General features: G+C 40.4%; 4 protein-coding genes and 1 long non-coding RNA gene across 12 annotated transcripts; 2 read left to right on the top strand and 3 right to left on the bottom strand.

Annotated features, from left to right (window-relative positions):
• Positions 1-46,831: 46,831 nt before the first annotated feature.
• On the top strand, positions 46,832-47,601 carry LOC143853907 (uncharacterized). The gene is made up of 2 exons (XM_077363604.1): positions 46,832-47,195; positions 47,324-47,601. Exons 1-2 carry the CDS (start codon positions 46,832-46,834, stop codon positions 47,599-47,601), a joined length of 642 nt encoding a protein of 213 aa, XP_077219719.1.
• Positions 47,602-59,586: 11,985 nt separating this feature from the next.
• LOC143854997 (uncharacterized) lies at positions 59,587-86,037 on the bottom strand. Of its 5 annotated transcripts, none has more exons than XM_077365154.1 (7): positions 85,615-86,037; positions 79,090-79,243; positions 78,894-78,983; positions 78,771-78,815; positions 60,180-60,541; positions 60,035-60,095; positions 59,587-59,888 (listed from the first exon to the last, which is right to left on the bottom strand). In XM_077365154.1, exons 1-2 carry the CDS (start codon positions 86,028-86,030, stop codon positions 79,108-79,110), a joined length of 552 nt encoding a protein of 183 aa, XP_077221269.1. In that variant the 5' UTR covers positions 86,031-86,037; the 3' UTR covers positions 59,587-59,888; positions 60,035-60,095; positions 60,180-60,541; positions 78,771-78,815; positions 78,894-78,983; positions 79,090-79,107. The 5 variants fall into 5 exon arrangements, with proteins under 5 accessions (XP_077221269.1, XP_077221268.1, XP_077221266.1 ...); XM_077365153.1 differs by having other exon boundaries at positions 60,039-60,095; XM_077365151.1 differs by having other exon boundaries at positions 59,587-60,095.
• LOC143853906 (uncharacterized) lies at positions 72,205-72,765 on the top strand. Its single transcript, XM_077363603.1, has one exon. It carries the CDS (start codon positions 72,205-72,207, stop codon positions 72,763-72,765), a length of 561 nt encoding a protein of 186 aa, XP_077219718.1.
• Positions 86,038-125,993: 39,956 nt separating the features above from the next.
• Positions 125,994-127,449, bottom strand: LOC143855035 (uncharacterized). 3 transcript variants are annotated; one of them, XR_013237655.1, is made up of 5 exons: positions 127,436-127,449; positions 127,290-127,341; positions 127,086-127,173; positions 126,339-126,373; positions 125,994-126,222 (listed from the first exon to the last, which is right to left on the bottom strand). It is a non-coding gene; the product is annotated as an uncharacterized LOC143855035 (long non-coding RNA). The 3 variants fall into 3 exon arrangements; XR_013237654.1 differs by lacking the exon at positions 127,436-127,449 and having other exon boundaries at positions 127,290-127,426; XR_013237656.1 differs by lacking the exon at positions 127,436-127,449 and having other exon boundaries at positions 127,271-127,424.
• A 99-nt stretch (positions 127,450-127,548) lies between these two features.
• On the bottom strand, positions 127,549-143,889 carry LOC143855034 (uncharacterized). Of its 2 annotated transcripts, none has more exons than XM_077365196.1 (8): positions 143,345-143,889; positions 140,757-140,862; positions 140,554-140,643; positions 140,427-140,471; positions 128,275-128,403; positions 128,114-128,191; positions 127,788-128,012; positions 127,549-127,693 (listed from the first exon to the last, which is right to left on the bottom strand). In XM_077365196.1, the coding sequence occupies exons 1-8, from the start codon at positions 143,728-143,730 to the stop codon at positions 127,670-127,672; spliced, it is 1,083 nt and encodes a 360-aa protein (XP_077221311.1). In that variant the 5' UTR covers positions 143,731-143,889; the 3' UTR covers positions 127,549-127,669. The 2 variants fall into 2 exon arrangements, with proteins under 2 accessions (XP_077221311.1, XP_077221312.1); XM_077365197.1 differs by having other exon boundaries at positions 140,757-140,835; positions 143,345-143,885.
• Between the last annotated feature and the right edge of the window lie 290 nt (positions 143,890-144,179).

The following is a 144,179-nucleotide window of genomic DNA, read 5'->3' as shown; positions in this document are numbered from 1 at the left end:
GCAAATTTTGCCACCCCTAATGGGTACGTAAGTGTTGTACCCATGTAGACCTGGCAAACGGGCGGGCCGGGCCGGATTTGACCCGGCCCGTACGGGTCCGGGTCAAACGGGCCGGGTCAAAGTGACCCGGAAAATTCTACGGGTCATTGACATTGGACCCGCACCCGGCCCGTACGGGCCGGGTCGACCCGCGGGTCACCCGGATTTTTGACGTATTTTTTAAGAGTTTTTTTTTTATTTAGGAATTTGCTAGCCACCTTCTCCTGGGCTATTTTTCGGCTTGTAGCCCCTCCTTTGCTGCAAAGATTGGGTGCAGTACGGTCGGGGGCAAAGGTTGCTAGCAACAAAAGAATAAAGAGAAGTAATCATTACGGATTTTTGAAATATTCTCAGAATTTCTAAGTTTGAAATGAAAAATTACCGTAAAAAGGTCAAAAGTAAAAAAATTACATATAAAATATGACAATTACCGAGAAAACTACGGAAAAAAGTAAAAAAACAGTCTTTTGCACTTTTTTACGGGCACCCGCGGGCACCCGCGGGTCCACCCGACCCGGCCCACTTTTGACGGGCCGGGTGGACCCGCGGGTCAATTTCTAACGGGTCACCAACAGGTGACCCGGACCCGTAAATTTACGTGCGGGCCGGGTGGACCCGCGGGTCCGGGTCACTTTTTGCCAGGTCTATACCCATGACCTATGAAGTAGTAATACATTCAACCACACTATTGCATGTGGGACCCACTTCATTGAGGGCATTTTGGTCATTGTGTTCCCACATCGCTCTCCACCTTCTAATTAGGCAACTGGCATGAGTCACTATCATCAGCTAATATTCATCCATGGATATTCATCACCAACTTTGTCAGTATACATTAAATTAGAAGATTTTATTGATACTTCTTAATCAGTAAATTATAGGGAGATAATTTTTTCACCCCCTATAGGATTATGCACCCCACTTTTAAAGTGAGTTGTTGCAGACTTCAAGGCTTTCTGATGTCAAATCACGTTACAAGTTACAAGGGGGCGCATAATCCTACAGTGGGTGAAAATATCATCGCCCAAATTTTATTGTAATCAAACGTACGCTGATTTCCATTCCATACATTTGAGGAGACATGTTGAAATATATCCGATCTGATAAGATCTAACCGTTGGACCGTTAGGGGGTTAGATTTGTCAATTGGGTTATATAGGGTATATTAGGAATATTGTCTCCTCTCAACGAACCTTGGGACAATTGATGAGGCCTGCTCGATATTGAGTCCCTTACTTTAAACTTTTACATTAGCTCTTTGTTTTACTGGTATGCTTTTTCTTCTTTTGCTATTTTAAGCATTCCTGGCAATGAAAAAATCCAATTTAAAAAAGGGATCTGTCAATAAAACAAAGGTTGACAAAATATCAATTTCCTTATTAAGGTGTCATTTGTGAAGACACATTAATGATCATTTATCAGGTTTGTTTTCTATTTTAAGATACATAAGACAGCTAGGTTTCGTTCCTGGTTCGATGAATCGACCGAAAAACCGTGATTGTTCGATCCCAATGGTATAAACGGTGTGACTTTTATTTGTTGAATGTGGGAACTTGCTCGCTTTTTCCCTTATTTAGCATAATCGAGGCGTGCGGCCCATCGATCATCCTAACCGTATAAACAGTGTGACTTTTATCATCCTAACGATATAAACTGCCCATCGATCATTGTTACAACTCTCATGATATGGCCCATCCATGCAGTGGCACACCACATAAAAAACCCTAATCAGCTAACTCCCTTTTTTATCTTTCCCCCCACAAAAGTATCAGCCATTCATGCACATCATTCAACTAATAATAAAGAACAAGATGATTAGAGGTAGGTAATAAGAGGCCAAAATGATAACCATCTCTATGGCCTCAATACAAATCTCTTCAACCCAGCAAGAAAAAAATGGTAAAAAAACCAGACTCTGATCCTTATTTTCTATATTCTACTGATGTACTATGTATTGCCTCATCCCACACTTGCAATACATTACATAATAAAATGAAAATCACAAAAAGATCTCACCAGATGAAACGCTAATAAAAGCCTCAAAGCTTCAATGTTAAGTCCAAAGTCTCTCCGGATGAGTTATCGTTATCCCCTACACTGTCGCCGGCCACCTTGATGACTCCACCGAGCCCAAAATCAATTTCTTTCGGGCCATTTTCTCCATAGCTCCGAGGATCAGATCCACGCCGGAAAACAAGGTCAAGCTCCGATGCATTGTCTCCAGCCACCTTGAAGCCTCCACCGAACCCGAAATCAATTTCTTTCCGCCCATTATCTCCATTGCTCCGAGGACCAGATGCAATGGAGACTCCATATTCCTTTCTCTGATAGACTCCATATTCCTTTCTCTGAACTTTTTCAGATCGGTGAGCATTTTGGTGACCTATTAAGGCATGCCAGGTCAAGAAGGTTTTATAGCAATATGGGCATTCATGGATCAACTCTTCTATTGGTTGAGGTCTTGTTCCGAATGTAAACCTCCTCTCGAAGTGGTTCTCGGGTATTAAGCGATTCGGACCATAGTGATACGGTCTGTAGCGGTTTGAACTGGAGCTCGAACCAGCTTTTCCAAGGTTCTGCATGATGAAGAAATGACGGGACTATTGAGAAAAGAGGAGACTGATAAAAAGGAAGCAGAGGCTCAAAGAAGCAAAAAGCTACTTTAGAGAAGGAAATGGAAATGGGTTTACAAGGCCTTGGGATTAGGGGGTCTTATATAGTGTTAATGGGTACATTCATTGATTTATTTGTATGGCATCTTAGAAGATATGACTCATTTTTAAGACGTTACCAAGTGCGTTCAGAGAGGAGATGACATTATTTAAGAAGCGGAACATGCGTTCTGAGAGATATGCATGGATAGTTTTTATAAATAGAAATGCCAGCTTGGATCAGAGTCCACTCAGCTCTAGAAATTTTCCGTGAATACTTCTTATAAATAGAAAAGAGGGATATGAACGACTGTAAACCATATCTAATGTGAACAGAATGAATGGATAGCAACATAAGGTGTAAACTAATGGGCCCCACTCCATTTAAACATAAGGTGTAAAATGATGGACCTACTCGGCTTAGGTGGAGATCATGGGACAACCCCAACAAAACATAGTAAAATTGTGGGGCCCCAAAGTAAAAATAAAGTATGGTCCAACATGTTCAAATATCTAAACCATTCAGTTGGTAGGCCCAATGTAAATATGTCTTACCTCAAAAACCATCTCCATTGGATGTTCCTGACTCTACGATCTATAGAGATTTCTATATGGAGTAGTGTATTTATAGATTAGAGCGTTAGGATCATCCAATTGAGCTGATTTTGGGGCACAGTCCAATTACATTAGGGCCCAACAAATGAATGGTTTTGATCTTCGAACAAGGTGGGCTTCATTGTACTTTTCAAAACATATGTGATATGTTCACCAAAGAACAAACGCAATATAGAGTGGGCCAACCTCACCTACGTGCATACATATAACCTGTATTTTTTAGAAAATTCAAAACGCGATATACACTGGGCCAACCTCACCGACGTGCATACATCATATAACCCATATTTTTTAGAAAATTCAATGTGCCACACTGTTTGAAGATCCAAACCATTCATTTGTTGAGCTTCAACTTAAATACTATGTGCCCCAAAAATGATCATGATGATCCTAACCCTCCGATCTAATACAACAGCACTGTATATAAAAATCTCCACAGATCGAATAGTTCGGATCATCCTAAGGAGATATTTTTTTGGGGCAAGGCCTATTTATGTCGGGTTGCAGAAAATGAATAGTTTGTAACTTCAAACATAGCAAGCCCAGTGATTTTGGTTTTTTTGTTTTAAATACATGTGTTATGGTGTCAACCTTCTTCAAAGATCTAAACCATTCATTGTTGGCCCCACTAAGGTTTCGTGTTCAAAGATTAAAGAGAGAGAGAGTAATAGTTGTGAGAATCGAGTTTTTATATGGTGTAAGCCCGTATAATCAATTATATTTTCAAAATGGACTGTCTGACCCACACCATAGGATGGTCCAAACTGTCCATTGATGTGCCACAGTGTAAATAGGTAGTAACCCAAAAACCATTTCCATATGATGATCCCAACCCTCCAATCTATAGAGGTTTCCATAATATGCAGTTTCTCTATAGATCGAAGGGCTAGGATCATCCTATGGAAATGACTATTTGGGGGCCAAACCTATTTATGGTTTGTCCCATCAAATGGATAGTTTGGATCATCCTATGGTGTGGGGCGTACAGTCCATTTCAAGGATAAACAATTTCGATTTCGGGGGTAATTTATGTCCCCACCGAAACTGAAATTTCGGCAGAAATCTTGAAATTTCGGTAATTTCGGTAAAAGAAATAAAAAATTAATATTTTATCAAAAATTTCACCGAAATTGCCGAACTATCCAAAATTTGGTGAATTTCGGAAATTTCAGTTTCGGAACGTTTCAGTTTCGGTCCTCCAAAATTTCGGCCGAAATTTAAAACCATGGTCCATCTTGAAAAATACCCAACTATGCGGGCTTGCACAGTATAAACTCTCATGAAGATAAGTATGGGTGGGGCCTACCTTGTTCAAAGATTTAAAGAAATCAATTGTTGGCCCCACCAGTGGTTCAAGTTGGAGAGAGAGAGAGAGTACCGGTTGTACTTGTGGCTTATGGAAGGATAACCAAAGTACTTCTGACAAAAGGGGATGGGTGAATTATTTATCCTACAAGGGGGTGAATTTATCACTGCACATAGTATATACTACTAGTATTCTTGGCCATGTGTAAAATAATGGGCCCCACTCTATGAAAACATGAGGTGTAAAATAGTGGGGCCAACACAATCAAAACATGAAATAAAGTGGTGAGCCCCGTCCAATGCATGGGTTTGAGACTTTGAGTGAAGTGTTCATTGCTTTGAGCTAGTAAAGTTGGTTGGACCAACTCATGGGGGGTAAAATGGTGGCCCCCACCACACGCATGGGTTTAGGAGTAGATGGTGGGCCCTACAATATCAAATCTTGAAGTGTAAATAGTGGGTCCCACCTGTGCTTTGAACGGGTTTGTTTTTAAACTGATGGGCCCCACGATGCTATGTCTATGCCGGACTTTATTGAGTACAGTGAAATCAACTCCAAAACTGATTTTCTAAGAAAAAACATTTTCCAAAAAAATTATCTGGAAGAAAATGAATGACAATGAAAAGAAACATGATTATATCCAATATAGATAGATAATAGCAAGGTTTAAAATTTCGGTTTTGGTACCGGTTTCGGACCTTGAAATTTCGAAATTTCGGTCGAAATCTGGTACAGAAATCGAAACCCATATTTTATTCGATATTAAATTTCAGCCGAAATTTAGGTAATTTCGGTCGAAATTTCGACCGAAATAAATGACCGTTTCGGTTATTGGTGGTTTCGGTGTCGGTCTCCACCAAAATCTGAAATTTCGGATTTCGATCGAAATTTTAAACCATGGATAATAGTAAAGCTTGCATGACACCAAACAAATGGAAAAGTGAGGAGGAAACACAAGTGAAAAACTGGGATGAAACAGCTCGCCACCTAAAGGAATCCACCCAAGGGATAAGAGCAAATAAGACAAGAGGAACTCCTTCTTTAAAAGCCAAAAGCTAAACTTGATTCAAATTCTCTGCAAAAGTCTCTTCTCTACAACTCAAATAAATATTTAAGTAGGCATGGAACAACCCTCTAGCCATATGTGCATTTCCAAAAGCTTGAACAACATTTCCTAGCTTGACAACACATGTTCGAAGAGAAAAGAAAGAGGAAAACTACATTACTTTCACTAATTTATAAGGCTATTTAACTAAACTTAATGGGGGTCTATGGGACTTGATTTAACATAAAGAGAGCTTCAAAATTAACTTAAATCATAGCAAAAAAAGTTTAGAATAATAGGCTAGACAGCAGGCAAAAAGAAACCCAAAATTGCTGAAATTCATATGGTGCAGGCGGTGATAGTGCCGAAATCCGGGTTTGTGATCGTGCGGTGGGTAGAGAGCCTCCGTCCAGCATCTCTAATCACAAACAAAGTGGTCAGGGGGTCCGGGGTGGGTCCCGGACGACCACTTCGACACCCAAGTCAGATTCCAGCTCAATCGTATAAATGAACTACAAGATTAATGGAGGGGGTGACTAGGTTACCAGAATTAAACATAGGCTATTTCTGTTATTTGGGTGGTCGAGTTGGCTAAGGGATCTAGGGAGAGGAGGGGGCGGGGGGCGGGCGTCCAGCACCCTTTTCTCACACCTGCTTTTGGATATGGTCACTTTGATGGGCAATTAAAGCTTGCCTTCATTGGTGCCCTCTAGTCTGGTTAGGTTTTTCTTTTCCCCAGGCCAGAAGAGATTGGATCCCCTTTCTCAGGAGTTTGGTCACATATTTATCCTTTCGTTTGCATGCAATTCCTCCTCATTGGGCACCACGTGGACGTTCTTAATCATTTTGGGGGTGAAGATCTTCTTTCCTTTTATTGGGCCGCACTCTGGGCGTAGAGGATTAGTGGCATGCATGGCTTGCTAATCTTGTGTTTAATCCTTTCCATAATCGTAATGATGGGTGATCATGGCTCATGTTTTGGGCGGCTGGAGGGTGCCACGTGGCGCGATCTGGCGTCTTATGCCTTATCTAATACTGCTCATTATGATGGGCGATTATGGCTAAGATATTGAGTATGATGGAGAGACACGTGGTGAGATCCTACGGCTTCGCCGTATTTTGTACCTATCATAATACTTCCCTACTCCTTTGGTTCATGGAATGGACCAAGGGAGTAAGTTCTTTTAACCGGTCATAGAATCTGATGACGACGAGGGTATGAGAATCTTGGGAATACAGAGCGGCGAGGCGTTTCGATTGGCGGCGCCTTCTTGAGGGGTCATGGCGTAATTATGAGGCACCGTTTGACCATCCAGTAGTGGAAGGACAAGTGTTGGACGAGTCGCTTCGTAATCCAAGGGTTCCGTTTTTTGGCGTATAAGAAGGAGGTTTTTGGAGTGCTCTTTTTCACACGCTTCCCCTCCTTTTTCTCCTGTCCTTATCTTTCTTCTTTTCCCCTTTTGCCTTTTGAAAAACATGTCAAAGTCTAGCGCTGGTTCCCCCTCCGTCAACAAGGGCAAGGCCATAGTAGTGGAGGCCTCCAGCAGTTCTGATTCGGACCAGGATTTGATGAGTTACAAGAGGGCCAAGCGGGACCCGAGTTCTTCCCCGGGCTTCCCTCCCCATCGCGTCCGTCCTCTTCCCCGCGAGGGTGAATCCCATGAGGCCTATGTGGTCTGAGAGTGCTTTTTCTTCTCCCATGTCCATCATCAGGAGATGGCATTGTGCGACCGCCTTTTGGAGATGAACGGAGAGATTGATGACTTGAAGGCGGAGAACCGGGAGCTGAGGCGGAAGATTGACGGGCTTAATGAACAGCTACTTGAGCATGAGACGGACCCGTTCCTAGAAAGTTCCCCTGAGGAGAGGGTAGACGACGAAGACCTCTCAAGTGAAGAGAATTCCCCGAACAGTCGCTCAGACTGAGTTCGGGGGAGGGGGTGGGCGGCCGGTACTTCTGCGGGCGCGTCTCGATCGTTTCTTCTCTCATCGTTTTGGAAAAAGTCATGCTTTAAGGCCCCGTAGGTTAAGGGCCTTTCCCCTTCTTCTGTCTTTTTCTTTTGTGTCTTTTCTTTTCTTTTCTTTTTTTGGGTGGGGCCCGAGGGGCCATAGTTAGTAGGGCTTGTGAGCCCATGGCGGATGGGGTCCTTCCGGACCCAAATTTTTGTAGGCCCACGGACCATGTTTCTATCAATGAATGGAATTTTCGCTATATCTGTTTGTTTTGCGTGGTTTCTCTTTTGTTGTTCTTGCATTAATTTGAGTAGAGTAGGTGTGTCTCTCATATTTCCTTTAACTAAGATGGGGAGGTGTCGTTGGCGAGTAGGCGTAGAGTGGCGCATGGTTGTTTTTCTATCTTTTTAAGCGTAGGTCCTCATCTCGACATGAGTCTCTTGATTCGTCTAGGCTTTCTTTCCAGGCAGGATAGTAAAAATTTGGAGGCGGGGGCAGATCGTCGCCCGTAGTTCCGAGCCCTTTTTTCCAACCAGACTCTTTTTCCATCCAACCAGCTAGAGGGCACGAGCGGATCGTTACCCTGAATTCCGAGCCCTTTTGTCCAACCGGTCTCTTTTTCCATCAAGTGGAATAGGAGCAGCTGGAGGGTACGAGCAGATGATTACCCTGAATTCCTAGCCCTTTTATCCAACCGGTCTCTTTTTCCATCAAGTGGAATAGGAAAAGCTGGAGGGTACGGGCGGAGTGTTACCCTGAATTCCGAGCCCTTTTGTCGAACCGGTCTCTTTTTCCATCAAGTGGAATAGGAGCAGCTGGAGGGTACGGGCGGACGTTTCAAACGGTTCTCCGCTCCGTTTTGGCTGGAAAAGCGTGGGGGTAGCTTGTTTCTGAAGTTTGTGGTAGGGGTTTAAGTGTCTTTTCACCAACAAAAATGGCGCTTTGATTACGGTGATTTACTAAATCATTTCCGCCGCACCATGTGTAGGTGTCCCATCCGATTAAATGTCGGTTCACACGTGCGTAGGTCCTTAACTTTAAGCCATCTCCAGAAACCGTTTCCTTCGTTTTTTCCTTCGAAGTGAGCTAGGGTTTTTTGGTAAAAGGGGTTTTTCATCCGGTGCTTTCCTTTGCGATCCTTTTCATTGGTTCATGGGTTTTCGCCGTCAATCTAGATCCCAACTCTGGTCTTTTTCAGTCATCTTTCCCGGTGAGTACTGCATCCTCTGGTTCTAATTTCTCATTTTATTTTTACAATGTCTGAGTCAGGCAATTCTCATAATCCTTCCAGTGAGTCAGTAGTAGTGGTGGAGGGCTCCCAACCAAGGGGTTTTGGGGGTAGGAGGAGGAGATTGGTAAAGGGTACGGGGGGTAACTCCCGAGACGACCAAATGCCCAAAGAACTAGAGGATAGTTCCGGAGTTTCTGGGTCAGAGTCTTCGGGGGCCACACAATCCGAACTTCCCTCTCCGTTCCCTCCCACCCGTAAGGTGGACATCATGAATATGATGGCCGGTGAGACTATCCGTCCTGAAGGCGTCATGTCAATCGAGGGTACTCTGAGGAAGGGGGTAGAGGAGAGGATTAGGAAAGAGTACCAGATACCCGATGAGTACGGGATCTGAATCCCTACTTCTAATGACGGGGTGTGCGAGGGTGTTACGGAGGAAGAGGTAGCCTTCTATATAGAGACTTTTAGGGTGGGAGTTAGGTTTCCACTTTTGGGCATCATTATTGAAGCTCTCGAGTTTTATCGAGTGGCGCCTTCCCAACTGGTGCTTAACAGTTGGCGCACCCCTTTGGCTTTTGTAGTCAAGGCTGGTCTGCACAGAGTCCAGGTTACCCTCCTTTTGCTTAGGGGTTGTGTCGCTCTTAGTCCTCTAGTGAAAGGTGGGGACAACTGGTTGTACTTGACCCAGCGTCCCAAAGTAAAAATTGCCAGGAATCTGCCTTCCTCTAGCAAAAGGTGGAAGAAGGAGTTTGTCTTCATTACTCCTCCGTCGGACGTGAACTGGGGTTTTCCCATGTCCTGGAAATGCTCTACTGAGTGGAGGAGGAAGTCCCTACCCGATTCCTCTTATTACAGTAAGTTTGACTTGGAGAAGCTTATTTCTGGGAAACTTATTGATGTCTCTGAGTTCAAGGAGGAGAAGAACCTGAGGAATTATAAGTTGTATAGCATTTTGGAGAGGCGAGCCCACAGGACGGACGAGGATGTGGGAGAGAACTCTGCCAGTTTTCATGGTGAGCCCCTCTCCTCGCTAAAGGCTTTTCTCTTTCTAGGTTGCTCCTAGGATTGTCGCTTTTGTTTCTGAATTCCTTCCCTTGGTGTTGCCATTGCAGATATGTCACCCGCGGACACTCCTACCAAGGGAAAAGAGGTTGTGGGGGAATCGTTGAAGGGTTCTTCCGGAATGTCACTGATTCCTTCAGATATCATGGCGGCGGCTCGGAAGAGGGCGGTCCAGGGTTCTACCCCCTTGGGCGCTTCTGACCGTACCGTAGGGGCCAAGGACAAAGTGAGGCCTCCTCTTGCTCTGGAGAAGGAGCCCCCGGCGAAGAAGGCTACTCCTCAGCACAAGCCCTAGGGGAAGGCTGCCAGCCCTCCCAAGGGTCAGTCGGTCTCCTGTCCGATCTTCCGAGCCAGATAGAGGGGTCCAGCATGACCAAGTTGATACATGATCAAATGTCATTTTCTGAGCAGTATTTCAAGATGCACGACGAGGTGTTCAGGCCGGAGTGAAGGATAGGTGACCAGGACTGCTTCCTCAAGAATCCGCGGGTTGGGGTGGAGATGGATCTCCTGACTGCCCTTCCGGGTGACGAGGTCGAGCTGGAGGGGTATCCTCGACGAACACTAGCTGGCCGATACCTTCACTCCACGTATTGTGTAAGTATTTTTAGCTCGTTATTTCCTTTTGCTTGTAGTTCGTCCGTTGATTGTTCTGGACGGATTCTCTAGGTACAATAAGATAAAGATGGCTTCAGAAGACAAGACCAAGACAGCATTTACCACGCAGTGGGGAACCTATTGCTACAAGGTGATGCCATTCGGTCTCAAGAATGCCAGTGCTACCTATCAAAGGGCTGTGACTACGCTCTTACACGACTTGATCCACAAGGAGGTAGAGGTATACGTCGATGACATGATTGTCATATCCAAGAGTCGAGCAGAATATATTGGAGCCTTGAGAAAATTCTTTGAAAGAATTGCTAAGTACAAGCTTCCTCTAAACCTTAACAAGTGTGTTTTCAGAGTAACTTCTGGAAAGCTACTGGGTTTCCTTGTCAGCCACAAAGGAATCGAGGTAGATCCCTACAAGATCAAAGCAATCCAAGAGATGCCGTCTCCAAAAATAGAAAATGAGATAATAGTTTTCTTGGGAAGAGTCCAGTACTTAAGCCGTTTCATAACATAGCTCACAAGTCAGGAAGCCTTTGAAAAAATCAAGAATTATTTTTCATCTCCACCGGTGTTAGCACCAACAGTTGCAGGAGGATCGTTCCTCTTCTATGTCTCAACAACTGACACAACTCTCGGATGTATGTTGGCACAGGAAGACCCTGAAACAAGAAAGGAAATGTGAAGTCCCAAAGGGCAGAGGTGGGGATGAATATTGATCTGATAATCCAGTAGAGGGTATTCTGCGCTTAGATGAGTCCTACACAAGGTAGCACCCGGTCAGAAGACCAACCCGGAGTCGTAACTCCAGATGGGCCCTTCGACACTCAAGTCAGTAATGGGCACATATAAAGAAACCAAAGCTGTGAATAGTAATTTCTCAGGTTTTGGACCCTTACCTTTGAGCCTTTGATGGCTATTTATAGTAGGTGGGTGCAGTAATTTACTTCCATACCCTTTGGACAGGTGTCGCCCTATGATTGGGTAGAGTGTGAATGTTTCCTTTTTCTTCTAGGATTAGGCTCTTAATTACTCCTTGTAGCGGGGGTACGTAGGGTATACTGCCAAAGGACACGTGTTGCTTCCTAGTTGGATGATCAATTCTAGGTCCCCATCAGGTTTAGAAATCATGGGTCTTGGACTATTGAGTAGGGTCGTGTTTTCAATTGGAAAACCCGACTCAATCTTGGGTAGGGCCGGGTTTAAAGAAAAAAAGCCCGAACCCGACCCGACTCGTATGAGTGTACATACTGATACAATTGTTTTCATTGAGGTGATTATGTCTCTTATGTTAAAATATAGTGTCACACTTGATGACATAAATTTAGAGAGTTTTGGTATGAAGATTTGTTTTTTTTTTTCCTACAATCTTTACAATTAGTCACTATCCTACTCTAAAAAATGAAAACCAGACCCAACCTTAGAAATTATCTTGGGTAGGGTCGAGTTTACGAATCTCAGGTTTTCCTGTAAAAAATTAGACTTGGTACGATGCGAGATAATTCTCAGGTAGGGTAGGGTTTTGGAAGTGAGTTGGCCCTCTGAGGGGTAAAATCCATCCATCCACTAACACCGGACACGTGGCACCCATCCTAACTAAGTAACTAAACTTGCTTCTTAGATAACAAGGGCAAGAAGGTTTCTCCATCTCCATGAATAGCAATCCCAAATAAACAGGAAAGTGCCCTAGGGGAAAGACTGAAGCTAGCATGGCAACTCCCAGTGGCTCGATCAAGATAGAATCGGTTCCTACGAGAAAATTCGATGCTCATCAAGTTAAATATGGGAACTGATTCCGTGCTTTCAATCTCCAGTACTCATCTATATAGCTGCGAGAAATTATATGATGAATGGGCGGACAAACTCATATTCATGCTCCCATACTTGATATTTGATCCTATAGCAGCAGACTTTAAAAAGCTGCTGTTGGATCAAATATTAAGGACGGTGCTTCCGTCGTACCACAAATACAAGTTTGTCCCCCCATTCATCATATAATTTCTTCATTTCTACGGAGTTTTCTATAATGATCCTAACCCTCTACGGATCAGAGGGTTAGGATCATCCTACGAAGATGATTTACAGGGTAGACCCTCTTTACGTCGTGCCCCAACAAACGCACGGTTTAGATCATCCTAAAAAACGGGAGCCACAGAACTTTTTGAAAAATACCGGACTTCCCACGCAAAAACCATATAAAATCTTGAGCTTTCTGTCTCCCTAACGGCTAAAATACAAAAAAATTTCAACTGCAGAAGGAAAATAGTAAAAAGTAAACTCCCAAAATTAATTTTTTGTATTTTATTGATGTAATTTATATTGCCTCGTCCCACACTTGCGATACATTCCACAATAAAAAAGAAAAGGGAAATGACATATTTGTCCCTTTTTTTTAAGTTGGGACAGCTCCCTCTAGTGTAAAAGAATACACTGGAAGGGGATGTCCCAACTAAAAAAAGGGGTGAACCTACAAGATCTCACCCTAAAAACATAAAATAAAAAACACTAATATGAGTCTCACAGCTTTAACGCTAAGTCCAACTCATCATAACATACCTCAGTCGCACTATCAACACTATCGGACCCATTGCCACTTCCTTTCGGACCCATCTGCTTCACCTCCGACCATGTCACCATCCCTTCAAAAGAGTCATAATTATCGCCGCCGCCACCAACGCCTCCCCCTTTGTTGCCTCCGACAAGCCCAAAATCCAGTTCTTTCAGGCCATTATCAACCTTGTTTAGAGGCCCGAATAGCCTCTCCATATGGTTTTGATAAACCCGCGCACTATCAATTTTGACATGGAGGTTTTCGTCCACTTTTGATGAACGATCTCTTCTGGGTGCAAGCCGGAGATCCAAGTCTAGGTTTTGCGCTTTGTCGGGCCTGATCTTGGGTCCGGACCTGGTTGGGATTCCTTTCCGGACCTTAAGTGGGTCCTTTGAATCCCACGAAAGAGCCAAAGTGGCAGTTTTTCTGCCTGTTGGACCAACTCAGTATTTCCTTCTCATATCTTCTCTTTCGAGTGGATGTGCATGTTGGTGACCTCCTAAGGCTTGCCAGCTAGGTAAGGTTTGTGAGCAATACGAGCATCCATAGATCAACTCTTCCCTCTGTTGAGCCCTGGCTCCTAAGGTTAACCACCTCTCAGGGTGGTTCTCTAGTATTATGCGGTTCGGGCCATAGCGGTAAGGTCTATAGCGGTTCAAACCGGAGCTTGAACCAGAGAACCCAAGGTACTGCATGATGAAGGAATGAAGTGAAGAAGAAGAAAAGAGGGGAGTTATGGAAAGGAAGACAAGGCTCAACGCAAGAGAAAGCATGGAAAAGCTAAAGGGTGGTGTAGGGAAGATATAGAGAAGGGGTTTTAGGGTTTTTAATTGTGTATTCTTATTTTTAGTTGTATGAAATCTTAGGAGATATGACATGGGTCTAGACAAGTAAAGAGAGTAAATTCAAAGGATAAGAAAGAGATGAGATAATGGGGAACTAGACACCGAGGTAATTAAAACGTTTTATGACACCATTTATTTAAGAAGCGGGACTGCATTATGAGAGATATGCATGAAAGCTGCTTTGTTTTTTGAAGGCTTCTCTTTGGCTACCAATCTCATAATATATCATTTTTCTATTGTACATATATAAGAAATTATTAATACCCACCGGTGCAAATATAAGCATAAGCTATCAACTAATACTACTAGACTATAAGCGCGCAAATGTTTTTAAAAAATTTTGAACTTCAACGATCATGAAGTGATCATACTCGGTCGAGTAGCTAAACTTATCTACTTGGTCGGGTTAAAAACAGTGGGACCCATATTGTTTGGGTGATCCAAACCATTCATTTGATAGGCCCTTACCTAGATAGGGTGTCTACAAAAAATCAAATTCATAGGATAATCGTAACCCATCCAAAAATGGAGGGGAAAAAGGAAAAAATGGACAGACACTGTTTGTCAGAAATCTGCCAATTTTTTCCCTCCACTTTTGGATGAGCTACGATGATCCTATGGGTCTGATTTTTTTTGCACACCCTATCTAGATAAGGGCCTTTCAAATGAATGGTTTGGATTACCCAAACAATATGGATCCACGCTGTTTTTAACCCGACCAAGTAAGATCAATTTTCTATATATATATATATATATATATATATATATGAGAATAGTGTTCCTGCGCAGCTGCTTCAAAAACTCATGTGGCCCCACATTTTTTGGGTGATCCAAAGCATTCATTTGGAAGGCCCTTCCATGAATAGGGTGTATACCAAAAATGAGCCCTTTAGGATCATCCTAACCCTGCCATTTGTGGAGGGAAAAATTGTCAGATACAGTGTCTGTCCATTTTCCCCTCCACCTTTGATTGGGTTAGGATGATCCTATAGGGCTGATTTTTGGTACACACCCTATCCATGGAACGGCCTTTCAAATGAATGATTTGGATCACCCAAAAAATGAGGGCCACATGAGTTTTTGAAGCAGCTGCTCAGATAAGCTATCTGAGCAGCTGCACAGGAACACTTTACTCTATATATAAATAATGGACAGATTTGTGGAGGTTCAGAGCCGTCTATTTTAAGCTCCATAAATTGTAGGGTTGGGATAATCCTATGGAGTTGATTTTTGAGGCACGCCCTATCTATGTCAGGGCACATCAAATAAATGGTTTGCCTCAACCAAACAAGGTGGGCCCCCGCTGTTTTTTGGCCGACGGACTAGAAAAGTGTTTCTAGTCGGCAAACTAGAAACACTTTTCACAACAACAACAAAAAAAACACTAACAAACACACACACACACACACACACACACACACACACACACACACATATATATATATATATATATATATATATAGAAAACATTTCCTACACACTTGTGTAGATAAGTTACCTACACACTAGCTTAAAATACAGTGGGGGCCCACATTGTTTGGGTGATCCAAACCATTCATTTGAATGGTCCTCACAGAGATAGGGTGTCCACAAAAAATCAGATCCATAGGATCATCCCAACCCTACGATTTGTGGAGGTAAAATGGACGTGTATAAACCTTCACAAATTAGTCCATTTTTTGCCTCCATAATTTGAATGGTTGGGATGATCCTATGGATCTGATTTTTTGTGGACACCCTATCTATGTGAGGACCATTCAAATGAATGGTTTGGATCACCCAAACAATGTGGGCCCCCACTGTATTTTAAGCTAGTGTGTAGGTAACTTACCTACACAAGTCTGTAGGAAATGTTTTCTCATATATATATATATATATATATATATATATATATATATATATATATATATATATATATATATATAGAGAGAGAGAGAGAGAGAGAGAGAGAGAGAGAAAAGTGTAGCTACACATACGTGTAGCTAACTTAGCTACACCGACGGCTTAAAATACAGTGGGCCCCACATTGTTTGGGTGATGCAAACCATTCATTTGATGGGCCCTCACATAGATAGGGTGTGCCCAAAAAATAAGCTCCATAGGATCATCCCAACCCTACGATTTGTGGAGGCAAAAATGGACGTGTAAAAACCTTCACAAATCTGTCCATTTTTGCCTCCACAGTTTGAAGGGTTGAGATCATCCAATGGAGGTGATTTGTTGGGCACACCCTATCAATGTGAGGTCCTATCAAATGAATGGTTTTGATCAACCAAATAATGTGGGCCCACTGTATTTTAAGCCGTCGGTGTAGCTAAGTTAGCTACACATATGTGTAGCTTCACTTAACTCATATATATATATATATATATATATATATATATATATATATATATATATATATATATATATATGAGAAAACGGTTTCTACACACAAGTGTAGATAAGTTATCTACACACTAGCTTAAAATACAATGGAGGCCCACATTGTTTGGGTGATCCAAACCATTCATTTGATTGACCCTCACATAGATAGGGTGTCCACAAAAAATCAGCTCCATAGGATCATCTTAACCCTTCGAACCGTGGAGGCAAAAAATGGACAGATTTGTGAAGGTTTACACACGTCCATTTTACCTCCACAAATCGTAGGGTTGGGATGATCCTATGGAGTTGATTTTTTGTGGACACCCTATCTATGTGAGGGCCTATTAAATGAATGGTTTGGATCACCCAAACAATATGCCCTCCACTGTATTTTAAGATAGTGTGTAGATAACTTATCTACACTTGTGTGTAGAAACCATTTTCTCTCTCTCTCTCTCTCTCTCTCTCTATATATATATATATATATATATATATATATATATATATATATATATATATATATATATATAGAGAGAGAGAGAGAGAGAGAGAGAGACTAGTGGGACTACTCGTGGAATGCACGAGTTTGCCATAAACCCAAATAAGGCAATTAGTCTAATGAAGAAAAAGTCTTCATAAGGCAAAGAAAAAGACCTTGACTGGCCTTGATGCCACGTCTTGTTGCCTTTTGGAGAGTCCCTATCTCGCACGTTTCTACAATTAGTGCTTGTCATTTTTGGCGTTTGGAGAGATAGCCGTGGTGGTATCTTTCACCATGGTTTTCAATTTCAGCCAAAATAAAAAATTTCTTACCAAAACCGAAAATTTTCGAAATAAAAAATTTCTGAAATTTCGAGAAATAAAAAAAGAGTATTATTTTTCCAAATTCGGTAATTTCGATAAAAATTTGGTAAATATTAAAATATTGCTTTTTTTGGTGTACTGGATTTTGACTGAAATTTCAGGATTTCTGCTGAAATTTTGGTTTCGGCTAAGGCCGAAATTGGTGCCGAAACCGAAATTTAAAACCATGTCTTTAACACCTAGCATGTTTCTAACAATGAAAACCATATTGCTATGACTAAATTCTCTGTCATTTAATGAAAAAATCATATAGAAACATATTTATAGGTAGAGAAAATTATTAATAAATGCAATAGAAAACAAAAGTGAGATGTAATATGGAAGTTGATAAGGAGATCTACATGGTCCAAGTATAAGGATTTGAATGTCGAAGAAAATCTAGCCATGTCGGCAAGCTAAGGAAGATGTTGTATGGCTTAAAGCAACCACCACATATTTGGTATGGGAAAATTGTAGAGTTCTTGGTGTTCAGTAGGTACACTGAAGCACCAGCGGATTCCAGCTTGTTTGTAAAGAAGATAGGACAAATGTGGCTATTGTCCTTATTACATTGATGATCTCCTCATCACAGGAGATGTCATTGAAGATATCAAAGCCATCCGTAAATATCTTAACGTATGATTTTAGATGAAGGAGCTCGGGGAGCTCAAACACTTCCTTGGTTTGGAGGTAATTTATAACTCCAAGATTATATTCTTGTGCCAGAAGAAATATGCATCTCGCATCTTGGAGAAGTTTGGCAAGACTAGCTGAAAGAGGATCTTAACTCCGATTACGGTGAATGAACGGCTATGAAAAGAAGATAGGGAGCTTCCAGAAAATCAGACGTGAGTACTCTCCATGAGTTGTACTTACGAAGGTTAGCTCGTATCTTTGCAAGAGTTGTTGTATTCTTCCAAGGGAATCTGTACTGACCATTGATGGAGTTTACGGCATAGAGGGGGAGTCTGATTCGATCCAGATGTCAACTATCCCCATTTTATATGCAAGGTAGATATCTTGATGGATGGCGTATATCTTAAATGCGAAAATTTCTTTCCTGCTAGTGTTTGTGGAGAGTAATCTCCGTATGTGCCCCTCCAAGTGTCTTATCATTCCTCTAGTTGCTACCGTTAAAAAAAAAATCATTCCTCCAGCTGCTGCTCCATTTTTCTCTAGAGAGGCGTCTGTATTTAGCTTGACAATCCCCCATCCAGCTTCTCCCATCTAAAGCTTCTTTTTTCTACCAACTTTGTATTTATGGGCATTCTAGGATATCCTCTATAGATTGGTTTCTCGCATTTAAGTTGGCTCTAATCATTAGGTACTAAAATCTTTCCGTTAGCTCTGTAAGGATCATCTGTAATATAATCTTCTTGTGCCTAAAATGCCAAAATGTTATGTATAGAAATCTTTCACCGACAAGGAAGTAGAGTTCTTGGTGTTCAGTAGATACACTGAAGCACCAGCGGATTCCAGCTTGTTTGTAAGGAAGATAGGACAAATGTCGCTATTGTCCTTGTTTACATTGATGATCTCGTCATCACAAGAGATGCCATCGAAGATATCAAAGCCATCTGTAAATATCTTAACAAAAGATTTTAGATGAAAGAGCTTGGGGAGCTCAACCACTTCCTTAGTTTGGAGGTAATTTATAAATCCAAGATTCTATTCTTGTGCTAGAAGAAATATACATCTGTCATCTTGGAGAAGTTTGGCATGACTAGGTGCAAGAGGAATCTCAACTCCGATTGTGGTGAATGAACTGCTACGAAAAGGAGATGGGGAGCTTCTAGAGGATACTACAATGTACCAGCAGCTAGTTGGAAGTATTATATACTTATCTTATAGCCGACCTGACATATTGTGAGTCGGTTCATGATGAAACCAAGAAAGTCGCATCGTCATGCAATTTGTCTCAACATTGCACTTATCACTTTGAAGATAAAAATCCTTTGCAAATCAGATTGTTGATGAAGAAGGAAGAATGGCCGAGTCGTGCCACATGGTCACTCTACTTGAGATTCGTACTCGCCCCCTACGGTGCAACCGAGATCCACAAATTGACACTCCAAGGTAAACCATACCTAACAGGCTCTAGTAGACATGAGCCCGCTTACTGGTCTACTTCGAATCACCTTAGAACTATACTAAAATATGGAACAGAACAGAGGAAGAAGCAAAAACTCAAGGAGAGAAATCTGTATATCTCTGTGTATATCCTTCTGTGGATCAGTGTTTTTAGGCAAAAAAAAACAATTTTGGTTTTATGGACAGATCGCAACCCTTAGACGAGATAACTTCTTTCTCCAACAGTCACTTCTTGTGGCACATTGTGTGGAGAAGAAGAAATGATTCAGAAATGATAACAAAATTAATGGGCTTAATTAAAAACGTTTAAGAATTAAACCCTCAAGATTTTATATTAAAAATAATAATTGTTAATTGAGGAAAAACCAAAATTGCTTTGTACTAAAAAGATATATTTTATCTAGCCAAATCAAGACCTTGGACCATGGTCCACGACCATGGCTCGGTGCGCGCACGTGTTTGTGTTTATGAACTTTGGTTCATGTAAAACTAGATCACCCAACAAATTCCAATACTTTCTGAAAGGCCTGAGCCTTTGTCTCCACGCTACCTCTTATAAGGAGGTAAAAGTTGCTTCAACTTTCCAATGTGGGATTAAAAAACATGCATTAGAGTTCAAACCCAGTCACACATCACACAAGGTTTTGGGTTCAAGTCTCAAGGTAATCCAAAAATGAAGTGGTTTGAAAAAAACAAGAGGAGATTCTTTATTTTGAATCTTCCCTCCAAAATTTTGAGTTCAAGTTTCTAATAATTTGGGTTCAAATCACAACAAGGAGTTTTATATTATCTATTACTTTTAGTAAAACACATACGAAGAGTTTGATTTTATCTAGGTTGGGTATTGATTGCAAAATAAAACAAACTAATGGATGCCTGTAAAAAGGAAAGTGGATGTGAGAGTAAAATTTTTAAAGTGCATTTCATGGTTTTGGCAATCTGTCTATTTTTTTATTTTTTTTCTTGTTCCATACTCCACACACACTCTCTCCCTCTCTAACTTAATTTTATTTTCTTTCTTCTAAAAAGTCTACACGGTATTATATATAAAATAATTGGCTACTGATGATGCTGGCACTACCATGTTTTAATAATTGAACAAACCCAACTTGTATTTTTTTTTCAAATAGTTGTCAAAGGTTATGATCGTTCCCAAAAAAGCTCCCAGAAGCCAATTAAAAAATAAAAGAAAGGCCGAGTTTGTGTAATTATTAAAATACTGTAAGGGATTAAGTCTCAAGCGTATTTTCATCGATGCTCAGCCTCACCTTCTAATAGAAATACTGTAAAGATTAACGTATTCCTTCAGGTATTTCGTTACATTGAAGATCTTTTCTTGTTACATAATGTCCATCACAGCCTCTAACGGATTCGGTTGTGGATTCAACCTTGCAAACTTCTCGATACAATAATTCTACCTAATTCTAGCACACACTGTTACTCTATACTGTGAAACAACCAATTACTCCAAAAGATTAAGCTATTAGAGTTGGTGTTATTTAATCACTTATACTTCAACACTCCCCCTCACGTGTGGGCCCTCTCTTTTTTTCGTCCTTTTTTTTGTCCACTAGTGGCTATAGAAAAATCCCCCAGCTTCTGAATCTATTTATGAGTTTGATTAAATAGATTTGCAGGCAGCTGACCTGCCCATAGGTCAGCTGACTGGAAAAATTCAAGATATGAGAGATTAGTTAATAAATAAGGATTAGATGACCTAAAAAATTGAATTATATGCAAATGGAAGATTGGTTAATAAATAAGGATTGGAACACTAGTCTAAGAGGCTAACAATTCAGGTTGTCATTCCCATCAACCCTCCCAACCACAAAATAAAAAATGGTTAGAGCATACTCACGCTACGAAAAAGAACCCTAGAGGTGGTCTAAGCATACTTTGACTTGCCAAGTAGACTCTATTTTACCTTGGCCGTGTTATTGTATACTAGGCCATATCAAAATCCCTTTTACCTCAGCTGCATTCTTTATTCGATTCTGTATTTCCTGACTTTCTCATCCTCAAAACATCAATGCATCAGAAGTCAGAAAGTACCCATTGACATGGAACCATCTCAATGCCAACCCAGAAACTTACTTGATTATTGCCGACGATGACTGGAAATTGGTGACATAACATCCCTGAATTCTCACACTGACAGATCTAAAATTTTCTGTTTGTATATTTTCTTCTTTTTCTAATGACGAAACACTGTTCTGTTTGATAAATAGCACATATCACTATGAAAGAATCAATATAAACCCATCTAATTCTAATTTATCGAAATGATGACTCAAAGCTATAAATCCATGACTTACTGATAGCAGAGGGATGTCATACAAGTGAATTCATATTCCAATGAATTGAAAAACATTTTTTATTCTCTGATCAGCAATGGAATTCCAGTAATTGGTTTTAGTACTTAGCTTTCATACTCTGTGATGGTTTCGACAGCCATGGGTGCTGAAGGCCCCTCCAACCTTGTGAGGACATCTGGGAGTCCTGAAGTATCCCTTATTATCTGCAAGTAACAGCAACAAAGCCGTTGTTTTAGCTAACTGTGATCCTCAACTAGCAGTAGTAGTATTATTACTGGTAGTAAAAGAAAAATAACAGCACCAGATACACAAGAAGCAATGAAAAGTACTCCATCTTGTGATGGGCATCTTTGGTCAAAGTTTTGACAAACAATGAAAATTTTAAAAATAAGTGACTTTTGACAGTTCCAGGAAAAGCATGGATTATTCACCATACCCCTACCATCTTTCCCGAAGGATTTATCTACAAAAAATATTGGGTAACTATCATTGGGTTCGTTTATCAGTTGCCTTTTAAACATTAAAAGAAAGAAAAAAACAATCATTGGGTTCTGAATAAATGACAACAGATTCCATATTCTTCCGAAAACATGTAGTTGAGTGTGAAATTTAGAAAACCCGAGGTTGAATCTATACATAATAGATAGTTTTAGTTGTGTGCTAATCCGTGATGGTGGTGAATTTGAATTTCTAGGACATTTTTTGTCAAAGGGTCCCAGCTTTGCAGAACTAGAGCATCAGATGAGAATTCAAAGCCTAAGCCCCATGAAAAATAAGAAGCTCTTCTATGAATTAATCTCTAGAATGTACTGAAAATTATTTCTAACATTTTTTTTAGCGTTGAAAAATTATTTCTAATGTTAACCCTAACATTGAGCCAAATGGGAAACTCACCAGTATTTCTTCGTCAAGATATGAAATCATAAACATTCTTTGATAAGTCCCACCTAGAAGGCGCAATAGATGACACCAAACAAATGGAGAAGAGAGGAGGAAACACAAGTGAAAAACTAAGATGAAACAGCTCGCCACCCAAGGGATAAGAGCAAAATAAACAAGAAGAACTCCTTCAAAAGCCAGAGGCTAAACTTAATTCAAATTCTCTGCAAAAGTCCCTTCTCTACAGCCCAAATAAACATTTAAGTAGGCATGGACCAACCCACCAGCCATAGGTGCACATCCAAAGGCTTGAACAACATTTCCTAGCTTGATAACACAAGTTTCAAGAAAGAAGGGAGAGGAAAAGTAAAGTTACTTTGACTAGTACTTAAGACTATCTTACTAAACTTAATGGGGGTCTTTGGGAGCATTTGTTTTTGGTTCCATAGCCTATCCATGGATTGCGACTCTTATTATTTTTAGGTACGTCTTGGTTTCGAGCCTTGGCTCTGGATCAAGAGGTATCTCATTTATCGCCATAGGGCATGTTATTTCGAGAGTTCCTCGGTAGAGCTCTCCTTCATGTGGAAATCAAAAGGGCCGACGGGGACCCGTTGCTCGCCGCCTCCTCATAATCGGGGTCCACAGTACCTATATATAAAAAATTACAAGTGCCAAATACCTGTACCCCTAACAACATACAACATACAAGTCACCCAAAATTTGCAGCCATTCACCCAAATTTTCAGGATTCATCTGAGAATAGGGATTTCATGTGTTGCATTGCTAGTCATTCTCTCCAACCTATAATATGCAGTCATTCCCCAAAATTTCTGAATTCAAGTCAACATGAGCAACTAGAGCAGAGTTCTTAATTCCTAGGAGTTCAAAAATACATACATACATTCGACAGGAAAACTTGCCTGTATACTAGAAGCATTTGGAATATCCTTTGGATATGCTTGATAAATAAAGAGCATCACCATTTTATTTACTGTAGCTGAGGAAGCTAAAGGCATAAACTAACAAGGAAGCACAAACTCATGTAAAGTCATGTACAGAGAAGTCTCAACGTTGAAATCGCATATACTATTAGGAAGAACTCATGCCTACCGGATGAAAGTTCCCAATCATGGAAGTTTAAGATTAGGCCAGAATTAAACTCTATCTTACATGAAAATTGTAGATTATGACCATTAGAACATCTTTTCAGATTAGTAAGGAGCTTTCTAGGAAATTGTACTTAATTGGAATGTCTAAAATTGTCTATTTCCCATGACAACCATCTTCCTACATTCATTTCTTTTCAAATTAGTGACTGTCAAGGCAATTTAACAGCAAGCCATTTCGTGGCACCACTTTCTCAATAGAGAAGAACCACCTCATAGCATAATTTGTCTCATTCATTTAATTCATATGATGTGGCACTTCTCTCTAGAAAAAGAGCTGGAAAATTGCTTTTTAAGCTAATGTTGCTTGGGTGAACAATTATGTAGTACCTCTTATTTCTCAACAGACTAGTCCTTATAAAGATAACCTCCTCTCCTTTCCAGCTCGAGATGCTTTGATCAAACAGAATATCACATACACATGCATATAATAGTGTTGGGGTAAAATCGGCACCCCCTCTGAGATAACGACACGTGGCAAAGGCTTGCCGAATGGTCCCAAGACCAGGACCTTACCCCCCACTTCCTTCCAGAGTTGTACTCCACGATCCTGTCTGCCACCTCCTTAGCACGCGCCACCACCAAAGAAGGCAAAGAACCTTCGTCCCAAATGTGTGACAACAGAGATCGTGCCCCCTTTCCATTAAATCTAATCAGCTTTCCACAAGGATGAGAATACGCGATGTATTACCATAATTACCTCTCCCCCAATGGGACCGCGACATGTCGCACCAACACCAAATCACGCTGTAAGAGCTCCCCTCCATATAAAAGTCCCCATGCTCAAAGGTACCAAGATCCTCTCCTTCTCACCTCTGAAACCCTGAGATAGGCTCACTCTTTCCTGTTACTCCATCACTTGACTTTACATGTGGTACCCTTATTGCTTTCTCTGTAAGCGCAGGATAACGTAGATTGGAGCTCTACCAGCCCTGAGATCGAGGGAGCAGATTTCGGTATCATCAGATTGGTGCCATCCGTGAGAGTACAAGCAAAGATGGCTAAGAACACCACCAACCCTCAGCCAAGTGATAAAATAAGGAGTAGAACTAATCGAACCTTTGCCTCTAATCAATTTCTCCAGCTAGGAGAAACTCAACCTCCCAATGTAAACGAGTCATCAATATCTACTAATCCTACGGCCGTGCCAACGATGGATATGTTCAACAATCTATCCCAACAAGTAGGTGACGTGCACGGAATACTCCAAACCACCTTCCACGGCCTCCCCCCTCAACCGGTTGTTGCTGCCATCAACGCTGCCCCGCAGGTGCCAATACAAGAGCTAACCCCATAGTTGAGGAGGAGGTCGAGTCTTTGGAAGGAAGGCATCTGAGGAGCCGGAGGCTATACAATTACGCAGGCTCGACATCAGTTACGAGTCTAGCCCCGGACCAAAATGCAGCAAACCGGGGGGCCAAGCACCCAGCTACAGTTGAACCGATGTTCATCAACCTCGCCACCCAAAACCAGCCCGTGACCCCCACGGACCCGTGAAAAGGCAGTCACGGTCGACCCAGCTCCTTCGCATCCTCTCGTTATCGACCTTCAACGCCAGTTACAAGAGGTATACCAGGAAATTAGGAAACCATATGATACCGACCTTCTGGACGAATGGGAAAAAGAAGCTAATACCCTCTTTACCCCGGAGATCATGAGCGCACCAGTAGATCCAACCTTTGATATGTCGAGGTTCAGTTACTATGACGGAACTATAGATCTCCTCGAATACCTCCAGTATTTCCGTTGGGCAATGACTACTCGGGGAGCCTCAAACGGTTTTTGTAAGCCCAAGGGTTCCCACGGGTCTAATCATTCACCTTACCTCTAGTTTTGATGCAAGCAAACACAAATTGATCAGCATTTATGGACTAATGTGTTGCTTTGAGATGTTGTGTTGAATACAAGAATTTCATGTCAAATTCGCCATTACACAACTCTTTACAACACATGGCTTGTGGATCAAGGAGCAAAGGAACCAAGAGCTTGCACCTACAGTGAAGACATCCTCATTTCAAGATGTTCAAATCAAGAAGCTCATCATGAAGATTCCACAAGTTCCCAACAAGTGTCAAGAAGGAGCTTGGAATTGAACATGCCATAGTGACACCTTATGTACCTCAACTGCATTGAAGATTGGAGGACAAGTCACAAGAGCCAAGACAAGGCCAAGATGTTCATCCAAGCAGAAGAAGTCCAAGAAAGTCCAAAGGAGCTGATACATTCCAAGAATACTCAAGGTTGTTATTTTTAGAATGTATTTAGAGTCCTCTTGATTTTATGTTAAATGCACTTTCAAAAGGTCTTCAAAATGGTTTTCATACTTGATTTTTTACATCTTTGGAAACTATACACACACCCAAAAATGTGTTTAAAAACCAAGGACTTAAGCCCAAAGACCATGGCCCAAAAGCCCTTGATCTTTTAAAGTAACGATGGAATTTTAGATAGGTCCGGTCGACCGGGGTGTCCCAGGCGACCGCGGCAAGCTTACTGGAAATCCAGCACTTGCAGGAAAATAGTGGGTTGGTCGACCGGGAAGGTGTCCCTGGAAAGCCAGGAACAATCCGTCATGGGTTTGGACGAGCGGGCACTATGGGTCGGTTGACCGAGATAGGTTTTTGAGCCGAATTTTTGAGCAAACAGGTTGACCTCGCTGGACAACCGCCATGGGCCGGTCGACCGCGACGGTAAGAAATTTGAAAATAAAAAAAGGCGCCCGATAGGGGTGGGCGACCGCGACGGTCGGGCAAACTAGCCGTTTGGGCTTGCGAATGTTGACTTTTTCAACCCCGTTTTTACAGTTTTACCCCCAAACGGTCATATTTTCAAATGAGCTATAGATACATCATTAAAACCTATCTAAACAAGCTTTTGAACACTTGAGAAAGATCGAATCCTATTTCTTTTGAGCTTCAACTTTTCAAATCAAAAGCAAAACCTCTTTGAGCTTGTATTTCCACATTCTATCAAGAGGCACTCCATAGGGCTTTACATTTGTTCTTTCTTTGGAGTGATTGTGAGCTTACAAAGTTGTAATCCGCCTATCAAGAGGTATTAAGTGTTTTTCATTTTTATTTTTTATTTTCTTCATTGTACTCGAGGGTCTTCTCTTCGGCCCGTTAACAAAGGTGAAGACATTGTGAGGGTCTACTTTTCGGCCCGTTAAGAAAGGAGAAGACATTGTAAGAGGGTGTGACACATCGTCAAGGCTTCGTGCAGAAAATGTTTGTTCCCTTTGGAGATGGAGAAGTCATGTGTACGGCTTCATCATTTTTAGTGAAGATCCCAAGGAGGGAAACTTAGAAGAGTGGAGTAGGTCTTGTGATAGACCAAACCATTATAATTCTTGTGCCTTGTGGATGCTTACTCTCTCTCTCTCTCTCTCTCTCTCTTGCACGTGTGGTGATTGGTAATCTCTAACCCTAACTTGTTTATGCTTTTAATGGAACAAGGGTTACTAAATGCACTTGATTGAAATATTTAAACCCTAATTGTATTATAATATCCATTTGAACAAGGGTTAGCAATTGTGCATGATTAGAATGTCAAAACCCTAGCTTTCATTAATATTCATATTTGAACAAGGGTTAGACTAATTAGTGCTTAATTAATGGAATAACTTTTGTAAGCCCAATGGTTTCCACCTTGGCATTCCCATCTTATTTTGATGATTCCAATACACAAGTGATTTAAGATCACTAATGTGTTTGATTGTTTAAGTTGTAGATCTTAAATGTGCTAAGACAACATTGCTTGGATTGAGGCCAAGAAGATCTCATTGGACCACATCATGAAGGCCAAAGTCATCGAAGTCCAAGACGAATGAAGACTAGAAGAATCGCATTGAAGATCGAAGTCAATTTAGATTGTAAAAGATCCAATCTTAATTTCGAGTTTAGAGGCATAATTAAGTTAATCTCACACACCCTAAATGTATAAGAGATTGTCTTTGTGGAGTTCCAACCCCTTGGAACCCTCATAGCAATCCCAACTTAGTGTACAGTTGGAAGCCCAAGAAACAAGAAATGAAAATCTGCTTGACATAGGCTTCTCGGAACTCCGAGAGAATTCTCGGAGCTCCGAGCTCGGAACTCCGAGACATTCCTCGGAGCTCCGAGAAATGGTCCAGTAGCATTTTTCCATTTTCTGTTTGTATTCCCGGAACTCCGAGATTTTTTCTCGGAACTCCGAGACCACTATAACGGGAAGAAAAATAGCCGTTTGGTTTTTTGCCAGAATTATCACTATGCCCCTCAAACGGTCATATTTGGTTTTTCTATATATATGGGCATTCTAAACTTCCCAATAATCAATCCTAACACTCTAAAACTTCATTTGAACATCCAAAGAGTGAATCAAACTTGATTATGCCTCTCATCCTCTAAGATTAGGATTTGGATCATAGGCTTAAATTTGTACATCTTCTACAAAGTTGTAAACCCTTGTGAGGGATTGTTTTTAGTTCTTTCTTTCTTTGTCAAGATTGTATTCGGGCGAGTGTTCGGAGAAGTGTAGCCCACTCTCCGTGGTGAAGATTGCCACCAAGGTTAAAGGTAATCGGAATTTGTAATCGGCACCGATCTTCGCCGAAGTTAAGAAGATCACATAGTGAAGCCATCAACGGGTTTGGTTGGTGGAGTGGAGTAGGCATCGCGTTTTGAGGACCGAACCACTTTAAATCTCGGGTGCACTCTCTCTTAAACTGTTGCTCTTTATTTGCATTGCACCTTTAGATTTAACCTGTGTGCTTGAATTTCATTGTTGATCTCTTAATTTCCAAATTAAGTTTGAGTTTTTTTAAAAGGTTAAAACTTGCTAGCAACCTAATAATTTTCACTCCTCATAGTTGCCATTTCGGGACCACCCTTGGAATTTCAACTTTTAATCTTCCACCTAATTAAGCCCAAAATTTTTAATTGACCAATTCACCCCCCCTCTTGGGTTGTCACACTTGCATTTCATTTGGTATCGAAGCTTAGGCTCATAAAGAGATTTTTAACTTTAAAAATCTACAAGAGAAAAGATCTGTGACAATCCAAATGGATTTTGAGAAATGCCGATCCATCCTAATTCCTCCATTCGTTGATGGAACGAATTATGGAGCTTGGAAAGCACAAATGCAAGCTTATCTCAAAACCATAGATCATGACATTTTAGATGTCATTGAAGAGGGAATTTCTTTTTCTAGGAAATGCATTGAAGGTGATTTAAAATTATTTTTCGTGAACTCAAAGGCTATGATTTTATTGTGTTGTGGTTTAACTCTAAACATTTTTGACAATATTTCAAATTGCATTAATGCAAAAGATATTTGGACTTCATTAGAAAACATTTATGAGAAGAATAGTAGTCTCTTTTCAAATGATAAAAATTTTAGTAAAAAACAGACTTCTCAAAAATCTTTTGCAAAAGAAAGTTCTTCAAACATTCAATTTCCTCGTTGAAAATTCTAATTGAAAATTTAAAATCGGAAATAAATGTATGTTTGAAAAGAAATAAAAAATTAAGTCAATTGAGCATATTTTTAATAAAGAAAAATATTGACTTATTCAAAGATGCAATGCCTTTGAGAAAGAAATTAAAAGCATTGAAAACACAAACATTGACTTTATTAAAAAATATAAACATGTTTGTGAAAATGAAAAACTCTCTATTAAGAATCAAAGACATCAAGAAGAAAAAGATAAACATACTTCTAAGTCTTGCGATTCTAGTTATTCCACATCTACCAAAACATATTGCACTAATTGTGCTAGATCTGGACATTACAAATTTGAGTGCAAACTTCGATTTGTAAAATCTGATAAGTTTGTTTGGATAAGAACAGATACACTCCCACAAACAAACTTGGATGGAACCAAAGGGATTTGGGTTCCAAAGAATCCCTCTAAACTAATTAGTGAATGAGTTAGTTTAGGGGCTATGTTAAATTGTTATATCATTCACATTGTTACTAGATACTTTAATTAATTGAATACTCTTTGTATCTAGTTTTCATGAGCTTAATTGATATATCTTGTTATCCTTGAGTATAGATACTTATATGTGTGATGTGCTTAACTTGAATGTATCTATATTCATATGTGCTTAAATGATCACATCTTTTTCTTGCTATAGTCTAAAAGTAATCCCATGATATATCTTATCTTAGACTATAGTTTTGTGCTTTATTGAATACTTTTTGAAAAATCTATCTAAGTGCAAATCACATCACTTGTGCACTTAACATCCACAAAGTAAATCCACAATAGAAAATTTAATGTGAAAATCATGTATGTGCTTTCATGAAAATTGACCACCCTTTTTGCCATCAAGTTCAAATTAATCTTTCAAGTTCATTTCTTTCATTCTTGAACTCTATTTAGGACAATTTTGGCATTTGCTAAATCTTGGTATATTCAACTTAGGAAGAATATCATTTCTATGTGTTAAAAGCCTTGTCTAAGAAAATCTACTCAAATCCTTTCTTAGACATCTCTTATGCCCTAGGTGAGTAAGTATGTTTATTACTGTGCACCTAGTTGTCTTTCAAACCCATTTTTATGTGCTTAATGATTATCATTAAAATGCATAAGAAATCTTGATGGGTTAAATTGATGTATTCCAAAAAGCTTAAAATGAATATCCTCTCATGACTAAGATAAAACTATCTAGTCATAATAGTTTACTTTGGAATGCATGTGTCCAAGGTGTTCATCACTTGATATTCTCTACAAGTCCTTGGATTATTCTCTACAGTCCTGCATGAATATTTTTTGTAGAGAATTGAAAATGAGTCTAGATTCAATGTGTGAAACTTGTTTGTGAAATTAAATAACCGCAAGTGCACGGATCGTGTAAATACGGGTCGAACTCAGGGAAGAGAAATCTAGTTGTCAATCATATTCTTGTACCGATTAGAATACTAGTTATGATATAATGTTGCCTGGAATGGACTCAGGATTTCCGTGGACTTGACCTCGGAGCCAACACTATATATAAGCGTATATTCTATTCAATCTAAGAATCAAATTCAACTAAATCTTTTTTATTTAGAATCCTAATTTAGGCAAAGTGTACCAAATTTTAATGATCTCTATTAACTACTTATCTAATTTAATTAGAAAACTAAATTCTAAGGGCTTAAGTAAATTGAAAAATTGCAAAAGTAATTTGGAATAGTGTAAAAACCTTAATTCAATATAAAAAATTACTTAGGGTTAGAATCCATCATGGGTTTGGATAAAATTGATTAATTAAAACAATCATTTGAATTAGGTTGAAAATCCAACTAAACAGTCAATAAATAATAAGATCTAAAAGATGTCATTATTTATGAGTATTTAATTGAATTAACCCTCTAATTTATATTAATTATATAGAATTTAATCTTTGTTAATCAACAATCATCCATACGAAAGGGGAAAGCCAATGGCATGGATGATTAGGATTTGTACAAAAACAAAATCCTACATAATTTGTTATATAAGCCACTTGTTTTAATTACTTCTCTTTCTCCTTCCCCATGGCTTCATCTAAACCCTAAGTATAGTGGGTTTAGCTACTCATGAAGTAGAGGAAAGAAACACAGAAAATAGAGAGGGGAATTGGAATTGCCATTAAATAAACAAAGAGAACTCTACTTTAATTGAATTTGAAACAAAAATACATTGAACTAATTCTTGGAAGAAAGAACAAAAATAAAAGAACACTTAGTCTTTTTCTCCTCTTCGCGATAGTTGAATCCTTGATCGCTTTCCTTCAAGCCTTGGTGTCACCTTGGATCGAATTGTGGACGGTCGGATCGAGTCATTGAATTGAAAGAGAAAGCACACACCAAACACCAGAGAGAGTGAGAGAGCTTGAGAGAGTGGTAGAGAACAAAGAGAAATAGAGCAACGAAGATAATGGACGAAATTAAAAGATAAAGCAAGGGTTGTTCAGTTTTTAGAAGAGAAAGAGAATTGAGCTAAATTAAGAATGGAAGAAAGAAGAGCAAAAGAAAAAATAATTGGAAAAACTTATATAAAAACAATTCAAGAGGAGAGAGTGAGAGGGGACTGAAGTTGAACGAGAGTTCAAGAGAGAGACCAAGAGAGTGATTATTCAATTTTTATAAAGAAGAGGGCTACTAATATTAGCATGGAAGAAGGCTATTGATAGTGGTTTGTCAATCAAGAAAGCACCAAATGGCCTTGTTGCTATAATAAGAGAGAAGAAACTTGCAATTTCTTTATGACCATGTATCCTTGAGCCACATGGGCAACATCCGAAGCCCAAGAATAATTCTCGTCCAAAGATATTCTTGTTAACCCTTCTGTTTTTGTAATTGAAAATTGACCAATTGCAAAAGCACTCCTTGCCATTAATAGTTGTCCTCTCTCCTTATGATAAAATCTGAACCGTTCATTTGATGGCCTAATATTCATGGGTTATACGAAAAACGAAGTAAAGATCACAATGGTGGAAGTTGCCATTTAGGTGGAATTTGGAAAAAAATTAGGAGGGAAAAGATAGAGAATCGGTTGGATTTGTAGAGTGATCCCAACCATCCAATTTAATGGGCAAGTGGGAGAGACAAAAGGTTCCAACGAGGATGGCTATATATATCCCATACATGAGCTTGCTGGCTTACATGGCTTACATGCTACTTTCTTTCCACAAGCCACGTTCTTGCCTATATTAGAAATCCCACATTTCCAATTAAAATATACAAGCCTCTTGTATTCTTGGACGTGTTTGCAATTGCTAATTTTTCCAAGTGGGTCCCACCTATTGCCAACACGTGTAAACATGGGCTTTATTAAATTGCAAAATTTGCCCTTCTAATTGTTAACTTTAGCCCACTATTTTACTTCTCCCTTAAATAGCAAAACTGCCCCTCTATGCATGAACATACATATTCACTTCCAACCTTAAATCATTCCATGATTGATCTCAACCATCCAAATTTGGGGGTTGATCTGATTCAAAGTGGTTGCCACACATGCAAATCAGTTGTAGCACCTCCTTAATTCATTTCTAAAGGAAGATCTCAACCGTAGGATGATCAAACCGTCCAAATTGATTGGGCCACAAAATAAATGGGACGTGTCCTATAAATCATTCCCACAAGTTGATCCGTGCCATCAAATTGGTACACCCACAATCAGCCCATTAGTATGAACATCTAAGAGAGGTAAAGGTGTGAATAGCAATTTTTCTTTGAAATTTCATCTCTTTAGTGCCATTTTCTGTGAAAATTCAGAAATGTCCCTAAAACACCAAAAACACAGGAAATATCTTAGTAGCACCGCTTTAAATGAGAGAAATGCATACTTTTCCTACCTATAATTCACACATAAATGTGCTCATCAAAACTCAATTGAGTAAAATTAAAAATGTCATAGGAATCTAGTATCTCTGTTGGGCAGCTACTCATTGTAGTGGTTATCATGTAATACATTGTGATGGGAATACTTGTATCCCACACATCTTGGTTTTTCATGGGCCTTTTGTACTCTGTGCTTAAATGCCCTATCATATATATAGTGGTTTGTGGATGTAGGCATAGATGTTGGGACCATGATTCTTGTGTCCAAATATGGTAGACTATCCATGAATGCTCTCATTGCATGAGCCATGGATGTCTCTCTTTGACATGGGATTCTAATGATCCCTCTTATAATGTCTAAGTTATATAGATTTAAGCTTAATTGATAATCTATATAATATATAGTTATTCCCCCTTGTATGCTACTAGGCACTTGGTAAAAATGATAAACTTAAATTTAAAAATCACTCAATTGGTACTCTTAGTCCTCTTACCTAGTAAGATGGAGAGTGTACACTCACCTTTAATTAAAACACTAATTTCTTTGGCTTTTAGCCAACATCTTAACCATGATAAGCCATATGTGCCTTTTGTGTTATACATATATATATTATATGCACATATTTAGGAGGAGCATGGTATGCTAGGTTAATACTTTAATAACTCTAGCAAATCATACATTAGTGGCCCAAGGGTGGTTTGGAAATCATTCACCTTTAAACCCCTTGGTGTCTCTATGGTTGGACAGCCCTTTGGATTCATACACTGTATGAGTCTTTTACAAATGAAGAACTATACATGCTCACCGTCTGTCTATCCATCTTATCATATGATGTTTGATGTGCATTACATATGATAAGCACACTCATGTGGAGCTACATTGCTCCATATGTGTGGTAGTTGGGATTTGTCTCATGCTTATATTTTGAGATCATATCTCATTTGTGACAAAATCCCTTAGACTGTGCCTCAGTGCCATATCTTCTCAGGCTTTATACTTATCTTGGATGAACTCATATGGTCTCATCATTTTCAATGATAAGTATCTTGTTCTAGAGTTTCAAAAATCTCTAGAACTCCCCTTCATAGGATAGTGCTTGAGTTGATATTGTTATTACCTATGAAGTTGTTTCTTATCATGTGCTTTTGAAGGAAAATATATCTTTCTTCATGATAAGATCCTATAGCTATGCTTTCATATAATTATATCTATGGCCATTCTATATTGTCATGCCTTGCCTTATAGGTTCTATCAAAGGCCAATGACAAATTCTTAGGAGAGAGCCTATTTTTTGAGCTGATAAGGTATTAAAAATATTTTTAAGCTTATCATGACCCATCATCTCTTCCAAGATTTTAGCTTTGAAGGACTCAAGTTGATTGATTTCAGATAATCAGTCCTTCATAGTTTGTCTAAAGTACTTGTCCCCTTCTATCATGCCAGATGTAATAAGATGGTATATGTACACAATTTTTCTCTGTTCAATCCTATGGTGAAGGATGAACAGAGACTAGGAAAATGGAAGATTCATAACTGGCATGTACATTTCCTTAGTCCTACCAAGGATGATCTTTTGATGAAGGAGAAAATTTAAAACAAGTACCCAATCTCTCAATCCGAAAAGATTTTAAAGATGCTACCCTTACATGGAAGAAATGGTCGAAGGGTTTAAGATAATCAAAATTTCTTAACACTTTACTTCCTTCAATCAAATTTCACTTGTTTGAGGGTTTTATATTCTTCTTAGACTTATTTCAAAACAAGTGATATTCATGTCATAAATGAGTGATCATATTGAAGCTTATAGACATGACTAGTTCAATGATATTCATATATATGTCATATACATGTCATATGAATCTCTCATATTGAACTAAGTTTCATAATCCCTTAAGAGGTATGAATTTTGAGTTCAAGGGGATTGCATCAAAAGCCAAGGATATTCATGAGTGTCTATAATAAACACCTTGGACTAATGAACTAACTTATGAATTTCTTACTGTACTAACAATTGATTTTGGAAATTCATTAAGTTTTGTATTTTGACCCACCCTTGTTTAAAGATTGTCTAAGGATTAATGTACACTGATTTTACTTACACATAATATTTATGCACTTTTCTTATTTTTCCATTATATCTTCTATTTTCAATTTTTGTTCTATTTCTTTTATAATTACTAGAATGACATGGTCAATTCTTAAAATATAAAAGACTAGCAATAACAAACTAAAACTTAGGGATCTAGTTTGAACCAACCTAAGCTATTCCTATGGGTCAAAGAAGATACTAAGTGAATGAATAAATTTCAAATGATATATCAAACACTTAGACCAAAGTACATGGTCATACCATTACAAGATAGTATACTCTATTATGCACCATAACATGAGCTTGTATATATTAACACACTATATCATGTTATTAATGGTATGAACACTACTAAATATAGATAAATATAAATAAATCAAGATATGTATATGTGTCTCTATAATACATTTTTAAAAAGATATGATCTTTAAGTACAAGATAACTAGATACATATCAAGCATATAATATCTAGTATCATTTAATATGATATAACAATTAAGCACAAGCATAGTCTAGAGAAGTATTTTCTTATTTTCTTCATAGACTATAGGTGGTATATGATGTGATCATTAAGCTCTAAGAATATAGATATATTCTATTATTAAAAGCACTATATTCAAGAATAACAAGATATATTAATGAATCTCATGTGATCTAGATACAAGATATTAATCATTAAGTGAAGTATCTAGAAGAAATCATATGATATAACAATTAAAGCACAACCCATTATACTCAAATATTAAATGAATGGTCTGAATGGGAAACTTGGGAACGCAAATCACTTTGGTTCCAACCAAGTTTGTTTGTGGGAGTGTGTCCTTTCTTACCCAAACAAACTTGTTTGACTTCACAAATCTAAGTCTACACCTAAATTTGTGATGCTCTAATCTACCACAATAAGTACAATAATAATGATTGGTATATGAGGTACAAATAGAATCATAAGACTTTGAATTAATTTATTGATTCTTTAAAGAGAGTTCTTTATTTATTAATTCATTCTCATTCACTTGATTCTTAAGATGATCTATTTGATGAGAAGAATTAATTTTAGATTGTTCTTCATTTTCACAAACAAGTTTGCATTTTTCATTTAATTTCTTGTTTGTGTTTTCAAGGCTTTTATTTTCTTTCTCAAAAGCATTACATCTTTGGATTAAGTCATCATTTTTATTTATCAAAATTTTGCTTAAATGACTTAATTTTTCATTACTTTTTAAACTTTCATCAATTTCTATTTTTAAGCTTTCAATTTGATTCTTGAGATTAGAAATTGAATTTTTAATATTTTATTTATTTGCAAAAGATTTTTGTAAAATCTCTTTTTGCTCAAGAATGTTATCATTTGAAAAGAGACACATATTTTTCTCATAAATATCTTCAAGTGTTGTCCAAATGTCACTCAAAGATGTTTGGAGAAACCACAATACAATAAAATCATTACTTTTGAGTTTAAGGAAAATAATTTTAAATCATTTTTACTACATTTTCTTGAAATAGAAAATTCCCTTTTAATGACATCTACCATGTCAAAATCTATGAATTTGAGATAGGCAAGTATTTTCACTTTCCAAGCTCTAAAATTCGTTCCATCAAAGAATGGAGGAATTAGAGCAGATTGGGCTTCCTCAAATTCCATTTGGACTGTCACGGATCTTTATCTATTGTAGATTTTAAATTTTAAAAATCTCTTTAAGAGCCTATAGCTTTGATACCAAATGAAATGCAAGTATGACAACCCAAGAGAGAGGGTGAATTGGCTATTTAAAAATTCTTGGCTTAATTAGGTGGATTATTAAAGTTGATTTACTAATTATGCAATTATTAATCTAACCCTTGTTCAAATAACCATAATAATGAAGGCTAGGGCTTAGACATTACTTTATCATGCATTCACTAACCCTTGTTCTATTAAAACATAAATACAAGCTAGGGTTAGAGATTACCAATCACCACAAGTGCAAGAGAAGAAGGAGAGAAAGCACACCACAAGAACACACAATTTTTATAGTGGTTCGGTCTATCATAAGACCTACTCTACTCTTCCAAGTTTTCCTCCTTGGGTGCTCCACTAAAGTTGAGATTCTTCAATGGCGAATCTCCACGCCATACAAACTCCTTCTCCAACTCCAAAGGGAACAAACCCTTTCTGCACGAAGCCTTACGAGGGGACACTCCCACTTACAACGGATTCACCTTTGTAACCGGGCCGAATCGAAGACCCTCAATAGAAATGAAGAACAAAAAATAAAACTCTCTTTTTACTTCTTGATAGGCGGATTACAAACTCTTAAGCTCAAAAACACTCCAAGGAAAGATACAAATGTAAAGCCTATAGAGTTTCTCTTGATAGAATGTAAAAATACAAGTTCAAAGAGGTAAAACCTTTGTTATGAAATTTAAGCTCAAAAGGATAGGATTTGATCTTGCAAAATGTTGTTTAGAAAGGTTTTGATAGTGTATATATAGCCCACAAGGAAATATGACCGTTTGGGGGTAAAATTGTAATAAACTGGGTTGAAAAGGTCAACCTGCGCAAGCCCCAACGGCTAGTTTTTCATATCGCGGCGGTCGACCGCCCTTATCGGGCTTACCTTTTTAATTTCAAATTTCATACCGTCGCGGTCAACCGGCCCATAGCGGTCGCCCGGTGAGGGTTACCTATTTGTTTAAACATTAAGGGTAAAACACTATCTGCGGTTGACTGGCCCATGGAGGTCCCCCGTCCAAACCATGTCGGAATGATTATGTTTCAACAGAACCATTTCTGCGGTTGCCCGGCTCACCCCGGTCAACCGTCCCGCCTTTGGAATGCAAGTGCTGGATTTCCAGCACTGCTTTCGCAGTCGCCCGGGACACCCCGGTCGACCGGCCTTGTTTGAAAATCCTTTTTAACATATGAAAATCAGGGGCTTTGGGCCATGGTGTTTGGGCTTTAGTCCTAGGTTTCAAACACATGTTTGGCTATGTTAATGCTTTCCGAAGATATAAAAAGTTAAGTATGAAAACTATTTGAAAACCTATTGAAAGTGCATTTAACATAAAATCAAGAGGACTCTAAATACATTCTAAAAGCGTATACCATTGAGTCTTCTTGGAATGTCTTTGCTCCTTTGCACTTTCTTGGACTCCTTAAACTTGTGAGTGAACTTCTTGAACTTATTTGACTCTTGTGGCTTTCTCCAATCTTCAATGCAGGTTGAAAGGTACATGAGGTGTCACCAATGGCTAGTTCAACTCCAAGCTTCTTCTTGACACTTGCTAGGCAACTTGTGGGATCTTCAACTTGAGCTTCTTGACTTGAAAATCCTCCAAATGATGATGTCTTCACATGTAAGTGCAAGCTCTTGATCATTGTGTGTGTGAATCCACAAGCCATGTGTTGAGATGAATTGTGTAATGGCGATTGACATATGAAATTCCTGTATAGAACACAACACCTCAAAGCAACACATTAGTCCATAAATGCTAATCAATTTGGGTTTGCTAGCATCAAAATAAGAAGGAAAAGGTGAATGTTTGAACCCATGGGAACCCTTGGGCTTACAATTTCCTTGGAAGAATAAACACGAGTCCTAGGCCTAACCTAGGTGGCAACTCAGAGTTTCTCTAACTTGCGAAGTCAGGATCACGGTCCCGAGTTCGTAAGTAGTGGAGATCAAATAACTCTCCCATAAAAAAAACTCGATGTGGTGATCCCCTGTCTTCCTGCGCAACACGGGAAAAAACCGGATACACTCTCAGGTAGGTGTGTAAACGAGCCGAGCCGAGCCGAGCTTGGCCAGGCTCAGCTCGACTCGTTAAGCTCAAAAGCTCGGCTCGGGCTCGAACTAGGCTCGGCTCGGCTCGGCTCGGCTCTGTCAGGCTCGGCGAGGCTCGCAAGCCTTACCGAGCTCGGGTTATATTAAGTTCACACCCCTCATCTTCCCTAGACAGCCCTATCTACTGTAATTTGACTACTTTTTTTACACTATGGGGGGTGGTCCAAGTAACAAATGGGGTTCCAAAAATGAAGTGACATATTTTGCCTCCCCCTTTCACTCCCTGGATAACCCTTTTAGTGTATATATTAATATATAATATATATATTTAAATATATTAAATTCTTAATGAGCCTTAACGAGCCGAGCCGAGCCTGGCCTAAATCGGGCTCGGCTCGTTAAGCTTAACGAGCCTCGCGAGCCGGCTTAGCTCGGCTCGTTAAGGATTCGAGCCGAGCTCGAGCGAGCTTCCGAGCCCGAGCCAAAATTGACACCCTTACTCTCAGCAGGTTTGTTTATCAAAATTAAAAAGGTTGTAACTCTGTATAACTAAATTGGCATTTTCGAAAGAATTTAATCAAATAATTGAACTTTTTTCTCCTTTATTAGGGTTATCCTTAACCAGATGTAGCCTTCAGGGGTATTAGCAAGTTGCGAACACTCCTGACGAGCGAAATAAAATAAGTGTTAGACTTACTTTCCAGTACATATACACTTGCCACACATCTTCTACAGGGATTGCTAAGAGCCAATGCTAAAAATTACAGCCAAAAAATTGCCGCCAATTGTGCGAAAATGCCCCGAGAGGCACCTAGGCTTGCCCCTTTTTTTCATTTTCCAGGCACACACCATATGGGATTTCATCACCCGCTTACATACCTATTTACCCGAGGGTGACTAGCACTTGGAACGGATTCGGTTGTATTTGGGATTTCATCACCTGAATCTGCTGGTCTCGCCTCCATTTGATGTGAAAGCACCACCTCTTTGCACGTCAACCTTGTGGTGTCGTAAAACCAATGCTGTATTAAATTCCTGCCGCGTCTGGGCACACTGGGCAAGGGATTGTTTAATCACATTGGCAAGAGGAACCTCTAAGCCTTCATCCCCTGCATAGCCCTGAATACTACGCACTTAGATGTTACCATGCCCTGTCTAAGGGCATGCTAAGCTTAGAGTTAAGTAAGCCTACCAGTTACTCTTGAGAGATGCTAGCGTCTTCCAAAATAGGGATACACTAAACCTTTAGCCCACTTCGGGCATGTTGAGCGAGTCTAGAAAGGTGTCCCCGGGTTGCCTCAATTCTTGCTAGGGATGTCATTACCCTAGCCCGATGAGCAAACAGTCGCAGCTTATTTGACCCATGATTAGAGGTTACTTCTAAACCTTTGGTTTTGTCCAGAGTCATGTTTGCAAACCCATATCATCATATTCCTTGGATAAGCAACCATTGTACCCTGGAAGAGTGTTCGTCTTACGGTTAATACGCTTAACCAAAAGACCCTCATTCTGGTCCCATCTTTCAAAGGTTATTACAGTCCGTCAATCACTTTATTTTCCAGACCGTCTTAGTCTCAGCCTCATCAGGGTCTACTTTTAATAGAGTTCATACCCATCCTGACCATCTTTATGGTCAAAGCGGCAGAGCCCTGCTCAAATAAATGTCCAGACCATCTTGGTCTCAGCCGCATCAGGCTCTACTGCTTTTCTAGTCTTGATCCGTCCTCACTATCATTATAGTCAAGACGACGAAGCTCTGTCCAAATAAATTCCATCTGTCCATAGACCTACCCTGATCACGCTAATCAAATCCTTTTTTAGAGTTGTCTTCTCACACAGATATATACCTCCCCTGACCTCTGTTATGGTCAAAAGCAGCGGAGCTCTGCCCAAATGAACCTGTCTTCTTGTACGAAGATAATCTTGTCATGACCATTGTTATGGTTACAGTACCTGAGCTCTGCTCAATTCCAATCAGTCTTTCTGGATAGTTAGACTCATTCCAACCCCTGTTATGGTCGGTGGCGGCGAAGCTCTGCCCAAATAAACCCATCTTCTTGTACGAAGATAATCTTGTCATAACCACTGTTATGTTCACGGTACCCGAGTTCTACTCAATCTCAAGTCACTCTTTCCGAAAGGTTAGACTCGTTCCAACCATCCCACAATGGTCAAGACAGCGACAGAACTCTACCCGAATTGTCTTCATCTTTCTCTAGGAAGATGGCCCTTTTTCTGACCAGTGTCTTGTCCGTAGCTCAAGAGTCACACCCAGGTCATGTTGTCTTCACTTTTAAAGACAAATCTATCCTGACTACGTTTTCATGGTCAAAGCGTCAGGGCTCCGTTCGAATGAATATATCCTCTCACAAGAGGATAGCCATTGATTCTGTTGGCTCAGCATAAGGAAATGCTGCTATAGATTATGCAGTCTCATCAGAGAGCCCCGCTAGGGAGTGAGTCTAGTGTTCGCTTGATGGAAGCACTAGGGAAACTCAAAAGACAATCAGAGAATCAAATTGAAGATAAATTATACCTATACCTCACTGATCCCACTCAATATTTTACACCGATGTATCATACTCTCTCGACCAGGTCATCATAAAAATGGCAGGGCCAGTGGTTCAGATCGAATGAGTTGCAATCCCTGCTCGCTGGAAAGCATTCACTTCCCCTACGTCACATGGACGTTCATTGTTTCGCAAGTCTAAAGTGCTTCATAGACACTGGAAGCAAAATAGAGGCCCACATGGTTCGTAGATGGGCTGTTGAGGGTCAACTTTTTACGGAAGCTGTTGTTCAGAAACCCTCTGCACCCAAAGAAGTTAACATGGCGCCTGAACCACCTTTTGTCTGGCAATAAAGTGATGCACCCCAAGAGCCTGCTATTGCAAAAAAACCGTCAAGGAAATTCACTCCCTTACCAGCCAATCCTTCTACCATCTTGAAGATACTCCTCCGAGAAAAGAAGATATTCTTGCTTGCACCCCGTCTGCCTCCTAACCCTTTGCCAAGAAGCTGGAGCAACGGAGATTACTGTGAGTACCATCAAGGCAGGGGACACCAAACCGATAAATGTCTCGCCTTGAAACATGCCATCCAAGACCTTCTTGAGAAGAAACACTTCATCATCCCATCAGGGGCAGATGTGGCCCTTTAAAGGTCATAGCTGCAAGCGGAAAAGCATAGACATTTGCACTTTTTTCCTCATAATATGATTACCGATGCTAGCAACACAGAACCCTCCAACTGGTCGGATACTTTTATCCCACTCTTTACTCCTCCGGATACAGACTTCTTGTCCTCTGAGTCAGACTCCCTTTTCGATTATGACTCATCTTTTGAAAAAAGTGTCAAATGTAAATGAGCCCGACAAGGGTGCGTCAGTCAGTTCTTCTTTGATATATCTTGCAAATCAATAAAAGAACTTTCTCTAATCTCACTTTTGTCTCTCGATTGTTCTGAAGTAAGTACTTTAAAATATAATGAACAACCCTCCTCAAACGAGGATGCAGACAAAACTCCCCTCAAGATTAAGGAATTAATCAAACGAGTGGAGGAGCGTCAAGCAAGAACCTTTAGAAGATGAAATTGAAAATATTATACATCGGCACTGAATCCCTGCTTCAGGAGATAAAGGATTGGCAAAACCTTATCCCCTGAAGAGCGTTCGAAATTAACCAAATTATTAAAAGAATTCAAAGAGGTCTTCGTCTGGTCTTACAAAAATATGCCATGATTGAGCGAGGAAGTTTTCCAGCATCATATCCCTCTCTCTGTAGAAGTCAAACCGAAGAAGCAGAAGCTCAGAAGAATAGAACCAGAATGGGCTCTCAAAATCAAAGATGGAGTGATCAATCAATTGAAAGCATTCTGAAGGTTGTCACATATCCCAAATTATTAGCAAACATCATTCCAGTACCCAAGAAAGATGGAAAGGTTCGATGTTGTGTCAATTTCAGGAATCTGAACAAAACCAGTCCAAAGGATGACTATCCAAACTATGGAACACTGAATGTCAAAAAGCCTTCGGAAAAAAATCAAGGATTATTTATCCTCTCCCCTAATGTTGTCACCAGCAGTTGCCTGACGACCATTCGTTAAAATTCAACATCATGAACGTTACTCTGAAGTTTGTCAAAGACAAAGTTGCCACAGAACAGTTAACTGATGCACCTACTGAAGATGCAGAGCAAAGTCATGAATTTCCAGAGAGGGGGATATGGTGTTTAGAGAATGCCGAACTCATGAAATCCTATCCGGAAAAGCTGTCAGACTTCTTGACCAAAATGGAGATAGAATTTCCAAACCTACCAACCTCGATCAAATCAAAAGATATTCAAAGGCCTCCATGCATCGACCAAAGCCTAAAATGACTCACCTACAAATTCAGACCCCTAAAATGACTCAGGTTCGGTCACCCTTCTTGGCAAAGCTAATAGAAATTATCCCTTTTTATCATTTTTCCCACAGAAAAGCCTCGAACTACGCGGGCCTGATCCCAATCCTTCTTTGGGGTACGTAAGCAGCCTGATCATTTCAGGTTCGGTCCCATTTGACGAAGCCAAACCACCCAATTAGTTCCTCAGCAGAAAGCCTCAAAGTACGCGGACCTGATCCCAACCTCTTTGGGGTACATAGGCAGCCTGACAAACCCAAGTTCGGTCACCCATTGGCAAAATCAACAAACCTTTCTCAGAATCTTCAGCAAGTCTTCCCAATGTCCAGAACAAGAAGATCAGAAGACCTGCTAAGTCGAAAACCTGGAAGGGCTGCTTAGGCAAAATTTAAGGTCATCGTTCTCGCAAAAACGGAAACCCGTAAAGGGCTTTTTTTGGCAAAAGTCAGTGTAAAACGGTCCGCCAAGTAGAAAACCTACAAAAGGCGACTTGGTTGTTGGCAGGGCATGTCTTCAATAAAGATCGGGCGAAGAGCTCTTTGGTCTAAAACCAAATGCATTAAAACTCTAAACAATCTAAAGGGTCTTTGTACCATGATTGAAAAACCACGGGCAGGGAACACTGCCCATGTGCAAATACATCCAAACTCATCTTCTAAGGTTCGACCTACCTAAAATAAATCAAAAGCATTTGTTTTAGTAAGAGTTGAGTCTCCTTCTTTTCCTCCCTCGCAGAGAAAGTCAGAGAAAAGATTAGCCATTCCCCCAACAAAGCCATTGCCCAGCAAAGGTAGTCATACGTTGAAGGAAAGACATAGTGAATCTCTCCCCTACTAGAAGAAATCAGGATGCAGCTCAGTACCCCACGTGCAGAAGAAGAATGTTCAGAAAGATGTCACCTCATGACCAGGAGCACTCAGAAAGAACCATCTTGTCATTGCAATGAAATTGCTCTCTTGTTTCTTACCTTGTATTAACTTTCTCTTGTCTATGGGAATATATACACTATAGGCATTTTGTATTATTAGCCATAGAAGTATGACTAATAATATGAAATGTATGATCAAATCATTAAGGAAACCATACTAGGGGCATTTTGCATTGTCAGTTGTCACTAACAATGCAAAATGCTCAAAATTAAGTTGTTCAAAAAACTAAACTATGGGCATTTTTGTATAAAATATCCACCTAGAACGGATATCTATTTATACAAAAATACACTTTATTTCAAAACTAACAACACAAACAAAGGCACCAAATCCCTAGCAGACTTTGTACCTAAACCCCCAGTGGCAATTGCAATCAAATCCCCAGCGGACTTTGTACCCAAACCCACAGTGGCATTTGCAACCAAATCCCGAGCAGACTTTGTACCCAAACCCCCAGCGGCATTTGCAACCAAATCTCCAGCAGACTTTGTACCCAAACCCCAAGCGGCATTTGCAACCAAATCCCCAGCGGACTTTGTACCCAAATCCCCAACGGAGTTTGTAACCAAATCCCCAACGGAGTTTGTACCCAAATCCCCAGCGGAATTTGCAACCAAATCCCTAGCGGACTTTGTACCCAAATCCCCAACAGACTTTGTACCCAATCCCAAGCGGAGTTTGCAACAAAATCCACAGCGGACTTTTGTACCCAAATCCTCAGCAGAGTTTGTAACCAAATCCCCAGCGGACTTTGCACTCAATCACTGGAGGAATCTATTAAACTAATCACTCAAGATCTTTATCCAGATTCAATCTTATCAACCTGCGTTGGCCATGGCTCATTCGCACACCAAGCCAATCCCTGATCGACCTAGGCTCACGCATCTGCCTGGTCGATTCCATTAGCCCTGGATCCTTCACTCGCCAGGTCAATCCCATATCGACATAGGCTCCCTCGTCTGCCTAGTCAATTCCTTTGGCTTTAGGCACACTCGCGTGCCAAGCCAATCCCTGATCGACCCAGGCTCACTTGTCTGCCTAGTCGATTCCATTGGCGCTGGATCCTTCGCTCAACAGGCCAATCCCCTATCGACATAGGCTCCCTTGTCTGCGTAGTCGATTCCTTTGGCTTTAGGCACACTCGCGCGCCAAGCCAATCCCTGATCGACTCAGGCACACTCGCCATCCTGGTTGATTCCATTGGCCCTGGATCCTTCACTCCCCAGGGTAAGTCTGTTTCTACGTGTTAGCCCTCCAAATCAAAATAAGTATGTTCCTATGCAGTGAGCCTGCAAATCAAATCAAAGCCAGAGTTAGTCCATTTGTACACGGTAACTCGTCAAAATCATGTATACTGTCTATGCACAGCATCAAATCAAGATCATGCGTACCATCCGTCGTATCAATCACCATGTGCCAATTTGGCATTCCTGTTATCAATGTCCTCACTGGATGTCAAAATGACATCCCCCGAGGTCCCTCCCCAAGTCAGGTGTCCTGAATCTGACTTCTGATGACCGAAAGGTCCCTCCCCAAGTCAGGTGTCCTAAACCTGACTTCCAATGACCCTCCCGGCTGTTAGTAACAATGTCCATCCCAGGGCTCGTTCTAACAGTCGTAATTTTCAAAACCCCAAAAACCGTCGGCGAGAGGTTTCCACTCAATGACCTGACAGCAAGATTCCTTGGTGAGGGCTGCACACCTTAGGATCCAATGTGAGTCTTGCAAGCCTATCATTAGTCTCCTGTGATAAAATTGTGTTGTCTCCTTACTTTGGCATTCAGGTGCTTTGCACCCTCTACCAAAGAGGGGCATCTGTAGACACCCAATTTCGCCAAGGCAGTATTAATGATAGGTGTCGCGAGGAAGAACCTTATGACGAGTCCAGAGCACCTGTTGTATTTCTCTCAATCTCTCTTTAGGGTACCAAATGATTTCTAAATACCGTTTTAAAGCCAGAAAGCCTGTTTTTAACACAGTACCTGCCTTTCTCGGCAAACCAAAAGCCTGTTTTACGCAGCACCCGCCTGTTTTACGCAGCACCCGCCTTTTACTTTCTGTATTGTCTTTTCCATTTGATTTAAGGGGAGGAGGCCTACTTGGGATCAGTTGCAGTGTTCCTTTGGAGTCTGTAACATATGGTCTCAAACAGGATCGAACCGAGCCGCTTACTTTTTTGGATTTCTCTGTAAATTCATTTTATTTACATCCTGGAATTATGCTCAACCAAAATAAAGGATAAAAAGATAAATTACCCTGATCCAAATCCTTCGAAAAATGCCAATTTAAGTTAAGAGACCAGTTTCGTCCGGGCAAGAGGGGTGCCTAACACCGTCCCTGATTGTCACCATAAGTTTTACCCAGATATCTATAAGGACCGTGCCTTAAGGAAACAGAGCAAATATGAGGTTCTAGGCCCAGAGCAAAGGAACCCTTGATTAGTATTCTTCCAACAAAATTCGAGTCGTTACTCATTTCCTTGGAAGAACAAACACGAGTGTTAGGCCCTAACCTAGGTGGCAACTCTGAGTTCCTCTAACTTACGAAGTCAGGATCACGGTCCCTAGTTTGTAAGTATCGCAGATTAAATAACTCTCCCATAAAAAAACCCGATGTGGTGATCCCCTGTCGTCCTGCGCAACATGTGAAAAAAACCGGATACCACATTCCTCATCGCCAACTTCAACATCAGCAAGATATTGATCGATAGTGGAAGCTCGGTAAACGTACTCCACCACGACGCGTTCAAGCGAATGCGCTTGGGATTGGACAGACTCACTCCGATGGATTGGTCTATTTACGAATTCTCAGGAGGGGCAGTAAGATTTGAAGGCAAGATCGACCTTCCTATGACATTCGGCACCGAGCCTTATCAGAAGACCATCCTACATACTTTCCCCGTGGTACGAGTCCCTTCTGCTCACAATGCCATCATCGGTAGGCTCGCCCTCAACGAACTCAAGGCCATAGTCTCCACGCTGCACCTCAAAATGAAGTTCCCCACTGACAAAGGAGTCGGGGAGGTGTGTCGCAACCAGGAAGCGGCTAGCATCTGCTATATAACAGCTCTCGAAGGCACCAACAAGACTAAAGAATCTTTCTCCATCGAAGCTCCAGACCTCCGTGTCGAAGCCCAGATAATCAGGGGTTAACTAGTGGAGGAACTCACCAGACAGTACAATCGGTTCCCTCCTCTCACGTAAGTCCCAAACCGAGCTAGTCAATTTCTTAAGATTTAACGGATGTCTTTGCCTGGTCTGCTTCCGATATGCCAGGCATATCCACAGTGGTCATCGTCCATAAACTCAGCGTTAATTCGAGTTTCATACCACTCAAGCAAAAGAAACGGAACTTCACCCTCGAGAGACAGAAGCACATAAAGGAGGAGGTTGACAAGCTCCTCCAAGCGGGGTTCATCAGGGAAATCTACTATCCATATTGGCTCATCAATTTCGTTAGGGTCAAGAAGGCAAACAGGAAATGGTGGATACGCGTCGATTTCACCAACCTTAATTGTGCCTGCCCCAAATACCACTACCCCTCCCTCAGATAGATCTCCTGATCGATCTGCTGAGCTTCATGGACTCATTCTACAGCTATAACAAAATCCAGATGTACAGCCTCGACGCTTCGAAAACTCCATTCATCACGGAGCAATGACTCTTCTGCTACAGAGTCATGCCCTTTGGGTTAAAGAATGCGGAAGCCACCTGCTAGAGGTTAGTCAACAAGCTATTCAAGAATCAGATTGGTCGGAATATGAAAGTCTACGTGGTGACATTCTCATGAAAAGTTTGAAGGCCGACCAACATATCGCCAACCTCGAAGAGACGTTCTCCGTGTTATGCCAATACCAGATGAAGTTGAATCCTTCCAAGTGCGCCTTTGGGGCTACCTGGGGAAAATTCTTCGGTATCATGGTCAGTCAACAAGGAATTGAAGCAAACTTGGAAAAGATCATAGTTGGGGTTGACATGGCTCCTCCGACAACAGTTACTAAGATTAAGAGGCTCACTAGGCGGACCACTGCTCTTTGCAGATTTATGTCAAGATCGGGTGAAAGATGTCTACCATTCTTCAAGGTACTAAGGAACATGAAGGACTTCCAGTGGACCCAAGAATGCCAGGTAGCCTTCGAGTAGCTCAAAATGTATCTCAAGTCGCCGCTCTTGCTCATGAACCCTGCACCGGGGGAAGAACTCTACCTTTACCTTGCCATAAGCCCAGTGGCAGTGAGTGTGGCCTTGTTTCGCCAAGAAGAAAAGAATGAGCATCCAATTTACTACGTTAGCAGAGTCCTCCATGATGCGGAAGCAAGGTATCAGAAGATTGAAGAATTCGCCTTCGCAGTAGTAATCGCAGCTCGAAAGCTCTGCCCGTATTTCCAAGATCATACCATTGTTGTTCTGACCGACCAGCCCCTCCATAAGATCCTCCAAAAGCCGAACACATCGGGACGGTTAATCAATTGGGCGTTCGAGTTAAGCTAGTTCAACATTCATATCAAACCACGCCCGGTGATTAAGTCGTAAGTGTTAGCAGACTTTGTTGTGGAATGCATGGTACTGGCCGAAAACTCAAGGTGGGAGGGGGCAGGAGGCTACAGTACTGTCTGAAGAATCAGAAAAGACATACCACTGGATGCTCTGTGTCGATGGTTCTGCCAATTCTAGAGGAAGCGGTGCCGGATTAGGGTTGGCCGGTCCCAACAAATTCCTCGTGGAGTACGCCTTGTGACTTGATTTCAAAACTTCCAACAACGAAGCAGAGTACGAAGCTCTCCTCGCCGGCCTGGCCCTTACCTCTAAAATGAAAGTGGATCGCCTGAAAGTCCACAGTGACTCACAACTCATTGTGGGGCAGATCAACAGACTTTACAAAGTGAAGTAGAGCCAAGGATGGAGAAGGTAAGAGAAAAAATTTCTAGTTTCAAAGAAGTTGAGATTGTTGAGATACCAAGATCCTCTCCTCTTCTCCTACTTCGTCTTCAACCTTTGAAACCCTAAGAAAAACTCACTCTTTCCGTTACTCTATCACTTGTCTTTACCACCGATTTTTTACTTGAGCATCAGATTGGCTTCCCAGAGCTATCTCTGTGAGCGGATGACAACGCAGATTGTATCTCTAATGGCCCTTAGATCGAGGGACCATATCTTGGCATCATCATCACATAGGTAATTGTTCAAAATGTGTAACATAATGTATGGTATAATCCAAAACTAGAAAGAGCAGTTCTTGGGGCTAACTAAGTGAGTATGTGGGAAGATTTGCTCGAAGTAAAGGGATCACTTGCAATCAACTTTTATGCTATCCAAACACCCAAGAGCGCCAAGTTTTCAACTGAGAACCATTTTCAATTGTTAAATCACACTGGCTTTTCTACTCTCTTCTGCCATAAGCTTACAAAGTGTTGAGAGATTAGATTAGGCTTTATGTCCATCTTCTTTTTGTGAGTCTTGTGATGATCTTCATTTGTAAATCTACCTATTGAGGGGATTGTACTATCAACTTCATTTGTACTCATTGTACTTGGTGGAAAGGGCACCGTATCAATCCTTGGAAAGGAGAAGCTTGTGGAAAAGCTTGTACCGGTTTGATCTCCACCCGTAAGATGACAGGGATTAGTGAAACCTCAAGGAGGGGAAATCCTTGATAGAGTGGACGTAGGCCGAATTGATTGATCTACTATCAAACACAGTGTACAATTTCTCTTTCTTTTTTCTTTCTTTTACTTGTGGTTTATCGCACTGTGTTTTATTTAGTTTTTCTTTTACATTGCTCTAGCAACATAATCTTCTAAATAAGTTTTAATTAAGCTAAGTTTTTATAAAACCCAATTCACTCCCCTCTTGGGTTGCCTACCTAGGCTTTCATTTGGTATCAGATTAGGGCTCTTGATTTTCGACTTAACAGTATAAGACTTAAATGGCAACCACCGGGTATGGAGATGATCATTCAACTACTAGACTGCCTTTCTTTAATGGATCCAATTACGGATATTAGAAAGCCCATATGAAAATCTATCTCAAAACGATAGATTCCGATATTTGGAAAATCGTTGAAGAGGGAAATTCAATACCCACAAAATTCAAAGACGAGTGATTGATAATGATAAGAAATTGGCTACATTAAACTCTAAGGCAATGAATGCCATGTTTTGTGCTCTTTTCCTGGAAGATTTAATTGAATCTCTCTTTGCGAAACGGCGAAAGAAATTTGGTCCATATTTTAAGTCACCCATGAAGGGATGAATCAAGTGAAGGAGTCTAAAATAAGCATCCTTGTTCACGAATATGAGATGTTCAAAATGAAGAGTAATGAGTCTATTTCTGAAATGTTTACTAGATTCACAGATATTACCAATGGTTTAAAGTATCTTGGAAAAGGATATTCAAATGTTGAACTAGTAAACAAGATTCTCAGGTCACTACCAAGAAGTTTGGGAGCAAAGGTGACTGCAAACCAAGAAGCCAAGACCCCCACCAAACTGCCTCTAGAAGAGCTCATTGGATTTGTCATCACACATGAGATGATCGTCAACAACCCTTCCAATGATGAGGAAGATAGAAGGAAGAAGGAAATTGCATTCAAAGCTTCATCGGATAGCGAAAGCCGATAGTGAGGATGAAGACATCGCTCTCCTCACTAGAAAATTCAAGAAGTTCCTAAGAAGAGAAGGAGGAAGTGATAGAAGGGGAAGTAGACCAAGCAAGGAGGATAAGGAAGAACAGGTACAGTGTTATAAATGCAAGAAGCCTAGGCACAACAATCTGAATTGCCCATTGAACAAGTCTACCTCGTCAAATGACAAGCATAGGAAGAGGGAAAGCAACAAAGGAATAAGCACGACTTGGGGTGAACTCGAAGCTAGCGGTTCATCGGAAAACGACAAGTGATGAAGAGTGCAACATTTACTTGATAGGGCTAAATGAAGAAAATGAGGTTATTGATATTGATGATCTACATATTTTCTCTTATGATAAGTTATGAGAAGCATTTGAAGAGTTGCATGGTGATCTTGAAAAACAAGTTTTTAAAAAATCTAACAATTAGAAAAACTCTTTCAAATGCCAAAAAAGATTTTGAGAGTTTCAAAAAGGATTATAATTCGATTGCACCTCAAAATGAAAATTTGATTTTAAAAAGCAAGGCCTTAAAATAAGAAAATGAAATTTTGATTTCCAAATGCTATGATTTAAAGTCTTGACTGAAAATTTTGAAACTGGAACACTTAAACCTGACATGATTCTTGAAAAGCAAAGTTGGTCTTTAGATAGATTTGGTTTGGGATATGGCCACTCTCGAAAGCAAAAGCATTTCAATAATCATTTTGTTAGGACATCTTCAAGCAAATATGCAAATACTAGTCCTTCCACAATTAAATGTTATTATTGTGAAAAAATAGGTCATTATAAGTTTGCTTGTAGATATAGAAACACCTATAATGATAGTTCTAGTTTCATGTGGGTTAAGAAGGAATTTCTTTATGAAACCAACCAAAATGGACCCAAGAAAGCATGGGTACCAAAAGGTTCAAAATGATTTTCTTGTGATTGTAGGTTTGCTTGAAAAGCCTCTCTAAGAAAGACAAACAGTACCTTGATATTGGATGCTCAAGACACATGATGGGGGATTCATCTCAATTTGCATCTCTCTCTATCAAGGATGGAGGAAGTGACACCTTGGAGATAATGATAAAGGAAAGATCATTAGAGAAGGGACCACATGTTACAATGACACCTTCATACATAATGGCCTGCTTGTTGATGGTTTGAGGCATAATCTATTAAGAAATAGCCAATTATGTGATAAAGCAAATACATTTACATTTAAATCTAATCAATGCCTAGTTCAAAATACTTTAGATAATAAGATACAATTTGTTGCAAATCGTAATGGTAATGTTTACACTCTTATCTTGGGTAATTTAAAGAAATAAAATGTAAAATATTTTTTCTGTTTTAGATGAAAACTCTAGGCTATGGCATAGAAGACTAAGACATGCTACTATGGAATTGCTATCAAACTTATCTTCAAAAGATTTTGTAGATGGCTTGCCAAAATTGAAATTTGTGAAAGATCAAGTTTGCAAGGCTTGCCAATTAGGAAAATAAATCCAAAACTCTTTCCAACCCAAAAATATGGTTTCTATTACTATGGAATTGCTATCAAACCCTTACAATTGCTTCATATGGATCTTTTTGGTCCAATGAAAACTTGTAGTAAAAGTGGAACGAACTTGTATATGGTATTGTTGATGATTTCTCTAGATATACATGGGTGTTATTTTTAGATAGCAAAGATGGACCATTTAAATTGTTTTCGAAATTATGTAATAAAATTCAAAATGAAAAAGGACTTGTTATCTCTAAAATTCAAAGTGACCATGGATAGGAATTTTAAAAATATTGCAGTGAAAATAGAACTGGCCATAACTTCTTAGTTCCTAGAACCCCTCAAAATGGGGTTGTTGAGAGAATAAATATAACAATTCAAGAGATGGCTCGAACTATGTTAAATGAAAATAACTTAACTAAATATTTTTGGTCAGAAACCATAAACAATGCATGTCATATCACTGAGAGGGTTCTCATTAGGCCAATTCTTAAGAAAACACTTTAAGAGCTTTGGAACAATAAGAAACCTAACACTATTTACTTTAAGGTGTTTGGTTGCAAATGTTTCATTTTGAACAGTTGCAGAAAGAAAGAAAGAGAGAGAGAGAGAGAGAGAGAGAGAGAGAGAGAGAGGGTGGTCATACCCTTTTCTCTGAGATGGAGCTTTCCAGAGAGATGACAATACGATGGAGAGGAGAGGTGGCCAGAAACTAGGTATACGAAAATGGTGGCTAAAAGGAAAAACACAGAGGAAAGAGGAAAGGGAGGAAATAGGAAAAAAAATAGTGTTTGGCGCGGGGCGGGGCTGGTTTTTCTATAAGACATTTTACCTAAAATCCTAAAAATACCCCTCGTATATATACTCCATGGCGTGGTCGCGGTCATGAGTGCAGGGGAATATTTTCACCCAAGTTTTTTGCCAGGGTGGGCATTTGTCGATGACAAAGCCTATTTACCGGCAGTCATATTTAAGATCGCTGATAAATATAATCATTTAGAGCACGTTTGGCTACTATGAATTTGTTTTCATGATAAATCAGTTTCTACAGGTGGAGATGGGGGTGAAGTCGCTAACAATCAGGAAACCAAATTCACGAAACTAGTGTCTCCGGGGATTAGATTTGCTAAAAATCAAGAAAAGGTTGATCTAATTTTGAGTAGAGTTTTTTGTTTCCTGATTTTTAGCCACATGTAATCACCGGAGACACTAGTTTCCTGGATTTGGTTTCCTTGTACCTCATTTCCACTGGGAGATACCGATTTATCATGAAAACAAATTCACAGTAGCCAAATGTGCCCTTAGGAGCAATCCGGACCGCTGGTGATTACTTTTACGAAATTTGTTGGGCAGCTTCATCTTTTGTCGATCACAAAGCTTCTATATCAGCAGTTTATGAAAAACCGCCGTAAACATGAACATTTAAGAGCAGTTTTAAGGTCTGTCGTTAAAAGTCTGGTAAAAGTCTGCCGGTGAAAATCTAATTTCTTGTAGCAACACAAGAAATTAGGCTTTTACCAACAGTCTTGACTGCCGGTAAAAGTCCACTTATGTTCTTGTAGTGTAATACAAGAAATTGGGCTTTTACCGACAGTCTTGACTGCCGGTAAAAGTCCACTTATCCGCGGATAAAAATTCACGGGCGGAAGAAAATACACCGCCAATTGAAGCGCCGGAAAAGGTTTTATGGACTGATATTTGTGGGGAATTTAACTGGGCAGAACTCACCCCGTAAAAGCTAGCCGTTAAGGGGAGGGTGCCCAAATCCTTATAAGCCCATCCAAATCCTTTCAGATATCCGATTTGGGATTATTGCTTTTACGAGGAAATCCCAACAATATTTACATGTCACTGAATTTCAAATTAGTGGCAGCCAGGACCACCTGAATCGTTGTTAATTTACATTCTCCGGCAAGTGCCAATTTGTAATTAAAGGTCACCCCTTTACTGGCGAATGTGACCACCGGTAATATTTAAAAAAAAAAAATTTATTAAATCATCGATGGTCATGACAGCCGGTAAAGTTTTTTAAATACTGGAAAATCCCAGAATTTGGGTACAAAATACCTGTAAACCTGTACCTATATGAAAATTTTTTACAACTGCCAAGTACCTGTACCCCATACAATATACGACATACAAGTCATCCAAAATTTATAACTATTCAGCCAAAATTTCAGGATTGACTTGTGAATAGTGATTTTATGTGTTGCATTGCCATTCGTTCTCTCCAACCTGTAATCTGCAGCCATTCACCCAAAATTTCAGCAACCAAAGCAGACTTACTAATTCCTAAAAGTTCAAACTACATACATTCGACATAGGGGTGCAACTTGGGTCAGGCTCAACCCGAATCCGACGGGTCCAACCCAATTTTAGCTCGGATTGGGTTGGCATTTCCTCAGGTTAGTGTTGGCTTTAGGGTTGGGAAAAGCCAACCCGATTTAATTTTGGGTTGCACTAGGGTTGAGGCCTTGGCAAGCCGACCCGACTTCCGTCCTATAATTTTATTTTGATTTACTTGTGGTTGATGTATTTTTCTGGCCCAAGGTGAACTCGAACCAACCTGGCCCGATTTCGGGTTAGATGGGCTGGGTTAGGATTGAGAGATTTAGAGGAGGGTTGGGTTACGGTTGACCATCCTCAACCCAAGGCTCAGGTTGGGTTGGGTTAGAGTTGAGTGAATGCTATCTCGGGTTGGGTTAGGGTTGGCCTCAACCTGATCCTGCCCGACTTGCACCCCCAATTCGACAGGACAACTTACCTATTTACTATATCCATTTGGAATATCCATTGGAACGGCAAGTTGAGGAAACTAAAGGAATAAACTAAGTAAACACAAACTCATGGAAACTCTTGTGCTGAGAAGTCATCAACGTTGAAATTTCATATACTTCTAGGAAGAAAGCATTTGTTTATCTACCTAAATGATGAAAGCATTGTACTTTCCATTGAAAAAAGAGCAAGCAGTGGATCTGAGCAACCTTATTCTTAAAAAAGTTCCCAATCAAGGAAATTTAAGATTAGGCCAGAATTCAACTCCATCTTACATGAAAATTGTGGATTATAACCATTAGAACATCTTTACAGATTAGTAAGGGACTGTCTAGGAAGTTGTTCTTCCTTGGAAAGACTAATTGTCTATTTCCCATGACGACCGTCTTCCTACATTCGTTTCTTTTCGAATTAGTGACTGTCTAGGCAATTTTGCAGCAAGCCATGTCGTGGCACCTCTTTCTGAATAGAGAAGAGCCACCTCATAGCTTAATTTGTCTTATTCATTTAATTCATATGAGGTGGCATTTCTCTCCTGAAAAGAGGAGCTACAAAATTGCTTTTGGAGATAATGTTGCTTGGGTGAACAATTATGTAGCACCTCTTCTCAACGGACTAGTCCTTCTAAAGATAACCTCCTTTCCTTTCCTGCTCGGGATGCTTTCATCAAATATACTATATCACACACATGCATATCAAAGGAAATTGTTCAAAATGTGCAACATAATGCATGGTACAATCCAAAACTAGAAAGAGCAATTCTTAGGGCTAACTAAATGAGTATGTGGGAAGATTTGCTCTAAGTAAACGGATAATTAGAGAAATTAACTTCTTAGGCTTGCGGAGAAGGATCGATTTGAAAATGGTCAAAAGCCAGGTTCTGTGAAAATCATGTGATCTCTTTTAACGATACAAACCTTGCAATTGCAGAGATGGATACCATTGCACTTATTAGTACAGAAAGGAGAAAAGGCAAATCTACTTTCATTCAAGCTACATTAAGAAGCAAAAATTACTTAACCTTAATAAGGGAGGCTCTTCTGTCGAGTGGCCTTCATATCAACCTGTATCTTTTACCGAGACAAACTTACACATGCAAAAGATTCAAGAATCATAAAAATTAGAACAAATCAACAAAATGCATAAAGCCTAAGAGATAAGGAAAAATGTTTGAAATTACTTAACTTTTGAACATTTGGCGCATTTGGCGGGTACTAATTGTCTCGGTTCAACGATTTTTTAGAGTGACAGAAAGAAAGAGGCTCATTTAATTCATCAACAATTATTTCATCAATAGACACGATTTCTCAAAACAAGAATCTCGTTCATCAAAAGTAATATTACATAATCATGTCCTATTACAACAACCATCATAGTCATTACACAAACTTTTAAAGTGAAACAAAATAGCAGAGAATAAGTACTCGAAACTGAATTACCTGAAAACAAAATAAAGAAAGAAATAAAGAAACATTATTGTTGGGAAAAGAATATGAGAAGAAGAGATAGTGAGTTGGGAAGTCTCCCCCTCACTTACGTATTTATATATAAAGAGAGAAACATACAAATGACCAATATGCCCATAGGCATATACATACATTAACACTCCCCCTCCAGCTGGAATGTATATGTCAAACATTCCTAGCTTGCTACAAATATCACTCAATTTGGCTTTGTTCAATGGCTTGCTAAACATATCCGCTAATTGGTCCACCGATCTAGTGAACACTGTGCATATTTCTCATTTTTGAATCCGATGCCGGATGAAGTGGCAATCAACCTCGATATGTTTAGTTCTCTCATGAAAGACTGGATTTGTGGCAATGTGAATCGCAGCCTTGTTGTCACAATATAACTGAAAATGAGATAATGGGGAGAAGCCAATTTCTGACAAGAGAGAGCGTAACCAAATGAGCTCTCCACTTGTGTGCGCCGTAGCTCTATATTCCGCCTCTCCACTAGATTTGGAGATAACATCCTGTTTCTTACTTCGCCATGACACAAGATACCTCCCACAAATGTGCAGTATCCTGTGGTAGATCTCCTGTCACCTGGAGATCCTACCCAATCTGCATTTGTGTACCCTTCTATCTTCTGATGTCCATGTTTCTTGAATAACAAACCTTTACCTGGAGCACCTTTCAAATACCGAAGAATCTGAAGAACTGCTGCCCAGTTTGAAGTACAAGGTGAACTCATATGTTGGCTGACAGGACCAACAACAAAGGAGATATCTGGGTGTGTGACTGTAAGGTAGATAAGTTTACCAACCAGCCTCCTGTATATGTTTGGGTCATCTAACAAGTCTCCCTCTTCAGGTAGTAACTTCACATTTGAGTTTATGGGAACTGAGGCGGGTTTCACACCAAAATAACCTGTCTCCTCAAGCAAGTTTAAGACATTTCCTCTATGAGAGAGAAATCCCCTTTGTAGAATATGCAACTTCAATGTCTTGAAAGTATCTAAGATGACCCAAATCTTTGGTAGAGAACTTATTTTGCAAGAAGGTCTTTAATTTATGGATCCCCACTGAATCACTGCCAGTGATGATGATGTCATCGACATAGACTATCAAGAGTACACAACCAACTGTAGACTGACAGCTGAAGACAGAGTGATCAACTGCACATTACTTCATGCCAAAGCGCATAATAGAATCACTAAACCTTCCAAACCATGCTCTAGGAGACTGCTTGAGAGCGTAAATGTATTTCTTTAATCGACATACAGAGCAGGACATCTCCCCCTGAGCAACATTCCCAGGAGGTTGCTCCATGTGCACCTCCTCCGAGAGCTCACTATAAAGAAATGCATTTTTGACATCCAACTGATGTAGAGACCAGCTATGATTAACAGCAAGAGATAGGAGAACACGGATTGAGGGAATCTTTGCCACTGGAGAAAAGGTCTCACCATAGTCCACTCCAAATGTCTGAGTGTACCATTTTGCAACCAAGGCGCCTAAAGGCGCTCAACAGAGCCATCAAGTAAATATTTGACCGAATTGCTAAATTACCAACGGCGTGCGGGGGAGGGTTAAAGTATAAAAGATAAATAACGCCTTTCTCCAACAGCTTAAGCTTTTGGAGAAGTTGGTAAGTTAACACATACAAACCCAACGACACCCAAAAGGGCGAGCACCAAGAGGCAGAGGAATTGAATCCCAAGTCTGATTGGCCTTAAGAGCATCCATCTCATGGTCCATAGCAGTGTGTCACCCCGGGTGATCAAGTGCTACAGGCAAGGACTGGCAAAGAAACAGAAGACACAAAACTGCGAAAAACAGGCGTGAGAGAATCATATGAAAGAACAGAAGAAATAGGATGAGCAGTACTATGAGAATGAGTGCGTGAAGCAATAAGAGAGTCGACAGGTACCTCGGAGGTGGAAGGAGGGAGCTCATGCTGGGCTGGCGATGGCGCTGCCGGAAATGGATGAGCTGCAGAGATATGGCAGCGTTGATAGGTCTTCTTAGTAGCTGGCGCGGGAGGCCGAGCAAGTATCTGTGAGGGAACAGAGGTCTCTGGAACAGGAACCACAGCAGGTGAAGGTAAGAGAGACGATGGAGAGGAACTGACCACCGGGTCAGGAAGAACTAGAATAGGGAGAGGAATATCTGAAGGAAGAGAGAGAGGTGTGGCATCCGGAGAGCTCAGGAAGGACTCGGTCTCAAAGAAGGTGACATCTGCAGAGACATAGGACCGACGTAACAGAGAGCTATAATAGCGATAACCTTTCTGTGTCCGTGAGTAGCCGAGAAAAATACATCTTTCAGATTTAGGGTCTAACTTATCCAATCCAGGCCAAAGGTTGTGGACAAAGCACACACAACCAAAGACCTGAGGAGTAAGAGGAAACGAATCATGATGAGGATGTAAAGTGGAAAAGGGGGATGAACCACCTAGAACTGAGGAAGGAAGCCGATTGGCCAGATAGTTTGCAGTGAGAACTGCATCACCCCAATAAGACTTGGGAACCCGCATTTGGAAAAGAAGAGAGCGAGCTCCATCCAGTAAGGATCGTATTTTCCTTTCGGCAACACCATCTGTTGAAAAGTGTGAGCAAAGGAAGATTGATGAAGGATACCACGAGTGGAAAGGAACTCCTCAAAACCATTGGATTTTGAGAAATATTCCCTGGCATTATCAGTGCGAAGGCATTTAAGAGTAGTTAAATTGGTTAGTAACTTCTGCATGAAAAGTACGAAAAACAGAGAACACTTCTGAACGGTCCTTAAGTAAAGCCAACTGATACGTGAAAAATCATCAATAAATATGACAAAATAGCGATGTCCAAAAACAGAGGTAGTCCGCGAGGGACCCCCTACATCGGAATACACTAAATCAAAGGGGTGAGGAGAGGTCGCGGGTGGGGAGGAGGGGGTCACGGGTGAGGAGGGGTCGCGGGTGGGGAGGAGGGGTCGCGGGTGTGGAGAGGTCGCGCGTGGGAGGGGGGGTCGTGGGTGCGGACGGGTCGCGGGTGAGGAAGGAGCGTGGGGAGGGGGAAGAGGAGTGGGGTTGCTATGGGGGTCCCTAGGGGATCAAAACCCTAGGGCTCTGATACCATGTTGGGAAAAGAATGAGGAGAAGAGATAGTGAGTTGGGAAGTCTCCCCCTCACTTATGTATTTATATATAATGAGAGAAACATACAAATAACCAATATGCCCATAGGCATATACATACACTAACATTTATTAATATCGATGTCAATAAAAGTCTCATCATGCACTAATGAATAAATGAATCATTTACGTAACAAGAAAGAAACCCAAGCGACAGTAGCTCCAACAGCCTCTCTTATACTTTTGAACTTTCCGTATGGTCTTATCAGACGTTCATCTGGCACCAATAGAACCTTAATGCAGACTTCAGAAAATCCCTCTCCCAATGGTACACCATCAACTTCTTTAGTCAGATCTTGGTTCAGAAGAAGGCCCTGTGCCAACACCCTGTTGTGTGATGCTCATCAAGAAAACATCAGCAACATTATAAAAAATGAAAACTTTTAATTTACCAATGAATTATACGAGTGAAAGTATTGACATTGTTTTAGATGGAAACATAAACAACATTTATACTTCAGTGGAGGGATGACCTACGTGACTTGCAGAGGGGGATGGTGCATCTGGCCGTGATGGAGTAGCGTCGTCAGGAACCTAACATTTAATAAGAGATACATTAATCAATACCTAAAATCATAGATTTATAACTTAACATATTAAACATAATTAAAATATTACCTGGTTGCTATTACCAACGAAAGTCGACGGGAAGTTCGCTCACAGTTGTTCCATTCGTGAGAACCTCTCTGCCACCCATGAGCACCTCTCTTTCATCCGTGAGTACCTCTCTTCCATGCGGGTGTACCTCTCTTCCATGCGGGTACCTCTCTTCCATCCTTGAGTACCTCTCTTCCATCCTAGAGCACCTCTCTTCTGCCGTGGCCATCTTCCATGCGGATGTAGCTCTCTTCCATCCGTGAGTACCTCTCTTCCATCCTTGAGTACCTCTCTTTCATCCGTGAGTACCTCTCATCCATCTGTGAGTACCTCTCTTCCATCCTTGAGCACCTCTCTTCTGCCATGGCCATCTTCCTGCCAAGCTGCTAAATAAAATTAAGACAGTAAAAGTTTACTTAAGTTTACTTAAAACAAATGAAATCATTTGGAAGGAAATGCCAAGAAAGAAGGCTCTAAACTCTAGAAGAAAATCATTCAATTAAGACTATCAATTCAATATCAGTGCTTCTACATTTTATTCCAACAAGAAAAAATAGTTGCTGTAGAGAGAAATAGTTGCTGTAGCATCTCTACATTCTAAATTTGGGCACTTCAGTTAGTTGCAAGAATGCGATTGGTACCAATGTTGTCCATCCAACAAAGATGGCATTGATCTTCTAACACGAGTACTTTACCCATTTAGAAGAATCCATGCAAGTACCGAAATCTGAATCGTGTCCAACACGAGTACTTCACCCATTTAGAAGAATCGATGAAACATAGGTAGTAGGATTTCAATTTGCAAACACCTCATTCTCTTTTTGAGGTAACGAGCAAAGATCCTCTCCTTACCCTAAAAAGATAGAAGAACTACTCATTGTATTTGTAACGCAATGAGGCATTCTCACTATTACATACATAATGAGTCCCACATCTGATTTCTCCAAACCAACCATCTGAAAAGCTCAAGTTAGGTTGGCCTTTCAGAAACATGGATTGGGAAAGCCAACCCGATTTTATTTCGAGTTAGGTTAGTGTTGAGAAAAGGGATGTAGTGATGTGGATGACCAATTACTACTGGATGGAGTAGTTGGCAGTCCTACAAGTTCAAGGAAAGGAGTGAGATAGGCTGATTCAAGAGTACTCTGCTACTCTTCCAATTTGAAGGGTTAAAGCAGTTACAAAGGAGTGATGAAATTTCAAGCCTTAAAATCCTCGGGCTTACTCTCGATTAGTAGAAAAGTAGCTGGACGTTTGACCCTTGTTCACAGCTATGAGGTTCATTGTTTAGTACTCAAGGGGAACTTATATTTGATAACATAGCTTTCAGTCATGCCTGTGGTACGAATTTCCTAATCAGACCTGAAACGCAATAACAAATTCCGAATGGGATTTGTGCTCCCGATGGCACTGATCTCAGCACTGATCTAAGGTCAATTTAAGCAGCTCGAATCCCTTCAACAGAATTTAAGCATATATATAACTCATAGAACTGTCCACAATCTATGACCAACAGTGAAGCACAGATGAAAGACAGACAACATCAAAATTACACCGAAAAACATCTAATCTTGTTGCAGATATAAAAGGATTTGTTTCTGCAAGAGGTACATTTGTCACAATAGCTAACGGCCCATGGAGGGAAATTGAAAAAAATAATAATAAGTTCAAGGGAATTTATATGGGTGCAGTTGGATTACATACAAACCACGAATAAAACAATTTGTTGGACCATAAATTAGCAAAAGGAAACTGAGATAAATAACAAGTTCAAGGGAATTTATTAGGGTGTAGCTGAATTGAATACCAACCATTTAAGGCAGTGCAGAAAAATGTAATGACACTAAGGCCATGCCTTTTTTTTTTAAAGATGACAAGTTTCATTAATATCCATAAAGCATTCGGGACTAGTAGTCCCATCCTGCAATACAAAATATTAGTTTGTACTGGGCTGGGCATACCCAAACACAGAATAAAGTGGAAAAAAGTTACATGAACCAACCATTCCTATCCTCAATTCTACTACATATGATTCTAGAGCAACCCCTGGCTCTATACTGGCCCTAACTCATCCCTCAAGCCCCTCATCTAATTCTTCTTGTTAGCATATAGATAGATAAATTCAGCATTCAGATTACTCTCTCCCCATTCCAGTGTCCTTTATCAGTAATCCACGCGATTGTCAACTTCTACCATTCGTCAATACAATCCTTCGATTGGATTACTAGCGTTCCCGCATAACAACAAGGAGCTAGTAATCCCCAGCAAAATGCAATCATGAGGCCTATCACCAGGCCCACAGCAAAAGATTCTCTATTCGTTCGAACCTTACCCAAAATTTCTGAACCACCACTCTGCACCAAAAATCCAAGGAAACAAGCTAGAAAGAGGATTTCTTTAATTCCAGGATAAGGCTCACAATCTCAGACACATAGGCCTCCTCATCAAGACCCAATGCCGAGATCTCCTCATCAGAAGGGGTTTTATCATCTGAAGCTTTCTTTCTGGAGATCATTGCCTCCAATTTTTGAATCCCTATCTCCCTATCCTCCTCCCACCGAAGGCGCCTTGAGGTCCGTTCTTCCTCCAAAAGTTTGATGAATAGAGGATGCTTATACATAGGAGAATGAGATTCTTTAATGTGCCAAAAACAAGTTAGCCTATACAACATTTCAAGCGACCTGATCGCTTCCTTCTTAAAGAGCTTCCAATGCCTCTTTAAGGAATCCCTTGTGGCTTCTCTTTGAGTGGGCGAGAATTTGGAGGCAAGTTTCTCCAGATAGGCCATCGATTTCAGAGACTTTAAGGCCACCTCCATCTCAAGAAGATCCACCGGCAATTTCCTCTTTTTGCCAGCTAGCGGCCTTGAAGAACCAGTACAGGAGGCCGGATCGCTTTGGGCTTCCATCTTAGGATCAAGAACTTGAATCCAGAGCAAGCAAGAAGAAGAACCAGAGAGAATGAACCGCCTCGAAATGAGCTTTCCAAAAACCGCCTCGGGCTAAATATTAGGCGAGGGCCAGATAACCACATTATGAAAAAACTCATGCTATCATGAGGTACCATTAAATGCGCCAAAGCAGCGGTTTCCAAACTGCATTAATTCTTTCAAAAATGAGATTATACCAACTACTCTAAGGCTACCCTCCAATCCTAGAAGAGCAGATGTCCTTCACAATTCTCGAACTACAATCATTACCTTTAAGGGATTGCTTATTAGCAAGACCGCCAAAACCAAGGACACTAAGACCTTGAATTTCCACACGAGAAGAGACAACTATTTGTACAGTAGTTAAATCGGGCAAATCTTTTCAATCTTCTATCGTATCCGTAATGCGACCGACATACGTCATCTTTTGTGACAACCACAAGGAAAGCCCCTAGAAATACTAGAACCAATCCGATGAAAACAACCCAGAGAACCTACCCCTAAGCCAAAAAAGCCACGTGTTCAGATGGGGAGGCTTTTAGGAATCGAGGCCATATTTCCCGAATCATGATTAACCCTGACTTTAGAAAGGTCTACACTCAAGCCTTTGGTCAGAGGTAAACCTAAACCAAGCTTAGGAAAACTTAGATTGGGGCCCAGATGTCCTTTCAAGAGTGGCATGGGAAGGGGGGCCAACGATTTTCCACCGCTTCTCTCAGAAGATTTGAAATTTGAATTCTGAAAGTGGGGTTCCCGTAAAACCTCGGAAGAAGTAATCTGGTTCTCAGTGGGAGTCACCGACGGCCTACTCACTGGGGGGAGATCCGCCAGGAGGGAGGCCTCACACAAATTATCCCAACTGGATGGTTGGAATCCTATGGAATCCTGAATTGAGACTCCAACTGTGTAACAATGGCCAGAAACGTATAGTTTCACAGAGGAAAAAAGCAGCTTCCATCTAGGGGCCTTGATCTTAGCTGATATAAAGCTCATACGCTGGCTATGGATTCCTTCCATTTTCACCTCCACTACCCGTCCAAAGAGGTTTCCCAAGGCTTCAACCGTTATTGTAGCCCACACATGTAATGGAATGCCAAAAAATTTAACCCACAAGGTCTCACACCCCTGGATATAATCTGGAGACCAAAGGGAGAGAGAAGATAATGAATCTCCCCAAGCCGCAGCCCCTAAAGACAAAACCCTCGAGGCCACCTCCCCCGAGTCGAAAATAAAGAGGATTTCATGCTTAGAGAGGAAGCAAGGACAAGGGAGGGTTGGGATATTCCAGGAGTTTTTAGCCCACGTCCAAATATCCTGAAGGGATCCAGACAGATCCTTCCTTTTGCCCACCAAAACAGCCTCTAGAGAATCCATTCTCGTTTTCACCTCCTTTCTAGAAATAGAGAGGGATAGTAATCCATCCTCCCCCGAAGAGGGGGAGATTACTCCGAAGTCAGGCCAAGGGTCAATATCCGGCGATACCGAGTCTCCAGCCCCTGAGATGGGTGGAGCAGAACACGAATCTTTCTCCTTTCTACCTAGATGACACCAGTGACACCCGGATCTCCGTTTAAAATTAACATAGTTGCAGGATGGGCAAAGCCAATCCCCATACCTCCACCGCTGTTTTTTCTTTCTTTCTTTTTCCACTTCGGATCTCCCCCACCGGACGGTAGACTGCAGATGGTGATGCCCTTTTCTTCTGATAGCACCATCGACACCTACCTCTCCATTTGAAATTGTAATAGGCGCAAAGAGCACAGAACCAGTCCCCATGATGCTGATGATGGATCTCGCCCATCTTTTATATCAATCCTCTAATTTTTAGCTCCATTCTTACACCCTCTTTCCTGCTTGCCGCATGTTTTGACAAGAGGAAAAAGGGTTTGACACTAAGGCCATGTTTGGCAGCCATGAAAAAAAAAATTTCATGGAATATTAGTTAACCAAGTGGTGGGATAAGAATAGGGAATTAAGAGAGGGAGAGAACTGAGAAGGCAAGAGTGAATAGATGATAAGAAATGGCTGAAAAATAGGGAACAGAAAAATTTAGCTTGAGTAGAGTCTTTCCCTAATTTCAGTCACTCCGCACCCTCTCCTTATGCCATTTCAATTTTATCCCTTCCTCACCCTCTTGCCACTCTCCCACCACTAGAGAAACTAATATTCCATGAAAAAACTTTTCATGGATGCCAAACATGGCCTAAACAATAACAATTTGAAGGAGGTGAGTTAAAAGGCGAGATTCCAGAATTAATTCTCCCTTTTATCTTTTATGAATACCCTTTTAGTTAAGAGAAATTATGGAGAGGGAATCTTTCCTCCGTAAAATTTTATACTAAGCTCTTCCATTTAATCCTCCCTGTTATTGTTGGATGTTCTACTTTCAACCAGATCAACTTTTAGTTTCGTCCAATGTACGACCCACCTCGGTCTCCAATATGGTAATTGTCGGTCCACCCTTACATATAGTAAATACATCTATGACCCTATCGTGGAGTTTGCCCTCCCCTTCTCCCTCTTTCGCCCCCCTGTGTTGATCTTGTTGTTGATCTTGGGCCACCTCCCTCTCAGTCCCAATCTACTGCGATCAACACCCACTCTATGGTTACTCGATCAAAAGATGGAACTCAGAAGGCTAAGGTTCTCTTATCCACTTGCCATCCTATGGCTTATGTGGCGACTACCGACACTTGCACTGAACCTACATGTTTCTCCCAAGCGTCCAAGAATCCCGAGTGGTATGCAGCAATGGACGATGAATTCAATGCCCTCTTACGAAATAGCATCTGGCAGCTTGTGCTACCCCCACCACGGGTGAATATCGTTGAATGTTAATGGTTGTTTCCAATCAAAAGACATGTTGATGGAACGATTGATTGTTTCAAAGCTCACCCTATTGCTCGCGGGTTCAGTCAACATTAGGGGTAGGGGTGCAACTCGGGTGGGTCGGGTTCATGTTGAGGCCAACCCGAACCCAACCCGAGCAACCATTTACTCAACCCGAACCCGATCCGACCCGAGTTCCAACCCGACGAGGTGCAACCCGACCCAACCCAAGCAGCCCTTTTTGCCAACCCGAACCCGACCCAACCCAACCCGAGATTTTAAGCTTAAAAACTAAAAAAATTATAAAAAATTTCAGATTGAACTCGGGTCGGGTTGCCCAAGCCCTCAACCCGAACCCAACCCGAACTCCACCTGGGTTGAGAAAACCCAACCCGAACCCGACTTGAACTCAACCCAACCCAAGTTTTTTCCGGGTTGAACCCGCCGGGTTCGGGTTGAGCCCACCCGAGTTGCACCCCTAATTAGGGGTGGACATGGTTCCGGTTCAACCAAAAGAACCGAACCGAACCGGCCTATTTGGTTCGGTTCGGTTCGGTTCTAGGATTCGGCAGTTTGGTTCCGGTTCTGGGTTCCTGGAACCGTAAGAAGGCGGTTTGGTTCTGGGTTTGGGATCCTGGAACCGAGAACCGAGTAGGATCATATCCCCCCCCCCCCCCCCCAATCGGATAAAATCACCCCTCCCCGCCAATACAGTTTCCGTGAGAAAAAAAATGCTTTAGACTTTACACTTACTGCTTGAGGATAAATTCACCCCGCTTTAACGTTTTGCTTTGCCTTTTAAAGTTTTAATTGTAAATTATTAAAAACGAATACAATCTCAATTGTTATGTGGAAACTGGAAACCCTAGTTTTCCCCCAAAACGAATAAAATCTTCCCGTCTCCGGCTCTCGTTGTCTTCAACCTTGAGGCTTCTCCTCTCGGCTCTTGTCGTCTTCAACTTCCAGATAACATCAGGTACTCTCGCCCTCTCTCACTCATTCTCTCTCTCCCTCCTCTCTCCTTCCCTCTGTATTGCAACTTGCAAGATCGAACAGATATTTTTGGTCTCTTTTTTTTCTTTTCAAGGGGGGTTAATTTCCTGATCAAAGATGTTTGGTCTTTTTCATATTTTACGAAGACCTGCTGATTGTTAGGGTTTTTTCATCACACATATTTTGTTGTTTTATATTCAAACAGATTTTTTTTTGCATTTTTTCATGCTTATATTTTACAAAGAACCCTTTGATTTTTTGTTTTTTTCATCACACCTCTTTTGGGTTTTTAAGGAGGATGATAATCTGATATTTCCTTGGAGTAATTGATGATAATATGATATTTGGTCTTTTTCATGGTGGTTTTATTAAACTCTATACTGAACAGCCCATGCATTGCATTCCATTCATTCATCCAATAAATGGGAAAAAAATTATAAAATAAAGGTTGGGTAAACCCAGAACCGAACCGATCAAGTTCCGTTCTGGTTCGGTTCGGTTCCAAAGATATATGGTTCGGTTCTGGTTCCAAATTCTGGGAACCGATTGCATATGGTTTGGTTCTGGGTATACCCCGGAACCGAACCAAATCATGTCCACCCCTAGTCAACATGCAGTCTTAAATTATGGCGAGACTTTCAACCCAGCCGTAAGATTGGCTCTCTCCCTTGCTCCCCAATTTGGGCGGTCCTTCCGACAACTTGACGTGCGCAATGCCTTCCTCCATGGAGACCTTCATGAAGAGGTCTATATGTCTCGACAACTTGGATATGGGATCCCAGATTACCATCGTATGTAGGTCGCCTTTGAAAAGCCCTTTATGGTCTGAAGCAAGCTCCTCGGGCCTGGTACAAGCGCTTAAGCAACTATCTTTTCACTTTTGGCTTCATTGGATCTCGTTCAGATTCATCCCGATTCGTCTTTCGTCGCCGAGAGTCATCATTCTACTTTTGGTATATGTAGATGACATTATTGTTGGAAATAATATTGGCTCCATCTCATTTTTTGCATTGATTGGCTCATGAGTTTTACATCAAGGATCTCCGCTAACCAAATTACTTTCTCGATGTTGAGTTTCAACATCTAGCAGATGGCCTTTTTATCTCTCAAGCCAAGTACATTGCAGACTTACCGGCTTGTACTAAAATGGAGGGTGCCAAACCCATTGGTATATTAATGGTTTCCAATTTATCCTTGTCAAGTTTTTCAACCACAACTCTCTCTTGATGCAATAGAATAGAGAAGTACAATTGCTGCACTGCAATACCTGTCTCTTACTCGAGCAGACATCCCTTTTGTGGTTAACAAAGTATGTCAATGTCTTCATCATCCCACTACGGATCATTGGGCCGCAATTAAGGGCATTCTCCACTATTTAAAGGGTACAATCACACGGTTTAATCATTCGACGCTCCCCGTCACCTACCCCACATGCTTTTTCTGATGTTGATTGGGCCATTTACCCGGATGACCACAAATCCACTAGTGGATATTGTACGTTTCTTGACATAATCTTATTTCCTAAAGCTCACACAAGCAACCCACCATTGTCCGATCGAGCTACGGAAGTCACGTGGTTACTTTCTCTTCTATGGGAACTTGGGTTTCATATTCACTAGCCACTTGCCCTTCACTATAGCATCATTAGAGCAATCTCATGGCTAATCCCATTTTTCATGCTCGTACGAAGCATGTAGAGATTGATTATCACTTTGTCTGGGATAAAGTTGTTCGTCATGAACTAACTGTGCATTTCATTCCTAGCACTAACCAACTGGTTGATACACTCAGTAAACCATTAAGCTCTATCCAGTTTAGCCTACTTGAAGACAAGCTAACAAACAGTTCTCGGCCGTTAGACTCGTGAGGGAATATTATGTAACTCACCAACATTGGAGGAAAAAACGAAACCATTTACCAAACCATGTTTCTATCTTTTGGTTGTTATCTTGGTATTTTTGTTGTTTTTTTTTTAAATATCTTGGGAGATACTTTCAAGACTTATTGGTGGTAGATAGTATCCTTTTTTTTAAAAAATTAGAGCGGAAGAAAGTGACAGGGGTGCAACACGAGGACTTCCCAGGAGGTCACCCATCCTAGCACTACTCTCGCCCAAGCACACTTAACTTAGATAGTATCCTTAGATATCCTTGATTGATATCAAGTGAGATGAGGACTCTTGTATAACATCTTATATAAATGGAAACTTCCTATCAAAAAAAAGGTAGAGAATGAAAGTTTTTGATGTAATCGTAACTTACATCATCAAAATCTTTGAAAAAACTCTATTTCACTTGGTAAAACTCAAAGCAGGAAACAAGTTAGAAAAAAATGAAACAAAAACCCATACCTTCTTCTTCCTCTCCTTCAATTGTGGGTTTGCTTTACCTTAAGAAAAATACTAAAGAATAAAAATAAAATAAAAACCCCCCGTAGCTTCTTCTACCACTTCCTTTCCTCCTTCCTCTTCTTCTTCAACAATGGGGACGAAGGTGATCGGAAATATTCAAAAAGGAAGAGGGGGCAGAGGAAGGGGGATATCAAACATGCTCAGACCGGTGCCAGAGATGGTCGGTCAGAAAGGAGACAGAAAGGGTGACCATAAGGTTTGAGGTTTACGGGCATGGAGGATTAGGGTTGTGATGAGGGTGGGCAGAGGGAGGGGAAAATTTTGCAGGCAAGAGAGTTAAGGCGCTTGTGAGATGTCTGTCGGAGGTCATATTTTGACCGCCCGTATAATTGAGCTTTAGTGGTGGTCTAGACAGCCTGTAAATACATAGGCCAGACAAATGTCGTGGGTTTAGGTTATACCGATCATAATCTGGCAGTTTATTTATGGTTGCCGGTAAAGGCACACCCCTTTAGGGGCGGTTATGCCCGGTGATTAACTAGCGGATTTTTTTGGCAGGGTCAACTTTCGCCGAATGAAAGTCATGTGCACTGGCAATCTATTTTGGACCGCCGGTAATTATAGACCTTTAGGGGCAGTTTTTAACGACCGCCTGTAAAAGTACGTTGGTAAATCCTAAATTTCTTGCACTGTGTATGTGTCTAAGTTCATCCGACATGTGTCTACAGCTGTATCCAATGAAGCACCTATACGGGTACGGGGTGCGAGTACGACACGATACAGGTACGTGGATAAGTGATTTAAAAAAAAAAAAAAAAAAAGGATACGGGTACGTTGGGTGTACGTGAATATAATATATTTTTAAATTTTATTATATATTTATAAAAATTAAAAATAAATATTTTGTTAAAAAATTCAAACAATTTAATTGGAAAACAATCAAATAACAATAACGTCACCAAAATCTAATACAAAGTTTTTGGGTTTTTAATTACGGGATATATATATATATATATATATATATATATATATATATATATATATATATATATATATTATAGATATTTTGATATATTCACCCCCCTTCTGTTAATTGGGAAAGCCCCTCTATTGTAAATCTCTAATTTTGGATTTAATTCGAACCGGGTGCACACCCAAGCGCACCCGATATGTACCCAAACCCCCAAACTAGATTTTCGTTTTGTTTGTTGTTTGGGTGCGTACCCAGTAAGCACTCAAAGAGTACCCAAGAGAACCAGCAACCGATACGCGGATACGCACCCAATACGGGTTCGTGGGCCTCCGGAGAGTACCTGTGCTTCCTAGGCTATATCCATGCAGACTCCATAGAAGCCGAAGCTAATTCTTAAGTTGTCATATTCATTGGGTCGAGTCTATTAGAACATCTAGAATTTTGATCATGGTTTTAAATTTCGGCAACGTTTCAGCCGAAATATTTTGGTTTCGGCACAAACCAAAACGAAATTCACATGAAGTCTTGCTTTCTTTACAAGATTTCACCGAAATTTTACCGAAATTTCTCCAAAATTCCAAACGATAATTGAAATTTCATTTTTGGACTCTTTTACAAAATTTCCACCGAAATTTTAAAAATGTACATCGAAATATTATAATTTCTACCGAAATCGCCGAAATTGACTCTGAAATTTTAGATCATTCGGTTGAAATTAAAAAAAAAATAAACGAAATCATAATCATATTTTTACATGATTTCAGCCAAAATTTCGGCCCGAAACCGACACCGAAACCGAAATTTAAAACCTTGATATTTGATAAAATTATGAAACAAGAAGCGAAAATTTCTTATAGTAATCTTAGTTAAGTTCACCTATCAATCTTTATTTGCATCATTTTATTCAGTTCATTTTTTTTCTAGAGGTTGGCATCCTTAGATTGGGAAGCATCTCAATGCTCATGAATATTGAAAGGGGCAGCTCCTCCCAGGGTTGTGGCCTTTGCTTGGACTGTGGTCAGGAAGAATATCAATACGTGAGATCGATTGAAAAGGGGGAAGTTCAATTGGCTTTTTGTTGTTGGAGTGAGGAATCTTTGGACCATCTTCTTGTACATGTGTGCCCTTTCATTCAGGCTTTGGATGATGTTAGAGTGTGTGATATGCCTAAGGGCATAATGGACTTTCTACATATAACTCTACCATAAATATAATAGAGTGAGGGGGAGATCCTCTCAACTCATTATTTTCTCTCTAACTCTTTTCTCTCAACATGGTATCAGAGCCCTAGAGTTAGCGTGCCCTAGGAACCTCCATTGAAGACCTTTTGTCTTCTTCTCTGCGCCGCCGCCACTTGCCTCCATGCCCTAAACCTCGTGACGTTGCTCTCCTTCTCTCTCGCCCCTCTTCCTCGGTCTTCTCCATACCCCCATACCCCGTACCCCGACGGTAGCCCGTAACCCCGTACCCTGATACCCCCGTACCCCAACAGTACCTCGTACCCCAATAGTACCCTGTACCCCACCCCCCCCGGTCAACGGTAAACCACCCCCCCCCCCTCCCCTTTGTTTTTGTTAAATCAAAACCCCAACCCTAACCCTGAATCTAACCCTAGAATTATCTCTCTCTCTCTCTATTGTAGTGCACTCATGCCCTAGATCCCAACTTGGAATTATCTACCTCTCGTATTTGCGGCTCTACTTCTCTATTTCATGGATTTCGTCTGGGATTGTGCTTTCGATTTATGGACTTCGTGGTGCCGCGTTTAGTGCTCTTCTCTATTTGCCCCATTTTTTTATTTCTAGTTCCTTTTATGTACCTCGCCAGTGTCAAGGTTGTTATCTCCCTTGTTGTTTGACATTATGGATCCCGTGATTGAGAATGCATCGACAGGAGTGGTTCATGTAGTCAGTACGGTACCTTCTTCGACTTCTTCTTCGCGTGCGATCTCGGTGGAAGGTTCCTTCCCACGATGACCAGTGTCAAGCTACATGGGGCAAACTATGTTACTTGGAACGCCATAATACAGACCTATCTTGTTGCTCTTGGCAAGGCCCATATTATTCGTCGTGACCCACCTCCTAAAATTGATTCCACATATGATCGGTGGGAACAGGAGGACACTCTAGTTCGTTCTCTACTTTGGCAGAGTATGGTTCCTCACATCTCTGGCCCTCTGATGCTTCTTCCTACCACCAAACAGATATGGGATCAGATCACTCTTCTCTATTCTGGAGAAGCCAACATTATTCGTATCTGTTCCACGTACTCAGAGTGGATCCGTCTTCGGCGTGGTGATCTTTCACTTGCCACTCACTACAGCCAGTTTGTAGCTCTCTGCCAGCAGCTTGATGTCTTCATGCCTCTCACAACCGATCTCAATGTCGATGCTCGCCAGAGGGATCAGATTCGGGTTGTGCAGTACTTAGAGAGTTTGGATCCGGAGTACTCATCTCCGTCAGCAGATTATTGGATCAGGCAATATTCCTTCCCTCACCAAGGTTTACTCCCGTGTACAAGAGTGCTCTCCTAGTGATTCTTTCTCCCCCGTCCCAGTCGATGGCTCAGGTCTTGCGGCCTATGATAGCAATAGTCGCCCCAGTCTTGGTGGTGCCTCCTTTGGCTGTGGTCGTAGCCGTGGAGGACAGGGAGGTGGCCGTGGCTGGTTGTTTTGCACTCACTGTCAGACATGGTTTTAGATTTCGACCGAAACGAAATATTTCGATTTCGACACAAACCGAAACAAAATTCACATGCGTTTCTTTACAAGATTTTAGCGAAAATTTTACCGAAATTTCGATGAAATTCAGAAATGTCGCCGAAATTTTGGTTGAAATTTCATTTTTGTATTTTTTTACAAAATTTCCACCGAAATATTCAAAATGTACACCGAAATGTTATAATTTCCACCGAAATAGCTGAAATTTCAACCGAAATAGCGAACTTAACATCGAAATTTCGGTCAAAATTTAAAAAAATAAACGAAATCATAATCATATTTTTACATGATTTCGGCCTGAACCCGAAACATTTCGGTTTCGGTGGTGGCTGAAACCGACACTGAAACCGAAATTTAAAACCTTGCTGTTGGAGAGAGGGAAATCACATCGATATCTGTTACATGCTTCATCCCGAGCTTCGTCAGGCTCGCTCAGCCCACTTGAGTGCTACTGGTTCTTCCGACACACCACGACCCACTACTTCTGCCACTACACCAGCTGATGATTCATACACCCTCTCTCATGCTGACTATAAAGAGTTTCAGCGCCTTCGTCTCGGTGCCTGTCTACCTACTACAGGGTTTGCCCACCCAAGTAGCTCACCCACCACTATTCTTTCGAGCTCTGGGTCATGGATCATTGATTCGGGAGCCTCAAACCACACTACCGGTAACACTTCTCTCTTGTCCTCGTTTCAGTCCTTCCCCTCTAGTTTTCAATCTATGACACTAGCTGATGGGTCTACTACTCACATCACCGATGTTGGTACTGTGTCTCCTCACCCCAGTCTTACCTTATCCTCAGTCTTGTGTGTTCCTAAATCTCCTTTTATTTTACTTTCGGTTAGTCAAATTACTAAAAGTCTTCATTGCTCTATCTCTTTTTATCCGTCTTATTGTGTTTTTCAGGATCTCTTGACCGAGAAGACGATTGGATCGGGCCGTGAGGTGGATGGGCTGTATCATCTGGGTTGTTGACCGCCTACTGTCCTGCATAGTTCCGTGGATGCCTATCAGTGGCACTGTCGTCTTGGTCATCCAGGCACTCTATCATCTTTTCAGTGCGAGTCGTGTGAACTCGGGAAGCACCGCCGTGTGTCATTTCCTTCCCGAGTCGTTAATAGAGTCTCTAGTCCATTTCAATTAGTTCATTCTGATGTATGGGAACCCTCTAGAGTCGCGTCTGCAACTGGGTTCAAGTATTTCATTGTCTTTATTGATGACTATTCTCGCATTACATGGTTGTATTTACTTAAAGATCGTTTTGAGGTCCTCTTTGCCTTTCGCAAGTTTCATGCTGAAATTCAAAATCAATACAATTGCAATATCAGATGTCTACGCACTGATAATGCTAGAGAATTTGTATCTGTTTCACATGGTTTTCAGGATTATTTATCAACCCTTGGCATCCTTCATCAGACCTACTGTGCTTACACCTCTCAGCAGAATGGTGTTGCTGAGAGGCAGCTCTGTTACTTACTCGAGGTCACTCGCACCCTACACTTTCAAATGCGGGTACCTAAGCAGTATTGGTGTGAGGTTGTCCGTACTACCTGTTATTTGGCTAATTGCCTTCCTTCTTCCCTCCTTCATGGGGAATCGCCCTTCATGGTGTTACATCATGGCAAGGAGCCATTTCCACTTACCCCTTGTGTTTTTGGATGTGTTTGTTTTGTACACCACCTAGGTCCGGGTAGTTCGTTGTTACAGTCCTCGTCCTCGTCGATGGTTTGTGTCTGCTGACGTTACATTTTTTGAGTCTAAGCCATTCTTCACTTAGAGCTCTGAGTATCGTACCTCTCTTCCAAACTCAGAGCTCGCTCTTCCTCTACCGCTCCTACCAAATTCACTCGTGATTCCGTTTATTCCTCATTCTATTCATGTGGCTCCTTCACCAGCTCCTGAGACTGTGCCCACTCATGTGGCACCGCAGCACCTCCAGTTACTACGAAGCAATATCAACACACCGGCAAAAGATTGATCCCACGCCACCTCCAGCCGATCTGTCATCCTCTCAGGCGATGATCCCAGCATCTTCTTCTCAGGTATCCACTCATCCCACCTCTAATGAGATTTCGGACTCCCCTATTGCTTCCCGCACTCGTTCTCATTCTACCGCACATCCTATCTCTAATTGTGTTTCATATGATAATCTCTCACCCTCCTTCAAAAGCTTTGTATCTTCTTTGTCTTTTATCTCCTTACCGCAGACTATGGCTGAGGCTCTCGCCCATCCTGGCTGGCGTGAGGCCATGGACCTGGAAATGGGTGCACTTCACACCAATGAGACTTGAGATCCGGTTCCTTTACCGTCTGGTGCTCGCCCCGTTGGTTATCGATGAGTGTTCTCCATTAAATACTTATCAGATGGCACTATTGAGCGCTTGAAAGCGCGTCTGGTTACAAAAGGGTATACTAAAACATTTGGTGTTGACTACACTGAGACGTTTTCTCCGGTTGCAAAGATTCCATCTGTTCGAGTTCTTCCTACTCTGGCAGTAAATGTGATTGAGCCCTCCATCAGTTAGATGTGAAGAATGCGTTTTTTCATGGGGATCTCACAGAGGAGGTGTATATGGAGCAACCATCAGGGTATGTTGCTCATGGTATGTTGCTCAGGGGGAGATGTCCTCTGTGTGCCATCTACGGAAATCTCTCTATGGACTCAAACAATCTCCTCATGCATGATTTGGAAGGTTCAACGAGGCAATCATGCGCTTTGGCATGAAATAATGTGCAGTGGACCACTCAGTGTTCAATCATCACTCTTCAGAAGGTTGCATTTTGTTGATCGTGAATGTTGACGACATCATCATCACACGAAGCAACTCAAGAGGATACAGAAATTGAAAACCTTCTTACAGAAACAATTTTCCACTAAGGATCTGGGTTGTCTTAGATACTTCCTTAGAATAGAAGTAGCACGCTCTTCTAAAAGGCTTTCTCTATCACAAAGGAAGTATGTCTTGGACCTACTGGAAGAGAGAGGCAATCTGAGGTCAAGCCAGCATCTATACCCATGGATCCTAATGTGAAACTAGTTCTAGAAGGTGATATATTGGAGGACCCTGGTAGATATAGAAGACTAGTGGGTAAACTCATATATCTTACAGTTACCCGACCAGACATATCATATGTTGTAGGGGTAGTCAATCAGTACATGAGCTCCCCTCATACCTCTCACTGGGCTGCAGTTGTTCAAATCCTTAAGTACCTAAAGGGCGCTCCAAGAAAGGGTTTAATGTTCAAAAGGCATGGCCATATGAAAATTGAAGGATTCTCTGATGCAAATTGGGCTGGATCTCCTGCAGATAGGAGGTCAACTACGGGTTATTGTACCTTTGTAGGCGGTAACCTAGTGTCATGGAGAAGCAAGAAGCAAGAAGCAAGATGTCATAGCCAATACAGTGCAGAAGCAGAATACATAGCAATGGCACATACGAGCACTAAACTCATTTGGTTGCGCTCACTTCAATCTGAGATTGGCTTTGGTCCCTCTTCTCCTTCGCAGTTGTATTGTGATATTAAAGCAGCGATACACATTGCTACCAATCCAGTGTTCAATGAGCGCACAAAACACATTGAAGTGGACCGTCCTTTTATTCGTCAAAGAATTCAGAAAGGGGATATAAGAACTGAGTTTACTCGTTCAGTGGATCAGTTGACTGGCATGTTTACAAAGTCATTGAAAAAGTCTAAATTGAGTGATATTTGTAACAAGCTAGGAATGTATGATATATACATTCCAGTTTGAGGGGGAGTGTTAGAATGTGTGATATGCCTAACTAAGGGACTTTGTACATGTAACTCTAATATAAATATAATAGAGTGAGGGGGAGATCCTCTCAACTCATTATTTTCTCGCTAACTCTTTTCTCTCAACAGATGAGAACAATTTGCTTTTTTGGTCTTAAGTGGGGCCTCCAAGGGTCTATTAAGTCGATAATACTCGAATGGAGTGCGGGTCCATTTGGAGATGATGGTAGAGCCATGTGGAAACTTGTCCCTGTCACTTTGATTTGGCACTTATGGAAGGAAAGGAATAACCGTATTTTTAGAGGTGTAAATCGTAGTTGGGAAAGAATGCCTTTGAAGTCAAATCGCATAGCGTGGAGTGGTATTGGGAAGGATTGTCCAAGTTACAGCTTAAGGGTCGGCTTAAGAAATTTGAAGACTATTATAACCTTCAAAAAGAAGAAGAAGCAGCCCATCGAGCCTAAGTGGAACCCTCCAGCAAATGGTTGAATCAAATTGAACTTTGATGGCAACTCCAAAGGAAATCCAAGTCATGCAGGGATTGGTGGATTATTCAGGGACTCTAGGGGATCCACTCTTCTGTCCTACTCCGGTCCGTCAGGCATTTGCAACTCTAATGAAGCGGAAGCCCGTGCACTGTTATGGGGTTTGAGGTGGTTTGCAATTCATGGGTGTGGCCATTTAATAATAGAAGGCGATTCATCTAATGTTATATCTTTGGCCACCAACAAAACCATAGGTCCTTGGGCGATTGCGGGCATTGTAGCAAAAAGTAGGGACCTCGTCACATCCTTATCGCCAAAGTTTCAGCATATGCGTCGGTCGGCTAATGAAGAAGGCAAATTCGCTAAATATGAGCGGAAAGAGATGATATCGTTATTATTCGGGTGGATCACGTTTTTGAGTTGAGGATTATCTAGAGGGTTTTGCAGTCTTTTTTCTTTATTAAGGGTAGTTAATTCTGTAGTTGGTCTTTATGTATTCTATTACACTAGTGAGACACCTTGTCCCTCTGCTGTAATAGTTTTTCATTGCAATAAAATTGTTACCTTTCAAAAGGAAAAAAAAAAACTCATTTTTCAGCAAGATCTAGCAGGTTACTGTAATTCCAAGTCAAAAGAAGACAAATGTGACATTCATATCTGACTATGAAAGTATAATAATGTATAATTCCTACTTAGCTTCTTACATCCCTTCAATCATTCCATCCTTGTTGCTGAAAATTGCACATTCTCTTCCTAACCTTTCTCTTTGGATCTAGTAGCAAGCCACCAACAAAGTTGAAGTTTATGAGGTGATGATCGATTCAAGAAAAAATACAGCTTCTTATCTTCTTTTCAAGAAGGCATCTTTTAACCACTTCCCAGAAAAACGTTATGTTGAGTATCAATAAGCATTGATGTTGCAGACAGGATCTTTGTTTGACACAACTGAGACCCACTATGTCAATGGGTTGGCCAATTAGATAACATGATTAGTGAACATGTGTGTCACATATACGATGAGCAAGATTGGCATCAAAAGCTCATGGCGATAACAATCACCATAGTAGAACCCATTTAAAAGCAAGGTTAGCAACTAATCAAGCCCTTGAATGAGAAATCATTTATGGAAACAGTGGGGAGGTTTAATTAGTTCAGAGAATGTCCAAACACCAATACAAGACCAAAGCCAAGATTAGCACAACAAGGGGGGTATCCGAGTTTGAATTTTCACACCCATGTAAGTATCAGACATAATGAAACTACCAAAGAGCTCTTCCCATGAAGAAATAAAGCTTCATCAATTAAACTTTCTCTAAGTTCTTTTTCTGTTTTCTTTCTTTTTTCCCCTCATTCTATGGAATACTTTATTTCTTACTAATATATTTCGCCCATGTCTCTCACAGAAACAAAAAGGATACAAGAAAATTTTTGGGTGGCTTGTTCTGAAATTTGATCCAGAAAAATGACATGCACTTTACCCTTTTATCACATAAAAATAACAAAGAAACCCATACTTAGCAAACAACCAATTAAAAAAGGAAAAAGAAACCAATGTTCATTGCTACTAAATAACCATACCTCCATCTTAAGAAATTCATTTTCAGCCTGAACAGAAATAACTTCCTGCAGGCAAGCCAAACCCATTCAACCAAAATGAAAATCATGACTTCGTAAAATCCTTGAGTGAAACAAAAAAGTAACCTTATGCAGATCATCGTCTACCACAGCTACTTGCGGTGCATAAATATCTATAATATCCTTCAACTTACGCTTCTCACTGCATTGAGGACACTGCAAAAGACAAATATAAAAGTGAAGAAATAGTAGTAGATATCTTTCCCTAGAAAAAGAAGAAATAATCAACCAAGCAAAGATATTTAAACAAGAAAACAAATACCTTCCCAATGTTGTTTCTTCACCGTCGAATCCAACTCTCTATGCAATATCTACCATATAAGTGTCCACAAAGAAGAGAACTGCAATCCTCAAATATGAAAATCAGCCAATCAGAATTAGATTTTTTTTCTTTGGTAGGTGAGCTGAGATAGAACCTGAGACGAAAAAAATTATTAGTTTCATTGAAGTAAAAGGAAAGAAGAAACTACTTGGAGAAGGCTATTCAATTCAAGGAGAATGAGGAAGAGAAGAAGATGGAAGGAGGAGGAAATAACGAAAAGGAGGATAGAGGAATTTTTTTTTTTTGTGTGTGTGTGTGTGTAGTGGGTGGCGTGGGTTTCGGGGGGGGGGGGGGGGGGGTGGTGGTGTCTAAACCGACTTCCATAAGGCTTCTTTATATATACTCGAACGAAAGAATTACAAGTATACCATCACTATAATGGACCCGATTGTAAGTCCTAACTAAACATGAACAACATATATAAAACCAATGTAAGACTAGTTGAACTATCATATCTCTTAACACCTCCCCCTCCAGTTCGTGCATAGATATCATACATCCCCACCTTAAAACAAATATTACGAGGCTGACTACAACCAAGCACCTTCGTAACTATATCTGCCAACTGATCTATAGATCTTGCATAGTGTAAAATGACAATCTACATCGATGCGCTTAGCTCTCATGGAATATTGGATTCATAGCAGCATAAATAGTTCTCTGGCTATCATAGAGCATAGTCTTTGGCTTGCCAACCAAAAAACCCATCGATTTGGCAATTCTTTGACCACATAGACTCACATTCTAAACGAGCAACCCAAGTATTGCATTTTAAGAAATCGTTCTGTTTTTAAATATTCCTTTAACTTAAAGTCATCCTTAACCCATTGTCCTATCACCACTTGTTTCAAATATTATTTTTTTAACAACAACAAAAATTATTCAAATAACTAAACCTTACTAGAATGAGTGAGATGGCCATAATACAATCAAAACCAAAGCAAAACAACATTAGAAAATTTAACCGAACTACAAAGGTATTTGAATACCCACTACCAAGCGATCTTGACCGACACATCCCTTAACTAATACATTTTCAACCTCATTTTCCTTTCATAATACAGGATGAAATGATACATCCATGGAAGCACAAATAATGCTTCTTTTACTTCTTCCTCAAACTTCCATATTTTGGTTAAGGCCATTTTTTTCTTGAAAGATATTTAGTTAAGATTGCGAAACAAAATCCCATCTACCTTGAATTTGCATCAGTCCTCTATCAAGTGTAGGTTTCTATAAATATAGGTAATGGATTTGACAATTATCTCCACACTTTGTTTGATGTCATTGACAATGATTACTTGAATCTGGTTAAGCCACCTCACAATTACAATGTTGTGAAAGAAATAAGTCTTCTTGTTCTCTTTCCATAAACCATTTAACTCGATGCACCTTGACCTCTTCTTTAAGGCTCCTTCCATTGATTGTAACTCATGTTGAAAGATCTACATCTATCTCTTTTTTATCTATATCAAAACTCACTTCTAAAATTTTATTTTTCTTTTCCTTAACAAGCGATACTGGTACAAGAAGAACCCGACTTGGTATTGTTAACAAAAGAGAGGCAAAACAAAGTGAAGTTGATATGGATCAACCCCTTCTTCTTGCACCAAAGCATTCTTGTTTCCATTCTTTTATATTATACTTAAAAAGATTTAGCTTGACAACCAAAATAGGTCCACGCAATCATCCCCAAGAAGAGGTCCACTATGCATGGTCTAAAAACTTTGGTTCCTCTAAACACATTGGTGGTCCCCATTGTCGCAACTTCAAATATCATCTTTAGACGAGTTTTTTTGAAGACCAAAATTGAGCAACCCAACCCAAGTACAAACACCTAAGGGAGGCATAAACTAGTCCTCTTGATAGTTTGACCGTGTGACTAGATCCAATACCAGCTCTGAGAGAGCATTCTAGAATATACCTAAAAATGAGCAATCTAACCTTAGCATTAGAAACCTATCTAGGTGACAGGTACTCTAGATTGTCGGATCATGTAAATTGAGGCTTGTTCCTACCTCTGAATCTAATAGTTGGTCCCTTCCAACAAATTTAAAAAGATGCGCTCACATTACAAGTTATTTCGAGATTCCACCCTTTGCGTGGCATCAAAGGCAACTAAATTGTCCGGCTATGGATCAAAAGATCCACATATGGATCTACCCTTAAATTCAAATTGTAGGGTCCATAGACACCCATCAGCCAATGGAGTTAAACATCAAAAATAAAGTTTAAATACCATTTTTTCATCTTCCTTTTAAACCACATTAGGGAGGAGAATATGGAAGTTATTCCTAAAGGGTTGCCACTTTTAGTCCGCAAAAGCTAGTTCATTCATGTGGATATTTCAGCAAGGTGCCACAACAACTCCAACAGTGAGATCTTTCATGTTTTCGAACACGAGGATAGCTGTGCAAAGGTTTCGACCCCCGCTGGCCATAAAATCGGACTACCAAACGCATGACGACATGTGGAAACACCCGCGGGGGCAGGGCAAAACCACTCAGTCAATCACAATGACGAGTGTCATCGATCGTAACAAAACGATGAGTCGTGCCGCCGACTGGGAAAGGGACCCACGGGGCAAGAGACCTTTGCCCGAGTGACACCTAGCGTCGATTGCCTCTATTTGACTTGAGTGTCGAAGGGTTCCCCCTTGAGTTCCCACTCCGGTTGTCCCTAGAGCTCATGTGACTCGAGGATCATCCGTCTCCCAATATATCGGAACCAAGCAGAAGGCAGGACCCATTACATCAGAGAAATTTGCACTTTCATCCAGATTTCAGCCGCATCAGATTGGCGCCCACTGTGGGGCCAACAGCGTCCTTACTGTAAAAAAAGGGCCAAATACCAGCACCCAAAGACTAACACATTGGGAGGCCAAAGGTAGCAGTTGAACTTCTTGGCGATTCCTCCCCTCTCCCGTCGTTCGAGTCTTCGTTATCAACCTCACTCCGTCTGAACAGCATGACATCCGCTATTCGAACATGCGATAGAGGCATCCAAGCCACCCCGGACTCTGCGACACACACCAGAAACGATGGCACCTGAAGACCATTCCCACATAGCAAATAGCTACACGCTGACACTCAGACGTAGAAGCGTTGTCCCGGCGAATGCATCACACGGGCTTGCACATGGAGAGCTTGGCCCGCATTCTTCACCGGATGGGAAAAGTGGAGGAACGGGAGCATTCCAAGCAAGACACTCAGGCTCATCACGAGTGTTACTACACCCCTCCAGCCCATCATACGGTCCCCTCCAAGGTGGAGCCGATGACCACCATTTCACCTCTCGGATTTTAGAGACCCCAATCCTTAGAGATCTCAGGTTGCCACTCCTCGGCCCGTACAGTAGTTCTACGGACCCGAGGGAGCACCTGGACGCTTTAAAAGCTACAACGGCCATTGGCGAAGCGGAAGATGTCATCATGTGTCGAGCCATCTCCATCAGCTAGGCATGCTGTTCGTCGATCATTTTAACCAGCCAAGAACATCTGAGGGCTTCATTCTCCTTGATGAACCTTAGGCAGCAAAAGGGAGAAGCCCTGAAGAGTTATGTCACCCGATACAGTGCCAAAGCCCTTGAAATCAGGGAACTGATACGGGAAACCGTCATATTAACATTCGAAGAAGGCCTAGAGCCATTGTCACTGCTCCAGCAGTCATTACGAAAAAAGCCCGCCAAGGACAAGAATGACATCCGCAAGGGAGTTGACAATTACATTGGCCATGAGGAGCACCAGCTTGCGCAAGAAGAAGCGAGGACAGACACCGCTCCCACCCCCCACCCCAACAACGCTAGGAAACCAAGAAGAACTAGGAGTGGCTCGATACAGACGAGGCGGCCAACCGCGCCGAGAGCACGAAGTAACTGGCCGGCCCAAAGGTCACACCCCACTATACACCTCCCGGGAAAACGTCCTCTGGGAGATGGACAGAGAGAACCTCGTTCAATGGATATCGAGACACTGTTCAGGAGGGCAAAGGGTGGACAAGAGCCGATATTGCCAGTTCCACCATGGCTACGGAAACGACACGGAAAGCTGCCAACAGCTGAAAGACTAGATCGAAGAACTAATCAAACTAGAGTAACTCCAGAAGCACGCGATGGTGAATTCCTGTGGTTGATTGCGACGTTAGCGTTCATAAACAACACAAAGCGACCTCGAATCCGACTCCGCATTTGAGTGCGAAGAGCGCTCCTGCACAGTCCAACTCCCTCGGGCACCTCGGCTCATCTCCCGCACAACGATGCAATCATGTGGCCAACCGCAATGTGTGCCCATTTGCCCCGTGGCACCTCCAAGGCTCGTGCGAAGCTCGACATTACTAAGAATCAACAAAGGTGTTTTTCTTCACAACTCCTCAACCACCGCTTGCTGTAACTTGCTCGTGTTGCACAAGGAAGAATCGTCTGTGTTACAGCCTCCCTGCATGCCATGGCTCGGTTGAGTGCTTTTACACCTATCCTCTGCGTTATAGCCTCCTCGCGTGCCCATGGCCTGACTGAGTGCTTCTATACGCATCCTCCGCGCTATAGCCTCCTTGCGTCCCATGGCCCTACTGAGTGCTCTACACGCATCCCCTGTGTTACAGCCTCCCCACATGCCATGGCCCGGCTAAGTGCTTTACATGCGTCCCCCTGCATTACAGCCTCCCCATGTGCCCATGACCTGGTTGAGCGCTTCACAGGCATCCTCTGAATTTCATCCTATGCGTTACAGCCTCCCCACGTGCCCACAGTCCAGTTGCGTGCTTTCACATGCATCCTCTGCATTATAGCCTCCTCGTGAGCCATGGCCCAACTGAGTGCTTTACACGCATCCCCTATGTTACAGCCTCCCTGCGTGCCCATGGCCCGGTTGAGTGCTCTTACACATCTCCTGCAGCCTTCCTGCGTGCCCATGGCCTGGCTGAGCGCTTTGCACACATCCTCTACATTACAGCCTCCCCACGTGCTCATGGCTCAGCTGACTGCTTTACACGCATCTTGCGTTACAGCCAACCCGCATACCCATGGCCCGGCTGAGTGATTTACAAGCACCCTCTTCGTTACAGCCTCCTCGCGTACCCATAGCCTAGCTGAGTAATTTGCACGCATCCTCTATGTTACAGCCTCCCAGCGTGTGCATGGCCCGGCAGAGTGCTTCACACGCATACCTCCTGCGTTATAACCTCGCCGAGACAAGGGATCTAGCACGCACCTCTCGCGTCGTAGTCCCACCGAGTCGAGTGATTCACACGCATCCCTCGCGTCACACCCTCGCCGAGTCGGACACTCTCACTCGCAACACTTTCAAGTGAACCCCACTTAACTCGGCTTCTCGGCGTGATGACATCTATTATAAATGAATGTGTCACTGCAAGGCATCCACCTTACTCCAAATGCAAGTGATCGAACCAGAGTGCCGCACAGTGCACTCCAGCATCCGGCTTCGTGTCAACTGCAATATTCGCCAGCAGGCTCACCCCTTATCAGATTTTGCCTTGTTTATTTGATACAGTTGTTTTACGATACAATAGTTAACCCCGGAATAGGACACAACACGCCCTACAGCTAGCCCCGACCTGTCTGGAACACTTCTTCTTGCCCCGTGCCACGAGCAAGCCTACCCCTCTAAGTATATCCACGCGGCCAGCTCCGACTCACTCAGGACATTCCACTCAGCGCCCCCTGGCAGCCCTTGAGAACAGTGCTGCCGGAAGGCGAACACTTTGGCATACAAGATCCCAACATTGCCCCACCCCCATTGGGACAGTGCCTCTCTCTAGTCACTATCAGCGGTCAATTGCCCCCTGATACGTCACATCATGGGCCTGGCATTTTCGGCAGCCGTACCCGTTCACACACACACACACCCCAAGTGCATGTATCCTCCCCAGAACCCTCTGTATTCAGCTCTCATCGTGTGGCCTCGTATCTGACTTGGGTGGTGAAGGGTTCCCCGGAGTTCCCACTCCAGGTGTACCTAACCCTCTGTCTGTGAGCGCAGGTGACTCGAGGATCGGCCATCTCTCTATCGATCCGAACCAGGCAGAAGGCGGGACCCAGCACATCAGAGCCGTTCACACACTCGTCCAGATTTGAGTCACATTAACCCCAAAGTCTGTGAACTTCTATAATCTCATTGATGCACAAGAAAAGACATAAACATAGAGGGTACATTTGTTACACGTATAACAATTCGGGGGTTAAATTCAGGTTGAGGAGAATCCAAATTTCCACTCCACATGCCCGCGCCCAAAGAGTCGATGAGGAGGGAATCCAGGAATGAGCTTGGAGGGAATCCAGGAATGAGCTTCATTCTACAGCCCAACAGATTATTTGTGTTTCATATTGAATGATTTCAGAAATGAGGAAAAACACCTAACGAAAAGTGCGGGGTGAGATTTTTTTTTTTTTTTTTTTTTTATTTGGCGTGGGGGGGGGGGGGGGGGGGGGGGGGGGCGTGTTTGAACGCACCAGATACGATGAGGACGTTGGGAGGACCAGGGTTCCATGCAAATGAGGCAAGATGTAATATCAGAGTCCTTCCCATCCACAGTAGAGATTGCCATTCTCTTCTGCGAAGAAGAACCCGCTATAGAATCTCCAGCCCTCTTATTCTGCGAAGAACCCGCTAAGGAATCAACATTATCTTCTCCTCCTCTGCCTTCTGCTTCGTCTGCATTAGGTAAAATCCCACGAGAAGATGCATCTTCCTCTTCTCCTTCTTCTTCTTCTTGTCCTTGTTCCTCTTCACCATCTTCCTCTCCCTCTTCCTCCTCCTCTTCTTCCCCGTCTACTTCTTCCCCTTCTTCTTCATCTTCCTCGTATTCCTCTTCTTGGTAGTCGTCTTCGTCCAGAAGAATATGTGAAGGCTTACTACCGCTCTCCATGGAAGAAGCAAACAAGAGAGGGGAGAGGGTTTCAAAAACAAGTGTTAGGGGATTTTGATCATTTCTCACCGTTGCCTTCCGGGAAATGATATCACCACTACCGTATTTTGATGATCGCACTCCTCACATTATTAAAAAGTACGGTATGGCCCGCAACATAGGATGATCCAAACCGTCTATCAGATGGGCCATAGCTTAAATTGGTTGTGCCTCAAAAAAACGTTTCCATAGGTTGATCCTAACCCTCTGATCTATAGAGGGTTAGAATCAACCCTCTAATATTTAGCACTCTACAGATAGGAGGGTTAAGGTCAACCTATGGAAATGATTTTTTGGGCACAACCTATTTAGGCTGTGCCCATCTGATGGACGGTTTGGATCATCCTATGGTGCGGGCCATACGGTACATGTTAATAATGTGAGGAGTGCGGTCATCAAAATACGGTAGTGGTGATATCATTTCCATTCCCTTCCAAGTCTATTAAAAAACTACGGACATTGCTGCGATCGGGAATCGGAATCGACAACAGATTCCGATTCAGCATCGAGTAGGATTGCTGCAATCGGGAATCAGAATCAACAACAAATTCCAATTCTCCCGGTGCTTAAAAAATTAAAATAAAATTTTGAATTCAAAAAAATAATAATAAAAAATTCCATTCCGGCCATGATCAAAATACCACCGCTTGGCGTGGAAAACAGATTCCGGACTTTTCTTCACTGTAATTTCTCCCCGGTGTGAATTCTACCCCCTGATTCTATTCTTTTTTGAACCAAATGTTGGAATCGTGTGGAATCACAATGAGTTTCCGATTCCTGCCCCTGATTCTAACTATTGAAACAAACAGTTAAAACCATCAATCTTAGGGTGCATTTGGATTGACGGAATCAAGAAAGGGTAACAATATCTGATTACTACTTGGGCGATTCTTGCGTTTGGATTCATTTTTAAAATGGAATGGGAATCGATATTTATCTCCCGAGGGAAAAAACGACAGAATATTGGGCGTGTTTTGGGATGGAATATGGTTTTGGGTGAGCTAGTTATTAATTGAAATATTTATTGAAAAATTAATTCCATTCCGATGTTGGTATGGACAGTAGAAAACGCTATTATTGAAAAATTGGAATCACTATTGATTCCCTAGATAATTCCAGTACTTACACAAACACTAGAACTGGGATCGTTATCCGTTTACAAGGGGGATTGGAATTAGAATGGAATGTGATACCGATACCAATTCTTGATTCCAACAATCCAAATGCACCCTTAGGGTTTGCAACTCGGGTTGGGTTGGATCGGGTTAAGACCGACCCTAGCCCAACCCGATTTTTTCATCATGGTTAATCAAAGGTCTAGAATGATCTTATCAGAGTGGGACCAAGGGCCATATGCCGAATTTGTGATGGCCAATCACGAGACCCACAAGAACAGAATGTGCCACTTTTAATTCATCCATTTGTAGTTTTCAAGTTTTAGATTAAACAGCTTTTAACTTGTCTTTAATTGTCGCTCATATTTCAAATTTCAGTACAGGACTTACATTTAGCCCGGATTCAAATTTTAGCTCAGATCTTGAATTTTAGATAGAATTCTACGTTCTACATCAGAATTTAATTTTCCATAATGAGTTAGAATTTCTCTCCGCAAGGCCAACCAAACAAAGGTCGCCACCTTTGGGACTGCGCCCTCTTGCGACACCATACTAATTAAGGGCTTTCTTTTGCCTGCCGCAAACCCTGAATTTGAAAAGTTTCTAAAATCTTATGACATTACTACTTATGAAGCTGGAACAAGAGAGTCAAAATCTCTGCCAGAGCCAAGGTCTTATCGTGGGCACACGTACGACAGAAGAGGGAGCAGGAGGAGAAGCGCTACGTAGAACAAGAAGTCCATAAGTTTAAGGATTCATTTCTACCAGGTGATGTCGAAGCAGACTTATTAAAGAAGTTTCAGAATCTGAGACAAGGTTGCTCCTTTATGTTAGGTCTTTGCCGCTGTGATCTTTTCTCTTGTTTCAGAAGCTGGGATTGGACCGGCTTTCCTTTCTTAACCAAAACCAAAAATCCGTGCATCCAGCCAGCGATCCTATTCGAAAGAAGAAATTCATCAATAAAGCTCTATCTCCCAAGCATGCACAAGCTTCCCTTTCCGCCTTCGTTGGCTGGCCTTGACAAAATGGGGTGGTCCTTGACTTGGCTTGGGCTATGAACAGGGAAACTCACCTTTGGGCATGGATAAAGCTAGCAACTTTATTGCTCGTACTCATACCAAAATGGCACGCGGAGTCGTGAAGCCGCTATCTCCTATAGTAGATTTCAAAGTTCAATAATCAGATGGTAAACCCTAACCCTACACGTCTAACTCCTTTTTGCCAAATTGAGTTAGGTTGAGTATGGTTGGGTTCGGTTTCACATAGGGTCAAACAGAAAAATACTAGAAAAAACATAACCCTAAGAAAATCACGATAAAATTAGACGGAGATCGGGTTCGGATCGGGTTGCCAACGCCTCAACCCTAACCCAACATGAAATTAAATCAGGATGGCTTTTCCAAACCCTAACCTAACCCAACCCAACCCAAGCCAAAATTGGGTTGAACCCGTCGGGTTCAGATTGAGCCTGACCCAAGTTGCACCCCTACTCTCTAGGGACTGTGTCTAAATACGAATGAGGTCTGGTTTCAACAATTCCCTCTCGGAGATTTTAAATGGTGGAAGCCCATGTAGTCCAATGTTTTCTTTTAAAAAGTACTGTGCAACCCGGGATGATCAAAACTGTTATTTGTTCGCCTACTGTTGTGCCCCAAAAATCATTTCCGTAGGATGATCCTATCCCTCCTCTAGGTGTAAACATCTATGGAACTCTATGAAAGGGTTAGGATCATCCTATCAAAATGAGCACTGTAAGCCCAATGGTTCCCACCTTCGGCATTTCCTTCTTGTTCTGATGATTCCAAACACAAGTGATTCATAGTCACTAATGCGTTTGACTAATGTGTTTGATTGCCTTTAGTTGTAGATCTCATTAGTGTGCATTCAAGGAAGCTTGGATCGACGCCAAGAAGCTCTAATTGGATCATATTTGGAGTGCCAAAGTCATTGGAGATCCAAGGAGCATGGTGGACTTGAAGAGGAGAATTCAAGAGAAGTTCAAGTGTGTTTGAATCCATTTTTGAATGTATAAGATCCATCCCTAGATTAGGTTTATTGGGCATAAATAAGTTACTAATAAGGTCCCAATAGTACAAAAGAGTAAGGTAAAATGAATAGACCAAAAGCCCAAAGGGTAAGCAAGAGACAAGTATCAAATTGGAACATACTTAGTTGACAATTAACCTTAATCCTAGAAAAATTAGTCCAAAATATTTTTAAATATTTTTGAAAATATTTTTAACATATTGGTCTCGTTCTTCTAATGTCTGTGAACACAAGAACATCGAAATCCGATAAGAAACGAATGAGATATGAACTTTACAAATTAATCGTGAAAATCTAGAAAATTGTCTTCGGGCATCCAAAATCGGGTGTCCGAGGAAAGTGTTTGGGCGTCCGAACATGTTAAAAAAAAGTTACCCAAGGAGCTCAAAATCTTAGAGGCACCTGAAGCCTTGTTCGGGCACCCGAATTAGGCGTCGGAAGACCCCATCGGGCTTCCGAACATTGTTTTGCCAGTTTTGTCTTTTCCCAATGGCTAGTTGGTCGGGTGTTAGATTGGCTTCCGAGAGGCTTTCCAACTATCTGTTGGAAAGTCTATAACGGCTAGTTTTTTTTGTACGGCCTATGTGTGTGTGTGTGTGTGTGTGTGTGTGTGTGTGTGTTTCCAATCTTTTTTAAACACAATTCTAACACTCCTAAGCTATCTTGGAACATATTAAGAGTGACTTAAACTTGTTTATGCCTCTCTAATCACAATATTAAGGATTTGGATCATAAGCTTCAATTGTATATCTTCTTCAACATTGTAACCCTATTTAAAGAGAGTTTGTTTTCTTTCCTTCTACATTCAAGATTGTACTTGGGCGATTATGAAGAGACGCAAAGCCATCTCAAGGGCAAAGTGTTGGAGATGCGTATCTTTCTCCGGAGTTTATAATTGGGTTGATTCCCCTCTGTTAAGGGAATTAATTTAGTGAAGCCATCAATAGTCTTAGTGTAGTGGAGTAGGTCTTAGGCTTGGACCGAACCACTTAAAAATCACTGTGCACTCTTTCTATCTCTCTCTATCTCTTTTGTGTGTGCATTTGATTTTTACTTCGTTTTGTGCTTAAGGGTTAATTTTCCCATTTGTTTTTAATTCGACACTATTTTGGGAAAACTTTTTGAAACCCAATTCACCCCCCTCTGGGGTTGCCACCATACCCTGGGATTTCATTTGGTATTAGAGCGTTAGGCTCTTAATTAGAGATTTTTGAAAAGTTTCTTAATCTTTGTTTAATTAAGATTTTCAAAATTTTAAAAGAGAAAAGATAATAACAACCCCATCCGGATATGCCGAAGGCCAATCTGTTTCAAGACCCCCATATTTTAAAGGTTCAAATTATGAGTATTGAAAAACCCGGATGATTTTCTTTTTACAATTATTATATTATGAAATGTGGGAATTGATTAAAGATGGTTACATTGCTCCCACAAGTGAGAGAAGTGAGTGGTCGGCTGCTCAAAAGAAGAGAGCCGCATTGAATGCCAAAGGAGTAAATACAAGCTTTTGTGATCTATCTCCCGAGGAATTCAATCAGGTTTCCACTTGTAAAGCAGCTAAGGAAATTTGGACAACCCTTGAAACCATTCATGAGGGGGACTTCTCAAGTTAGTGACTTTGAGGCTTTCACCATGAATGATTGTGAAACTATATCCGAATGATTGTGAATCTATATTTGACATGTGTACTCATTTTACCAACATTGTTAATGAGCTTGATGGCTTAGGTAAAACATATATGGGTCTAGAATTGGTAATAAAGCCACCTCGATCTCTTCCGCCGAGTTGGGATGCCAAATTCACCGCTATTGAAGAATCAAAGGACCTTGACAATATGAAGTTGGAGGAGTTGGTCGGATCTCTTATCACCCATGAGATGAAAATAAAGAAAAGAAAAGAAAAGATGAAGCTCTTGGAGAAAGAGAAAAACAAAGGAAAATATCTTGCCTTCAAGGTCAATAAATCATCTTCCTCATCATCCTTAAGTGCCGATAGCGAAGAAAAGAAGGCCTTCAAAAGTTCAAGAAGATGTAGAGGAAGAAAGAAAAGAAAGGGAAGAAAGATAAGAAATAAGAAAAGAAGGAGGAGCAAATGAGATGCTTTGAATGTCGCAAGCCCGGACATGTAAGGCTAGAATGCCCTCTCATCAAGAACAAAAAGAAAAAGTATGGGAAGAAGAAGCATACAGCACACGCGGTAAATTGGGACGGGCTTAGTGTGATCAATAATTCATCATCAGGTGAGAGCTCAAAGGAAGAAAAATCAAACATATGCATCTCAGCTTGGAAAGAAGACCCTAATGTGTGTTTCATGGCCGACATTGAAGACAATGAGGTAAGCTCACATAAATCTTCAAGTTCTAATTCTAGTGATAATGATATGTCATATGATGAGGCATGTAAAGCATTGAATCTACAAATGAGTAGAAATAAAGTTCTAAGGAAAAATCCTTCTTATACTGAAAAAGAACTTGAAACATTAAAATTAGAATTTTCTTCTAAATTTCAAGATCAATCCCAATTGGAGAAGGATTTAAGGCTTGAAAATCAGACCCTTAAGGGTTAGTTAGGTGAACTGAACTTGAGTCCCAAGTTTTGAAATTTCAAAACATGGCAAATTCATCCAAGTCCTTTGAAGATGAAAAAAATTGAGTTTTTAAAACAATTGAGTCATTTTCAAAATGAAAATGAGAGGCTTAGGTTATGTCTATACAGATTTATGAATAGAGATAAGATTATAGACATTATCCTTAAGAAGGGTAGTTCTATGCCTAAACATGTTTATCATGATAGAACTACTCTTGTTAACCCCTTAGTTAGATGCCATTATTGTGGCCTTCATGGGCATTATCAATTTCACTGTGCATCTAAGTTAAGTAGGAACAACCATGGGACAAAGAAAGACACATGGGATAGACGTAATAAGTAAGACTTATATATTTGCCAATAATATTCATGGACATGATTGGCATACATGAGGCAATCGGCTCAAGTCATACATGCTATTTTTTTTTCTTAAGAAAAATGATGCATGTCGTAATTAATATTTCTTTTTGAAAAATAAAACAAGATTTTTATATTAGGTCAGGGTTTTATGTCAGATCATTACCCTTTATATGGAAAATATAACTTGAAATGTCCTCCCTAGTTTCTTACCAATAAAACTCCAAATTGTAAAGTATAAAAAATAGAGGGGCATATTTTCAACTAAATGTTAAGGTTAATTAGTAGTATGTCCAGTGCATGTGTTCATGGCCGGTTGAGGCCTTGCCGCCGACCAAAATTTGGTCAGGGGAATGCCCACTTGAGCCATAGTAATAAGGAAACAAGGCTTTGATTGATGCTGGTCTCCTCCTGGAAGCATAGTTTTCATGCGATACTCGTCACTTATTTTTCTCTTCCGCATAGTTTTCAATAAAAATTATTAAAAATGTCATAGGAATATAATAACAAACTCTTCAGACTAAATTCATTGCCGTTTTAGCATTTCTCAAAAGGTCATGTTGAAGAAAATAAGTTCAATGTCTATGTGGACCCCGATCCGAGAGAGAGGCGGCGGGGGACGGGCCCCCACGCGTCTAGTCTCTATGATCATCCACGTGAATGGAGAGCTCTACCAAGGAACTCTCGAAAGAAGTGCCCCTCACAGCATGAGTGGCGATACAAAGGGTGAGATACCTCTCGATTCGGGGACTAGCCCAGATTCGAGGCGTACCTTAAACAAAGAAGAGTCGCCATCCAAGGAAGTGAGCCAAGGATCCCATACTATGCTCTGTTGCAACGGATAACCAGAGATATAAAAGAAGGTTCGTGCCTGGTTACGAATTCGGAAGGTCTAAAGAGCACCTCATCCGCCCAAGTGCAAACACCTGATCTCTTATGCTATTTACTTAATAATTTTGAAGAGTTTTGGGCGAAAGTCATATGAAATGGGAACGAATATCTCCGAGAAGACGTCTATCTAATCATGCATGTCTAGGAGATGAAAAATAAGCACACATAGAAAAAGAAATGAAAGAAATGTCGCCTAAGAATAACTAGATTATGAGTGTCATACCTAATTGGTGTCTGAGTTCTGATGTGCAAACGCATGCATGCTACAGCTAAAGGTATGGGATCTGTACATGAAAGTAAGAAAACAAAGCAAAACACACAACACAATTCAATTCTATACATGACTGGACAAAATGAGTCCTAACTCTAATGCGACCTGACTCGGACCAAGATGGCCGTCCATCCCAGCTGCTCTACGTATCCCGGCCTCGGGAAGAATCAGAGTCAACGTAGTTCGATGCCCTATTCTAAACTACTATGCCTAACCATCTAAAACTGCTATCCTAGACTCGATTCCACTAGACTCGACTGATTTTTAGAGCTTTTTTGTACAATTGCTTAAATTCATGTGAGTTGTGATTTTTAGAACTCTATATGCCCTAATTAATGCAAGTTGATTAGCCTTAAGCTAATGCAGGTGGGCCCTACATCCTACGTGTATCTAGGCTGTGCAACCTAAGAAAAACCATGGGCTGACTATATGCTTCCTAATCTAGCCATCGGTTGGACTAAGTGTCTAACCGATCTACTTGAGGCCTCCTAACTCTATGGACACTCACACGACAAGACACACCATATCAACAAATCAGGACAGACTCCTAACTCTAAAACACCCTAAATAGCTAAGACAGACTCCTAACTCTAGGGGAAGATCTTTTTCAAAAAGGTTTTGAAGAATTTTATATTTTTGGAAAGGTTTGAAATGTTTGGTTTGACTGGACTTGGGATGTGGATCCCAAGCTGCACTACGTACCCTGTTGAAGGGATCAAGCCAACGTAGTTCGGAACAGATTTTCCTAACTACTACTAAAGACTCAATACTTTTGAGATTTTTGATTTTTTGAAATGTTTTTGTTGTTTTAACACAAGAGGACAGAATCCTATCATCGTAAAGGTAGGACAGACTCCTGAATATCCCGCAAAGGTTGGACAGCATCCTATGCTTTGCGGGGGAAAAGAACAGAATCACAGCTCTGCAAGGGTTGGACAGCATCCTATACCTTGCAGGGAACTGGATAAAATCATATGATTTGATGAGAGGTTGGATAGAATCCTAACCCCTATGATGATAGGACTGACCTCTGAAAGAAGGACTGACTCTCTAGCTAAGGACAGACTCTCTAGCTAAAGGACTGACTCCTATATGAAAGGACTGACTCCTAGCGCACAATCCTAAGAAGGAAATGCCAATGAGACTAGGCTAGTCTCCTAAAAGAAGAGGAGATAAGAAGAGTACTAGTGAGACTAGGCTAGTCTCCTAAACACAGAGATGGGCTCCATTGCCCTTGCAAAGACAAGATGGGTACGGTTTTTAACAGACCAAGTCGGTCTTTAACCTAAAGGAGATGCTCTATTTGAGACTTGGGTAGTCTCCTGTGTATGACTCGCTAATGAGACAAAGCTTGTCTTCAAAAGGTATGATTTTCTCTGCACGAGACATAGCTTGTCTCTCTAAACAGGGGTTCTAGATGATTCTTTCATCGCCCTGGCAATGAGAAAGACCTTATGTTTTAAGGGATACAAAAGACTGGGCAAGTCTTAAGATAAATGAGGGGAATGCTACTTGGACTAAGCGAGTCCCCTATGGATAGGCTTGGGCTAGTGCCTTCATCGCCCTTGTGATAAAAAGGGCAACTAATGTCTAAAGGTACATATCTAAAAGACTAATAAAATTTTCCAAAAGAAAGAGAAAAGAAGGACAAGCTATAAGGACTAGGCAAATCCTCTAAAAGATATGTAAGAACAAATCAACTGATAAAGTAGAAAATTAGAAAAACGACAAATAGGCTAAAGTAACATGCTGCGAATTAAACAAATGATTAATCAAGAAGAGTGAAACCAGGATACTAAGATATAATCCCAAAAGGTCACAATACAATACAGAAAGATAGGATATAGGTTAAAATTGACTGAAATCGCATGACTATATAGTTCAGGAGTCAATACCAGATATAGAGAATTTGGATCCAAACTAAAGATTCATGAATTACTTGATTGAAAACAAGTATTTGATCTACCCGCTAAAGCAAGACTACTGTCATTTACACTACCTCCCTCTAATATCTATATTAATTCACCTTGTCTTCTAACTTATACATAAAACTGATTTCAATGATAAATAACCAAATAAGATGAATTGTTCTAACTATATATATAAAAAAAATGAAACGACAATGCATATATCAACAACCCCTAACAGTTTACAAGCTATAGTCTTAGAATAAAATTATGCCACAGATATAATATGATTCTTGTTACCTAATTATCAATGAGAGAATTAAACTGAGGTGAAAATCAAACCTGGAAGCAAAAATTGCTGCAATATTACACTAGCAGACATAGACGCAGCTCAAAATTTAAGATAGGGGTCTAACAAGATTATCAAAAAGCTAATTCCTAAAAGACAAGAATAACCAAGTTATGTTAAAAATGTCATACCAGCGGTTCCCTAAAAATCACAATGAATATAGCAATAGCCAAAGAATTCAATGAACTAGATGCTGTTACGTTAATATCATTTCCCATGAGCAAATAACAAGAGAAATAGGGAACTAAATGGAGAATTAAAACAAAGAATTCAACTCGTTGCCACATTTTGACAATAAACCATGTTCCCAAATTTCCCAATAAAAGAAAATGGCATAGTTACAATTCCAAGTACAAAGGGAGCAGGCCATGTGAAAATTTCAAAATAAAATGAGAGGACCATATGTGAGTAAGCAAGAAGGGTACATTCATCCCTTTCCAAAGCAATAGACAACATCATTATAAATTTGCAAGCCAGAGATGGTATTGCAAGGCAACTTGAGAGCCTAATGCTCACAGATTATGCGCTGTTTGGACATTCTCACCTAACATTATTTTGCTCCAACAACAAAATGAAGGCTGCTAATAGTTTTCATTTCGGGTTATGGCTAACTGGTTTAAATTACATGTTAGCTAATTTCAGATTTATGTGCAGAATAGTTCAGGTTTTGTGCTAACTGATTTCAGGTTTTATATTAACTGGTTCAAGTTAGTTCCCATACATAATAGTCTATACATAAAATGACATTAGTAGAAGAAGCTAGCGAACCTCTCTCCCATCCTTTATTATATGTAACCTGCCAATAAAATCTAAGAACAATTCATCGCAACTATCATGATCAAAACCAAATATATTACAATTGGATAGAAGAAATTTATGTTCAAAATTGTGCAAATGATAGAAAAACAGGTGAGACATATGAGCTATCATTGGAACAAAATTGAATGAGCAAGTTTATGGCTTTGCACTTAACAGTAGACTTTCCAAGGCAATCAAAGAAAAGGGATCGAGGAGAAGAAAAAAAAAACTCATTGAAATAAGAAGATGCAAGCCTATCAAATAAAATCATACACAACATTGGATTGGCAAATTGACTACATTCTAAATTCATTTGGATGCGCATATTGGGAAAAATGAGGTAAAAATAAAAACTATAAAGGGGGAAAACCCAAATCCTTACTCTGTGATTTTTAAATATATGCTCAAAGACTAAAATTATGACAAAATGAGACCTAAAAGAAAAATCCTATATTTGTATAGTTCAGACAGATGCCTCGAAAATTCCAACACTAAGCTGAAATCAACGCATTAGAAATAGGAGAATATAGTCAAATCCTTTAAGACCATTCGACAAACAGTGCATAAGCCACTTGACAAGATTTTGATCTTTAAACCATTTTTCAACATCTAATAATCTCCTTCTAATTAACCAGACAATATAGATCTTAAACAGCACAATATGCAATGAAGACATTCAAATGACTTAAACTAAAACGAGGCATGAATAAAAGAAAATCATTAAATGATCATTTTTTTTTTTAAAGTCCATAATTTGCTCTTACCAGTATTATATAAAACATATATATTACCTTAAGTTTAAATGAATCATTCAAAGATTCAAAGCCATCATACATATAACTGCTGAACTCATAGATATTATTTTCTACTAAAATACATGCATACATATATTCACAGACTAATTCTCAGCCATAACATTATCTACATCCACGCCTCCTTCTATTTATCACTATTTATTTTTATTTTTTTATAAAAAGAAAATATGGATTTTTTTTATTTTTTTTAGTTTATATAAATTTTTTTTAGCCGAAGCCCTAAATCAACAAATCATATCAAAATCCTATGAATATCTCTCATCAAAATTAGAGAAATTAAATAATGAACAAATAAAACCTATTTCTTGCAAAATCTACTTAAGCATAACCCGAATTATGACTATAGCAGAAAATCTGAACTGAAATTGTCATTTAAATACTAAAGATTAACAAAGAATTAAAAGAATACCTCTTTCCCACGAATTGCGAAAGGCAATAGTATCTCACTTTCCTTTACTTGATTTGTAAGCACCTTGCAGTTGATCTAATATTTCCTTCCTTTGATTTCAAAAGAGATTGATAGAGAATCATACAAAGAACATGAAAATAAGCGGATCAAAGTTTGGAATGGCCACAAAAGAAGCAGATCTGAAGTTCAAGGTTTCTAACAAGGTAATCTGAGATTTTTCTTTAAAAAAAAAAAATTCAAAGCTTGTATGAGAAGATCGAATCGAGTCAAGGTTTAGAAATGAAAGAAAACTAAAAACATGAAAATCCGATGAAGACAACAAGCTTGTAAAGATCGAAATCAAGTAGCTTAGGGAAGATTGCTGGCTGAATCTTGACCGGCACTCTGCCGGATTTTGATCGGAGAAGAAGATCTGAACGGATTAGGGTAGGATAAGACGAGATCTACTTTCTCCCTCTAGCTTTTCCTTCTCTCTCTCTCTCTAAAAGATTAGAAAATCTTGATTAATTCCAAAAATGAAGGGTTAACCGAGTACTTATAGGCAAAATTGGGTGATGATAATGGCACTATTAGAATGATGAGCGCGTGAATTTCCGCAAAAAATTGATGGGCGCACGCCCGACTCGCGTCCTATTCGGACCTTGGTCGCCCTCCTTCAGGATAATTCACCCCCCTGTTCTGAACTTGCACTACGACTTCACCTGGGTTCGTTTGCTAGGCAAACGCGCTCGGATTTCGACGAAATTTTGCAAGGACCTACATGGGACCCTAAGCTAGCTTAGGGTGAAGTTTGGGATCCAACCTCACTGATTTGATAGGGTTTTGAACAATCATGGAGGGATTTAGGGTACGGTCAAAATGGGGTGTCTACAGTCTACTGCATGCAACATAAATAAATACATATTAGAATTTTATTCAAAAAACTATGTTTTTGGCTAAATCATATTTTACAATGGCTAGGCAGAATATATTTTATAAATTAAATACTTATAGATAAAAATCCCTTTCTAAAATTTTTAATACATGTACACATAAATGCATGAGCGCATAATGTGCACACATACAGACACAGACATATAATATGCATACACACATAAATAATGGATGCATACAAACACAAATAATGGATGAATTTTTTGTGATTACCTCCGATTTGATTGAGTTGCCAATTGAGACAACTAGGCGTAGAAGTAGACCATCAGAAATCGGGCTTGCTTCCAACATCCCCACATTTTCTTTTCCTATATCACCCATTCCATAATGTTGTTTGGTAAGGACTATCTCTCGAGTGGGATCATCACAAGAACTTCGCATGGAATGGCCTTGCCACAGCTTCTCAACTTCTATGGCTTTGATGGCAATGGACCACAATACCAAAAAAGGCTTGGTTTGGAGCCATGTCATGTCGGCTCTCCAAAGAAAGTAGAAAAGGCTTAGGTAGAGGTAGGATAAAGGGCCTTGTTTTATAGGAAAAATGACCTTGAAATTGAGGATACATTCAGTGACACTAATAAATCTGACAACCAAACAATATCTGGCAAATATATTGCGTGCATTGAAACGTGGTGATATACTTTGTACGGCAGTATCTTCTAGGATGTCATTTTCACATATTTAGTAGGGTTTCGGTGGATGATACGGTCCAATGGATCCCAAGAGTTTGAAATTTATTGTAAAAGACTTGGGCACAATCGTTGGATCCGTCAGATCTAATTTGGACCAATATCCTATGGTCGAAAATTATACCTAATCAAGCTCAAATATTGCCAAAAAAATCTATTGTTGTATTCTAGACTGTTTAGAGGTTGCTATATATGAAAATATCCTTCATATTGTAAATAAAAGAGTATTTGTGAAGGGCATTTTTATCATACAAAATTCTAGATCAAAATCATTTTCCATTATTTGGAAGGAACGAAGTCTCAAATTGATTCTCTCTCTCTCTGTCTCATCTTGATTCATTATTCCTCTTCCTCTAACCCTAATCCCTAACTAATTATGCATTAACCTATTCCTAGAAGCTAGATGCTTGTATGTAGTTCGTATTAATTTCTATGTTTAGAGGATTATTTTTACTTCTTAAAAGTTTAAATTAGTCACACATAATAGCACGATAATATCTCAACTCTTAAACTGAATTAGGTCTAACCCCAAGTGAGAAGATAGCTCAAAGCCCTCAATATTCACCCCCAAACAAGATTATCAGTTAATCGAGTAAATAGATATTTCATAAAAACTTATTTTCAAAATAAATATATTTATCTTAATAAACAGTTTGTAATACTTGACATTGCTGACGGATAAGGTCATAAGTATGCTCCATGAATGTCTAATCATAATCAAGAACACTGACTCATAATTAGATCTACCAAGGTCAGGATATAATATCATTGAAACTATCTCTCATGCATGCCCTTTTATATCAGTATCGATGCTTTCCCTACAATGCTCCAATCGGTCGGATCAATCATAACAATAAGTAAGCATATCAAAGTGGGAGTCACCAAACTTTAACTGGAGAGGTAGGTGTAATTCCCTATTGGCACACTATACGTTGTGACGATGGCTCCATACGGTATCAAGTCCTATAAATTGGGGAATTAATCCTCTCTTTATAGGATACCGGTGGTGAAATCAGAGCTTTGGCAGCCCGGGGGGGGGGGGGGGGGGGGGTTGTTTACGGCATTATTGCTATGATTTGGTTTAATGTCATGGGCTATAAGGTAGTAGAAGCATTAGTGTAGAATTAGATCTGCTCCATGAATGTTTGATCATAGTCGAGAACACTGACTCATAATCATATCTACCAAGGTTAGGATATAGTATGATTGAATCTATCTCTCATGCATGCCATTTTATATCAGTATAGATGCTTTCCCTACAATGCTCCAATAGGTCGGATCAATCATAACAATAAGTAAGCATGTCAAAGCGGGACTCGCCAAACTTTAACTTTCTAAAGGTGAATGGTTGCTGAGGGAACAAGAGTTTGCTACAAATCAACTTTTTACAAGATTCTAACTATGTGCAACATAAGTAGAAACTGGGATACTCTGATTTGAAATAAGAAATGCCAAGGCAATAAAAGTAGGAATCAAAGAACACTCGGATGGAAATCCGGATCATGGCCTAGATATCGGTGGATCCAATCTGAATTAGATCCATTAGCGCCCCTAATATTTCAGTTTGTAAATGACCTATACAACTAGCATGTCTAATGTTGAACTTATTAGGGCAACATTAACTCGCTTGAGTCTACTCATATTATACTAATTTGCTGAGTTAATACCATACTCATTCAACTCACCTAAGACAATAAAAAAAACTTTCAAGTCCCTAATCAAACTGGATTAGTCACTAACTCTCACGAGTCAACGTGAATCACACATTGAACATGCTTATTAGTGCGACTTGGTCTAGTTTTGACTAGCCTTGTTAGGAGGGTTGCAACTTTGGTCGGGTAAAATCCAACCCGCATCAATCGGACCCTAGATTTCTTCTGGGATAGGGTAGGGTTATGGAAAACCTGACCCACCTGACCCGAGTTTCAAGTCCAGTTTTTGTGCCTTTCACTTCGATCGGGATGATCATCTGAATTTTCCATTTTCGGTCCATGCAATAACCACTATCAGTTCATGCAACAAAAATAATTTCCTTGTTCCTAGCGATTCTTAATGCAAATTGATTTAATACCGAAGATTAAAAATCATTTTAATGTGGGCATTGTGCATGTACACATATGCCTCTATGAGTGTTGATTTTTTATCATACTGAGAGGTCTTTTGAAAAAACTATTTACCAAGATGTTTCCGAATATAGTAGTTAATCTTTGGATTGGAACAAATCATTCACCATAAATTCAACTATTAGAACATAAATTATGGTGCATGTATCAAGAATGTAGAAAAATCAAACCCTGTCCGAGATGTAGGAATCTTGCGTCGGGTCAGGCGTAGGAATCTTGGCATTTTTTTAAAAGAATCAACTCTGCCCGACCGGAGATAGTTTCTTGGGTAGGGTAGGGTTCTGGAAAACTCGACCCGCCCGACCCGAGTTGCAACCCTACCAGTTATATAGGCCCAACCCAATTATGATGGCATTTATAATTTTACTCATTACTCTCAAAATTTGAAAATTTTGAAAATTTTCAAAAACAACAACAATCTTGAAGAGAAAAAAAATCCTAAGACACACATATCTTAAAGAAAATAATCAAAATACCCTTTTTAATATAAAATGACCAAAATGTCCAAATATCTATCTTCGATCTTACTTTATAGCATATATGAGTATTTTGGTCATTTTTAGTCATTTTTCCTCAGATGGAGGTAAATTATTTTCTCCTTTTCTATTTTTTATTTTTTTATTTTCTCATTTTGTCTACTGGTATCACTTTTCAAGTACAGTTTGAGGAATTCATGTAATGCTATACGTTCACATTGGGGATTTACTTAAAGTAATTAGTTAGGTTAATGATAACTGGTTACGAGCTCTAATATTTCGTAAGCATTTCTTTGCTCGTCAAATCTAGACCGCTGAATTAATCGAGCAATTAGATGTCCCACAACAAAGCAAAGGCTCCTTGGCCACTGTGAGGTGAAACAACCTCCTATTTTTACCAAGAACACAACAATCGGAGACAATAGATATGCAAGTATAGTGAGGCCATCATATTTGCATTGTTGAGAAAATCCGTCGGGCAAAGCCTATCCGAGCGTGCACAAACAAACGAAAACGTAAAATAAGAAAAAAGGCTATAAGATGGACACTGAGATTTTACGTGGTTCGGCCATGGGTCCTACGTCCATGGGCGAGAACACGATCTTCACTATAAGAAAATAAAAATAAATGGATTACAATGAATCAACACAAAACCCATAAACCTGCAACCCTTTCCTTGTCCTCTCAACCAAAACTGTACCCGAGAGTAACTCGAGAGAAAACCCAAGAGAAAAGCTGAAGAACCTGAGAAAAACCCGTTCTCCCTCTCTCTCTCTCTCACACACACACACCTCGCACTTCATGCATCTATGAAGAACACGAGAAAAACCCTCTCGTTTCAGTTGTCCCTTAAGCCCCACACACTGCGCGCATTGTGTGTTTAAGAAACCCTTTTATATTTCGCTTTTCCCAAAAATCTAAAACTACTCTTTCTTATTTTGGTTTCCTACCAAAAGAGGAAACAAGACAATTTTCCCAACGTGCATAATCTAAACCATTTATTTAGTGCCCTCATTGTAGTTGTTCACCGATCAAACAGATTAGGATCGTCAGATCAGGTGATTCTTGGGTTATGCCGGATAGCAAGTACAAGTGTTTTTGATTCATGCATATTTTATTCTCATATTTCATGTCTCTTTCCTTTACTTTATTTTTTTATTACTCTCAAACCCTAGCCCAAAGCCTAATCTCCAAAGGCCATTCGACTATACATGATGAGCCAAAATCCCTAAGGACCAAACCCCTTTGATTAGAACCTAAAACCCATACTCATCACAACCACACTAACCAGACCATGTACCCATATCCTCATTAACCATTCCTCTTTCGGCCACAACCCATATTTGGCATAATCGTGTTTATACCCATATTCTTACCACCAACAGACCATCCATCATACCCATGTTCCCATGGCATGTCTCAACAGCCCGAATCCCCATGGCATATATCCAACAGCCCTAACACCCTCCATCTAGATAACATTCTACTATATCCCATCAGCCCCTTGTCCCATTAAACGTAACCGTTAGTCTCATGACCCCATTAGGCTCCCATCAACCCATGTCCTATTAAACATAGCTATTAGTATCCCATCACCCACATGTACCATTAACCCATAGAAACCGGTCAGATCCTTGTCCCATCTACATTCTACGCCCAACACCCAACCTTGGGCATGGCGACCAGCCTTACACAACCAACACAACAATATTCTGGTTCAACCCGAGCCAACCCAGGTCCAAATCTGAAACTCACACGGTCCAATCCTACTCACTCAACCAGACTCAACCCAACCAGACCTTGCACGAATTAAACCTCACTTAGTTGCACCATCCTAGCCCAACCTAATCTATCCGAACCACAGTTTTCAATGCCTTACAGTCCTTATACCTTTCCAACCCATGACCCATCGACCATGCCCCATAAGCATACATCTATCATCTCATCAGCCCATCACAACACATAGTTTATCCTTCCATCCTCCTTGAGACCAGCAATATATACATTAGAATAACCCATAGGTGAGTCTCTTACACCATGCATATACCCATGCTTATTTCCCCCATCATAGACATTTAGGATCACAACTTCTGGCCTGCATGAGTCTAATCTGTGAACGGCCAAATCCTTAGAAATCCTTAGCTTAGTTCAAATAAAACTCTCATTTATCCCATTTAGTTAGAATTTAAACAACTAAAGCTTTTAAAAGTAAAGACCGACATTTGTTGGGCAAGATTGGTGTCTAACACCTTCCAATCTTGTAACCAGGTAACTTACCCAACTTTGATTCGTAGACAAAACCTACAGAGTTAACTATGGGTCCTAGGCCCTAACCAAGGTGGCGACTCTGGTCAGTTGCTTCTTTTGTAAAGTTCAGACTTTTGTTCCAAATTCACGGAGAAGCAATCACATTCAAACTCAAATTGTCAAAGACAAGAGCAAAAGCTACAAAAAACAAACAAGCCCTATACCCCCACCTGGGATAACATTTAACCGATTTTCCTTGTAAATCCACGTATAGGAGCTAAGCTTAAACACAATTAAGGACAAAAAGTTAATGTCATTTTCGATAAAGTTCTTTAAAAATTCCAAGACAAGTTAAGAGACCGGGTTTACTCGGGCATGAGGGGTGCCTAACACCTTCCCCGAATGTAATCATATCCATTACTCAGATTTCTGTATAGATCATATCTTAAAAATAGAGTAAAATTATGGGTTATAGGCCCAGACCTAGAGGATAGCTTTGGTTAATGCCCCTCCAATGAAATTCGAATCTTTATCCTTACTTCATCTGAAAAGCAAACACAGGTTCTAGGCCCTAACCTAGGTGGCCAATCTGAGAGACCCTCTTTAGCGTGGAATTAGGACCTCGGTCCCAAGTTCACAGAAAACGCATACACGACAAAACACCCATGGGAAACAAACCCCTGCACACCGAACGTGGCGCTCGGGATCGGCATCCACAAACTGGCAATTCTACTGGGGATATCCAGGTTATATCTCTAGAGTGACTTGGATTGGCAGATTTTTAGAAAATTATCAAGAAAACTTGGCTTTTTCCCATCTTTATTACGATTAATCTTAATCTTATGTTGCACTCAGGGGCAATCGTAAGTTGTGAAGATCAATTCAACATTCAAGAACCAAGCACATAGAATTTAGGCATCATTTCCTTATAAACTATTCTCAAAACGGGGATATTTCCATAGAGTACATCAATACTAATGATCAATTAGCGGACATATTCACTGAACCCCTAAATGATGATAGATTTTGTGATACTAGGAGTGGCTTAAATATTTAGAGCCTGGATCAAGTCAAAGAATTTTAAAAAGAAGCATGAGAAGGTGATAAATGTACACTTTACTTTATATACTGTTATATCACCCTTGTTTTGTTATTGACTCCACGGTTCATGATAATCAAACCTAATGGCTAAAAACCACTAAATTGGTACCCATAGCCCACTTTGATCAAAGGGGGGGGGGGGAGTCGGCACCGTACTATTAATTAAAACACTTTACAAATTGGCTTTGTCCCATCATCTAAATCGTGATTATGTCTATGCTTGTTAATTCATGCTTAGTTATACTATAGCAGAGCTTGCATGTGCGTCTTGATAAATTGTGTAACACCTTGAAAATTCTTCATTCTTGATTCATACTTTTCTTCTCACTGTTCATCTAGAAAGCTTGCCTCACTTATTGTGTCTATGCTTGATTCATACTTTTCCATTGACTATTAATGAAGAAAACTTGCAAAATAACATAAATTCCATGCAAATTGAACAAAAAATAGGGAAATCAAGAAAACTAGACAAACTCTGCCCACAGAACTCTGTGACCATTCATGGAACTCCGTGCACGGAATTCCGTGAACACTCACGAAGCTCTGTGAAGCTTCTGGACAGTTTTTTAAAATACAGGCCCGAGACGTGCTTGGGCCGTATAAATCACATTTTATACCACTCGTTTTTCACTATTTTCTCTTCTAAAAATCCTAGTTATCTTCTATCTCTCTTCTCCCCTCAAAATACACCATTCTCCTCCATTCCAAACCCAAATCCATCCTTCTTCTCCCATTGAAACCCTCCTTTCTCTTCAAAAAAATATATCTATAGATCTTCGTTTACCTCTTCTCCCTTTTAAAATCTCTCTACTTCTTCATATTTCCCACTGTATCCCCCCTTTTTTGTAGATCTACCCTTTTCACCTCTTTTCCACCAACTTTCACCTCAAATCTCTCTCTCTTACCTCTTTCCATCTCCTTTTCCTAGAAAACCCTAAATTTCTTGCCTTATCCTTCCACCCTAGGATCAACACCATGCGTAGAACAAAAAAATGAGAACGTTGAAGGATCATTCCGCGGCCATGGAGACGAAGAACCATCATGAAAGAGATCCAAGGCCCCGAACACGGAGATCATCCCCTCTACTTCAATGGACTAACGGAGAAACACTTATGGAAAAAGGTTGAGATTTGAGGCATTCTCATGGGGAGGTATGTCGAACCTAGTGTTCTTGAGCACTTTGGCCTCAATACATGCTTTGACAACATAGGATGGACTCCTATTCTTCACATTGACAAACTTGTTTATCCTCTATTGGTATGATTGTTCTATGCCAATCTTTGCCTTTCCCTTCAAATTTCATTCTCGAATCCGGAATAAAAAATAAACCCATCTGTAGACACCCAGATTTGTCAAGGTGGAACTAATGATAGGTTGTCGCGAGGAAGAGTCTTATAACGAGTCCCAGAGTACCTTTAGTCTTTCTCTTAATCTCTCTAGGTTATGAAACTAGGAAATATTTTTCAAAAGTAAACTTTACCTCAGAGGTGAAACAAAAGCCCGTCTTTACATGGCATCCCACCTTTCACGGCACGGCCAAAAAGGCCCGTTTTCACACGGCCTTTCAACCAAGAAGTTAGCTTTGAGGAAAAAGCATTCATTTTTACCAAAAAACACTACGTATTCCGAAAACCACCAATATTAGGTTCATAGGAATCTCCTCAGAACGAGGAATCCAACGGATCTGCCGCGTGTGATTTGGAGTCCAAACGGAGGAGTTATGGTCCGCCGAAACTCCCTAAAAACCCGTCAAAAGAGATGAAAAAATCACGTTTTTCGAAACCAAAAAAGGCAAAAAATCACATTTTTTGAAATGTTACCGACCTGACACTGACATTTCATTGTTAGGTCCATTTTCGCACTCTGCAAAAATTGTGGTTCGACCCCTATAAATAGGAGGGCAAGAGTAAAAATCAGATTTTAAGTTTTAAACTATTCTCTGGTTTAGTTTTTAAACTTCTGGTTATTTCTCTTCTGGTTTTTTTAGTTCAAAAACTCTTCTGAATATCAGAAAACCCTAGTTTATCTACTTTAGAAGAGAGAAAGTAGAGAAATTCTTAGGTAGCTCACATTGGGCGTCAGCATTCTGCTGAATTTTTGAAGATTCATAGCGATATCCTTCAAATAGTATCGTTATTCTGTCGAAGTTCGCAGAACTACGAGCTATTTTTCCATAATAGCGCCATTGTTCTGCTGAATTTCGAAGAACGAGAGGCCCTATTATCTAAATAGTGCTGTTGTTCTGCCGAAATCTCGGCAAACCCGAACCATTTCGTCTAATCAGCGTGGTTACGCTGCCTGTTTCTCAACAAGTTCTGTCGCTCTTCTGGTAAATTTACATTTATTTCTCCACTTTCTGCATTTCTATTACAAAACTTGGTGCATGGTAGTTATACGATTTAGAGCTCCTTTTGCCCTAGATCTTGTAACGTAAACCCCTCTCCTCTCTATAAATAAGGCTATGTTCCCTTTTCTTATCCCACCACTCTATCACTGGTCCTACCATAGACAAAAAAGACAGAGGCGAGAGCCCTGGCGCTCCACGGTGTTGGACAAACGGAGGGAATCATAAACCCAAAGTTTCTTTTCCCTTCTGTACTGTCTTTTCTATTTGATTTAGTTAACCTGATTATGGTTAGCTGCGAGATCTTTCGAGACTCATACATCAGCATATGACTTCAATCAGGATAACATCTGCTTATTATCGTTTTCTTTGTAAATTCATTTTATTTACATTCTAGAATTAAGCATAATCTAAATAAAGGATAAACGGATAAGTTATCCTGATTAAATTCTTCAAAAATGCCAAATCAAGTCAAGAGACCGGATTCACCCCAGCAAGAGGAGTGCCTAACACCTTCCCCGATTGTAACCATAACTCTTATCCAGATATCTGTAAGGACCATGCCTTAACAAACAGAGCAAAATTACAAGTTCTAGGCCCAGAGCAAAAGAACCCCTTTGGTTATTGTTCCTCCAATGAAACTCGGATATTTTTCCCCTTTTCATCGGAAGAACTAGCACGGGTCCTAGGCCCTAACCTAGGTGGCGACTCTGAGTTTCTCTTTCTTGTGAAGTCTGGACCACGATCCCGAGTTCACAAGAAACACAGATCAACTAACACTCCCAGAAAACCTGATGTGGTAATCCCCGTATGCCCCAGCGCGCACGGGAAAAAACCGGCTCCCACACCATCAAAATCAACCAATGACAGTTTAGTATCCTATTTGGCATCTCCCACAACGGCCCGGGACACTATTTTTTGCCTGAGGATGGTATGGATGACGTTCGTGATCTGGAACTCCACACTGTCTATGGTAGGATTACCGATGGTTATGCTCCAGGAATGAAGGTTGAAGCTGTGCATCTCATTCCCGCTGCCATAATGCTTCACAATCTCATCTTTAACAACATCACCCGTCGAGGTGGGATGGCGGATGCCTTGAGGCCCTTTAGACCGACATCATGTATTGCCTATTCGAGCATCGCCCCCTTTGCCATGCCTACATCAGTTTTCAATTCATGCATGAGGCACCTCGCAGACAACGCTCCTCTATGCGTTATGCCATGCTTCTCACTTGACTCTTCCAGCACTATGATGTCCCTATGGCCAGCGAAGCAGCGATCACACTTAAAGGCCCATTCAATGATCGTTCCTTTAGGAGGGTGGGACTCGATAGGGAAGAGCACTCAGATGATGACGAAGAGTCCGAAGAAGAGGAAGATGAGCATCAGGACAACCCGACACCAGAGGCCATGGAGACCTTACAGGACCTCACTCAGGTTTGTACCTGCCATGACTTATTGGCCATACAGAAGGCTTTAGAGCATTCCTTCATATCTCAGTTTGATCACCTTCACACTCACGTGGATACTCAATTCACCTCTCTTCGCGAGTACTTTTAAGAGGGCAGGGGGAGTTAGCATCATGTCAGTTCTTCTCACCGGCCTCCCCCAAAGCACTAGACTTTTATGGATTCTGCTATCTAGTTCTTAGCTATGCTATCTTATTTTGGACTTGTTTATGTTTATGGTTTGATAGTTTGTATGAGACTTTGTTCTATGATTTGTATGGTCTATATATAGGTTGTATGACTCTATGTTTTATCTTTTCACTTTGTGAGCATGATAGCTCGTCTTTTGGGTATGATTATGGATAAATGGCCATTCACTTCATTTTGTTGTATCACTTGTATGGATTCTCTTTCTTAAAATATTATGTTTTGTCTATGTCTATGAGGTTGCATGGGATGGTACTATCATTCATGAATGGACATATTTCACAGTATATATTCTATGTATTCATTATATGTGCTCTCACCTTTTTGGGATGCCAAAAGGGAGAGAATATTTGTGCTCCCAAATCATGACTACATGCATAAATTAAGGGGGAGCATTATTTGTGCATTAAAAGCTTAAGTTCTTTTGATTATTTCAATTAAAATATATTCTTAAGGGGAGCATTATTTGTTTTAATCAACCCATTAGGGGCAGCGCCTACCCTAAAGTAAATTGTGTTTGTCATCATAAAAAAGGGGGAGATTGTTAGTCCAAGAGTTCAACAAGTACCCATAATCCTAAGTTTTGATGATTAACCAACTAAATTTGACAATTAAGGATTATTTAGACTAATGCTCTTTGATGGTTAAGTGAATGCTATTCAAGTCCAAGTACTCTCGAGATTGCAACTCAAAGGATGAATCAATCAAGTACAAGATAATTCAAGGGCAAGAACAAAGCAAGAACGAAGCAAGATCAAGTACTCCCAAAGGCAAGAACAAAATACAGACTCAAGGGAGGTGATCGCTCCAAAGACCAAAGCTAAGCACATGCTAATCAAGGGAGATGATTGGAGCCAAGACAAAGCCTCATTGAAGTGCCATCAACTTGAAGATCAAAGCATACCTAGATTGTATTATGTCCATCATATGTATTTCTTTTTAAAGGCACAAAAGAGGACTAAAACCAACCTAAATGATCCTAATCGGACAAGTGAATGACCGTGGTGTCCATGTATATTTGGACCCATATGGCATTCCATTTAAAAGGTTAAAATGGAGTTCCAAAGGCAAAAGCAAAGCAGCACTCAAAAGGAAGATATGCTCTCCAGAGCTTTCACGGAATTCCGTGGAGTTCCACGGAGTTCCGTGCTTGGAATTTCATGGACTGCCACGGAGTTCTGTGAAACGTTCTGGAAGAAAATAAAAAATGCTCAACAGTCACTACGGAATTCCGAGCGATGCTTTCGTACTAGCCGTTGGAGACCCTAAAATGGCCATATTTCACTTTCCACTATATATATATATATATATATATAGAGAGAGAGAGAGAGAGAGAGAGAGAGAGAGAGAGAGAGAGAGAGAAAACCAGAAAACGGTTCCTACACATATGTGTAGAGAGTTCTCTACACACTAGCTTAAAATACAGTGGGGGCCCACATTCTTTGGGTGATCCAAGCCATCCATTTTAAAGGCCCTCACATAGATAGGGTGTCTACAAAAAATCAGATCCATAGGATCATCCCAACCCTACGATTTGTGGAGGTAAAATGGATGTCTTTAAACCTTCACAAATTAGTCCATTTTTTGCCTCCACAGTTCGAATGGTTAGGATGATCCTATGGATCTGATTTTTTGTCGACACCCTATCTATGTGAGGGCCTTAAAAATGAATGGTTTGGATCACCCAAATAATGTGGCCCCCACTGTATTTTAAGCTAGTGTGTAGATAACTTATCTACACATGTGTGTAGGAACTGTTTTCTCATATATATATATATATATATATATATGGGTCTCTATGCTTTTAAAGGATACTCTTAATGACTCATCTAACACTCCTTGAGCATTGATAAGGCAATTAATCACATTCGAACATTTATTACACTCTCCCTCCTCTCTTGTGCTCTAATCTTGAAATATATTTGAGAGACTCTAGGATTTAGTTGTTCTTTTCTTTCAAAGTGAGAGTGAGTGAGCATTACATTGTAATCAGTACAAAGAGGCAAAGTGAGCTACAAATTTCTTCTCATTTCTTCATCATTGTAATTTAGCGAAAGGGGCACCGTATTTAAGTCCCTTGGAGCGGTGATGCTCGGATATTAATCGGCAGTGTGGTGGAGAAGATTATTAGTGGATTCCTCAAGAGATCAACTTAGGAAGAGTGGAGAAGGTCTTGGGTTTAAGACCGAACCACTTAAAAATCTTGTGTCCAAGCTTCTTCTTATCTTCACTCTTCTTCACTTGTGGTAAGTTCATCAACTCTTAACTTTAAACCAATTCATTCTGTTTATCAATCTAAAACAGGTAGCAAAAAGTTTTTCAAAGTTGTTTAAAATTTTAAAAGACACCCAATTCACACCGCCTCTTGGGTTGCAAAGTGGGATTTCAGTATCATACATCAATTGAATACATGTTTGATCAATCAAATACAAGAAAAATGAAAAATAATGAAAATTCAATCATGTATCAGTGAGGCCTGGTGCCAGAGGGTCTGAAGGATCCTGCGCCTAAGTGTCCTAGCTTGTCTGGGGAGTAGTCGTCAGGTCTGTGCGGAGCTAGGAGCCCACCGACTCTCCCGATCCCCTAGCGGACGCATCCCCTAGGTCCCCGAACAACCGAATCATGGAATCCTTTGAAAATACCGGACCAGAAAGATCTGGGAGTGGGACTGCTGACCTTGACTGTCTCTGTGATCGATCCCGCAAGCACCCAGATGTCTGCATTAATCGTCGCCTTAGGTAGCTCCTTGGAGGGCTCAGAAGTGGCTACCTCGACTTGCGCCCTCTTCGACGGAAGAGGACCCTCATTTATTGGTCTCTTAGCCCACCCAAAAGGCAGGCAAGTCAGCCTCCTCAGTGCTAGTGGCCGACGGGTCCACCAGGTACGCACCTACAAGATCCTCCGAGTCTCCCCTCCCCTTAGACCTGGGCACCGCCTCATCTGCAGTGCCAAAGCCCCCATTAGGCATCTCCAGGTTGGGGTGTCAACGGATCCACTTCAGGTCGAATCCACCTATGTCACAGTCATGATCCATTCAAATTCCTTGTCGGTCGGGTCGGAGTCGGATTGTTCTTCGGATCCTACTTTCCACGTCATGATCACGATCCATTTTAATTCAGACCGTCCATCGGAGTGTCCTTTTATGTCCCACTAAGCTAAGTAAACAATTAATTTTTTTTCAAAAAGAGTTAGAATGGCTGTCCACTATTAGTGTGTCTCTATGCATTTTCTTCAACTAAATTAAAAATTTATCTAAGTTTAATCTATGTGCATAATAATGCTTGTAAATAATAAAACTAATCAAAATTACATACACAAATATAATGTATAACTATTATCAAAGAATATAATGCATAAAGAACAAAACCCCTCTCTCTTTTCCTTCGTGAAAGTACGAAATGAAACGACTGAAATGAGTGAAATCGCATTCCCATTCGATTCATTAAGTGATAAGAGAGGTTTTGACCAAAATACCCTTCATTGAACGGTTAACATTAACAAAATTTGGAGGGTATTTTTGCAAAACATTTCGGATCGTGACTATCCAATGGGCATCTGTGGTGTGCCCATACCCAATCCGAATTTTTTCGGATCCCAGATTTAATGATCCAAAATATGCCCATGGATCCTATTAATATGTTACATCTCGTTCATTAACGTTTGGATTCGGGCGATCCATCGGATCATCCGGATCCATTGACACCCCTATCTCCGGGTGGTACACAGGCCCTTGTGGGTCGTAAGCATCTACTCCCTCATGTACTCCATCCTGCATCTAAAGATCATGTTGCAGTATCAAGAAGCAGACAAGGACCAAATATGCTAAATCACTAAACTTTGAAGAAAGCATAATCCCATACCTGTGTCGAGGGGAAGCCCTCTTATATCCAGAGCCTCTCCTGCAAGGCTGTGATCTTCCGTTGATATGACATCAACGTGTCCTCTGCCTCCTGCATGGCTTGCCGGCTCTGAACCTCAGCTGGCCTCGCAGCTGCTGCAGCCTCAGCCTTGATGACCGCCATCTGTCTAGCCTGCTTGTTAACAATGGACTTCAATCCCCCCACGAGTAGCAGCAGGTCATTCCCCTAGTGTCGGGGAAGCTTGAAAAGGGGGAAAAGCTCAAATCACATACATGTGCAATAAACTGAAAAAAGTAAATGCAGAAAAATTAAAATACGCACCCCTAGAGAAGTGGTAGGGATCGGAAACCCCACTGCTCGATCATGGCACTTCGATGGTCACCTTCTCATTTTCGGACTCGTGCCAGGCTGAGTAACTCCACCCCCGCATCGGTGGTGCTCCGGTAGGTTTTTATCGAGAAGATTGTATTCGGGCGAGTGTTCGGAGAAGCGGAGCCCACTCTCCGTGGTGAGGATTGCCACCAAGGTTAAAGGCATTCGGAATTGTAATCGGCACGAATTGTAATTGGCACCGATCTTCCCCGAAGTTAAGAAGATCAAATAGTGAAGCCATCAACAGGTTTGGTTGGTGGAGTGGAGTAGGCCTCGCGTTTTGAGGACCGAACCACTTTAAATCTCGGGTGCACTCTCTCCTATCTCTTGCTTTACATTTGCATTGCACTTAGGATTTAACTTGTGTGCTTAATTTTCATTCTTGATCTCTTAATCTTTCAAATTTGGGTTAGAGGTTTCAAAAGATTAAAACTTGTTAGTAACCTAAATTTTACCTCCTCATCAGTTGCCATTTGAGTAAGTACTCGGGCCTACCCATAGAATTTCACTTGGTATCAGAACCTTGGCTCTTAAAAGATTTTCTTTTCTTAAAATCTTTGGTAAATTTTTTTTAAATTTTAACAAGGGAAAGATCATAAGATCTTTGGCAACTTTCTAATTGTGAAATGGCAAACATGAATGGAACCGGACTTCCGGAGGGCCATTCCACAACTAGACCTCCTTTCTTTGATGGGACCAACTATGGACATTGGAAGACAAGGATACACATCTATCTTCTTTCGATAGATGTGGAGCTTTGGCATATTGTTGAAAATGGATACACTTTGCCTTCCAAGCCATTTGAAGAATGGAATGTTGTAGAGAAAAGGCATGCAAATTTAAATTACAAAGCTATAAACTCTTTGTTTTGTGCCTTATCTACGGAGGAGTTTAATAGAGTAGCTCTTTTTTATTCCGCCAAGGTTATTTGGGATACTCTTGCCGTTACCCATGAGGGAACATCACAAGTCCAGGATTCCAAAATAAACTTGTTAAAGAGCAAATATGAAATGTTTAGAATGGGTCAAAATGAAAATATTTCCGAAATGTATACCCGATTTTCTAAAATATCTAATGAATTAGTTAATCTTGGTAAATCTTATCCTACTGATGAGCTTGTGAGTAAGTTCCTTAGGTCACTTCCTCCATATTGGGATCCAAATGTCACCACCATACAAGAATCAAAGGATCTTAAGACACTAACTATGGAGGAGCTTGTAGGATCTCTTATCACTCATGAGATGCTCCTCACTAGCCGTCAAGAAGAGAAGAAGCCGAAAGAGAAAGAAAAAGAAAGTCGATCTCTAACTCTAAAGGCCTTCAAGACGGACTCATCATCCTCAAGTGAAGCGGATAGTGATGAGGAACAAGTGTTAAGAAAATTTAAAAGCTTATGGAGAAAGAATCACAAAAAGGATAAAAAGAAGAAGAAAGAAGAACATGAAGTAGAAGGAGGAATAAGGTGTTACAATTGTAAGAAGACGGGACACAAAAGACCGGATTGTCCACTTCTCAAGTCATCTTCCTCGAAGTACAAGGAAAAAAAAGATTAGAAGAAGAATAAGGGTCTTGTAGTCGCTTGGGATGCTTCTAGCACCTCGGGAAAAAGCTCAAGTGAAGAGGAAGCTAATAAGGATGATTTTGCTTCATGGCACTCACCCATGAAGATGAGGTAAATTCTAACCGCTCTTGTAATTCATCAAGTAGTGATAGTGGAAACATATCTTATGATGAATTGTGCATTACTTTGCATTCTCAAATTTCAAAAAATAAAGTTATTAAAAAATCTATTTCAAAATTAGAAAATGAACTTGATGTTTTGAAAAATGAGTCATCTTCTTCCATATCTAAATCTCAAGCACAAATTGAAAATTTTAAACTTGAGATTAAAACCCTTAAGAGTTGTTTGGATGAGAAAACTTGCCAAATTGTTAAACTCCAAAATGTGGCAAGCTCTTCCAAATCTTATGAAGATGAAACTAATGATTTTCTAAATCAAATAACCCATCTTCAGAATGAAAATGAAAGGCGAAGATTATGTCTCCATGGATTCCTAAATGGTGATAAAATTATTGACATAATCTTGAAGAAGATTAGTCATAGACCTAATCATGTATTTTATGATAGGACTAGTCTATCTAACCCTTATGTTAGATGACATTATTGTGGAATCAATGGTCACTACCAATTCCAATGTGCATCTAAGATTAGGGATTATGGTGGAACCAAGAAATCTTGGGTTCCCAAAGCCCCCATTTGATTCTCTTCATATGTGTTTTTAGATTAGGGGCTTGCACTTAAAATTGAATATCTTTGTATGGTTGTTTAAAATATCCCCTCTTATGTTGAATAAAAACTTTAAGTAGGGGGAGTTCTATGTTTATCTTTTTCCTTGAAAAAGGGGGAGCTTAAAATTGAAAAATTTTCCCCTTGATTTTCTTTTACCCCATCTTTTTGAATGATGCCAAAGGAGAAGAGAAATCTAGGTTAAGGAAATATATGTGTGCTTTTATTGGAAAATCTCTTGTGCTTGTCATCATAAAAAAGTGGGAGATTGTAAGCCCAATGGTTCCCACCTTGGCATTCCCATCTTCTTTTGATGATTCCAATACACAAGTGATTTAATATCACTAATGTGTTTGGTTGTCTAAGTTGTAGATCATGAGTGCGTAAAGACAAGATTGGTTGGATTGAGGCCAAGAAGCTGTCATTGGACCACATTCGGAAGGCCAAAGACATTGGAGATCCAAGATGCATGAAGACTTGAAGCATCAATTGAAGATCAAAGTCATTTTAGAATGTATAAGATCCAATCCTAGTTTAGGTGTTTAGAGGCATAAATAAAGTAATCTCACACACCCTAAAATGCTTAAGTGATTGTCCTTATGGTGTTCCAACACTTTGGAACCCTCATTAACAATCCCAACTTGGTGTAAAGTTGGAAGCCCAATCAAATAATAAACAGAATTGAAAATCTGCCTGAAAATAGGCTTCTCGGAACTCCGAGAGAATTCTCGGAGCTCCGAGCTTGGAACTCCGAGATTTGGTCCAGTTGCTTTTTTCAACTTCTGTTTGTATTCTCGGAACTCTAAGAGAAATTCTCGGAACTCCGAGGAATTTCTCGGAACTCCGAGACCACTATAACGGGAAGAAAAAAGAGCCGTTGGTGTTTTTGCCAGAATTACCATTATGCCACCAAACGGTCATATTTGGGTTTTTCTATATATATGGGTATTCTATACTTCCCAATCATCAATCCTAACACTCCAAAAAATCTATTGGAATATCTTAAGAGTGAATCAAGCTTGTTTATGCCTCTCATCCTCTAGAATTAGGATTTGGATCATAGGCTCAAAGTTGTACATCTTCTTCAAAGTTTGTAAACCCTTGTGAGGGATTTTTTTTTGTTCTTTCTTTCTTTATCGAGAAGATTGTATTCGGGCGAGTGTTCGGAGAAGCGGAGCCCACTCTCCGTGGTGAGGATTGTCACCAAGGTTAAAGGCATTCGAAATTGTAATCGGCACCGATCTTCGCCAAAGTTAAGAAGATCAAATAGTGCCATCAACGGGTTTGGTTGGTGGAGTGGAGTAGGCCTCGCGTTTTGAGGACCGAACCACTTTAAATCTCTGGTGCACTCTCTCCTATCTCTTGTTTTACATTTGCATTGAACTTAGGATTTAACTTGTGTGCTTAATTTTCATTCTTGATCTCTTAATCTTCTAAATTTGGGTTAGAGCTTTCAAAAGATTAGAACTTGTTAGTAACCTAAATTTTACCTCCTCATCAGTTGCCATTTGAGTAAGTACTCGGGCCTACCCTTAGAATTTCAGTTAATCATTCACCTTACCTTCTTGTTTTGATGCTAGCAAACCAAATTGATTAGCATTTATGGACTAATGTGTTGCTTTGAGGTGTTGTGTTATATATAGAAATTTCATGTAATTGCCATTACACAACTCCTCTCAACACATGGCTTGTAGATCAATGATCAAAGGAACCAAGAGCTTGCACCTACAGTGAAGACATCTTCATTTGAAGATGTTCAAGTCAAGAAGCTCGAATATGAAGATCCCACGAGTTCCTAGCAAGTGTCAAGAAGGAGCTTGGAGTTGAACATGCCTTGGTGACACCTCATATACCTCACAACATGTATTGAAGATTGGAGGAAGTCCCAAAAGCCAAGACAAAGTTTAAGATGTTCACTCACAAGCCGAAGAAGTCCAAGAAACTGCAAAGGAGCTGATACAATCTAAGAAGACTCATGGTATACATTTTTAGATTGTATTTAGAGCCCGCTTGATTTTATGAAAAATGCACTTTCAATAGGTCTTCAAATGATTTTCATACCTAAATTTTTACATCTTTGGAAATTATTAAAACACCGAAAAATGTGTTTGAAAACCTAGGACTAAAGCCCAAAGACCATAGCCCAAAAGCCCCTAATCTTTTAAAGTTAAAATGAAATTTTACATAGGGTCGGTCGACCGGGGTGTCCCGGGCAACCGCGGATGCACGGCTGGAAATCCAGCACTTACATTGCAAGAGCGGGACGGTCGACCGGGGGAAGCCGGGCGGCCGCGTAAATGGTTTTGTCTAAGCAGAACCATTCTGTCATGGGTTTGGGCGAGCGACCGCGATAAGTCTTTGCACTTAAATGCTGAGCGGACAGGTAGCCCTTGCCGGGCGACCGCCATGGGGCCAGTCGACCGCGATGGTAAGAAATTTGAAAATAAAAATGGCGCTCGATAAAGGCGTGCTACCGCTGTGTCCCGATCGACCGCGACGGTCGGGCAAACTAGTCGTTTGGGCTTGCGTGGGTTGACTTTTTCAACCCTGTTTTTTATAATTTTACCCTCAAACGGTCATATTTTCAAATTAGCTATATATACATCATTAAAACATATCTAAATAAGCTTTTGAACATTTTAGAAAGATCAAATCCCATTTTCCTTGAGCAAAAGCCTTCTTATCAAAAGCTAAACCTCTCTGAACTTGATTTTTACATTCTATCAAGAGGAACTCCATAGGCTTTACATTTTATCCTTCCTTTGAGTGTTTGTGAGCTATTAAATTTGTAATTCGCCTATCAAGAGGCATTGAGAGTTCTTTTCTTTTATTTTCTTCATTTTTTCTTGAGGGTCTTCGATTCGGCCCGTTAACAAAGGTGAATCAATGTAAGAGGGTATGATCCCTCGACAAGGCTTCGTATAGAAAGGGTTTATTCCCTTTGGAGTTGGAGGAGTTGGGTGTACGGCTTGAAGATTCGTCCTATTGAAGAATCTCATTGTTTAGTGAAGCGCCCCGAGGAGGTAAACTTGGAAGAGTGGAGTAGGTCTTGTGATAGACCGAATCACTATAAATCTTGTGCCTTGTGGATGCTTTCTCTCCTCCTTTCCTTTGCACATTGTGGTGATTGGTAAACTCTACCATTTTCTTGTATTTATGTTTTATTAAACCAAGGGTTAGAGTATATAGGCTTAAAGCAACATCTAAACCTTAGATTTCACTATATTGATTATTTTAACAAGGGTTAGATTAACTAGTGAATTTCTAATAATCCAATTTATTAAGCCTAAAATTTTTAATTGACCAATTCACCCCCCCTCTTGGATTGTCACACCTACATTTCAATTGTTCGTATCAGTACGACAGCCAATTTTTTGGCCAACCCTTAAGACAACAACACTGGATGCTAGAACAACACCCCACCATATAGGTTGCTCGTATCCGTATGACAACTAGTCTTTTGGCCAACCCTTAAGACACCAGCAATGTATGGTAGAACATCTCACCTTGTAGGTTGCTCGTACCAATATGACAACCAGCCTTCTAACCAACCCCTAAGGCACCATGCACTAGATGCTAGAAAAGCGTCCCACCCTTGTAGGTATTCGTATCCGTACGAACACCAGTCTTTTGGCCAACCCTTAAGACAGTCAACCTTAGATGCCGAAAAGGCATCTTCCAAAAACCAAAAACCCATTAGAACACGGTACCGCTTCTAATCAAGCCACCCATTCAAATCTTCTGAAATACAAGTGTGACAACCCAAGAGGGGGGTGAATTGGTCAATTAAAAATTTTGGGCTTAATTAAATGGATTATTAAAATTAATTTACTAATTAAGCACTTATTAATTTAACCCTTGTTCAAATATTCAAGATAATAAAATTTAGGGTTTAGATATTACTTTAAGCCTATTTGCCCTAACCCTTGTTTTAATAAAACATAAATACAATAAATACTAGAGTTTACCAATCACCATAAAGTGCAAAGAGAAGGAGGAGAGAAAGCATCCACAAGGCACAAGATTTATAGTGGTTCGGTTTATCACAAGACCTACTCCACTCTTCCAAGTTTACCTCCTTGGGGCGCTCCACTAAAATAATGAGATTCTTCAAAGGGCGAATCTCGAAGCCGTACACCCAACTCCTCCGATCTTCAAAGGGAACAATTTCTGCACAAAGCCTTGGCGAGGGATCACACCCTCTTACAACGTCTTCACTTTTCTTAACGGGCCGAAGAGTAAACCCTCACAACGTCTTCACCTTTGTTACCGGGCCAAAGAGAAGACCCTCAAATACAATGAAGAAAATAAATGAAAAACTCCCTCAATGCCTCTTGATAAGTGGATTACAAAGATTAAAGCTCATAAACTCTCCAAAGATAGAAAATGTAAGAAGCCTAGTGGAGATCCTCTTGATAGAATGTAAAAATCAAGTTAAAAAAGGTTTTGCTTTTGATAGAAGGTTTTAGCTCAAAAAATGGGTTTTGATCTTTCTCAAATGTTCAAAAGCTTGTTTAGATATGTTTTAATCATGTATGTATAAGGTAATTGAAAATATGACAGTTTGAGGGTAAAACTGTAAAAAACGGGGTTGAAAAAGTCAACCTGCGCAAGCCCCAACGGTTAGTTTGCCCGACCGTCGTGGTCGATCGAGCCACAGCGGTCGCCCGCCCCTATCGGGTGCCCTTTTTTATTTTCAAATTTATTACCGTCGCGGTCGCCCGGCGAGGGCTAACTGTTTGCTCAAAAACCTATCTCGGTCGACTGACCCGCGGTGATCGCCCGCTCAAACCCATGACATAATGGTTCTGTTGAAACAGAACCCATTCCGCGGTCACCCGGATTGACCCGGTCGACGAGCTCGCTATTTTTCTGCAAGTGCTGGAATTCCAGCAAGCTTGCCGCGGTCGCCCGGGACACCCCCGGTTGACCGACCCTGTATGAAATTCCATTTATACTTTAAAGTTCAGGGGCTTTTGGGCCATGGTCTTTGAGGTTTAATCCTAGATTTTCAAACACATTTTTGGGTGTGTGTATGGTTTTCAAAGATATAAAAACTTAAGTATGAAAACCATTTGAAAACCTATTGACGGTGCATTTAAACATAAAATCAAGAGGACTCCAAAATACATTCTAAAGTTTATACCATTGAGTCGTCTTGGAATGTCTTTGCTCCTTTGCACTTTCTTAGACTTCTTCAGCTTGAGGTGAACATCTTCAACTTGTCTTGCTCTTGTGACATCCTCCAATCTTCACTGCATGTTGTGAGGTGCATGAGGTGTCACCATGGCATGTTCAACTCCAAGCGCCTTCTTGACACTTGCTAGGAACTTGTGGGATCTTCATATTCAAGCTTCTTGACTTGAACATCTTCAGATGAGGATGTCTTCACTGTAGATGCAGGCTCTTGGTTCCTTTGCTTCTTGATCCACAAGTCATGTGTTGAAATGAGTTGTGTAATGGCGATTATGACATGAAACCCTGTAAATAACACAACACCTCAAAGCAACACATCAGTCCATTAATGCTAATCAATTTAGTTTGCTAACATCAAAACAAGAAGGTAAGGTGAATGATTAACCCATGGGAACCCTTAGGCTTACATCTTCTATTCAATCGAATCTCGTATACCATCCGTCGTATCAAACACCGGATGCCACACAGGCATCCCCTTACCAACATTAGCACTGGATGTCAGAACGACATCTCTCGAGGTCCCTCCCAAGTCAGGCGCCAAACCTGTCTTCAGATGACCCTCCTCAGCTGTTAGGAACAACGTCCACCCAAGACTCATTCGAGCAGTCGTATTTTCAAAACCCAAAACTGTCAGCAAGAGGTTTCCACTCGAGGACTTGACAGCAAGGCTCCTTGGTGAAGGCTGCACGCCTAAGGATCCAATGCGAGTCTTGCAACCCTATCATTAGTCCCCAGTGACAAAATTTTATTATCTCCTTACTTTGGCATTCATGTGCCTTGCACCCTCTATAAAATTTCGTTAAAACAAAAGTTGCACAACTCCTTTCTTGCAGGTTTTAATCATTTCACACAATTCTAATAACAATGTAACATTAATTTGTTATCTAGTATATCCTTTAAGTTGCATGTGAATTGCCACGATCAGGAATGGAAATCCAGGTCATATTTCAAATCCCGGGAAGTATTTAAATAAAAATTTCAATTTAAAAAATTTAATAAAAATTACTTGATGAATCAAATCAAAATACCACCTATTGGGGTGGGAAAAGGTTCTGGCATTTTCCCCTCTAATTTCACCCAGTGTCAATTCGGCCTGCTTGATTTTTTTTTTTTTTTTTTTTTTGAACTAAAGGTTAGATTTGTGTGGAATTGGAATGAGATCCTGATTCCCTCCCATGTTTCTAACAATCCAAACACACCTAGACCTGGCAAGAATTGACCCGGACCCACGAGTAGACCTGGCCAGCCCGTAATTTCCGGGTCCGGGTCAACGTTTTGTGACCCGTTTCTAAGTTGACCCGCGGGTGCCCATAGAAGTGAAACAAAAAAAGTAGATTTTAGGTAATTGTCATATTTCTATACCTCTTCTTTGCAATTTTTTATGTAATTGTCATATAAAGGAACCCTTTTCAGTACTTTTTCGTAATTTTTCTACTTTATAGTACTTTTTCCGTAATTTTCCTCTAAAGCTTTAGTACATTATGATTATTATTGCTAGCTTTTTCGGTACTTATTATTGCTAGCCACCTTTTCAGAGAAGTATTTCCTTGCAGTTTTCACCACGTCTAGTAAGACAAATCTCTCAACACATCAGTTGCAAAGGATGGGTGAGAAGTAGCCTTTGGAGAAGGTGGCTAGCAAATACCTATAAAAAATAAAAATAACAGCAAAAATTTACTAAAAACACGGGTGACCCGCCCCGTACAGGCCGGGTGCGGGTCCAAGCTTAGTGACCTGTAAATTTTTCCGGGTCATTTTGACCCGGCCCGCCCATTTGTCAGGTCTAAACACACCCTTAAAACCGTCAATCTTCTAAAGGGAAAGTAAAATGATCAGTAAATGGCATGGAGACGCTATATATATATATATATATATATATATATATATATATATATATATATATATATATATATAGAGAGAGAGAGAGAGAGAGAGAGAGAGAGAGAATAGAGTTCCTAAGGTGTCACCTCACATAGCTTATATGAGGTGGCGCTCACAAAACATAAGGGGCCCACATTTTTGGGGCGATCCAAACCACTCATTTGAAAGGCCCTTAGATGGATATGGTGCCTATAAAAAATCAGGTCCATAGGATCATCCTAACCCTTCCATTTATGGAGGTTAAAAATGGGCAGATTTATGGAGGTTTATACCCATTCATTTCAACCTCCACAAATGGAAGGGTTAGGATGATCCTATGAAGTTGATTTTTTAGGCACACCCTATCTATGTGAGGGCCTATCAAATGAATGCTTAGGATCATCCAAACAAAGTGGGCCCCTTATGTTTTTAAGCGCCACCTCATATAAGCTATATATCCAAACAAGGTGACACCTTAGGAACTCTATTCTCATATATATATATATATATATATATATATATAATGATTAGGTCTCTAAATCTTATGGTACATCACAATTTCATCTTGGTCTCACCTCATTGAATGATCTCAGTCCTTAATGAGAATGTTTTAAATGATACTAGCCCTTGATAAGAATGTTTAAAAAAATTATTCTTTTAAAGGACATGTTTGGTAACTCTTAGAATGTGTAAAATCTCACATTTGGATTGGGTTGAGATTCACTGTTGGATTGTCTTGGTGGTAGAATAAGCAAGTTGGTTGGATGATGCAACCTAAATGGATTAGGCAATCAAGTTAAATTAGGATATTGTATTCTTATCTCTCCCCATATATATCACTTGTTACTATGTAAACACTCATTGGGACGGATTGTATTAAAATCCAAGATTTAGTCAAAATCTTTTTTATTTTATTAGTAACCATAAAAAAATCATGAAATCTTAAGTCTCACCTCAGTAGTATGAGAGCATGCCCTTTTTGTGGGGAGGGGGGAGTGCCCAATCTATAAACCAGGGACCACTTGGCAAAAATCCCATTTATAAATAGTAATCATGATGCTTTACACTTATATCTCCGAGATTAAAAAAAAAGAAAAAAGATAACTCACTCTTTAATCGGACTTAATTACTTCAAAAATTATTATCCTAACAACATTTCCGGATAACATAAACACAATTTTTTAACAGTTATGTTTTATGTTTTGAATGAGAGATTTTAGGATTTTGACTTCTCTGATCCTATGTCACTCAGCTCAGCGTTTCTTTCTTCACAAGTTTGATTTGCTCTAAAATTATACATAGAAAAGCTATTCAAATCCTCATGGAATTCTAAATCACAATAGGCAATGAACTAATTAATTTTCATGGAGGTTCGAGAAATATTTTAAACTCTTTCTTTTATTACATATGAAAATGCAACCGCAAGGACACCGTATTAAATCCACACAATCCAACATCATCTATCATTCTTTTTTATTTGTAATTTTTAGTGCCCTTGTATATGCACTTGGATCCAATGTGGTGCCCTTCGGTCTAGGGTTTTCTATGGGTCCCTCAGTTTAGGACTCCGAAGTCCATACTGAGGTCCTGTTTGTTTTGATTTTGATAATGTTACGGCTTCCAACCCATGATGCGGGCCCACACCCTCACACATGAGTATGAAACAACCAATTACTCCAAAAGCTTAAGCAGTTAGAGTTGGAGTTATTTAATCATTTACTAGTAAGACACCCATCGCTGTTAAAAAAGTATGCTTCAAAACTGAAAAATATGAAAGTAGGAAAGGCAGCTTATACCTAAAATGGGAAAAAATGGGGCTGTCCTTACAAATTTAAACTTAGAAAATGTCCCATAACCAAGCTAAGTAATGAACACAGAAAGGTATGACGCAGGTAAAATCCCTATGCAGTACAATTATTTGCAAGCATTGTCCTGCAACAATTACACACCTATTTACACATCAAGGCACATCATGCAACATATAAGCTTAAGGGTTGTGATAGAAATTCATCAGTCAAAAGCAAAGCTTCATATAGACTGAATTGCAATCCCAAACTCAGAAACAGCCGTGATTCCAACATCAAATGATAATTGGAGACAACATAAAGACAACAAGCATTCTTTCCTAATTAGCTGATGAAGGGTTGTACTGTTCCCAAAGAACTCTAAACAGCCAACCAGAGGGATGTTTAAATGAATATCAGAAGAACGAAGTGCCGATATCATTTCCTTCAAGCCTCAAACTTGAGCTTATTTATTGGCCGTAAAAATGGGGAGCAATTGAAAAATGTGAGCAATCCTAGGCACGCAACCACCGAATTCAGATCATCAGTCTAACTCTTTTGACATCCCATTTGTAGTTCTCAAAGGTCTCTAATCATACGATTAGGATTGTCTAGCTGCTATATTTTTTTATGCATGACCCCTTCACATGAACGGCTAAGATCAAATCATGCAAACTTGCTATAATAGTGATAACTTCACCTAATTAGAAATATGGAAAAAAAGGAGGGGGAGGGGAGGATATAGCAGTCCATTAGAGGAAGATGAAGAACATAGAAAGAACATGAAGAAGAAATGGAAAAAAAAAGTACGTAAAAATATAGAAAAAATAAGAAAGGGGCAAACTATAGTAGACGATTAGAGAACGAAGATAAAAGAAAAAGAAGATGAAATAGAAATGAAAAAGAAAAAGTAGGAAAAACTATAGAAAAAATAAGAATGGGGTAAATTATACTAGACGATTAGAGAAGAAAAAAGATCGAAGATAGAAGAAGAAGAAAAACTTACCCGAAATCATATCAGGCATAGAGCTTTCTCCGGCCATGGCAACCTCTACAAAGGTTCTAATGCCATCTCGCTTCAACTACAAGTGTGGAGCTCCTACGCCTCTACCTCAATCCTTGTCCTTCATTTCTCTCCAATAAGCACAAACCCTATAAAAACGATCTGGCATCCTATCTCATATCTAGCGACGACTTCGCCTCCACCCTCTGTCCGATAGATCCCACAAACCTTTGCTCGTGACTCCTCGCTCTTTTCTTCTTTCTCTGCTTCCTCTCAGTTTCTTTTTCTTTTTTCTTTTTGCTTACCGGCTGGACCAGCAGGACTAGGCCTGTCACTACTTGAAAATGGGATTTTACTAGCGGCCAGGGCAGTAAGTAAAAGTTCACTAATCGGCCGATAAACATTGATCAGCGGATTATGTGCGGAAGAAAATCCACCTTTAGTAAGTAATTTTTAAAAAAATATATATATTTAAAATGCTGGAAAATCCCAAAATTTGGGTACAAAATATCTGTAAACCTGTACTAAATATACAAAAAAATTACAAGTGCCAAATACCTGTACCCCATACAATATACAGCTACAAGTCACCCAAAAATTGCCGCCATTCGCCAAAAATTTCAGGATTCATTTGAGAATAGAGATTTCATGTGTCGCATAGCCAGTCGTTCTCTCCAACCTATAATTTGCAGCCATTCACCCAAAATTTCAGACTTCAAGTCAATATGAGCAACCAGAGCAGAGTTCCGAATTCCTAGGACTTCAAAAATACATACATTCGACGGGACAACTTACCTGTTTACTAAATCCATTTGGAATATCCTTTGGATCTGCACTATAAATAAAGGACATCACCACTTACTAAAGCTGAGGAAGCCAAAGGAATAAACTAAGGAAACACAAACTCATGTGTAGAGAAGTCATCAACGTTGAAATCTCATAGGAAGAAAGTATTTGTTTATCTACCTACAGGATGAAAGTTCCCAATCATGGAAATTTAAGAGAATTCAACATTGTATATTATGACCATTAGGACATCTTTTCAAATTAGTAAGAGACTGTCTAGGAAATTGTACTTCCTTGGAAAGACTAAAAATTGTCTATTTCCCACAACCATCATTTGTTTCTTTTCAAATTAGTGACTGTCTAGGCAATTTTGCAGCAAGCCATTTCGTGGCACCTCTTTCTCAACAGAGAAGGGCCACCTCATAGCTTAATTTGTCTTATTCATTTAATTCATATGAGGTGGCACTTCTCTCCTTAAAAAGAGCTGCAAAATTGTTTTTAGAGCTAATGTTGCTTGGGTTATGTAGCACCTCCTATTTCTCAACAGACAATCCTTGTAAAGATATCCTCTCCTTTCGAGCTCGGGATGGTTTGATCAAAGAGACTATCACATACACATGGATATCAAAGGTAATTCTTCAAAATGTGTAACATAATGCATGGTACAAGCCAAAACTAGAAAGAACAATTCTTAGGGTTAGCTAAATGAGTATGTAGGAAGATTTGATCTAAGTAACGGATAATTAGAGAAATTACCTTCTTCGGCCTGCGGAGAGGGATCGATTTAAGAATGGTCAAATCTCGGATGCTGTAAGACCCTCTGGCTTCTTTCAACAATACAAACCTTGCAATTGCAGAGATGGAGACCATTGCACTGATTAGTATAGAAAGGAGAAAGGCAAATCATCTTTCATTCAAGCTACATTAGAAGCGAAAATTACTTTAGTAAGGTAGGCTCACCGGTTGAATGGCCTTCGTAGTAGCCCGTATCTTTTACTGAGACAAACTTCACCTGCAAAAGATTCAAGAATCATAAAAATTAGAACAAATCAACAAATTGCACAAAGCCTGAGAGAAGAAGGAAAAAATGTTTGATATTACTTAACTTTTGAACATTTGGAGCATTTGGCGGGGACTATATTGGTCCAACGATTTTTTACAGTAAGAGAAAGAAAGAGGTTCATTTCATTCATCAACAATCATTTCATCAATAACACAATTTCTCAAAACAAGTATTTCATTCATCATAAGTATTATTACATAATTATGTCCTATTACAACAACCGTCATAGTCATTACACCAACTTTTAAAATGAAATAAAATAACAGAGAATTGTGACTCAATTACTCAGAAATTTTTTAACCTGCAAACAAAATAAACCAAAAAAAAAAAAAACAAATTAGTAACCATGTCAATAAAAGACTCAGCACCAATACATAAATGAATCATTTACTTACAAAGAAAGAAACCCAAGCGACGTTAGCTCCAACGACATCTCTTATAGTTTTTAACCTTCCGTATGGTCTTATTAGAGGTTCATCTGGAACCAATGGAACCTTAATGTAAACTTTAGAGAATCCCTCTCCCAATGGTTTCCCATCAATTTCTGCCGTCGGATCTTGGTCCAGAAGAAGGGCCCGTGCGACTTCAACACCAGGTCGTGTGATACTCATCAAAACAACCTTAGCAACATTATAAAAAATGAAAATTTTAATTTACACAATTAATCATATGAGTCAAGTAATGACATTATTTTAGATGGAAACATAAATAACATTTATACCTCAGTAGGGGGCCAAACTGCATGACTTGCAGAGGGGGACGGTGCATCTGGTTGTGATGGAGTAGCATCGTGGAGAACCTAACATATAATTAGATACATTAATCAACATATGAAATTACAGATTTATAACTTAATCATATTGAACATAATTAAAATATTACCTGGTGGCTAATGTTACCCACGGAAGTCCTCAAGTCCGCCATCTGTAGTTCTATATGTGAGCAGTTTGCTTCCCACTTCTCTTCCATCTGTGACAATTGCTCTTCTATCAAGGCCATCTTCCTGGCATACTGCTCAATACATTTAAGACGGTTAAACCTTACTTAAAGAAAATATGCCAAGAAAGAAGGCTCTAAACTCTAGAAGTAAATCATTCAATTAAGACTATCAGTTGATCAATTCAATTATCAGTGCTTCTACATTTTATTCCAATAAGAAAAAAAAAAAAGTTGCAAGACTGTAGTATCTCTAGTTTATAAACTTGGGCGCTGCAGTTAGTTGCAAGAATGCAATTGGTATCACTGTTGTCCATCCAACAAAGATGGCATTAATCTTCTAACACGAGTACTTTACCCATTTAGAAGAATCCATGTCAGTGCCGAAATCTGAACAGTGTCCAACACGAGTATTTCACCCATTCAGAAGAAGAATCCACGTAACACGAGTACTTCACCCATTTCAGTCATGCCTGTGGTACTAAATTCCAAATTTGAAATGCAACAATAAATTCCGAATTGGATTTGTGCTCCCGGTAGGGGTGCAACTTGGGTCAGGCTCAACCCAAACCCGACAGGTTCGACCCGATTTTAGCTCAGGTTGGGTTGAGCAAACCTATCCTCGGGTCAGGTTAGGGTTAGAAAAAACAAACCCGAAACAGAATTGGGTTGGGCTCGGCTAGGCATCTAGCAACCCGACCCAACCCGAAACCCAACGCAAGATAAGTTCAAAATGGCGTAAATAAATATGCACTGTCTTTTTTATTTTTCAAGTTATTTTTTAAAGTTTCAACAACTATTACGTCTCTCTTTCCCCCTCGAATTATCATCACTCTTTGTTTATTCTTTTGTCTGTTTCCCTCTATTCTCTTCTCCCAATGCCACACTAAGACAAAAAAATCACCTCTTTTACTCCGGTAGAAAACGAGAAAAAGATTACTTCGCCGTTGAAGAAGTTGCTGACGGCCGGAAAAAATGGTGGTTTTGGCTGATGTTTCTCAAATTAGCAAAGGTATTACCGGCTTTGGGTGGTTGAGCACAGCTTGAGGAAGCAATGGCAAGTTGAATAAGCAGACTAGGTTTCTTTTTTTTTCTTTTTCTTTGTGTTTTTTTGCTTCTTTGAATTGTCTTTATCCTGCAAATTGGGTCGGGTTCGGGTCGGGTTGAGAGAATTTTTTGTGGTTTGGGTCGAGTTTCTTCGGGTTGAGACTGGGGTTGGGTCGGGTTAGGGTTGAACACATTGTCCCTCGGGTTGGGTTCGGGTTGGCCTCAACCCGACCCAACCCGACCCGAGTTGCACCCCTAGCTCCAGGTGGCACTGATATCATGTGAATTTAAGCAGCTCGAATCCCTTCAAGCTTAAAGCATATAGAAAACTCATATAACTGTCCACAATATATGACCACAGTGAAGCACAGATGCAAGACAAAACTCAACTCAACAAAACTCAACAAAGCCTTTGTCCCAAACTAGTTGGGGTCGGCTAAATGAATCATTTAGAAAAATTTCATGATGCAAGTCAAAGCCATCAAAATTAAACCGAAAGACATCTAATCTCGCTGCATATATATATATATATATATATATATATATATATATATATATATATATATGAGGAAAGGGTTCCTGCTAACGTTAGCGTAAAACAAGGGTGGGGCTCGAGATTTGTGGACAAACAATGTCTGCCCATTTTTCCCTCCACTTTTGGATGGGTTAGGATGATCCTATGGATCTGAGTTTTGGTACACACCCTATCTATGGGAGGGCTTTCCAAATGAATGCTTTGGATCACCCTAAAAAATGTAGGACCCATGTGTTTGTGGCACTAGAGCTCATATAAGCTATATGAGCTCGAGGTCACAAACCGTTTTCCCAATATATATATATATTACCTCCACAAATCGTAGGGTTGGGATGATCCTATGGATCTGATTTTTTTGTGGACACTTTATCTATGTGAGGACCATTCAAATGAATTGTTTGGATCACCCAAACAATGTGGGCCCCCACTGTATTTTAAGGTAGTGTGTAGGTAACTTACCTACACACTTGTGTAGGTAAGTTACCTACACACTACCTTAAAATACAGTGGGGGCCCACATTGTTTGGGTGATCCAAACAATTCATTTGAATGGTCCTCACATAGATAGGGTGTCCACAAAAAATCAGATCCATAGGATCATCCTAACCATTCAAACTTTGGAGGCAAAAAATGGACTAATTTGTGAAGGTTTATACACATCCATTTTACCTCCACAAATCGTAGGGTTGGGATGATCCTATGGATCTGATTTTTTTGTGGACACCCTATCTATGAGAGGACCATTCAAATGAATTGTTTGGATCACCCAAACAATGTGGGCCCCCACTGTATTTTAAGGTAGTGTGTAGGTAACTTACCTACACAAGTGTGTAGGAAATGTTCTCTCTCTCTCTCTCTCTCTCTCTCTCTCTATATATATATATATATATATACTAGCATTTTTGCCCATGCTATGCATGGGTGTAGAACGGTGGACTCCACCCATCAAACGATGAGTTGCAAAATGGAAGGCCCCAATCAAAACATGAATTGTGAAATGTTGAGCCCCACCTTAATGCATGGGTTTGGGTGGAGATTGAAGGGACCCACTCATCAAAATATGAGTCGTAAAATGGTGAGCCCCATCCCATAAAATGAGGTGTAAATGGTGGGTCGTCCGGTCCCCTATGCATGGTTATGGTGTGTAAAATTATGTGCCTCATAAAATGAGGTGTAATTGGGGGCCCACCCATGCTATGGATGAGGTGAAAAAAACTCTATAAAAATTCAAATGTCTTGCAACTTTATAATTTTCTGTAGAAAATGAAAAAAATCATTTTTCAAAAATAGTTTTAGTGGAAAAAAGTCCTATAATATGACAGAGCCAACCTTATTATGCATGGTTTGGGTCGAGATGGTGGGGCCACACCCCATCAAAACATTAGGTTTAAAATAGTGGTCCCACCAAGCTGTGATGAGGTGTAAAATGATGCCCGGTGCTATATGCAAGGATTTTTGTATCATCCCAGAACCTAATTAATATGGAATCTCTCACGCGAAGGATAAACATTAAATACTGGGGATTTTGCAAAGCCGAATTGAGAGAGAGAGAGAGAGAGAGAGAGAGAGAGAGAGAGAGAGAGATTAACTCGTGGGATATGTATTTATTGGACAAATGAAACTAAAGGAGAGAATGAATCATAGGAGGAAAATCCGAACTAAATCTAAATTGTGGTTATCACAATAGTAGGGAAATAAAATCTAAATCCTAGAGAGATACCATACCATGACATGCTCTTCTTCTCTGCGGGAGAGAGTTATGATGAAATAGGAAGAAAATCTTTTGGAAAGATAGAAACAGATTTTTAGGAAAGAAGCGGGCAAGAGGGAGAGATTGAGATTTGCATTTTTTTGATTTGTAAAGGATAGAAATAAAATTTTGTAAAGAAATGTGCGTGGTATTTATTGGACAAATGAAACTAAAGGAGAGAATGAATCATAGGAGGAAAATCCGAACTAAATCTAAATTGTGGTTATCACAATAGTAGGGAAATAAAATCTAAATCCTAGAGAGATACCATACCATGCCATGCTCTTCTTCTCTACGGGAGAGAGTGATAATCATAGTGTACTGATGGGCGGCAATTTCTATTTTGAATGCGAAATTCAAATTTGTTTAGCCACAAAACCCAAAGCTGCAAGCAATTTCATTGAAGGAAAAACTTTTCCAAAAAAATTTTCTTGGAAAAAGCAAATGACATTTTGGAATCCTACAGGCTTAGTATATTATATATATATATATATATATATATGGGATTTGCTAAGCTCCATCGCAAAAGGCTTTTTGCGGCTGGTCTGTTGCACGTCAGACCAGCCACCTCGTGAATGGAGACAACAGCTGCTGTCTTCATTAACGAGGTGGCTGGTCTGATGTGTGACGGACCAGCTGCAAAAACCCTTTTGCGATGGACGCAATTCCCTATATATATATATATATATATATATATATATATATATATATATATATATATATATATATATATATATATATATATATATATAGAGAGAGAGAGAGAGAGAGAGAGAGAGAAGGGTTCCTGCGTCGAGTGCTGGAAAGGGGGGTGGGGCTACATTGGGGGGGTGATCCTACGCATTCATTTGACAGGCCCCATCATGGATGAGGGTACCAAAAATCATCTCCATTGGGCCATCTTAGGGTGTCCATTTGTGGGGCCAAAAATGGACAGATACTGTTTGTCCACAAATCTGCCCATTTTTTGCCCCACAAATGGACACCCTATGGTGATCCAATAGAGCTGATTTTTGGTGGACACCCTATCCATGAAAGGGCCCATCGAATGAATGCTTTGCCTCCCCGCCCACCCTCCCCCAAAAAATATATATATATGTGGCCCACCCCTGTCTCTGAACTCGAGCGCAGATAAGCGCAGGAACCCTTCCCTCATATATATATATATATATATATATATATAGAGAGAGAGAGAGAGAGAGAGCGGTTTCTACACAAAAGTGTAGATAAGTTATCTACACACTAGCTTAAAATATAGTAGAGGGCATATTGTTTGGGTGATCCAAACCATTCATTTGATTGGCCCTCACATAAATAGGGTGTCCACAAAAAATCAGCTCCATAGTATCATCCCAACCCTACGATTGGTGGAGATAAAATGGACGTGTATAAACCTTCACAAATCTGTCCATTTTTTGCCTCCACGGTTCCAAGGGTTAAGATGATCCTATGGAGCTGATTTTTTGTGGACACCCTATCTATGTGAGGGCTAATCAAATGAATGGTTTGGATCACCCAAACAATGTGGGCCTCCACTGTATTTTAAGCTAGTGTGTAGATAACTTATCTACACTTATGTGTAGAAACTGTTTTCTCATATATATATATATATATATATATATGGGAAATGTGTGCGTACTCGGTCGAGTAGATAAGCTTATCTACTCGGTCGGGTTAAAAACAGTGGGGGCCCACATTTTTGGGGTGATCCAAACCATTCATTTGAAAGGCCCTTACCTAGATAAGGTGTCCACCAAAAATCAGCCCCATAGGATCATCCTAACCCATGCAACAGTGGAGGGAAAAATGGGAAAAAATGGACAAACACAGCTTGTCCACAAATCTGCCCATTTTTCCCTCCACTGTTGGATTGGTTAGGATGATCCTATGGGGCTGATTTTTGGTGGACACCATATCTAGGTAAGGGCCTTTCAAATGAATGGTTTGGATCACCCCAAAAATGTGGGCCCCCACTGTTTTTAACCCGACCGAGTAGATAAGCTTATCTACTCGACCGAGTACGCACACCTTTCCCTATATATATATATATATTTCACAGACCAGTGTATTTGTGGTTGCAGCCTTGAATGGGTAACCCCGTCCTATTTAGATCTTATGGATTGTGGATATTCAGCTTAGGAAGCTTTCTATACACTTAGTATCTTTAAAAGTTGTTGCCAGAGATCTCTGATCTTCATTAGTCAAGGGGTGAATAGATAGCCTGCATGGCTCTCCCCCAGACCCTTTTCTCGATCTCTAGGGAGCCAGGAGGACTTGGGCACGATGACTAGGAGGTTAGATTTCAGAAACGGTATTGAGAAAGGCAGGAGGTCTGACCCAAAACAAAGTGTAAGCGACTGGAAATGCTTGAAATGCAACTACTATAACTTTGGATCACGAAGCATTAGCAGGAAATGTTTAGAACCAAAGATCAGCGATAAGGGAGAGAGCTAAAATCTGGGTCCCAAAGACGACCACGAAGGAGAACCATATTCTAAGAGTGGATGAAAAAATCCCTTCGCTCACCGTCCCAATAGATGTGGTTAATGATACGAGGAAGACCCTGGAAAGCTGCTTGATAGGCAATCTGAGGAATAGATCGTTGCTGGAAGAAGTTTGGTCTTGGGCGAGGATAAAAATGGGCCCTCCCGCAGCTTAGCAAGCCTTTTTGTATCTCCCCTTCCATGATGCTTTTTTGCTTTGAGTCCAAGGATCAGGCTACATCTATTCTGTGGTGGGGTTTTGAAGCCTTGGGGGGTTATCTTCAATCCCTTCACCCGTGGTCTCCTGTTGTTAGCTTGGGAGCTAGAACGGTGAGACTAAGATTCTCTAATATTCCTATTCATGCTTGGTCTCTCTCCACGGTGGAGGTTTTGGGTCAGCACTTTGGACATGTTTTTGAGACCTAGTTGTATGGAAGTCATGATCACTGTCTGGAATTTGCCTCTGCTAAGGTACTAACGTCTTTGTGGCATTGCCTACCACCATTTATAAATCTTATGGTAGATTCTATTATCTATCCAATTGGAATTAAGATGGTGGATGAGTCATTAATGTCCTTTAAGAGCCCTCTGGTAGGGGAGGATTCCTCATCTCCTGTCCCTGGTCCTGAAGCCGGTATTGTTCCCTTGCCGGGCGGTGTCCAACCAGTGGTGGGCCCCCCGTCAGCCCCTGGGGGTACTTCAATCATATCTAAGATTGTAGAGCCGTTGGATAGTACTGTAGCAGATTTTGAATTATCCTTTACGTCCGGAAAGGAAAAATTGACAACTTCACCCAAAAGTTTGATTCCATCATTGAAAGGAAAATCTGTAAGTTTTGGGAAAGGGTTGTACTAATCCTGGAAAAGGTTTTAGAAAGGATATCTCTTATTGTCTCTCTTTACAACCTTCGTCAGTAGCAAAGGTGGTAGTAATTAAAAATTGTTTTTTCAGAGATAAGAAGAAAAAGGGAAGCTCAAGAGTCATACCTGATAAATCCAGTCACTTCAAAGGATTTCATGTCAATAGAAAAGGCATACCAAATCAAAATAAAAAAGTAGGTCGGCAGGGGGAGGAGCGTTTCGAAAAACATTTATTGGCTATGAAAGGTGGCCTCTCTTTCTTTAAACGAGACCTCTTAGGCTTCCGAAGGAAAGAAAGATCCAGTTCGAGGTGCTTAGTATCCAAGTTCAGTTCTCTCTTGAAGGATTTCGACAAACCTTTCTCCCTGAAGACCCCTATCATGTCTAATACCAGTCCTTCCTTTGGGAAAAGAAAGGCGGCCTCTTTTGAGGTAGGCGACCTTCAGTTCCTTAAAGATTTACAATATGATGAAGAACTGGCAAAGGAGGAGTGCCCTACACCTAACGAAATTGCCATGGATATTGAGAGAAGGAAGTGGGAAAATTCAAGAGGGACGCTTTGGCCAACAAGGACTGACTGTTTAAAGTTGCGGGGACAACTCACCCTAAGGTAGCTTTTGTTAGAATACATAAACTTTCTTTTTTTCAGGAAGCTCTTGAGAAAGAACGTAGAGCCACGTCGACAGCGTTGGGAGGAAGCTAAGGCTGGGGAGATTGAGAGGTTAGAAACGTTGAAGGTGAACTTGGTCGTTGAGACCCAGGAGTCAAGGGATTCCCTTGACCGGGAGGTTAGTTTGGAGGTTCGAGCCCGAATGGGATTGGAGGAGGAAGGTTCAAAATTGGTAGAACCAATGGAGTCGGAGGAGAGTGAGGAAATGGATGAACTTTTGGCAGTAGGGGATGTCTTTGGCATTGGCTTCGATGATGATCTTGAAGCTACTAAGGACCTGTTTCGATCTATGGCAATTAGAAACCTGAAAGAGCGAACGGAGGCGTGTTTGGAGAAAGATGGTGAAAGAAGGGGGCTGAGGGCAGTAGCCCTAGATGAAAGGCCTCCCGGCCCCCAAAAAAAAAGGAAAAAGATAAGAAAGTGAGAAGGATAAAAGGAAAAAGGAGAAGAAAATAGTAGAAAAGGAATAGATAAGTACTGTAACGAAAAAAGAAAAAGGAAATAGGAAAAAAGAGAATAGAAGAAATCAGAATTCTTGGTTTTTTGCATGGTGTTGTTCGTTTAGTTTTGGCCCCGTCCTTGGTCGAGACCTGGTGGTGATAGGTTGCTCTCGGTCATTTTGGTCGGATCGTAAGACATCTATCTTTTAAAATAGCAATCTGAAATACTCGTTTAATCCAGAAATTCCATTAGGCTTGGCTTGAGAGATTCATTCTTTCGCCTGGGCTTCTTGTCTGGATTTATTTAGTTTTGCTATATCTCCTTGGAGGTCCACATCTGAATTAAAAGGTTTAGAACTCAGAAAGCAGTTTTGTTTTGTCCGATGAAGTAGTCTGTCTATAGTCTTAGAGGCTCTTGCTAGGTGAACTAATACTTGCAGCTTTAACAAGATGCAGCTGACATTTTGCAAAAGAGCATCAGGGGATTTGTATAGGAGTATGCTATGGAATAGTTGGAAGGAATTTTTGTACTTCATCTTTTTGGTTATCTTTGAATTGGTCTTGGGTATGCCCATGCCAAAACATGTTAATATCTTGTATTGCAGGCTGGGACTCCTGGTCCCGAATGCTATCTGAATATTAATGAAATTTGTCAATTTAAAAAAAAAAAAAAAGAGTTATAGTTGTCACAATAGCTAACGACCCATGGATGAAAATTGCAAAAAAAAAAAATCTGAAGGGAATTTATACGAGTGTAGTTGGATTGGATACAAACCATTCAAGTCAGTGCATGAAAATGTAATTACACCAAAAAAAAACAATTTCAAGGAGGTGAGTTAAAAGGAATAAGAAATTTGTTGGACCATAAGTTAGCGAAAGGAAACTGAGATAAATAACAAGTTCAAAGGAATTTATAAGGGTGTAGTTGGATTGAATATATGCCATTCAAGGCGGTGCGGAAAAATGTAATGACACTATGGCCATGTTTGGCAACCATGAATTTTTTTCATGGAATATTAGTTAACCAAGTGGTGGTAAGCAGTGGGTTAGGGGTAGAGAAGTAAGAGAGACGGAGAATTGAGAGAGAGACGAAGAATTGAGAGGGCACGAGTGAACAGATGGTGGAAGCCCAGACGACAATGCCACTGAAAGCTGTCAGATGAACTCCACAATGCCGCACCACTGCTACCACGATCAAGATAATACAGGCCATCGAGCTCACGACCCAAACCAATCCTCCTCCCACTCTGCAGATCCTGAAACACGCAATATGGAGGGGAAAAGGCCACAGAACAACGAAGATGTTTAGTAAGCTAGCTGACAGAAAGCAAATTAAATGGAAACTGAGGAACGCAAAGTACAGAAGATAAAGAAAGAATGGGTGAGGAGAACATACACAAATTCCAGTAACCGGAGATGTAGTCCCATCAGCCGAGGTGACCATATGACCTGATGATGAGGACTGGAATGAAGGAAGAAGGAAGAAGGAAGAAAGCAAGTCTGATTTATCAATCATGTGGTTGGAGGCTCAGAGTCAATGGGCCAAGACCCAGAACTAGTAAGGAAACATGATGGAGTGCTACCTTGCGGAGCGAGAGTGGCAGTGGGTTGCTTGCATTCATCCTTGGAGCGCAAGGCCTCATCCTCATCTCATGAGATGATCAAGGAATCATTAGGCTCGGTCTGTGCAGAGGAGGACGGAGTGGATCTCTAAGCCATAGGAACAGAAGCATGGTTGGCATACTGGGACAGCCTCAACTCTGGGTGCAAATCGTAACAAAAGTCGATAGAGTGACCCTCCATACCACAATGTACGCAAAAATAGGATCCACGACCTCCAGAACCACGGCCTCCCCTGAGTCACGACCACCTCCATGACCGCGACAACCTCTGTCACGACCAAATCAACCACCTCCATGGCCGCGGACTAGTTCAATCTCCCCCAAACTATGCAGCAAGAGCAGAACGCTCAAGAGTAGAGTCAGTAGGGCCCTCAACCCGCATAGGCGCTGCACACGAGAGAAAACTTCATCGAGGGGCATAAGAAACCTTAAACCAATAATTTGCTCTCAAATTGGCAAAAAATCAAGCCTTAAGGCATCAAGAAAGTGAAAAACCCTCAAGTTCCCCTAAGGCTTGGCTAGGACTGTAGGATTCGTGGTAAATGGCAAATACATGTCGAGCTGCTCGCACTGTGCCACAAACTGGGAGTAGAAATCTGAGACAGACCTATCACCACGCTTCAAGTGCAGCAACTCGGAATAGACATGACAGATACGGGTCATATTGTTAAGTCCAGAGTAAAGGGTTTCAACCCGTGGCCAGATGTCCTTGGGGGGCTTGAGATACATCATCGGACCAGCCACTTTCGGCTACATACTATTCCACAGTAGAGTACATAAAACTGCATCTTCTTGTCTTCACTTGGCACAAGGCTTGTCATCAGTGGGTGATGGGTCTCTCTTGATAAATTCAACCTTCCCACGGGTAGCAAGGTTTCAACAGCCATACGCCATGGAGAATAGTTCGATGCATCGAGTTTAATAGAAGTCATTTGGATATTTGGGATATCCATAGTAGACGGACCGGAGGAGAGAGCCATAACCACAACAAAATGCATAATCAATCACCAACATAGAAAAATAGACCACAATGTCTACCACAACATACAACTGATAAAACCACATACCGAAGGAGGTAGAGACAAACTACCAAGCCACCAGTAGCGTAGTACACAACACCAGAGATCAATCGACACACAACCATCAACGAAGAACAAAAATCGGATAGAGAACAATCACACACCTCGAATGGTGGGCGGATAGTAGCACAGAAACAAAAGAAGAAACCTGCCAAGGGAGGTAGAGGGCGGCAATCAAAGCCCCAAAAAAGGGTTTGGTTGGCAGCAAAATCCAAGCATAAGAGAGGGGGTGCCACAATCAGAAAACCCCAAAATGGGGAGGCAACGGCAAGGGGAAAACCCACAACTAGGTTTCGTGTGTGCGTGTGCGTGTGGGTTGGGGGCGGGGGGGGGGGGAGGGGCAACAAGAGAAAACCCAAAGGGGTTTTCGAGCGGGGGGAGGGCGGGCAGCAGAAAACAGACGAGTGGGAGGGACGGCAAACAAAGGGGTGGGGTGGTGGCAACCAAGGGAGGGGTGGGTGCCGGCTCCAAACAGAAAACCCAAAAAACTTGGGTTTTTTATTTTTTATTTTTAATTTTTTTTGCTTCACCTATTCAGCACCCTAGGAATCAGAACCTACAGGATACCATGTTCGAAATATTCGATTTTCTAGGGAGAGAGAAAGGAGAAGATGAGAAATATAGGAGAAGAGAGAACAGAGAAAAGTGTCTCCCTCTCATAAGATGTAATATATATATATATATAGGGACTTGCTAGGCAATTTCGCAGAAAGCCATTTCGCGGCTGGCTTTTGCATAAAAGCACAGCCGCACATGTTACCTTTTGGGCAGATTTTGTCTTATGCATTTAATTCATCTGACGTGGCTGTTTTCACATACAAAAGCCACACACGAAATGGCTTTCTGCGAAATTGGCTAGCAAATCCCATATATATGTATGTATGTATGTGTGTATATATGTGTGTGTGTGTGTGTGTGTAAGTGTGTAAGTGTGTCATTAGGCTTACATGTGAAATATCAATAATAGCCATAATCGAGTATGTAAATTACACCACTTCTTCCAACAAGTATCAATAAGCATTGATGTTGCACCCATGATCTTTGTTTGACACAAATTAAACCCACTATGTAAATGGGTTTGCCCAGAAGATAACATGATTAGTGAACATGTGTGCCACATGTATGGTTAGCAACTAATCAAGTCCTTGAATGAGAAATCAGTTATGGAAACAGTGGGGAGGTTTAATTAGTTCAATACATGTCCACAGACCAATCCAAGACCAAAGCCAGGTTTAAAATATCAAGTTGAATATCCAAGTTTGAATTTTCAATCCATGTTAGTACCAGACATAATAAAACTACCAAAGAGCTATTCTCATGAAGAAATAAAGCTTCATCAACTATACATTCTCCAAGTTCTTTTTCTGTTTTATTTTTATTTTTTCAGCCTATGGAATACATTATTTCTACTAATATATTTCTTCCATATCTCTCACAGAAACAAAAGGATAGAAGAAAATCTCTGGTTGGCTTGTTCTGAAATTTGATTGACAAAAATGACATGCACTTTGCTCATAGGTCACATAAAATTCACTAAGAAACCCATAATTAGCAACCGACCAATTAAAAAGGGAAAACGAAACCAATGTTCCTTGCTACTAAATAACCATACCTCCATCTTAATAAATTCATTTTCAGCCCGAAGAGAAATAACTTCCTGCAGGCAAGCCAAACTCATTCAATCAAAATGGAAATCATAACTTTGTAAAGTCATTGAGTGAAACAAGAAAAAAAAAAACCTTATGCAGATCATCGTCTACCACAACTACTTGTGGTGCATAAATATCTATAATATCCGTCAACTTACACTTCTTATTGCATTGAGGACACTGCAAAAGAGAAAAATAAAATTAAATAAGGAAGAAATAGAAGTAGATATCTTTCCCTATAAAAAGAAGAAATAATCAACCATGTGATGATAATAAGACAAGAAAACAAATACCTTCCTAATGTTGTTTCTGCATCGTCGAATCCATCTCTCTATGCAATACCTACCATATAAGTGTCCACAAAGAAGAGAACTGCAATCCTCAAATATGAAATTCAGCCTGTCAGAATGTAGCCTCTGAAAATAAATATTACGAAAGAGAATCTTCAAAATGGTGAAATGATTGAGGAAAAAAAATATTAGTTTCATAGAAGTAAAAGGAAATAAGAAATTACTTGGAGAAGACTATTCAATTCAAGGAGATTGAGGAAGAGGGAAGAGAAGATGAGGGAAGAAGGAAATAAGGAAAAGAGGGATAGAGGAAAGTATTGGTTGTTGGTGGTGGTGGGAGTGGGGGGGGGAGGCGCGGTGTATACTTGTCACTATAATGGGCCCGATCAAAATTCCTAACTAAACATGAACATATATAAAACCAATATAAGAATATTTGAACTACCATATCTCTTAACACTCCCCCTCAAGCTGGTGCATAGATATCATACATGCCTACCTAGGAACAAATATCACCAAATTGACTACAACGAAGCACCTTCGCAACCACATCTGCCAACTGATCTATAGATCTCACAGTGTATAATGACGATCTACATTGATGTGCTTAGTTCTCATGGAATATTGGATTCCTGGAAACATGAGTAATTGTCTGGCTACCATAGAGCGTCGTCATTGGCTTGCCAACCAAAAAACTCATCTATTTGGTAATTCTTTGACCACATCAACTCACTTTCAAAACGAGCAACCCAAGTATTGCATTTTAAGAAATTGTTTTTTCAAATATTCCTTTGACTAAAAGTCATCCTTAACCCACTGTCCTATCAATTCACCACTTGTTTCAAATATTAATTTTTTTAACAACAATAAAAAAATTTAAAAGAACTAAAGCTTACTAGGATGAGCGAGATGGTCATAATACAATCAAAACCAAAGCAAAACAACATTAGAAATATTGAACCGAACTAAAAAGGCAACTGAATACCCACTACCGAGCGATCATGACCAACACATTCCTCAATTAATACATTTTCAACCTCATTTGCCTTTTGGAATACATAATGAAATGTTACATCCATGGAGGCACAAATAATGCTTCTTTTATTTCTTCTTCCTCAAACTTCCATATTTTTGTTAAGGCTATCTTTTTGTTGAAAGAGATTTGGTTAAGATTGCCAAACCAAATCCCATCTAGCTTCCATTTGCATCAATCCTCCATCAAGTGTAGGTTTCTATAAATATAGGTAATGGTTTGACAATTATCTCCACACTTTGCTTGATATCAATGACAATGATTACATGAATATGATTAAGCCACCTCACAATTACAATGTTGTGAAAGAAAGAAGTTTTCTTCTTCTCTTTCCATGAACCATTTAACTCTATGCACCTTCTTGACCTCTTCTTTAAAGCTCTTTCCTTTGATTCTAACTCATGTTGAAAGATCTAAATGTTCCTCTCTTTTTTATCAATATCAAAACTCCCTTCCAAAATTTTTTATTTTTCTTTTCCTTAACATGTGATATTGGTAGGAGAAGAACCCGACCTGGTATTGTTAATAAAAAGGGAGGCGGCAGAACCAAGTGAAGTTGATATGGATCAACCCCTTCTTCTTGCACTAAAGCATTCCTGTTTCCATTCTCTTATATTATCCTTAATAAGATTTAGCTTGACAACCAAAATAGATCCACACAATCATCCCCCAGTAGAGTTCCACTATGACTTGCTTAAAATTTGGTTTCTGTAAACACATTAGCGATCCCCTTTGTTGCAACTTCAAATATAGCCATATCGGACGGTGATCTAATATCAGCTTTCGACTAGTTTTTTCGAATACCAAGAAATTGAACAACCCAACTGAAGTAAAAACCTAAGGGAGGCATAACCTAGTCATCTTGATAGTTGGACCGTGTGACTCGATCCAATAACAGCTCTGAGAGAGCATTCCATAATATACCTAAAAAACGAGCAATCTAACCTTAGCATTAGAAATCTATATAGGTGACAGGTCCTCTAGATTGTTAAGCCATGTAGATTGAGGCCCCCTTCTCCCTTTGTATCTAATAGTTGGTGCCTTCCAACAAATTTAAAAGCATGATCTCATATTAGAAGTAATTTTCGAGCTTCCTCCCCTTTTGTGGCTTCAAAGGCAATTAAAGTGTCTGGCTATGCATCAGTCAAGGATTTTAAACATTGAAAATAAAGTTTAAATACCCTTTTTGCATATTCCTTTTGAACCACACTAGGGAGGTGAATATGGAAGTTATTCATAAAGGGTTGCTAGATTTAGTCTGCCAACCACAAGGGATGGCTTGTTATCCTGCAAAAGCTAGTTCATTCATGTGGATGTTTCGACCCCAAAGTCTAAACTGTTTGGGCTCTTTTATAATCTCATTGATGAACAAGATAGGGCGTAAACATAGAGCGCACATTCGTTACAAGTATAAAAATTCGGGGGTTAAATTCGAGCTGAGCAGAATCCAAATTTACAACCCCAGAGACTATCTGTGTCTTCCATTGAATGATTTGAGAAATGAAGAAAAAATCCTAACCATAAGGGGAAAACTAAACCTATTTTTTGTAGAACGCACCAGATACGATGAGGACCTTGGGAGGACCAGGGCACCATGCAAATAGGGCAAGAGGCAATATCAGAGTCCTTCCCATCAACAGTAGCGATTGCCATTCTCTTCTGCGAAGAAGAACCCGCTATGGAATCGCCACTCTCTTCATCTCCTCTGCCCTCTGCTTCTTCTGCATTAGGTAAAATCACACCAGAAGACGCCTCTTCCCTTTCTTCTCCTAGAACGGGAGGATTCCGTTCAACCTCCTCCTCCTCCTCCTCCTCCTCCTCCTCTTCCTCTTCCTCTTCCTCTTCCTCCTCCTCTTCCTCTTCCTCTTCCTCCTCGTATTCCTCTTCTTCTACGTAGTCGTCTTCGTACACAAGAATATATGAAGGGTCACTACCTCTCTCCATGGGAGTAGCAAAAGTGAGTGGGGAGAGTTTCAATAGCAAGTTAGTGGGAGGGAGCCTTCCTCTACAGACTCTTTCTGAAAACAAATGAGGCCCGACTCCTTTCTTGGTGGAAGTCCGTATAGTTCCCTCGCAGAGAGTCTGAATTAGGGCTGCAACTTGGGTCGGGTTTGGTTTCACCCGAAGACACAGACCCGCAAATAACCCGGGTCGGGTCTAGAAAACATGGGCCTTGGGTAGCGTACGGTTTTAGGTTAAAAAACCCGACTCGATCTTGGGTCTGATAATATTTAAAGAAAAAAAACCTAAAACCCGAAACTTGACCAGACTCTTAAAGGTGTACTAGGACTTTCTTAAATATTTCTTGAATAAAATGGTGAATTATTTTCTAATATATTGATATAAGAGGAATATGTTCGTGCGCTCAAGCTCTAATAAGGAATGGGTGCGCT

The sequence above is a fragment of the Tasmannia lanceolata genome, unplaced genomic scaffold (genome assembly GCF_043159265.1).
Source record: "Tasmannia lanceolata isolate RefF3 unplaced genomic scaffold, GAP_Taslan_0.1 ptg000020l, whole genome shotgun sequence".
In the NCBI taxonomy this organism is placed as follows: domain Eukaryota; kingdom Viridiplantae; phylum Streptophyta; class Magnoliopsida; order Canellales; family Winteraceae; genus Tasmannia; species Tasmannia lanceolata.
This window is presented reverse-complemented; position numbering and strand designations above follow the sequence as displayed.

Coding starts and splice junctions, on each gene's coding strand:
- LOC143853907 (XM_077363604.1), top strand. CDS start 46,832: ATGGATTGGTCTATTTACGAATTCTCAGGAGGGGCAGTAAGATTTGAA. Junction 47,196..47,323: donor CGAAGCCCAGATAATCAGGG/GTTAACTAGTGG, acceptor CCGATATGCCAG/GCATATCCACAGTGGTCATC.
- LOC143853906 (XM_077363603.1), top strand. CDS start 72,205: ATGACCAGTGTCAAGCTACATGGGGCAAACTATGTTACTTGGAACGCC.
- LOC143854997 (XM_077365151.1), bottom strand. CDS start 86,030: ATGGAGAGCGGTAGTAAGCCTTCACATATTCTTCTGGACGAAGACGAC. Junction 79,244..85,614: donor CAACGTCCTCATCGTATCTG/GTGCGTTCAAAC, acceptor TTTTCGTCTCAG/GTTCTATCTCAGCTCACCTA.
- LOC143855034 (XM_077365196.1), bottom strand. CDS start 143,730: ATGGAGAGAGGTAGTGACCCTTCATATATTCTTGTGTACGAAGACGAC. Junction 140,644..140,756: donor GCAGAAACAACATTAGGAAG/GTATTTGTTTTC, acceptor TCTCTTTTGCAG/TGTCCTCAATGCAATAAGAA. Junction 128,192..128,274: donor TGGGTAACATTAGCCACCAG/GTAATATTTTAA, acceptor ATTATATGTTAG/GTTCTCCACGATGCTACTCC.